Source organism: Carcharodon carcharias, chromosome 2 (genome assembly GCF_017639515.1).
Source record: "Carcharodon carcharias isolate sCarCar2 chromosome 2, sCarCar2.pri, whole genome shotgun sequence".
Taxonomy (NCBI): domain Eukaryota; kingdom Metazoa; phylum Chordata; class Chondrichthyes; order Lamniformes; family Lamnidae; genus Carcharodon; species Carcharodon carcharias.
Window position 1 is genome coordinate 193,230,383 of NC_054468.1, and position 122,614 is coordinate 193,352,996.

General features: G+C 42.1%; 2 protein-coding genes across 3 annotated transcripts; both read right to left on the reverse strand.

Moving 5' to 3' along the window:
• Window positions 1-1,170: 1,170 nt before the first annotated feature.
• Window positions 1,171-30,755, reverse strand: LOC121292656 (creatine kinase M-type-like). Its single transcript, XM_041214912.1, has 8 exons — window positions 30,566-30,755; window positions 22,475-22,673; window positions 15,148-15,302; window positions 12,003-12,135; window positions 5,999-6,170; window positions 4,167-4,290; window positions 2,927-3,116; window positions 1,171-1,427 (listed from the first exon to the last, which is right to left on the reverse strand). Exons 2-8 carry the CDS (start codon window positions 22,578-22,580, stop codon window positions 1,249-1,251), a joined length of 1,059 nt encoding a protein of 352 aa, XP_041070846.1. The 5' UTR covers window positions 22,581-22,673; window positions 30,566-30,755; the 3' UTR covers window positions 1,171-1,248.
• Window positions 30,756-35,155: 4,400 nt separating this feature from the next.
• Window positions 35,156-94,976, reverse strand: LOC121275446 (TNF receptor-associated factor 5-like). Of its 2 annotated transcripts, XM_041183068.1 has the most exons (11): window positions 94,806-94,976; window positions 64,429-64,681; window positions 62,557-62,614; window positions 60,468-60,569; window positions 55,225-55,386; window positions 51,862-51,939; window positions 47,616-47,690; window positions 47,438-47,530; window positions 39,530-39,670; window positions 37,751-37,919; window positions 35,156-35,914 (listed from the first exon to the last, which is right to left on the reverse strand). In XM_041183068.1, exons 2-11 carry the CDS (start codon window positions 64,656-64,658, stop codon window positions 35,334-35,336), a joined length of 1,689 nt encoding a protein of 562 aa, XP_041039002.1. In that variant the 5' UTR covers window positions 64,659-64,681; window positions 94,806-94,976; the 3' UTR covers window positions 35,156-35,333. The 2 variants fall into 2 exon arrangements, with proteins under 2 accessions (XP_041039002.1, XP_041039003.1); XM_041183069.1 differs by lacking the exon at window positions 94,806-94,976 and having other exon boundaries at window positions 60,468-60,561; window positions 64,429-64,551.
• Between the last annotated feature and the right edge of the window lie 27,638 nt (window positions 94,977-122,614).

Consider the following 122,614-nt stretch of genomic DNA (forward strand, 5'->3'; position numbering starts at 1 on the left):
CCAGTATTTATTGCCTAATTGCCCTTGAGAAGATAGTGATGAGCTGCCTTCTTGAACTGCTGCAGTCCATATTGTGTAGGTACATCCACAGTGCTGTTAGGAAGGGAGTTCCAAGATTTTGACCCAGCAATAGAGAAGGAACGGTGATATATTTCCAAGTCAGGGTGTTGAGAGGCTTGGAGGGGAACTTCCAGGTGTTGTTGTTCCCATGGGCAGGATTTTCCCCTTGTCAGGTGGGCCGGCCAGGGAGCAGCCGCAAAATGGTCTGCCACCTTTGATCGGGCCCTGACTGTGATTTCATGCTGGCCAATTAACAGCCAGCCAGCGTGAAATGTGCACTGAGAGCCTCAGCGCTGCTGGGATGGGGCAGGAGGAGAGCGAGTGCTGAAGTTTGTGCATGCGCAGGGTTGCATTCACTGAAAGCTCCCTGAAGGCACAGAGCTGCCTCAGGGAGCTGAAGATTTTTTAAATGAAAAATGAAGAATCAACAAGTAAAATAAACATGTCCCCACATGTGACTCTGTCACATAAAGAGGGACATGTTAAAAATGAGTTAAAAAATGTTTTTTTTTATTTACTGGAGGAAACCTCATCCCACCTGTGAATGAGGTTTCGCAAAAAATGTAAGGGCCGCCAACCAGAAGGTTGACCAAGCAGCAAAAAATTCAGCTTAATTACATGCTTAAGGGCCTTAATAAGCCTCTTAATTGTCAGCGGGTGTGCTGCTGACTCGTGCACGCCTGCTAGCCAAAATATTGCGCGAGTTTGCGGTGACGGGGTGCTCGCCTGACATCATCGTGCACTATTTCACACTCGGGCATGTTGAGCGCGCGCCCGCATGCCGAGCTGAAAATCCTAGCCCATTGTCTGCTGCCCTTGTCCTTCTGGATGGTAGCGGTCATGGGTTTGAAGGTGCTGTCTAAGCAGCCTTGGTGAGTTCCTGCAGTACATCTTGTTGATGGTGCACACTAGTGCCATGTTCTCATTTGTAAATTAATGCTTTATTTCAGAGGCATAAGTTACTTTGTATCAACATATTATTTTTATTCAGTTTTGTTTATTTGGCTCAGTTTACAGGAAAATCCTAGTGTTTAACAGCCTATTACAAAACATTTATTTTTGTTACACGCTCTCAAAATAACTTGTAAGAATCCCTTCCTTTGTGAGGAAAATATAGTTTCCATCCCACTATGTAACTTAATATTTACTATTATATGTGCTGTATCATAATTATTCATGTAAATCCATCTACTTCTGAGAAGGAAAAAGGTCGTCAATAGGTATTCCATGTTCTATATATTTATCCATGTTGATCAGCAGTTTAATGCCATCAACTACCAACTGCAACAGTTGAACTTCTGAGAAACCAATTCTGTCTGCGTTGGAAATATCCCAGACGTCACTTTCAACAGAAGAATCTACAGAACCTACAGGAAAGGTGAGTACAAAAGTTAAGTTAATAAATATAACGACTGTTTCAATGATTATAACAGGAGAGTCTATAAAAGTGAACAGGAAGTCAAAATAAATTCAGCAAACATTTTTTGGAAGTAATGGTGTAATAATTAGAGACATTGGGCCATAATTTGCTGTCAAAATAACAATGAGGCTAATGGAACTCAATTATTTATGCACACTGTTAAGAGCGAGAGGCCGATGTGCAGTTTAAAGTAGAAATCCAGAAGTTGCTGTTTGAGATGAGCCACACCGCCATTAGCTTCATAAAAATGGCATCTCACTGTCTACCTCAACATTGAAAGGCATCAAGTTGCTGTATTTTTTTTATTCATTCCCGGGATGTGGGCTTCGCTGGCTGGGCCAGCATTTATTGCCCATTCTTAGTTGCCCTTGAGAAGGTGGTGGTGAGCTGCCTTCTTGAACCGCTGCAGTCCATGTGGTGTAGGTACACACACAGTGCTGTTAGGAAGGGTTTTGACCCAGTGATAGTGAAAAGACATCCAAGTCAGGATGGTGAGTGACTTGGAGGGGAACTTCAGGTGGTGGTGTCCCCATCTATCTGCTGCCCTTGTCTTTCTAGATGGTAGTGTCATGGGTTTGGAAGATGCTTTCTAAGGAACCTTGGTGAATTCCTGCAGTGCATCTTGTAGATGATACACACTGCTGCTACTGTGCGTTAGTGGTGGAGGGAGTGAACGTTTGTGTATGTGGTGCCAATCAAGCGGGCGGCTTTGTCCTGGACAGTATCAAGCTTCTTGTGTGTTCTGGGAGCTGCACTCATCCAGGCAAGTGGGGAGTATTCCATCACACTCCTGACTTGTGCCTTGTAGATGTGGACAGGCTTTGGGGAGTCAAGAAGTGAATTAAACATCACACGATTCCTAGTATTTATGTGGCTAATCCAGTTCAGTTTCTGGTCAATGGTAACCCCCAGGATATTGATAGTGGGAGATTCAATGATGGTAATGCCATTGAACATCAAGGGGTGATGGTTGGATTCTCTCTTGTTGGAGTTGGTCATTGCCTGCCACTTGTGAGGTGCGAATGTTACTTGCCACTTGTCAGCCCAAGACTGGATATTGTCCAAATCTTGCTGCATTTGGACATGGACTGCTTTAATACTTTGCTTGGAGAATAAAACATACATCCCAGCTTTGTATATGTATATGGTTTGGCATGATACATAAATGGATACGTTAGGGTATTGAGTAAACAAAAAGGTACATAGACAAGACAGCAGCTTGAGAAATGGAAGAACCATATGGAAATGTATTTGTCTTGAACGAAAAGAAAGCTAGAGGTTAGTATATTATGGTGAGGTAGCATGAACTTAACACATGAAATGCAGAAGTGTTAAGTTGTTTACTAATGTATTCAGAATTTGGTGTCACTCATCATTTTTCTTTTTGTTCAAATAGTTAGTTACATTAGTAATTTTATATAAAAATGTTTTATTCTAATACAATACCAGTAAAAATTTTTTCCAGACGTAATCTCTGCAAGACCTCACCGAACTTCTTATGTTTACTGACGTACTTCAGCCTAATGTGGACACTTGCCCGCAAACCAGTGCCAAGATCCGAAGGGCAGGTTGACACATAACCTAGATTGTCTTTCCAGATGAAGGGGTGGTTTTTCTGATGGTATATTTCTTCAAGCTAAATCAACAACCACAGTTAGCTCTCCATCTTTTAAAGATGTGTGACTCAATGCTAGTCCTCAACAAACAAAAAAACTACAGTTCTCTTGTGACAAGTTCCCCCCTTCAAACACCAGGTTAATTTCTAAATCCAGTTAAGTAATGGCTATTTGGTTTCTTTTATTCTTTCACGGGAAGTGTGCCTCACTAGCTTGGCCAGCATTTTTATTGCCCATCTCTAATTGCCCTTGAGAAGGTGATGGTGAGCTGATTTCGTGAACTGCTACAGTCAAAATGGTGTAGGTAAATCCACAGTGCTGTTGTGGAGGGAGTTCCAGGATTTTAACTGAGCAAGGGTGAAGGAACGGCGATATAGTTTCAAGTCAGGATAGTGAGTGACTCGAAGGGGAACTTGCAGGTGGTGGTGTGCCCATGCATCCCATGACGTTCAGCATCACAAACATGCTCTCTTGTATACATCATATTTTTGAGGGGGTGTTGCTGTCTGATTTTTTTGCTGCCTATTCCTCCTTTCTGGTGAGACTGGATTCCCAGATTCTACCAATTTCTACTAGAAGGAAATGAGTTGCCTGGCAAACATTCCCTCCCTTTCTACCAGGAAGATACCAAGTCTTTGTTTGGCACTATACCATTTGGCTGAGAATGAGCAGAAAGGAGTGAAGAAATTCCATCTGCATTGTACCTCTCCTTGTTTTTCATCCTTAATTTTATTTCCATTTTAATTTCTTCCAGTCACATACACTGATCCAAATGGAGAGTACATAAGCTACTTCCAACAAACCTCTAGCTAATTCTTGGGAAGTGCTGAAGAGCACACTGGTGTAATTTGTCCTCTAATTATCTTACCATTCCAAAGGGTAAACTTATGATATCCAGCAGGCATTTCTGCCAGATAGAAAAAAAAACAGAATTTTCTGTATCTTATTGCTGGCAACTTAACGCACAGTTTTATTTCAGTTTTCAAGTATCTGTAGCATTTTACATCTATTTTTCAATTGATCTTTTTTGAAAATTAATGTGTGTTCAGAATATGCAAGTTATTACATACCTTTTTAAGACCTGAACAATAACGTGTAAAAACTTGGTTCATATTTCCTCCTTGTTGCTTAGAAGTAAAGCGAAGATGGTCTTCTTTATTGACCCAGACAATAAAATTCTTCATATCATTATGCCTGCAGAACATAAATTTATAATTGTGTATGTGGTGCCATGCTCCCTTGAACTGCACAAGGGTTAAAGGAACCAAAGTAATTTCTATCTGAACAATCAATAGTAACTTTCTACGATCAGTGCATCACTGCATATGAATATTTCAATTAACTTGCTAAGCACTATGACGGATTGCTATGTACAAAACAAATTTGTCCATTTACAGAGTATTATCCCTTCATTTCTATTTGTGCAAAAGTATAATTCAAAACAATATTAATTTATTAGTATTATCAAAGTAGGTTCCCTTGCCAAAACAGAGATGTTGGACTAACACTACATTGTTCCATGTAAAATTGCTCCAATATATGTTCCAAATGTAAAAGGATGGATAGAATGTGACTATTTATTGTTTATTAAACCATGTTAATTTCTCCCCCACACAAGCAAACCACTCATAGTACTTTTCAAGGTGTATTGAGGTTGTTATCTATCTGTTCAGTCTCTGGCTGTCACAAACAAAGTACATTCCTCTTCATAAGGATCAAAGTTACAGATCACCACAGAAACTTCAGTTTTGTTCTTAGTAACAGGATGCTGTCTTAAAATGAACCAGCAAAACAAATAATTAAGAAGAGTCATCGGGCTGAAACATTGGGCAAAATGCAATGCCTCAGCCACTGGATGGGGCTAGGTTGGGGAGGGGGTGATGTATGTAGGTGCAGGTGCCATGCAGTCAGGTGGGCAGGGGCGCCTTGAAGATCCCAGTGCCTTCAAGCTTTGCTCTGATTTAGCACAAGGCAGGAAGGCTCAAGAGCAGCCTTCCTGCCCAGATGCTAATTGAGTCCTTTAAGTTTAAACTTAACCAGTGGCAGGCAGGGACCACACGACATGGGCCTATCCCCAGGAAAAACCTGTTGAGTAGGCTTGGGGCCTGGCTGGGGTGTCCCTCCCTACCAGGCATTTTGTGCCTGATGGAGACACCCACCGTTGAGAACAGAGGGACCCAAAGACTCCATCTGCTCTTTAAGTTGAGCCGCATTCCAAACCTCACCGGGACTTTCCTGTTTGACCCCGGCAAACCTGCCCCACTCACCCATTTCCTTGGGCTCCATCATCAATCCCTGGTGTAGGTGCACTGCAGTGCTACTCTGATTGGCCTGCATCAGGGTGTCCAATGGGGGTGGAATCCCCTTCAGAGGAGCCAGGAAGCCCGACAGCCAGATAGCTAAATGCCTGATTGGGACTTAATAGGGCCTCCTGAAAATGGCCCTGGGTGGGATTACCACCAGATTGCAAATTGCACAAACTGCCTCGTGTGGATGGTTTTCTCCTTTTCGAAAACCATGTAAATTTTTATTTCTATGCACCTTATGGTCAAAGTGATGGCCAGCCAAGCCCCTCCCATCCTGATATTAGATGAGACCAGTCTGAAGCCAGATCTCCCTTTGATTCCTTTCTTCACCCTTCACTATACTTGTCTCTCCACACCACAGGTATTTTGTAGTTAAGGGTTTTTTGCTCATCAATCTCTTAGTGCTACTGTGAAATACCAACACAAGAAGCAGCATGCTTTAGTTCACTTGTAATTGGTATATGACTTCAGTGCCTCAGAACAATCAAGATCAGAAAGTCAGTAACATGATAAAGCTGAGCTGAGGATGCATCAGTTGCAATGTACTATTCCACTGTACTTGACAAACAATTTAAGTTTAAACCAAACATGCTCACCAGACACCCCGTGCATCTGGCCAATCCCTGGCCATACCAGATGAAAGCATCAATGGAGAAATAAGGTTATCAGTAAGAATTCCAGCAGTGGTCAGTCTCTGAAGTTCCTCCTCACTCAAGTTCTTCAGCGAGTGATAAGTTCCCTTAAATTCACCATCTAACGCATTGAAGGCTACGGGTTATAATTTGTTAGGAGAAAGTAATTGAAAATAGGTCTCATTAAGATAGATAATACAGGAGAGAGAGCTCATGATTTTATATGCTTTTTGCTCCAAATAAATCAAGTAAAAAATGTTTTAGTTACCTATCCAACACAAAAATCAAGGCTGAATCGGAGTGCTGTACTGTCCGAGATGCTGGCTTTCAGATGAAACATTAAACTGAGGCTCTGTTTGCCCTTTCAGGTGGACATCCCTGCTGTTCTGGCCAATATTTATCCCTCAACATTACAAAAAAACAGATTATCTGGTCATTATTACATTGGTGTTTGTTGGAGTTTCTGTGCCCAAATTGGCTGTTAAAGTACTTCATTGGTTGTAAAGTACTTTGTGACATCTGATGGTTGTGAAAGACACTTTTTCAGTGCAAGTCTTTCTTTAATTTAAAGCAAACTTAGTAAGCAGTCTGTGCAATTGCAATTATCTATTTCCTTTGGGGGAAAAACATTTATATTCAATGGCACATGATAATTTTCACATTTTGATGAAAATATGTTGGCATAATTTAGGATACCCTCGTGCAACATCTCAATAATGCAAACAAAATGCACCATAGTTTATTTTCCTCAGTCCCTGACACTGACCCCTCCCACACACACCAAGAGGTGTAAAGCAGACAACCATTGTAGCTGTTTCGCAGTCCTATGTTCATTGATTACAGCGTGGAAAATCAAAGAAGCCATTTCTGTTGGTTCTATCACTTTCAATCCAAGCTTTGCAGTATGGCTGGCATTAACTTAGTGGCAACAGCAAACACAAGACTTTGTTGTAGAAAGGGAATGCTTGCTGCTGTCAGCATATGTTCTGTGCACTGCAGGGAAATTGGCGAGTTTCCAAGTTTTTCCTTTCATAACAAACACAATTTCAGAAGCCTCCTAAGGCAAATCACAAAGAAACCAAAAGGACTGGGTCAAAAATACCAGCAGTGACGTGGAAATCAAAACTATTCAGTTATAACACATAATTTTTTGTCAAAGGATAGAAGTAAGAATAGAAATAGTGAAAAGAATAATATATGTAATTACAAAGCGCATTCTGTAATTAGGAGCTCTTGTGGTGCAGTGGTACGATCCCTATCGCTGGGCCAGGAGCTCCAGGTTCAAGTTCCACTTCAGGACTTGATGGCCAAGGAAAGTGCATTCATAATGTGGCCAAACAAGTTGATTATCAGCCCATAAATCCTTCCAACATGCCTGAAGGCAGGCAGTGACGAGCAGGAGAGTTTCTTGGTCTGCAATACTGAAGAAGGCAATGGCTGCAATACTGAAGAAGGCAATGGCAAGCCACTTCAGTACTGTGCCAGGCCTAACCATGGATCAATCCAATGGAAGTCCATTGTTGCCTACACCCTCTCAGAGCATCATACCTGAAGGAGGAGGAGGATTTTGTAATTTGGTATTTTGGACAAAAATCGGTTAAATAGAAAAATCATTAGCTGGTTAGTGGTAGTGCCAGTGTATAGCTTAACCTCTTGACACAAGTCAGAAGTTATGACATGAAGGAAGGCTGTGCTGCTGCAATTACTGATTGTAGTAAAAACCCATCTGGTTCTCTAATGTCCTTTAGGGAAGGAAATCTGCTGTCCTTAGGTGGTCTGGCCTACATGTGACTCCAGATCCACAGCAATGTGGTTGACTCTCAAATGCCCTCTGAACAAGGGCAATGAATGTTGGTCCAGCCAGCAACACCCACATCCCATGAATGAATAAAATAAAAGACAGCATAGCAAACAATAAAAGTTGGTTCAGAACAGCCATTGACATAACTGAATGGAAATAATAGCAAATGTTTTTTATCATAATCAAGAATAAGAGATAGCAACCTTATTGATAGGCTTGAAAAATGGTGTCATTCTTCAATTGAATGGTCTTATGTTCAGTACAGGCATCTATCCATTACTATTTACTCTGGTTTACAATAAAAATACTGGGTCTGATTTGAGCTTCTGTTGCAAAAGATGTGCTGTAGGGTGGGCATGTCTGGACAGTTTGAGCAGAAAGCATATATAAATTGAGTCAGCAACAGGGTGTGGTATCTAAGATTTTAATAATTTTGGTAGAGTGACAAATATAGGGACATAATGGTAAATCTACATAAAACCTTAGTAAGACGACAGTTGCAATTTTGAGTTCCATTCTACAGGAAGTATGTTGAGGTAATAGAGACAGTGCAGCACAGAGTAAATAAAATGTTGCCTGGTGTAAGAAAATACAAATATGAAGAAAGGCTTGTAAAATTGAGGAAGTTATTGTTAGAACAGAAGAGATGGAAAAGTATTTAAAATTATGAGAAGATAGGACAGACATTTTTAAGTGATTGTGGGATTTAGAACGAGACGAACATAGATATAAGATTAAATGTAAGAGATTTAGGACAAAAAGCAAGATAAATATTTTTACACAGAGGATTCTGAGGCTGTGGAATGCACTGTTGAGATTACTGATTGAAGAAATGACTATATCAATATTTAAGAATATGTTAGATAGATTGAAGAAAAGTGGATATGGGAAGAGTGGACTATTGGGATTAGGACTACTTGCTTGTGAGAAGGATGAACATCAACATGGACTGGTCAGGCAAATAGACTCAATTCTGTGTTGTAATTTCAATGTATACAATTCTTTTTTTATTCTTTTATGGGGTATGGGTGTCGCTGGCAAGGCCAGCAGTTTTTGCCCATCCCCAATTGCCCTTAAGCTAAGAGGCTTGCTAGCCATTTCAGAGGGTAATGAAGAGTCAATCACATTGCAGTGGGTCTGGAGTCACATGTAGGCCACACCAGGTAAGGACAGCAGACTTCCTTCCTTAAAGGACATTAGTGAACCAGATAGGGTTTTATGACAATCAACAATGGTTTCATGAACCCCATCACTGAGACCAGCTTTCAATTTCAGATTTATCAATTGAATTTAAAATTCCACAAGCTGCCATCATGGGATTTAAACCCATGTCCCCAGAGCATTAGCCTGGGCCTCTGGATTTCCAGTCCAGTGAGATTAGCACTATGCCACCATCTCCCCATAATTCTATTTATGGACAAAGTGGAAAAGAGCCAGGCAGATAGGATGGGATCATTCTCTGGTCTAGAATGTAAGATGGTTGGTTGAGGCTCAGTTTCTGGAGACTGTTTCTGAGGAAACAAGAGGGCTGATATAAACTATATAAATCACAACCCAATGAAGCATTGTGCTACCTGGTAACAAGTGAACATTGCAGACAGGTACTCCGAGAGGAAGGCTTAATGATTGGTATAGACAGTTATGGCTGAGGGTGTGACTGGAAGTTCAGAACAGTATGCTGTCTTCTTGAATGGCATCAGGGAATGTAGAAAGGACTTTCACAGGGTTGGATGGGCAGCCAGTGAATCTCGTGTGAGGAATGAGGGAGGAAGAAAGCTAAAAATCAAAAACATTGAAGCTAGTTTTGGGAACATGATGTTTCATGCTCTAAGGTGGATAGGCAGATTAAGACTAAGGAAAAAGGTATAAGCACCCTATTAGCATGTCCCAAACTCTTCACAACCAATGAGTTTGTTTCGACGTGTAGTCACTGTTGATATGTATGTAAACCAAATTGTGCGCATCAAGATTCCACAAAAGCTTGGTCACATTGCTTAAGGGAGGAATATTGACCAGGATAAAGGGAAAACTCTTTTTTTAAATTGAACCATTTTACATCCCATTTGACAGACATTATCTGATCATAGGATACTTCATAACAAAGAAGAAAATTAATACTAGGACTAATTTGTTATCAATAGGATCGTCTCTTGTATTTAAATACAACTTGTAAGGATGGAGTTTCATACAAGCCAAGTCAAAAATAGGGATGAAATTCATCATTTTAAAATATACATTGAATGGATTCTAACATAAATCATTTGCACTTAAGTGGATTTCGCTTACCACAAATCTGATAGATAATATTCATTAGGTGAATTATGGATCCATGTTTCATGATTTATGTTAAATTGTGGGTTGAATTAGTAATTCATAAACAATGAAAATTCCAGCACAACGCAATAGCAGCCCAACAAGATCTTTTCATAGTGCAATAGCTGATGAATGTAGAGAGATCGTAATCTCCAGACAGAACAAATGGGAATGAATGTTTCATCAGCATCCTGACTATTCTTTGAACGGCAGCTGATTAAAAATAGCACAAAGCCTTGTGTTATTTTCAGAAGCTACTGCTGATGGATCATCAATAGCTGCTTGTCCTTTCTATTGTGATAACATGTGAAACAGCTATAGTGTTTTCCCACTAGATGGTGATAGAATTCAATTCACTCAATAATTTAGAGAATGCTAAAGATGGAGCAAAACAACAACTTATACAGTATAAGTCAGCATATAAGTCGACAGTTGAAGCCTTGAAAAGTCCCTCCAAAAACCGTGGTCAACTTATACTCCAAGTATAAAAGTGAACTGCCGGTGTGGGTGGTCACCATTTTGAAATGTCTTTGGTATCCAACCCAAAGAGTGGACACATCTTAAACTCCAGTGCATCTTCGCAACACAGCCCATATCTCCTGTTTAATCCCTTGCATCCAGTTATAAGGTACATTTATGGGATGAAAAATTGAGGCTGACTACTAATGTGAGTATAACATGTCATGGCTGAAAAGGACAAAGTCAACTTATATATCGAGTATACGCAAAACATGATTTTTGGGGCCGGAGAAATAGGTAGTTTTATGTGCCAGGTTGATTCATTTGCCATTATTTAGGATATTTATATAGCACCTCAAAACTAAAATATGACACTGAACCATATTAGGACATATGAGGTCAGATGATCAAAAATGTTGGGTAGGAAAGCAAGATTTAGGGAGGGAATTCCAAAGTTTCGGATCTTGACAATTCAAGGTGTGGCCACCAATGGTGGAGTGATTAAATTCAATGATGCTCAAGAGGCCAGAATAAGACAGAACCATAGACAAGTTACAGTACTGAAGGAGGCCATTCAGCCCATTGTGTCTGCACCAGTTAAAAAAGAATAAAAAGCTAGCTACCCATTTTAATCCATTTAAGGCAGCCTTAGTGATGTTGCAAATATGTGGTCAAAAGCTCATTTTGGAGTCAAATATGACACCAAAGTTATGAACGGCCTGGTTCAACCTCAGACTGTTGCCAGGGAGAGGAAGTCGGTAGTTAGGTAACAGAGTTTGGAGTGGGGACCAAAAACAATGGCTTCAGTCCTCCCAATATTTTAATGGAGGAAATTTCTGCTTATCCAGTAGTGGACATCAGATGAGCAGTCCAATAATTTAGCAATAATGGAGAAGTTAAGAGAGGTGGTGGTGAGGTAGAGCTGGTTGTTGGCAGCACATATTTAAATATCAACACTGTATTTTTGGATGAAGTCACCAAGCGCAGCATATAGATGAGAAATAGGAGGAGACCAAGGATACATCCTTGAAAGACATCAGAGATAATTGCATGGGAGCAAGAAGAGAAGCCACTGCAGGTGACACTCTGTCTATGATTAGATAGATAAGAATGGAACCAGGGAGAGCAGTCCAAAGGAGCTGGACAACATGGGGAGGCGTTGAAGGAGGATGGTGTAATCAACCATGTCAAAGGCTGCAGACGGGTTGAGAAGAATAAGGAGGGATTAATGGGTTACCTTTGTCATAGTCACACAGTATGTCATTTGTGACTTTTGGTGCAGTGAAGGGTGAAAATCTGATTGGAGGGATTCAAACATGGATAATTCTAGAGTTTTATGTTAACTTTTATGTTATATCCATCTTCTGCAGTGTTGAATAAACAAAAATAAATCACCCTCTACTGCAAGTTTTTCAAGCGCACGTCTTTCTCCACGACTACAGTGTGGCGGAAAAGAAAAATCATCCACATTGCGTCCTGCACTCACTTGACAGGTCAACACATACTGTCCATCTAAATCAGCTCCACCCTGCAGGGGAAAGAGTAATAAATAATTACAAATCTTTTATTAGCTAACCATTCAATTGTTGGTAATTATTGGACACTAGGGATATAGAAATAATGATCTGAATCCGTAGATTCAATGTAATGTTCATGGAGCTACTGTCGTTGTACACTGTCATCCATATTTCATGGTTCGGTAATACTACAAATTTTACTTTGGCCTGAAGTCATTTTGGCTTGCATTAATGCAAGTATAATTTGGATGTGACTTCATGTGGACAAACAATGAGATTCCTCCAGGAAGAATTTGGGTACTTCTTCAGCTATGCACCAACTGTAGTATAGCTGCAAAGAATGAAGCAAAGTTAGAAACTGGACTTTCTGAAAAGTTTTAAATTTAATTTCTAACCTTTCACATGTGAGCAGAGGCTGTTGACTTCACTAACTAGAGAACAGTACGTGGAGTCGGAAGTATAAGTCAGGTCTGTTGGCTCTGCGTCACTTGACACATGCACTGCAACTCAAATTGTGCATGCAGGGTTCTAGCAGTGACATCACTAAAATGGAACTTCTATACTATCAATAGAAACCCTCAATTTTAAAAAATGTAAAAATAACAAATATTCTACAATTATAGCACAAATGGTAACATATTCTCCAAATACAAGAAAAGGATGCTAACATTTGAAAAGAGACCAAGACAGTGAAAGGATTAGATATGAAATATTGTCCAGGGTTTTTCAGTCGGTGGGCCTGACACGCCAACACATAAAATGACGAGTGGTGACGTCAGCTGTGCATCCCAACATCATCACGATGTTTCATTCGGCGGGCGCGCCCCGGAGTCAGCTGTATGCCCGCCGATATGTAAACGGCCTATTAAGACCATTAAGGAACTGATTAAGGTGATTGTTAACGTTGCCCATCCAGCCTTAATGTTGGCGGCAGGTGAAAAGACCAAGTGGCCTTTGCGTTTTTTAGGAAACCTCATCCACAAGCAGGATGAGCTTTTATTAATTAATAAAAATTTTCATAAATATAAAAACATGTCCCATCTCATGTGACACAGTCACATGAGGGGACATATTTAAATACATTTTTGAACCTTTTATTCTTATTTACAACAACGATTCAATCTCCCTGAAGCAGCTCTGTACATGCACGCAAAAGAGCGCTGGCCTCGACTCTCTCTCCTCTCCCCCCCTGCCCGCACAGATAGCACTGAGCGCTACGGCCCATGTCTTACGTTGGGTGGGCCTTAATTGCGGGTGGTGATTGGCTCCGCAAATGCCTGCTCCAGCCGAGCCTGCCCGTCACCTGAAAAATTCAGGCCAATGTATCATTAAGTATAGAGGAGAGTTTGAATGGTTAAGGAATAGTTTTTGAAAATGTCACTGGAAAATTAAATGGCCATTGTAAATGTTATTTCTCTTTAATAGGAACAAAGAGGAAGACTGATGTCTTCAACAGTAAATCACAGTATTGCACGTTTAATGTAGCAAAGTGTTACTTGACAGCTGGGGTTCAGAAGTAAAATAGAATAAGGGAAGTTGACAGAGGTGCTGGTAAGGAGGTTCTTTCGACAGTGCTTTTGAAGGTGAGGAGAGGTGTAGCAGGACAAAGGATTTAGGGAAGGAATTCTGGAATGTGGGAGCAAGATGGCTGATGGCTTTTCCATTGATGATGGAATAGAGGAAAGGAAATATGTGCTGTTGTCCAGGGTTGGAAGAGCAGAGAATGAGGGTAGGGCTGTGTGGCTGGAGGAGGTTGCTAAGGTATGGAGGCATTTGAAAATTAGATTTTTAACATTGATGCACAGTGAGGTGATGGTGCAGCCAGCCTTTTTCTGTCTCCTTTCATGATTTTGTAAGGTTTGAGATCTGAAGAATTTATTTCAACACAGCCTCTAAATATGTGGAACAGATTTCCAGCAAATGCAGTTAAAACAGTGTTTACTAACTTCCTCAAAAAGCATAACAGCCATCTGATTTTGAAAGGATTAAAGACCATAGGGAAGAATAATGCCTAAGATGATCAAGTACACCATGGTTTTCCCCTTAGCGGGGGTCCTCAGGCGGGTGGTCAGCCAGCCAACCGTCGCCTCAATGGGCTCTGCTCAGTGATTTCACGCGGGCGGACGGGAGGAGGAGGGAGAGCTGGGCCTGGCACGCAGTTTGTGCATGCACGCGCAAGAGCACTTCAATCTCCCTGAGGCATGGAGCTGCCTCAGGGAGATCGAAGCGCTTTTTAAAAAAATTAATAAAGACAGTGAAAATTTAATAAAATATGTCCCCTCATGTGACTCTGTCACATGAGATGGGACATGTTTTTAATTCCAAAATAAAGTTTATATTTAATGTTTATTTGCTTTAGGGAACTCATCCCGCTCGTAGATGAGGTTTCCTAAAAAAAATGTAAAGGCCGCTTGGCCTTTTCACCTGCCCGCCAACTGTATGGGCAACGTAAATTTGAATTTAATTAGCTTGTTAATGGCCTTAATAGGCCTTTTAATTATTGGTGGGCACGCAGCCGACTCTGACGCGCGCGCACCGAACAAAACATTACACGAAGGCGCGATGATGTCGGAACGCTCGCCAGACGTCATTGCGCATCATTTTACACTCAGGCGTGTTGGGCCTGCACGCCAAGCGTAAAATTCTGCCCCATGGGACAATGGTCTTTGTGCCACTCGAGGCTGGCGGGACATTAGGGTGGGGTTGGGGGCGGGGGGAGGCATGGTGTTGTGGTGGTGTAGGGAGCAACAGAGTAACAGGTAGCACATGATCTGTAAATGGTATCAAGGAGATGTGAGTTGATACTTATTGTTGAGCTTTGCTTTATTACTTCTGTGGGTTTGAAGTATTTACGTGTAACTCTACCCAAAATTAAAAGGTAAGTTAGAAACATTGATAAGGAACATTGTGCATTGTCTATGAAACAAGCTTGCTTGATGGGCTGAATAGCCTGTTCTTGCTTTATGTCTAATTCTTTTCTTATGCAATGTGTAGAAATGACAAAATGAATTTTAAGAAGCTACCTTTAGGTTTTCTGGATTCATGTCACTCCTATGCATTCTACTTTGCTGATAATCATAGTGATAAAGTTCAATAAGTGGATCAAAGAACTCCATGAAGACAGTGTATGATTCAGCATCTCCAGCCACACAACCCACACTTCTGGTGCAAGAATGCTCTAAATGAACAAGCAAACAAATAAAGTAACTGGTGTTAATTAAATCCTTAGTTCCATAACAATGTTCTAAATAAGAAACATTGTTAAGATCTTTCTAAAATTAGTGGTTGATGTTTTCAGTACACACAGGTTATTGAAGAAAACCGTGAAAGAAATTTCCATTGGTTTTTAGCTTCTCATATTCAGAATGACATTCTGGCATGCTTGATGGCAGGGGATTGGCAAATCTCTCTCTTTAAAAAGGTCTCTTATTCCACTTAACCTAATGAATCCCTAAGAACGGATGGGCCAACTTGTAAAATCCAAATCAAGCCATGAGCTTGCAGAAATCTATAGCACTCAATGGAATCTGTTGACTATCTGACAATCATTTGAATATCTGGGGAAATCCCCTGAAGGTAAATGTTCTCTGTGTTGATTTTATATTTAATCATATGTAAATACTGCTCCATAGGATAGGATTCTGGTGGCTGAAAGCACTGCTGTCAATGTTGAGCTGAAGGCGGGGGGATGCACAAAATGAAAAGTAGAAATATGCTGAAATACTTGGATGAAGGGACCGAATATATGATAGCTAAATTCGCTGATGACACCAAAATAGGTAGGAAAGTAAGATGTCAAGAGGAGAGAAAGAGTCTGAGAAGGAAAAAAGCTAGGTTAAACGAGTGGGCATAAATTTAGCAGATGGAGTATAATGTGGGAAAATGTGAACTTGTCCGCTTTGACAGGAGGAATAGAAAAGCAGTATACTATTTAAATGGATTGAGATTGCCAAACTCATTGGTACAGAGGGATCTGGGTGTCCTGATACATGAATCACAAAAAGCTAATATTCAGGTACAGCAAGTGATTAAGAATGCAAATTGAATGTTGGTATTTATTGCAAGGAGAATGGAATATAAAAATAGGGTAAGTTTTACTGCAGCTGTAGAGGGCACTGGTGAGACAACATCTGGAGTACTGTGCACAGTTTTGGTTTCCTTATTTGTAAAAGGATATAATTGCATTAGAAACAGTTCAGAGAAGGTTCACTTGGCTCACTCCTGGGATGAAGGGCTTATTTTATGAAGAAAGGTTGATTAAGTTGGGTCCATACCCATTGGAATTTAGAAGAATGAAACATATAAAGATCCTGAAGGGCTCTGATAGGGTGGATACCAGAAGGATGTTTCCTTTTGTGCGGAGACTAGAACTAAGGGACACAGTTTAAGAACAAGAGGTCTCCCTTTTTATGATGGAGATGAGAATATTTTTCTCTGAGGGTCATTAGTAGGTGGAATTCTCTTTCCCCAGAAAGCTATGGAGAGTGGGTCAAGGCTGAGTTAAATAGATTTTTGATAGACAAGGGGTCAAGGATAATTGGGAATAGCAGGAAAGTAGTGTTGAGATCACAACAGAACAGTCATGATCTTATCGAATGGCAGAGCAGGCTCGAAGGCCAACACCAAATGCCAACACCTGTTCCTAAGCCCTACCTTCCTGTGGAAATAGATGAAGTCCTTTTACGCTTATGAGGTTTTGAGATTAGTGCCGGAGGAGAAAGTATATTGTTCAAGTACTAGCCTTGACTCAGTAGTAATACTCTTGTCACAGTCAGAATTTTTATGGGCTCAAACCCTACTCCAGGACATCAGTGCAATACCAATTGAGGTCCCAACTTTCCTTTTAAATGGATGTAAAAAATCTCATCGCACTATTCAAAGAAGAGCGGGGTAGTTCTCAAGGCGTCCTAACTAATATTTATCAAGATCACTATCTGGTCATTTATCTCATTGCTTTTCATGCAACCTGGCTGAGCAAAGGTTGGGTTCTGCATTTTCTTACGTAACCACTTCAAAAAATTGGTTATATTGTGCTTTGGGATGTTCTAAGGCCGTGGAAGTTGCTATGTAAATAGGAATTCTTTTAGGGCAGGGATCTTACATGCTATCCCTGTCATCAGCATGTTGAGAAGTTGATTAAGCAGCCAAGAAAGAAGCTATTTTTACCATATCTGTTTAAAACTTGAAACTTTAGAAAAATATTTCAACCAGCATGTATTTGATTTTCAGCGATGTACTGCTCTTATTTCAATCAACGTTAATGAAGCAATTAATTGTTCCCAAGTCTCTTCTGAACTCTGAAACAACACGCTGAGCTGCTCTGCTTCAGCGAGATAAAACTCAAACATATTACAGATACACAGCAGGGGACAAGTTTGAGAAGTTACTCAAAACACAATGGTACATCTATACTCATTAATGTATGCACAATGTTGTTAATGCTTGATTACTGGCTAGATTCACATCTTATGTCAGTAGAGTTCCCAACACCCTCACCCCACTATTGTTTTCAGCAGGAATCTACAGGAATGGACAATAGGTCTCATGAACGCTGCTGTTGGGGACTCAGGAGAAACAGTCCTGGCCAAGTCTTCCACTGGGCTTAGGAAAACCCAACCTGCAGCTTTTGCGGCTTGCAAACTGCACCCCTGACCCATGTGTAACTTCACATGCCATTTGTGTCCTTTCACACTGGGGTCAGATTCACAGTGCTGTTTGTGAGCCGTGAGCCAGTGTGGGAGGAGTGTGGGTGCGGAGGTGGGCCAATTAGAAGGCCCACCTCAGTTCACCAACACTGAAATCACAGAAATCCAACAGTGTTTAAAAGCCCACTAAGCCTCATCCCTCACCCACTCCCATGCCAACCATTGTCCTTCAGATCACCAATGCCACCCTTATGCCCATATGTCCTCCACACCCCACCCCTCAGATTCCTGTATGCCATCTCTATGCTCCCATGTATCTTCCTTGCCTCAGTATGGGACCAGCAAGGAGACAGGCAGCTAGGTCAGAGTGAGATGGAGGCTGAGTGAGTTGCGAATTAGGTTCATGTGGGAATTTGGTGCACCGGGGAAAGAGGTGTGGCATACATAGGAATTATTCTAAGTTAATTAAGTGAGTAATTAAATTAAATTAACTAAATAACATAAATAATAATGGCAGGACAGGTGTTATGTTGCAGCTATGGAATGTGGGTGCTTTTGGACACCAAGACAATCCATGACAAATGCGTCTGCAGAAAGTGTAAGCTGCTAGAGGAATTCCAGATCAGGATTATTGATCTGGAAGCCAAACTGCAAACATTGGGCAATGTTAGGGAGGGAGAGAAAGGCCTGGACACTTTGGTCAAGTCTTTAGAATGGTTTTTCCACTGTTTTGGTCAACAGTGAGAGAAAGGAAGATGTGACCATCAGTGAGACAGGTAGTGGGACCGCGTAGACAGTAGTGGAGGAGACTCAGACTCTGCAATTGTCAAACAGGTTGCTCACAACCTGTATGGATGAAAGCGAGGTCTGCAAGGTAGATGAGCAGACTGGCCATCGCATCATGGTACAGGAAGCCATTCAGGGGGAGGGGGGGAGCAAACAGGGATGTAATAGTAATAAGGGACAGGTTAGTGAGAGGGATTGACATAGTTCTCTGTAGCAAAGAGCGAGAGTTCAGAAGGCTGCGTTGCCTGCCTGGTGTCAGGGTTCAGGACATTTGCTTCAGGGCTGGAGAGGAAATTGCAGTGGGAGGGGGAGATTCCAGTTGTCATGGTCCATGTAGGTACCAATGACATAGGCAGGACAAGGAAGGTCCCATACTGCATAGTCAGTATAAGAAGCTAGGTACCAAATTAAGAAGTAGAACCTCAAAGGTAATACTCTGGATTATTACCTGAGCCGCGTGCAAATTGGCATAGGGCAAATAAGATTAGGGAGATGAATGTGTGGCTCAAAGACTGGTGTGGGAGAAGTGGGTTCTGGTTTGTGGAGCACTGGCATGAGTACTGGGGATAGTGGGGGCTGTACCATTGGGACGGTCTACACCTGAACTGTGCTGGGATGTGTGTTCTTGCAAACCACATAACTAGGGAAGTAGAAGGGGCTTTAAACTACACAAAAAGGGTGAGGGATCAAGCTTGGGTAGATGTGGCAAATCAAGGGGTAGATTCAAGGCAGGAGACCATAATAGAAATGAGGATCATAGACGAGCAGGAAGGGACAGAGAGATAAAACCTAAGAATACACCAGTAGTCAAGACTAGATTATGCAAAGATAACAAAAAGACAAAACTCAAGGGTCTGTATCTGGATGCACATAGCATTCATAACAAAGTAAATGAATTGATAGCACACATTGAAATTAATAACTATGATCTGATAGCAATTACGGAGATGTGGCTGCAGGATGACAAGGATTGGGTCCTGAATACTGAGGGTTATATGACATTCAAGAATAAATAGAAAGCTAGGTAAAGGTGGAGGGGTAGCACTGTTGATCAAAGATGGCATTAATGCAATAGTTAGAGTTGACCTAGGTTCAGGAGATCAGGATGTAGAATCGGTTTGGGTGAAAATGAGGAATAGTGGGGGAAAGAAGTCACTAGTGGGAGGGGTCTATAGGTCCCCTAACAGTAACCACAGTGTAGGACAAAGTATACAAGAAGAAATATTGGGTGCTTGTGATGAAGGGACAGCAATAATCATGGGTGATTTTAATCTACATATAAACTGGAAAAATCATTGGTACTGGTAGTCTGTATGAAGGATTCATAGAATGCTTTCGAGATAGTTTCTTAAAGCAGCATGTTCTGGAACCAACCAAACAGCAGGTTATATTAGACTTGATATTGTGTATAGTGACAGGATTAATGAATGACCTCAGAGTGAAGGCATGCCTAGGTTGCAGTGACCACAATATATTTGAATTTTACATCCAGTTTGAAAGGGAAAAGAGTGAGTCTAAGACTTTTAAACTTAAATAAGGGCAACTATGTGGACATGAAAGCTGACCTAGCTGAAGTGAACTGGGATACTAGGCTAGGGGATAGATCAATAGAGAAGCACTGGCAGACATTTAAGGGGATATTTCAGAATACTCATAATAAGTATATTCCTACTATATATAAAAATTCTAAGGCGGGGGACTTATCTTCCGTTATTTACTAAAGAAGTTAAGGAAAGCATCAAGCTAAAGGAGAAAGCATATAACTGCATAAAGATGAGTGGCAGGTCAGATGATTGGTCAGAATATAAAGAACAGTAGAGAATGACTAAAAGGTTAATCAGGAGAAAGAAATTAGAATATTAGAGGAAGCTATCTAGAAATGTAAAAATGGATAGCAAGAATTTCTACAGGTGTTTATAAAGAAAAGGAGTAAGTAAAGTGAGTGTTGGTCCTCTAAAGAGTGACAGCTGGGAGTTAATAGTAGATAATAAGGAAATGGCTATTGAAATGAACAAATATTTTGTTTCTGTCTTCAATATGGAGGATACAAAAAACATTCCAGTAATAGCAGGAAATCAGAACGTGGAAGGGAGAGGGGATCTCAGTGAAATTACTGTCACTAGGGAAGCAGTACTGAGCAAACTGATGGAGCTGTGGGCTGACAAGCCTCTGGGTTGTAAAGGACGTCATCTTAGCGTCTTAAAAGAGGTGCCTAATGAAGTAGTAGATGAGTTGGTGCTAACTTTCCAAAATTCTGAAAAGGTTCCTTCAGACTGCAAAGTAGCTAATATAACCCCTCTATTCAAGAAGGGAGGGGGGCAGAAAACAGGAAACTATAGGCCAGTTAGCTTGATGTCTGTTGTGGGGAAGGTGTAAGAATTGATCATGAAGGAGGTTATAGCTGGGCACTTAGAGAAACTCAAGGTATTCGGGAAGAGGCAGCATGGTTTTGTGAAAGGAAAATCATGTTTAACCAATTTATTAGAGTTCTTTGAAGGAGTAACATGCGCTTTGGATAAAGGGGAGTCTGTATACGTGCTGTACTTGGATTTCTAGAAGGTATTTGATAAAGTGCGATATCAAAGGTTACTGTGGAAAATAAAAGCTCATGGTGTAGGGGGTGACATATTAGCATGGGTAGAAGATTGGCTGGCTGGCAGAAAACAGAGTATGCATAAATGTTTTTTTTCTAATTAGCAGATGTGACGAGTAGAGTCCTGCAGGGGTCTGTGCTGGGCCCTCAACTTTTTACAATTTATATCAATGACTTAGATGAGGGGAGTGGAGGCATGATAGCTAAATTTGTGAATGACGCAAAGATAGTTAGGAAAATATGTTGTGAAGAGGACATAAGGAGGTTGCAGGCGGATACCTCTGAACCCCGACAAATTTGGCCTGGAGATTGTATGTGCAGTGTGTACATTAGCAGTACAGGAAATGTCATGGCTTACAGCCAAACTCCATTGCCTGAGTCCTGCTGGTTTCCCGGCCATAAGGACTGCATCATTTCCTTATGGGTGATGAGGATAACAGTAATGGCGCCAAAGAAAATAGTTTGGAAACTCTGTGAATCCTAAGAGAGCAACTGGGGGAGGGAGGAGGGAGAAGCACAAACTGCAGAGAGAGACATACACACAAATTGGTGGGAGGTGGGGTGGTGGATGGAGCAGGTAGGGAAAGAGAACTATAAACTGGGGAAGCAAAGGGGAGAACAACACAAATTAGGGAGGGAGAGAGATTGTGGTTGGCCTGGGATGTGTGCTGTTGCATAATGTGTTTTATTATGAGAGCTGGGTGGCATTGGTGCTTCCTGAGGACTGAGCTTCACCTTCCTGAAAGTTGTGCTTCAGTGGTGGAGTATGGGAGTCAGTGATTAAATTAGGTTTTATTTTTGTTTTATGTATTATATTTATAACTCGCTGCACGTTACAAAAAGTCATAACATTTATGAAAACATTGGTTAGAAGTTACTTTCTCTCAATGATAATTTGACTGGATCAATGATAGTAAACTCATGTTTCTCATTGCAGTTAATACTGTAGAAACACCACAAAGTCATTTTTATTTAAACATTACTCATCCTTAAATCTTTATACTTTTTTGTGTTCTTTCTTTGATTTATAAATTCTGTTATTCATCTCACAATAAAACAAAAAGTGAATTCAGAGCTTAATGATAGTGAAACACTCAATGAGGGAAAGTGGAACATTTTAAACTGTGGACAAATGACATGTGATCAAACGCACATGACCAAATCACCAGGAACAAGTCAAACTAGAACTGTCAAACTGAAATACCATTGGTTAATGAAGAGTGGTGTGACCCATATTTAATAGTACTTTAATGCAATATTGTCTCAGATGTAACATTTACAAATGTTTCATTTTATACTGTAAATTTTTATTAACATGTCACTTACCAGAATTCTCTACACCAGGTTGAATGACATCATCCAGTGTGAAGCCACTTTGGGTTGCTCTGCCTCTCAGTCTCTTGTACATTTGAATAGTAAGAACATCTGCCATATAGGTATGATTTTCGGCCAAGTTTGGAAATTCTTTTTCAGCCGACAATTTTTTAAGGTTAATTGAAGCTCCAGGGTCACGTGGAGTTAATTGCTAAAATTATAAACAACCATGCCAGCATCAATTTGATGGATTTAAATAACATTTTTTTTTAATATGCAAGGTGATACTATGGAAAATAGAACCTCAGTTTGAGCACTATCATACATTTTTGGACTGCTCATTTGTACATTATTACTACGTAAACTGATTAAGTCTGAGCTACTTAAATAACAAACTGCAGGATGTCAATCAAAAATAAGTAGCTGTGGAATGCAATATGACACAGACAGAATGTCATACAGCACACATTTAATGGTGTGTGGTTATGACTATGACAAAAGTACATATTTGATTGTTATGAAATTTTAACTTGTGTTTTGTATTGGTAATAATAGCGTAATGCCTTAAAACCCATAGTTAGAGGGAATTCTCAAATGAAAACCATCAGCATGGAGAACTTAAAAATTTTCTGGAGTAGATTTAACAGAGTGCAACTTGCTCAGGAAGGCAAATTGGGATGTCTGAACAGGAGCTGCTGCATTCAATTGCAGCATACTTTGCGATCATCAAAAATTGGCTAACAATTCAATGCTGATGGGAGACATGCAGCCTTCTATGTGGAGAGCTGTCAATCAATTCTAATTATGGAAGATGAAATTGTCTGTTGCTTTTTGTTTCTGTATATTTCAAGGGGTTGACATTGCATTTCTGTATAAAGCTTGTTTTACATTAGAGAACCAGTTTTATCTTTAGTTTAGCAGCAGACAAGTTCTTTGTTTTATACTTATCCCATCCCAGCAGACAACCTAAGGGAGACTGAAACTACAGCACATATATTCCTGCTTTAGAAAAAAAGTGAGTGGTGCTTTTATGATGGTTTACCATTCACTGTTTTTTATTCTGTGTACTGTTCATTTATCTATTTTATTTTTGGTTTGGACTTCGATGGCTGGACTTTCACGAGGGAGACACTTATCAGGAAGCCAGTATCCATTAAGGAGGCCCCGGCCCACCATATTTTCACTCCGGGTCACGAGCAGATAGCGAGGCCGACAGGCTGGAATGCTTGCCTCCATTTACTGGGACATTAGCACAGCTGTAATGATTAATGCCAAGCCTTCAAGCCCTCACCCCTCAACAACTCCTGATCCCCAACCATCCCACATGCCACCCCATACCCGTTCCATGCCCCTTATTTAACTAATTTCTCTTCCAAGACACCATATTCCCCCATGCACCTTCCATTTCCCCCTCACATCCTGCGCACCCACTCTCCCAGTATAGAACCAATGAGCCATTGGCAAGTCCGGCAAGTCTATGAAATGATCCATAAACTGACACAATAAGCAGGGGCTTTGAAAAAGTCCTTTGAAAGAAACAGCTCAGCTTACAACCTCTTAATAATGTCAATCAACTGCCCATTCATAGTGTCAATCATAGGATCATAGAATGGTTACAGCACAGAAGGAAGCCATTCAGCCCATTGTGTCTGTACTGTCTCTCTGAAGAAGCTTTCACCCAGTGCCACTACTTGCCTTTTCCCCCGTCGTCCTGCAAATTTTTCCTTTTCAGATAATGATCCAATTCCAATCAACAGCCTCAATTGACACTGCCTCTGCTACACTCTCAGGCACTGCATGCTCAATCCTAACCACTAGCTGCGTTAAAAAGTTTTTTTATCCTGTTACTTCTTTTGCCAATTTCCTTAAACCTGTGTCCTCCTCTTCATCCTTCTACCAAATGGAACAGTTTCCCCCATCTACTCTGTCCAGACCCATGATTTTGAATATTTCTATCAAATCTCCTTGCAACCTTCTCTTCTCCAAGAAGGACAGTCCCAACTTCTCCAGTCTTTCTACATAACTGAAGTCCCCCATCCCTGGAGCCATTCTTGTAGATCTTTTCTGCACCTTCTGTAATGTCTTCACATCATTCCTAAAGTGTGCTGCCCAGAACTGCATGCAATACTCCAGAAGAGGTTGAACCAGTGTTTTATACAGGTTTAGCATAATTTATTTGCCTTTGTACTCTATGCCCCTATTGATAAAGCCCAGGATGTCGTATGCTTTATTAACCACTCTTTCAACCTGTCCTGCCACCTTCAATGACTTATGCATACATACAGCCAGGTCTCTCTGCTCCTGCACCCCCTTTAGAATTGTACCCTTTATTTTATATTGTCTTCGCGTTCTTCCTACCAAAATGAGTCACTTCACACTCCTCTGCATTAAATTTCATCTGCCACTTGGCTGCCCATTTCACCAATCTATGTTCTTTTGAAGTTCTACACTATCCTCTTCATGATTCACAATACTTCCAAGTTTCATATCATCTGCAAATTTTGAAATTGTGCCTGTCACACCAAGGTCAAAGTCATTAATATATATCAGGAAGAACAGGGGTCCTAACACCATTCCCTGGAGAACTTCACTATAAATCTTCCTCCAGTGTGAAAAAATCCTTTCACCGCTAATCTTTGTTTCCTGTCACTCAGCCAATTTCATATCCATGGGCAGAATTTTGCCTTTGGCGTGCGGGATCAGCAGAGGCGGTCAGGAAGCCGACCACCGCCTGCGATCGGCAGCGCTCTGCAATTTTACACGGGTGGGCCAATTAAGGCCCGCCCAGCATGATAGGCGAGCAGCAGCGCTGAGCACTGTCTGTGCGGGTGGGGGGAGGAGGGCGAGCAGGCCGAGCGCACACTTTGTGCACGTGCGTGAAAGAGCATTGAAAAATCCCCCTGAGGACCCGAGCTGCCTCAGGGAGATAAAGAATATATTGAAAGCATTACTAAACAGCAGAAAAAATAATAAAACATTTCCTCTCCTGTGACTCTGTCACATGAGCAGGGACATGTTTTTAGTTAAAAATCAAAGTTTTTATTTCATTTGTATTTGCTTTTGGAAACCTCATCCCGCCCGTGGATGAGGTTTCCAAAAAAATGCAAAGGTTGCCTGGCCTTTTTGCCTGTCAGTCAACCATTAGGTTGAACAGGCAGTGAAAAATTCAGGACAATTGATTACTTAATGGTCTTAGCAGGCCCGCCAACCGAACTTTCGCACAACTATACATTGATGTCGGCATGCTGGGCCTATGTCAACGCACATCATTTCACGCCTGGTCAGGTCAGTCTTGCACCCGCCCACCAAGTTAAAGATTCTTCCCCATGTTGCTAATGTCCTTTTCATTCCATCAGCTCTAACTTGGCTCACGAGTCTGTTGTGCAGCATTTTATCGAAAGCTTTTTAAAAGTCCATGTACACTACATCAACAGCATTACCCTCATAAACTCTTTGGGTTACTTCACAAAAAACTCAAGCTAGTTAGTTAAACATGATTTTCCCTTCATAAATCCATGCTGGCTTTCCTTAATTTTGCCACACTTGCCCAAGTGACTATTAAATTTATCCCAAATTATTGTTTCTAAAAGCTTGCTCACAACTAAGCTTAAATTGACTGAACTGTAGTTGATGTGCTTATCTTTACATCTTTTTTCAAACAAGGGATTCATAATAAGCCATTTGGCAACCGTATCAACAAAAACAGTCTGAACAGATGACCTCATTATGAATGCTTGGCTGAGTTGCAATAATGACTAATGCACAAAGACCCCAGCAAGCAATGTTTATACTTCTGCAGAAGGGAGGGAAAGCTTTGTTTGATTGATGTCTCTATTACCTTGTTTCTTTGAAGTTATTTTAACTACCCATGTGTTTATTTACACAAAATTAAACGACGTGAAATGGAGAAAAGCTTCTAATGCTGATACTGTAAATGGCTGCGAACGAGTGACAGCTTTAGGAGACGGTAAGGGGAACAATGTATTTCAATGGGAATGTCGAGTGTTGGTTATTTTTTGGTTGATGACTCAGAACTGGGATCCCCCTTGTTTCACAACTCCTCTAAGAGGTCATCAAACACATCAATTTACGCAAGGGGCCTGACTCCACAAAAATTGCGGGGAATTTGATCTGTCCATCCCTGCAATGGAGCCAGCAAGGGCTGGGGTGCTGCGTTGGCTACCAACACACTTATCCTGCACTAGCAAAATTTGCTGGAAATGGGAATGGGGGCAGAAACCCCAGAATTGGGTCCCGCTTGCCATTTTTAAATTCCTCCTGAGTCAGCGTGACTACACAAAGATCCAGGCCTAAGTGTTAGTTTGATGGAGTGTATATTCTGTCTGCCCTTTGAAGGGAAATAGAGTCACTCGTGGGCTGTGATTGTATCAGAGAACCCTTACTGGTATTGGAGAGTGTGGCCATTTTTAATTTATTACATTTTCAGAAGGTTTTGGAGAATATCTTTTATCCTTAATTGGATGGCAAACACAGAGGTGGCCTCTTAATTGGCTGACTCCCATAAAAACGTGACACATTAAAGTCGGGATCTGCTTTTGGCCCGCTGGCAGAAAAGTTTCAAAGCTGGCAAGATCCTGCCCATAGATTCCACTTAGGATTGATTGATGGTATTGAATACAAGAAAATTTCTGAGATACTTAACTGGTCTGGCAGCAAGAAACAGAGTTAACACTTCGAGTTGATCATGACTCTACTTCAGAACTTGACTCTACTTCAGAACTGAAAGAAGGTAGAAAGGTGATGGGTTTTATGCAATTGAAAGGGGGGAAAAGGAGAAGAACACATGGGAAGGTTTGGGATAGGACAACTTAAATGACAAAGATGTCATAAAACAAAAGCCAAAGGCAGTGGTAATGGTTGTAATCAAGAACATAGCATTGGTCCTGAGTGAGTGTTGATGGTAGAATAATGAAGAGCTCTGTTCAAAAGCAAAAACAAGTTTTGGACTGGCACACGGCAAAAAAACAGAACCAAAATGGGGGCCAAAGTTCATGGACTGAAATTGTTGAACTCAATATTGCGCCCAGCAGTCTATAAAATGCCTAATCAGAAGATAAGGAGCTCTTCCTCAAACTTGTATTGAGTTTCATTGGAACACTGCAGCAGACAAAAACGTGAGCGTGAAAGCAAGGTGGTGAATTAAAATGGCAAGCCACCGGAAGCTCGGGATCACGCACGTGGACTGAGCAGAGGTGTTCTGCAAAGTGGTCAACCAATCAGCGTTGGTCTCCCCAATGCAGAGGGGACTGAACTGTGAGTAGCAAATATATCTATTAAATTGAACGAAGTACAAGTAAATCAGGATGTCTTGTGGCACAGTGAGAGAGTTCAAGTCCCACCTCAGGACTTGATGGTCACAGAAGGTGTGTTCATAACTAGGAATAAAGGATTTAGGAGCTGGAGTAGGTGATTCAGCCCTTTGAGCCTGCTCTGCCATTCAATAAGATCATGGCTGATCTGGTCAAGGTCTCAACTCCACTTTCCTATCTGCCCCCCTTGACTATCTAACTCAGTCTTGAATAAATTCAATAGAATCATAGAATATTTACAGCACAGAAAGAGGCCACTTAGTCCATCATGCCAGTGCCAGCTGAGAAACTAGCCTCCCAGCCTAATCCCACATTACAGCATTTGGTCCGTTGCCCTGCAGATTACAGCACTTGAAGTGCACATCCAGACATCTTTCAAATGAGTTGAAGGTTTCTGCCTCTACTACCCTTTCAGGCAGAGTTGCAGACCCCAACCACCCCCTGAGTGAAATTTTTCTTCTCATCTCCCCTCCAATCTTTTTTTACCAATCACTTTAAATCTATGCCCCGCTAGTCACTGACCTCTCTGCTAAGGTAAGTAGGTCATTCCCATTCACTCTATCTGGACCCCTCACGATTTTGAACATCTCAATCAAATCTCCCCTCAGCCTCCTCTGTTCCAAGTGGAGAACAACCCCAGCCTTTCCAACCTTTCCTCATTGCTGTATTTTTCCAGTCCTGGTAACATCCTCGTAAATCTCCTCTGTACCTTCTCTAGTGCAATTACATCCTTTCTCTAGGCTTGGCCTAAATAGCCAAGTGGTTATGGTACTGGGCTTGTAACTCCAAGATCAAGAGTTCAAATCCCACAATGGCAAACTATGAAACAATGTAACTTCATCTGAATAGGAACAGATGGAAACGTGTTTGTACTCGAAAGAGTTACATCCTTTCTCTAATGAGGCAACCAGAACTGCACACAGTATTCAAGTTATGGCCTAACTAATGATTTCTACAGTTCCAGCGTAACTTCCCAGCTCTTGTATTCTATTCCTTATCTATTAAAAGAAAGGATTCCATGTGCCTTTTTAATTACCTTATCGACTGTCCCACTGCCTTCAGGGATCTGTGGACATTCACCCCAAGGTCCCTCACTTCCTCTACACCTCTCAGTATTCTCCCATTTGTTGTGTATTCCTTTGTCCTATTTGGCCTCCCCGAATGCATCACTTCACTCCTCCAGGTTAAATTCCATTTGCCAATTTTCTGCCCACCTGACCAGCCCATTGATATCTTCCTGCAGTTCATGGCTATCCTCCTTGCTATCAACCACATGGCCAATTTGTATGTCATCTGCAAACTTTTTGATCATGTCCCCTACATTAAATCATTAATATATACCACAAAAAGCAGGGGACCTAGCACTGAGCCCTGCAGAAACCCACCGGTAACAGCCTTCCAGTCGCAAAAACACCAGTCAACAATTACCCTTGTTTCCTGCCACTGAGCCACTTTTGTATCCAGCTTTCTACATTCCCTTGGACCCCATAGGCTTTTTTTGCACCCAGTGTGCCATGTGGGGCCTTGTCAAAAGTCTTGCTAAAAATCCATGTAGACCACATCAACTGCATTACTCTCATCAATCCTCCTTGCTATTTCCTCAAAAAATTAAATCTAGTCAGTCAGACACGATCTTCCTTTAACAAATCCATGCTGACCACCCTTGATTAATCTGTGCCTTTCTAAGTGACAGTTTATCCTGTGTCTCAGAATTGATTCCAATAATTTGCCCACTACTAAGGTTAGACTGACTGGCCTGTAATTATTCGGTCTATCCCCAGCCTCCATTGCTTTTTGGGGAAGAGAATTCCACATACTAACGACTCCCTAAGAGAAATAAAAGCTCACCTGCCTTAAAAGGGAGCCCAATTATTCTTAAACTTGCATGGGAGAAACATTCTCCTGGTATCCACCTTAACAAGTTCCTTCAAGATCTTATGTTTCAATAAGATCACCTCTCATTCTTCTAAACTCTAATGGATATAGACCCAATCTGTTCAATATTTCTTTATAAAATAAGCCCTTCATCCTTCAGGTGAACCTTCTCTGAACTGCTTCTAACGCAATTATAACTTATTTTCAAATAAGGAGACCAAAACTGTACACTGTACTGCAAATGTGGTCTCACCAATGCCCTGTACAGTTATATTAAAACTTCCCTACTTTTATATTCCACTCCTCAACAAAACATGCTATTGTTGTCAGTGGCAAATGCACATACATTTCTGATGCAAATTCTGACACGTCGTCGTCCTTGCCACACCCTTGTCTACAATGTAAATACAGAAGATAACATTGTTTATTCCGCTTCCAGAATACAAACCTCCAAAATGTGCTTGTACTTGAGACTAAGGGGCATTTCCAGCGGGGCTGTTAGAAACAACAAAAGCACAATTTGTAACTTGTGCAGAAAAATCCAAAAAAAGTAAAACCAATAAAATAATCTACACTTTAACAATACAAAATCATAAATGAAATATTGGAAGATGTCTGCGCCTCTTGCGGTTGAATTGATAGATTGATGGCCATAATTAACCAACTCCATTATCATTGTATCATGTCATTACCAGGATAGGAGAAGGTGAATTAAGCTGACTTTTTTCCGTCCAGCAATTCCTATGTGCCCATGAGTAAGCAACCAATACCAATGGTTACCATTATGCCGTCAAACTATTTTGGCCGGTTTTTCCCCTGGGTTTTCACGTTTTGACTTGATCTCACACTCCAACAACTTGCTTTCCTAACGATCCCAATTAAATAAAGTAATACTTACGTTTAAGTTTCCACATGGCTGCAGCGACTGGAGACTTTGTAAATGGCTTAACGAGGTAGTTAAACTGGTTGGAGTGGCCGGCCGGTCACTATATTTACATCTGCAGTTGTGGGAAGGCAGATCGCATTGACTTCATTTTTTAAAGTGACCTTGATGGCAAAGTTGCCACGCACGACAGCTGGGTCTTTTCTCTTTGACCTGCCCCTTATTCCAGCTGGGGCTGTGGAGAACGAGGCTCCTTCCCGCAGGAAACTTCCCAAACTGGGAAATCCAACAACAGCCGGAGCGCTTGCAGCGTCAATTCTGCTCATGTTCTGTTTTCAGGCAGGTGACGCTTCACTGTACTGTGTGAAGCAGGCAGCTCATTAGCAACAAATGTGGTCAATGGACCTCTCAGTCTATTCAAGATTTGCAGGAGTCGCTGTCCGACAACTTTCATCCTGATTAAATGGGGGCCATAGGAACCAAAGCACATTAGATAGTGACCCTGAGATATATCCCCACCCCTGTTAAATAGCGATCACAGGGCCCCCAGTTGTGATGGGAAGGTGCCTGTAGGATGATAGTGGGACAGTCACTGGTGCCCTTAGGGGAAATGTGCGAATCTTCAGGACCGTCTCCTGCTGTCTGAGAAGAATGGATCCAAATGTTTGCACCTGCTAAGTTGGAACATGGACGGCAGGCTGTCTGACATTACTGATTGGCTCTGGTTCTGAGGTTGAGTGCTGCAGTGACCTGAATTGGAGGGAGGCAATAAAGTGCCAGCTGTGATGCTGTGTTGCAGTTCTTGTTGTAGGAGGTGGCACAACTCTGTGTCAGTGTCCCTAGAGAGATGAATCCATCTTTTACCCTTTTCTGTGGCCTATAAACTGAGGGGAAAGGTATAGTGGTTAGCATTCCTACCTCTGAGCCACAAGTTCTGGGTTTGAGTTCCACCCCAGGACTTGATGGCCATGGAAGGTGTGTGTGTTCATAACACAGTCAAATAGGTTTGAGTATCAACCTGCAAATCCTTCTAACAAATGCCAATGGCAGGTGGTTAGAATGGGAGAGACTTGTGGCCAGCAACGTGATGGAAAGAATGCGGGAGGCTCTAACATCAGGATCTGTAGTTCCAGACTACAACATGCATGTAAAAGTGCATGTTACCACAGTAACTCTGAAACCACCACCCCCCCGCCCCCCCCTCAATAAACTGTGAGGATAAGGATATTTGCAAACACAGCCCCTTTCTGTTTAGTGTCTCTCCTGCTGCAGCAGTTTCTTCCTGTCATATTCTTTTCTCTTCTCTTCCCACACCAACAGCATCCCCCCAAACCCCATCCCCCATCTGGCCAGAGTGGAATTCTCAGGCTCCCATAAAGAATAGAAATCTGATGGCTCATGCAAAGAGTTCAGAATATTCTACAGAAGCTGTAAAGCCCTTGAAATCATATACGTAGCAAAGGAAAATTATCTTACTTGTCTCACTCAAGTAAAATACTCAACGTTTTCTAAAATTTTGCCGGAAAGCAACTGAGAATCCTTCATATATTGCCTGGAAGGGCTGTACCATCAGTGTATTGTGGATAGAAGTAGGAACCAGCAGTAGCAATGTGGACAGAAATGAATGTATATAATGATTACATCACAATGCTGGCAAACAATAATGTGACAAAGAAGATCAAAATTCAAATTCATTAAAACAAATAGACAAGAGCTTTATTTCATCCTCCAACAACGGGATAATAACAGTGGGAGAGAGATAGAGCCTGAGAGAGCTGTGCCAGATTTTCCATTTTAAAAAATCAATTCCTGTAAATTGACCTCAAAATTTGTGATGAAAATGTTGGATTTATGCAACAGAAACCTGATGTTCAAGGCACCATGCAAAAAAAAAAATGAAATGAACTGAACTTTAATCAAATCCCATTGTAATCATCTGAATGAAAATTCTATCAAAAGGGTGACCAGATGCTCTATTTCAAAAGGGAAATAAACAGGAGCAGTCAGGAATTCAATTTCATTTCTAGCCTATCCTGATAATGGTTGTTATGCTTTAGGATAGCCGCTGTGACAACTGTTACTATAGTGTTGCTAGTCTTCTATCCTCCATCCTTTGTGACACATCATAATCTTTATTCTGGGTTATTGGCCACACCCTGATCACATTGGGCAGGTTTTTCGGGTCATTGGGCAGGCACAGCAGGTGGGCCCGGGAGTGGCCAAGAAACGGTCCACTGCTCGCAATAGGCCACCGACTGCGATTTCACACTGACTGGCCAATTAATGGCCAGCCAGTGTGAAAGGTGCACCGAGAAGCTTGGCGCTGCCAAGTTGGGGGAGGGAGGAGGGCGAGCGCCGAAGCCTCTGCATGTGTGGGGAGCGCGCAATGAAAGCTCCCTGAAGGCAGAGAGCTGCCTCAGGGAGCTGAAGAATGTACAACCCTTAAAGATGTGGAAAATGTGAAAAAATATCCCCACATGGGGCTCACTCACATGAACATAGACATAGAAAAATGGTTTGACAGAATTTTTATTAATTAATGTCGGAAACCTCACCCCACCTGTGGATGAGGTTTCCTCAAAAATGCAAAGGCTGCCTGTCCGATTTGCTCACCCGCCGACAGTAAGGTCAGAAGGCAGCAAAAAATAGCAGTTAATGAATTGGTTAATGGCCTTAGTAGGTCTCCTAATTGTCGGCTGGTGCACTGCTGACTCTTGCGCATGCCCGCTGACTGAAATATAGATCAAGTGCATGATGATGTTGGGACGCTCACCTGACATCATCACATGCTATTTTACACCCAACTGGGTCAGGCACAGGCCCGCCTGCGGGACGTAAAATTCTGCCCATTGTTTTCCGATCAGACTGTTTGTTTCAACTGCCTTCTAATGAATTATCTTAATTGCACTGAAGTTCATTCTTAAATGGCACATATTTGTGTCCATCTTTGATGAAAACTAGAGTGGTATTGAATCATCACAAAGAGGATACAGCTTCAATGTGTACATTGTTATCTCAGTTATATCTACCATATAAATCCCAACAAATGATACAACAATTCTAATGTCCTTTTCATTCATATCAGATCAATTTTAAACTTAACCAGTAAAATCTCTTCAGTAATGAAAAATATATTTAGGCCTCCCATCTATTTGTGGCTGCATTTCTGGCTGTCTGGATCAAGGATCTGTGAAAATCTGAACAGGTGGGAACATAGTGATAGCTGGCATGTCTGTTTCATGCGCTATTTTAAAACCGTCACTGCCCTATTTAAAAGCACAGACAGTGATAGGGACATGAAAAAAATTCCTCAAAGATGTCATAAATAATCTGCATTCCTGAGATTATCAATTCAATAGGTCGTAGCCATCACAAAATGGTCACTGGTTGAAAGTTGGAGCTGCCCAAATGGGGAGTAACAGTGGTATTGTGGAGCACACTCATCTGCCCTTTCACAAGATGATAGCATTTGTGCTCCCACCACTGCCCGCCAATTCCCTTGCTATTGTCTCCCAGCCAGTCATCACAGACTGCTGCCACCCATGCCAAGGTGGTGCAGTTCAAAGCTAGGCCCTCATGACCAAGCTGCTTGAGGCCATCTTCCCCCAGTGAAAACCATCAGCCTTCCACCAGCCAAGTTGTAGCCCCTGGGTTAGTACAGCATTTGAAGCACTAGGGCAGACAAGGGCACCCACGAGGCAGGCACTAAGAAAATGCACATGGGTGAACAAATCTTTTTTGTTTATCACATTGGATGAGTTGTTTGATGAAGTTGTTGTGGCAAAGTTTTTATTGGATGCTTTTAGTTCAGGATTCTGGCTGAGAGGACATGTGATGCGGCATTGCAAATAAATAGGATGGCGGTGTTTGGTGGAGGAATTATCGTGTGAAGAGATGCCTTCTTAAGGGAACCAGAGTTTGTGTAGGCACTCATGGGTAGCCTTCCAGAGCAAAGGCGTCTGGATGCCTCCTCCTCCCTCCGCATGGAGCTTCCCCTCTTCACAGCCTTCTCCCCATGTTCCTGTGATGTTGCACACATAGAAGCAATGCAACTGCAGACCCATACCTGTTGCTGCTTTAGTATGGACAGGCCACCTAATCCTCTGTCCTCCTTGTGAGGATGCAGCAACATTCCCTGTCAAATCCATCAACTCACCACAACACCTCCAAAAACACTTCACCGTATTGCCACAAATTGTGCAATGGCAGACTTTAGACTAAGTCATCTGCAAGTTTGATGTCTGGCCCTTTAAATAAACCAAGGAGTATGACCCACTTGTAGCTGTATGTATGTTCTTTAGTAATTGACAAGTCAACATGTTGAGCGGACTCGCATCGTCCAAGTTTGTAAACTGTGCATTAAGTCAGCTGGAACGACTGGTCGACATAACGATCTGGCCAGTTGAGAAGCCTCTGGCACATAAAGGACACACCAGCAAGAGCACCCTTCCCAGCATAAAGAACTGTGCAGGTCACACCGGAAGTGGCCGGGAGTGTTGCACCCCCAACTCAGAGGGCCTTTGGCTTCCATTGTGCAGCTCCAGTGGTCCTACAGAGCCAAATTTTATTAAAAATAATCACACTAATGAAAAACAAGTCTTTATATGAATAAGATAACTGTGTTTAATATAAAAATAGAAATATTGACAAAATACAAATATATACCTCTGATTACAATCGCTGACAATTTCTCAATGTTGAGCAATGTAGATTCATTCCTTTAATTCATGTGCAAATTTCTTCCCTAAATTACATAAATAGTTATCATTTTTTGGAAATGCTTTTATGGGTCTTCAAGATCAGATAAATCTACAATGACTTTGATGAACAATGTATCATCTTTGATAAAAGTTGCAGTTTTCCCACCTTCAAGTACAGTATGAGACACAAACCTTGGACACCCAGATGCGATATTCATTTCTGAAATTGGTCTTTGAAAGCTTGTGCTGCTGGCATCAGCCTTAAAGAGCTCTACAATGTGATTCTTCTTTGGACCCTGGTCAAGCAGTACGAGGCTGACCTTCTGCTTGAACGGCCACAACAACAGAGAATCATAATCACCTTTCATAACCACAAAAAACAAAGATAGGTGCGTCCCTTTACCTGTTCCATCTCCATTTAAATATGCTCTAGCACACAACCTATATCCACAGCGGCTAGTGTAAAAGGGCTGGCTAAAAAGTGAAGGAGTGCGTCCCTCTGCTGCTTCCTGCTTTCTCGTTTTATAATTGCAGATCTTCCAAATCAGTTTGCCATTGTAGCCAGTGGCTTCTAAAACTTGAAATCTTTCATTATTCTTTTCCAGAAGTTTCTTATGAGCACTTAGCAATAATTCATGTTGCTTCAGACAGGGCTCAAAAGTGACTAAAGAAAAAATACACAATATAATCAATGGTGGGTGACTTTAAAATGTTTCCAAATTTCAAACTGTTAAGAGCTCTATTACTATATATAATTAATAACTAAGACCATTAGAATTATATGACAAATTTCAACAGAAAGACAATGGCCAGAAATGTCCCCCTGTCGGGGCGGGGGGGGGGGGGGTGGTGTTGTGCAGAGGCGGGCGTGAACCCAATCGGCGCCCCTGATTGGGTCCATGCCGCCATTTTACGTGGGTGGGCCAATTAAGACCCGCCCATTGTGATGCGTGCCTGGAAGCGCTAAGCGCTCCCTGTGCGGGTGGGGGGGTGGGAGATTCCCTGAGTGGTTCCCTGCGCTCTTTCACGCATGTGCACAAAAGAGCAGAGATTTGTTTCGCTGTTAAACTTGTAAATAAAGGTTTTTAAAACTTTTAAAACATGTCCTCTTTTGTGACACTGAGCTGGGAAATGTCAAAGAATAAATGTATAAATTTTTATTAGATTTTAAAATGCTTCATGAAACCTCATCCCGCCCATAGATGAGGTTTCATGAAAAATGCGGAGGCCGCCTGGGCTCTTCGCCTGCCCGCCAACCTTAAGGTTGGATGGGCAGCTCATTAAATTGAGTTAATTAGGTTTAAAATGGTCTGAATAGGCCTTTGACAGTTCAGCGGGCCTGCTGAACTGAAAATCTAAATGATGTACACTGATGTCGGGATGCCTGCCCAATGTCATCGCTCGCCGATGGAAAAATAGTGCCCAGTGTAGATCCTATTACAGGCTGATTCAGTTTCTGTGATAACATTATCATCCATTTTGTAATGTAAGTGGTTAATGTATGAGCAAGCCAGCAGGACTGAGACTTGGCGGTACTGAAAGCGCTGCGGGACAGAGAGTGAGAATTAGCAGGAGTGAGAGACTCTGAATCAAGGTATTTAGAATGATTAGGGAATTTGAAAGGGTAAACATAGATAAACTATTTTCTCCAATGGAAGAGTCCAGAACTGGAGGATCCAAACTTAAATTTAGAAATTGGGCTTTCAGAGTAAAATCAGGAAACACAAAGGGTAGTGGAAATCTGAAATTTTCTTCTCCAAATGACGGTGAATGCTAAGACAAATGAAATTTTCAATACTGAGAAGGGTAGCTTTTTGTTACATAAGAGTATCATGAAATATGGAACAAAGGTGGATAACTGCAGTTAAAATACAGGTTGGTCACAATTCATTCAATGGCATAACAGGCCCAAAGGGCTGTTCCTTCCACACACCCCTCATTAAATCACAGTGAACTCTGGGCCTTTCAATAACCATCTTTTCCAGGCTCAGGAATTCACAGCAGCCAAGGGATGCCAGACAATGTATGTTATTTGAATCTACTATTTGATACATTAAAAGCCTAATTTAGGTAATTGTGTTTACGATGAGGAAATGCATCAGTATAGAGTAGTGCATAATCTTTGTTATAGAGGAAGCATATTCTACTAAATTGCTTTGGAGTTATAAATGTTATAAAGAAATATTCCTTTTTAAATTAGTTTCTTTTCTCAAATCACCCATTGTTGCCACGATTTATGCTTTAGAACTGTTACTTGGAGAGAGCCTAAAAGTGGACATTTTGTGTGAAACACGCTCTTGTGTCATTATGTGGGTATAATCTATATTCATAATTCTCCACTCATATTGTCAATTCATGTGGATTTTAAGTAGTTCAGGAGAATATCCAGCTTAAAACTGAGAAAATTTTGTCAAATTTACATTAAAAGAAAAAAAAACTAAAATAAAAAATATAAAATAATATTAATGAAAAGAAATGAAAAGTTGAATGTCATACAGACCTAGTGACGCCATGTTATTTTCAGTACGTTCCACTTTTTCCTTCAAAACATTAATGATTTCCTTCAGCTCTGAGATTTCATTTTTTCCTTCTTGATCTAATCTTCTGCAAAGTTGTTGTGACTGCTGCTCAATGGTTATGATTTTGTCAGCATGCCCAGCCAGCATTTTCTGTTTTATTGCAACAATATATTGAAATAACAATTAAAACAATAGGGATCAGGAAAGGAAAAAAAATCTACATGTCGCTAAATACAGCCTTATTTAACACTTTCAGTAATTAAGTAGCATAATGACTCAGACACGTGCATCTCATACATGACTGAAGAATTGTTAAAAGATATGTGTCAAAACGTCAATCACAAAGGTTTTAAAATTTCAATAAGTCTGGTTTAGGAGTAGAATAATAAACAAAAGGCAAATGCATCAGCACATGCCATAGCATTCTGTTTATACCACAAGTGTGTCTCAAGTTAAACATTGTTTCAGTTTTAGGTTTAAAAATTCATTTTCATGTTGTACAAGGAGCAGGGGAGGTCTTGTGGTGCAGTGGTAGCATCCCTACATCTGGGTTCAAGTCCCACGTCAGGACTGGATGGGCTATGTTCGTAACATGCCCAAACAGGTTGATTAGCAGCCTGTGAATACTTCTAACATCCTAATGGCAGGTGGTAACAATGGGAGAGTTTCCTGGTCAGTCATACAGCAGAAGGCAACAGCAAACATCTGCAGTACTTTGTCAAAAATAATCATGGACCAATCTAATGGAAATCCATGGTCGCCAATGCCCTCTTGGGGCATGGTATCTAAAGGAGTAGAAGGATTACGAGCAGAGAAGTGAGTTTTAATTGTTTTCTTTGCTAACAGAAGATGCTGATGGGATCGGTGCCCTCCATGTAGGTAAAACATGAGGCACTTCACACCAAAGGTTTAGTGATCTTGACACAATCACAGCAAGTTTAATTAAATGCTTGCATTTGTATAATGAATTACTGTTAGATTGCTAAAGCTTTAAAATAAATGGATTACGCATTTTAATCCCTCAGTATGGATAAAAGGAGTCAAATCTAGACTTTCCTGTGCTGTGCTAATCTGGTGATTTACAACAAACATTTATTACTTATGACTCCATGTGTTATGAAGCTGGCAGTAATGTCACTTTTTTGGGATTCAGGCTTTTTAAAAAAACTATTTCCATAATATGACTAAATCCAGATTTTCTTGATGCTCTTTATGTAAAAAAAAGTAAAATGATATGCAAGGAACATTATGAAAGATTGCTGTTTCATCCCCAGTTGAACAGTTTCAGTTTCAGATAGAAAGAACCATTCCTCTGGATCATTGTCAAGGTAAATCAAATAGCATTTTTATTTTACAGATAACAAAATGTACAAATGAAGGTAAAACAGGACAGGAAAATATATGGTTTAGGGAGTTTCTTATGCCTCTTTCCCTTATTTTCAAAGATCTATTTGAGTTTTTGAAATAAGCACTTTCAACATTAGGAAGGGGATATAATGTTCTACCGATTTAAACCTGGAATCCTTGTGAAATTTGCGTGTATGTTCCACAAGTTTGTGATCCTCATGTATCTACTCTGATCATAAGAGCAGGCAGACAACCTGTCTCACATCTATAAGACTCAGTCTTATATGACCACATCAGTCATAAATTGTCAAATCAGAGACATTTGTTTTTAACCACGCCCGTCACCTTAGGCAGCACAAAATTATTTACCTAGTGTTTCTATGAGAATACATCAAATCAGAGAAATTTCTTACCTGTGTTTTTGCAACTTCATCATCATTTTTAGAAACGTGCCCACTTAATTGTTTAATCTCAATGTCAAGTTTGCTGATTTGCTCTTCTAATTGAGTGATGGCTTGATTTCTTCTGCATAAAGTTAGTTTTAGGTCTAAAATCTAGATTAAGAAATAAAAGAAAGCAGTTTGAATAAAACTTAACGATAACAGGAAATACTGCAAATAGATCAAGTGCATAATTAAGCAATTTTTTTTGGCTCTATGGGAACATGCATATGACTGGGGTAAAATTAGTTGACCTTTTAGCCTATATGTTTACCTACATTTCAATTTTAATTTTATGTGCAGAGTGCGCAAATTGACTCTTAATAAATTATACCTGTCTTTTGTGGGCATTTTCCTGTATTTTCTTCAACCAGCAAACAAAATCTCAGTGTGGAATGATTCTATAAATTGCCCAAAATAAAAGATGGTCCTTCCCAATTCATCTGGAAAAGGACCACATCAGTTGTGATCTGCAAGAATCCCATTAGTTGATGACATCACTGGAATACCTCCTCAGATTTAGCAACCTTTCAAATACAATTTAACTAATGGATTGCATTAGATAGATAAAAATAACATCCAACACGTCTCAAGGTAACAATGTAATATAAGATATTTACCCTTAAGATAACAGAGTGCAAAATGGTTACTACATTTGCCTTTATTACAATAATAACTACACTCCAAAAGTAATTGATCAGGTTTAACTTCTATGACATGAAAGGTGCCTTATAAATACAAGCTCTTTCTTTCTAAAGCACCTTTGTAAATAGTATGGGAGCTAAATTGGATGGCCCCCAATAACAGGAATTGAAGATGCATGATTTCCATGCACCCAATATGATGTAGGCACACGCCAATTTTGTGCTGCCTATTTATTACCATAATTGTAGTATGCAGCCAGCATTAAAATTGATGCTGAGTGGCTGTACACCTCAGCAGGAGGCCCAAAATTGTGAGAGGCTAGGTTGAAGCTAGCCTGCAATAATTAAAGTCAGGCTGAACCTCAAGCGGAGAAAGGTGCATTGTGGCTGGAGCAGTTGCTGAATGTTCATGTACAAGTCACTCTGACATGGAAATAGACTGAATGATGGCACAACATGGGAAAAAAGTGTGCTCCAACATTCTCAGACACTGCACTCAAGGCCTTGGTGGGGAAAGTGCAAAGCAGGAGAGAAGTGCTGTATCCACAGGGAACCAGGGGGTCCTCCCAAAAAATGCTTAGAAGACAGGGAACAGATAGCTGTATTGGTCAATGCAAGCAATCAAATCCCAAGTACCTGGATGCAGTACTACATATAGTTCAATGATCTCACACAAGTGATGAAGGTCAGTGAACTAATCTTCAAATTCCATTTCCCACCAAGTAGACCACTATCTCAGATTCTGCTCGATGCACCACTCACCTGCCAACAATCTGTATCAATCAGAAATCTTAGCTAACATAGCTTCAATTTACCCTCAAACACTTAGCACTGCTTGCAAGTCTCACACCCACATCTCACAAGTTGCACAGTTATTCCACTGACAGCCACGTTACCCAAGCAGATTGTACCACACTCACTGACACACTTCCTTCTGTCTTGCAGGAAAAGGTGGTGGACAACAGGAAACAAAGCAAACTAACAGGCAAGGGAGAGGTGTGACTGCATGTCCTTACACTCATTGAGGTGATGGTGCTTGCCATCATTGGAGTGGCCATTGCTAAGACCATGGTCAATGGGGGGGGCAGAAACCATAGAAAATGACAGTATCCTCATACCTAATATTCCTTCTTACATTCTACTTAGCCCTTATTCCACACTCTTTTCTATATGAGCTGCAGATGGTGTAAAAAAGAACTTCCTTCTTTCCCTACCACTGTGCTCCCCTCCCCTCACCACAACCATGTACCTTTTTCCTTTCAAATACCCAAGATGTGCAACCTTGCTTGTAGGAGTAGAAGAAAAACAGCTGGAAGAGAAACAAGACTCTGATGATGAAGAAACATCGTCAGTTGAATTAAAACTTGCTGCTACCAGCACAGACACTGACACTGCACGTAATTTAGAGGACAGTTTGGATGGGGTATAAATTTATGGCGAGACACCAGGTGGTTAAAGTGGCTTGCAGCTAAGGCTAAGTAAGTTTTGCGCAGCTGTCAGCTCACCAGAGGGCGAGGTTGCATATGAGTTTGACTACAGAGGCCTCAGAAGAACATTTTGATGGGCTGAGCTACAGAAGGCTGAAGGGAATGCACAACGAAACGCTTGGTGCTTTGGCAGGCCTGTTAGAAAGCCTGCAGTTACTGCTAAGGAACACAGAGGAGTCCAGCACCAACTTTGCACAGGGCTTTATGTAGAGCTTGGAACCCATTCTTTCCAACATGGAACTGGCAACCAACTCCATTAGCACACTTTGTGAACCCAACCATCATGCTGTTTCCGTTGGCTGATACCTCAGCTTCCACTGCAGTACAAGAAGAAGCCACCCAATGCAATGGATGCTTAGGCTAACGTCACACAAGGTTTGCTTACTGCCACACAAGCTCAGACTGCTGGTATCCTGACTGTGGATTACAGTGTGGAAAGCAGAGTGTTACTGCAGTCCAGCAATTAGTCCTCCAGCACAATGCTAAGATTACTGAGACACTGCTCAGGGTATTGGCAGTGGCGCTGTAAAGCAGGCACCTATTATTTTCTCTCAGGATGGCATCATTCATTTCTTTCACCAGTGCCCTTGCTGTTGTCTGTCAGCTAGCCCAGGCTGCTCCCACCCATACTGAAATTGTGCACTCTGAAGTCAGGCCTTCTAGGCTCACAGTTGCTCATCCTTCAAGGTTATCTGCAGTTTCCTCCACTGAAACTCAACTGCCTTCCACCAGCCATACTGCAGCCACTGGGGTTGTAATGGGTAGGAGCACTAGGAACATGGGAGCAGGAGTAGGCCATTCAGCCTGTTGAGCCTTTTCCATCATTCACTTAGATTATGGCTGATCATCTACCTCAACACCACTTTCCCATGCTCTACCCATAACCCTTGATGTCATCAGTATCCAGATATCTATTGATTTCTGTCTTGAGCATGCTTAATGATTGATTTTCCATGGCCCTCTGGGTGAAGAAATTCTGCCTCATCTCAGTCTTAAATGGTCTGCCCCTTATTCTGAGACCATGTCCCCTGGTTCTAGACTCACTAGCCAGGGAAACATTCTATCCACCTCTACCCTGTCATGCTCTGTAAGAACATTGTAAGTTTCAATGCGATCCACCTCTCATTCTTCAAAATGCTAGAAAATACAGGCCATGTCTTCTCAATCCCTCCTCATAAAACAATCCCACCATCCCAGGGATAGTCTAGTGAACCTCCATTGCACTCCCTCTATGGCAAGTATATCCTTTCTTAGGTAAGGGGACCAAAACTGTACATAATACTCTAGGTGCAGTTTCAAGGCTCTATCTAATTGCAGAAAGACATCTTTACTCCAGTACTCAAAACCCCTTGTGATGATGGCCAACATATTGTTTACCTTCCTAATTATTTGCTGCACCTTGTGTTGGCTTTTTATTTTTGCGTTGAGTCGGTGTGAACATTGCAATGGCAGTGACCGAGAGAAGGTAAGGTGTGGGTCTGTTGGTGAATGGAGAATTGGGGTGATGGTTACAGGTTTCACAATCAGATAGTTGTTCATGAAGAGTTCAGGCAGAAAGAGGATGTCTAGTTTGTCTCCTCCTTTTCTCTTCCTCTTCCTGCTCCTTCTTGTCCTCCTGCTCCTCAGCAATTCCCTGTTTAATGACCTCATGATACTGAGATGGTGCAACATGTAGAAGACCACCATGGATTTTGGCACACACTGTGGTGAGTACTGTAGAACCACCCCAGAGTGGTCCAGGCAGTGGAAGCATTGGACTGGATTTAATGCAAAATATTCTGCTGGGAAACATGCCAACTGAACCCACATGCCAACTGGCACCACATCCACAAACATTCACTCCCTCCACCACCGATGCACAATAGCAGCAATGTGTACCATCTACAAGATGCACTGTAGGAATTCACCAGGGTTCCTTCGACAGCACCTTCCAAACCCACAACCGCTACCAGCCAGAAAACAAGGGCAATAGAGAGATGGGAACTCCACGACCTAAAAGTTCCCCTCCAGCCTGACTTGGAAATATATCACCATTCCTTCATTGTCATTGGGTCAGAATCCTGGAACTCCCTTCCTAACAGCACTGTGGATGTACCTACGCCTCATGGACTGCAGCGGTTCAAGAAAGCAGCTCACCACCACCTTCTCAAGGACAGCTAGGGATGGGCAATAAATGCTGGACCAGCCAGTGAAGCCCATGTCCCTTGAATGAATAAAAAATAAATAAAAACCCACTTAATCACGGGAGAGACTGTATGTCAGTCTCTTGGCAGTGGGAAAACCTCCTGCGATTAAGTTGGAGATGGGATTGGGTCCGGGTAAATTTGCAGGTTGGCAATTAGACTAATTATTGAGCCAATTATCCCTGAAGCCTCCAGAATTTAGTGGTGGCTCAGCAAATACAGGCCAGGTAGAAGAATTGCTCCCTGAACATCCTGGGAGGATATGGCCTCCTGCAGAGAGCCTTTCTCTCTCTCTCACTCCTCCTCCTCTCTCTTACAGCAGCTTGTCCTACTCTTTTTGCCCTCAGTTCATTCTCCAAGTCATGCTGTATTCCAAGGAGAATGGTTACTAGTGCACCCATGTCTGCGAGTAATTGGTTTGTGCAAAAGCCTTTAAGTCAACAAAAAGTCCTTCTCTGAGTTCCTTGTAGACTTTAGCAACTTTAAAGAAATCTAGAGGGTACCAACACTTGTACAATCACAGCGACAGCCAATTGTAATCAATCAGAAACGAATCTGTTAAGTAGTTGATGATCCCTTAAAATAGTGGAGCTAGTAGGGGCTGGGTTTCTTTCCTGCTGCTGAATGGATGTTCAATCGTGTGCGGTTAAGAAAAGGCATTCGCTGGATTGTTGAACCCCAAAATAGCAGTGCTGGTGCCAAATCCATTTTACAAGCTGATTGATGACATAATCTGCCCACTCTGCATGCTTCTGGCAGATGCTTACTGCACATATTCTAACTCCTTCGCCAATGTGGCATCTGGCTGGACTTAGACCGGAGGTTTGCATGCACAAATGCTAGGATGCCATTTTGGACCACTAAGAGCATTTCTAATGCTTAGAAAATGGGGACTATGAATCCAAGTTTTGCACCCTATATATACCAATTGATATCCAATATCTTCGCTCACAGTTAGAGATTTTATAACAACATTCACTAAATTATCCCTGGTAGTGTTTGTTGGTAAATTAATTAATTTGCATTAGTGCTGGTCCTAAGTTCTGGATGCACTGGGAAGGCAGATTATGACATGGAAATGCTGAAATTGGAGTCTCTAAATGCTTTGAGAAGCCAGGGTCTGAAATAACTAGACAGTCCAGAGATGTAGCAGCACCACAAAAAGGTTTTCTGGGAATGTAGTGTAAGAAATAACAGTGTTGTAGAATTGTAAACTATCTAAGAGAAATTCCTCAGCAGTCTGCCTGAGCTGACAAAGAATAGTGTTAATCATGTTAGATTAACTTTCTTTCACAAGGGCCTGTTTTGTGGCCATGGATATAATGTTGAAACAGAGCTTTGTGTAGGCACTATTGGACCTGATCAGAGGTTGAGAAAGGAGCCTAATGATCTACATATCCAAACAAATTATCTGGGAGAAGGTAACAAGACATATACACAAGAGGTAAGTGAAGAAATGATCTCATGGGGCTAGAGCCTAGGTTAGGAGGGATCAGCTTTGGGTATCTATTTCCCTGTAATTGGACAATTGAGTGGGTAAATGTAATTACAGGGTGAGACAGTGACATAGTGGTAATGTTACTGCACCAGTAATCTAGAGACCCAGGCCAATGCTGTAGGGACATGACTTCAAATCCCACCATGACAGCAGGTGGAATTTAAATTCAATTAATACATCTGGAATATATACTATTCACTAGTGTCCCTTATGGGAAGGAACACTCTTACCTTACTCCTTATCTGGTCTGCCCTACATGTGACTCCAGATCCAAAGTAATAATGTTGTTTCTTAACTGCCCTCTAATGTGACCTAGCAAGCCAATCAGTTCAACAGCAATTTGGGATGGGCAACAATTAGGGATGCTGGCCTTGCCAGTGATGCCCATATCCCATGAAAGAATAAATAAAATTAAACAAATAATTTATGTGAGGGATCCACTGGCCCCTAAAATAAGGTATATAAAAGGGCAGTCAAGAAGAGAAGGAAGGCAGATGGAGAAGAGCTCCACAAGGTGCATCCATGTTAGCTTCGGCTTGACACCCTGGTCAGCTCAACCTTATTGGGCCCATGCTAGCTTCGGCTTAACACCACATGCAGCTCAAGAGACAGCCGAAGGAGAAAAGAACATTACAGCAAGCAGCAAGGTTCCTGAGAGTAGTGTCCTCGGCCCAACCATCTTCAGCTGCTTCATCAATAACCTTCCTTCCATCATAAGGTCAGAAGTGGGGATGTTCGCTGATGATTGCATAATGTTCAGCATCATTCACGACTCCTCAGATACTGAAGCAGTCCATGTCCAATGCAGTAAGACCTGGACAATATCCAGGCTTGGGCTGACAAGTGACAAATAACACTCGTGTCACACAAGTGGCAGGCAAAGACCATCTCCAACAAGAGAGAATCTAACCATCACCCCTTGATGTGCAATGGCATTACCATCACTGAATCCCCCACCATCAACATCCTGGGGTTACCATTGGCCAGAAACTGAACTGGACTAGCCATATAAATACTGCAGCTACAAGAGCACGTCAGAGGCTAGGAATCCTGCAACGAGTAACTCACCTCCTGACTCCCCAAACCCTGTCCACCAGCTACAAGACAGAGGTCAGGAGTGTGATGGAATACTCTCCACTTTCCTGGATGAGTGCAGCTCCTACAATGCTGAAGAAGCTTGACACTGTCCAGGACAAATCAGCCCACTTGATTGGCACCAGATCCACAAACATACACTTCCTCCACACTGACACACAGTAGCAGCACTGGGTACCATCTACAAGATGCACTGCAGGAATTCACCAAGCCTCCTTAGACAGCACCTTCCAAACCCACAACTGCTACCATCTAGAAGGACAAGGGCAGCAGATGGATGAGAACACCACCACCTGGAAGTTCCCCTCCAAGACGCCCACCATCCTGACTTGGAAATACATAGTCGTTCCTTCACTGTCGCTGGGTCAAAATCCTGGAACTCCCTTCCTAACAGCACTGTGGGTGTACCTACACTATATGACTGCAGCGGTTCAAGAAGGCAGCTCACCACCACCTTCTCAAGGGCAAATAAGAATGGGCAATAAAATACTGGCCCAACTAGTGAAGCCCACATACCATGAATGAATCAAAAAAAAAATCAAATTGTTCTGCTTTGTCATCCATCTGTCCAATTCTGGGCTGGTCAACTGTTCTCACCTGGTACAGGCTGCATGTCTACCATGTGAGATGTGATCAAATCCTACAGCAGGGATCTGAAAACAGTGGATTCATTTGGAAGGAATTTCCCAGTATTTGAGCATATAATCCTGGGATCAGGGAGCACTGGTTGGAAAGTTCCTGGGATTGTGAGCACTGAGGATGTTTCTAGAGGTCTGGAAGGCAGCATAGGTTTGTGAGAATTTGAAGATGTATTAGTGGTCAGGAAACTCTGAGACCAGGAGACCTAAAGTCTGGAAAGTTTGATCAGGGAGTCTAGGAGCAAGGGCAGGACAGATTGTGACAACACCAGAGGTCACTGGCATCTAGTGGATTTGATGGGAAACAACATGAAAGTACTTTTCAGAAGGTATTACCTGTTCTTCTAATCTTGTATTGTTTGTAACAACAAGCAACAAATGTTCATTTAAATAAGAATGTTCATGTTCCTTTACCATCCTCCGCTTTTCCTGTAAAAATAATGCCAAAATTACATTTATTTTACAATATCAACTGCTGAATACTGGTCATTTGACAATTAATATCCTAACTTACCCTGACATGGCAACCATATTTTTTGTAACTACATTCCACTTCAGCTTCTGGACATTTCGTCAGGTGTGTGTCAAGCTACAAAGAAAACACACAGATCTTGAAACACCAGCTCAGTATAGTTGACGATAACCAGTTGTGACTATCTGAATATGTTATTGGAAGCTCCTTGATAAAATAACTATGGATGCATGACAGAGCCCTTCCCATTTAGAGGAAATAAAATGTTCTTTGGGTTTTTTTGTGGTAATGAAGATAACAGAAGTCCATGAACACTTTTCTATTGCTTGTTTCATTTTAAAACACTCCTTGCTAAGTTAGAGAAAAGCTCCCTTCATACTCACTCAATCCCAATTTTAAGAGACCATTTCTTGTTCTTCTAGTGTGAGCATTCTATTTCTCAAAACAGCTATTTGTGTGCTCTAAGACTAATGCATTTATACCGAACCTGCTGTGATAGTCAGTTTTGTGCAATGGAAATGTTCCAAGAATTGTGACTCCTAGAACATATTTCATATAGATCCATTTAATCAAAAGTCTGCTGACTCTATCATCTCATCAGGCTAGGCCCAGAAATGAAAGGACAACCCAAGTATTCTGCAGCACACAGTCCCTCAGCTTTTTAGTAAAGTTCTTACTATCAAATTGTTGGCCCATGTGTTTGGAGGTTAGCATCAAGCCATGATTGTTAATATTAATAAAGGAATTCTTATTATCATGCTGCTGAGGGAAATATATACATCATATCACAGGCTTCCGTCATTAGAATTAATGCTGCATTTTATGCCTAGGAAATAAACTCTGCTGTAGCGCTTTCTATATTGAAAACAAAACTATAGAAAATATGTTCAATATTTGAATGTTGTTTTTGTTCACAAATAAAGTTGAATATAGCAATGTTGATAATTTTTGTAGCAATTTCTTCCAATGCAACGTATAGTTATTTTCACAATTATTTTAAGTCCTTCACACCAAATTAACTAGTAGGCTGAACAGTATTATTAAAACCAAGAAAGAAATATAGTAGTTTGTTTAACTTCTGAAGTTTTCATTGTTTGTTGCAGAACTAGCTGGGAGCAGTGGGCAGAACCTAAGTGAACGGTTAAGAAAAATAGGGATCAGAGCTTACTGTGTACCACAGAAAGTGATGCAAACTTCTTAACATCAGCATCTCTGGTTCAAAACCTGGGTAATTTTCTAATAATGCTCCTATTTAATGATTTCACTGTTTCAGTAGATTATGTTCCTTCCTCCACACATTTTCATGAGATATATGTCTGACTACATGCAACAAATCTATCAATTGTCAGCAAGAGTTAAGTTTTCTACAGCAAATTAGCACACCCCTTCTTCAGAAGCTGATTGACATAGTGTCCTATAGAGATATTCTTGGGACAGGAGTGATTAAACAATTTAAGAATAAAAATTATTAGCGTTGTAGGACTCATATTACATGGTGGGGATATGCCTGAATGTGAGAAATTATGTGCACTTAGCCCTAAAGTTTACTAAATAAAATGTGAAAAACAGTTGGAAGGGAACCATTTCACATTTGTATTGGAAAATTCAATACTGGAACTTTGATGGTGCCACTCAAGCTTTGTGCTGATGTTTTCAAACATGGTCTGAATTCTCTATCATGTTTTGATGAAGTAGCAGTTTAACAATTGAATGGCATTTGGGAGATTCTTGTCTGTGAGGTAATTCAACAGCAAAGTGCTGAGGCACCATCCAAATGTTTTACAAAGGAAATACTAATCAAATGTTATCAGCTTAGAATTATACTCCATCCCTTTCAGTTGCAAGCACAACTATTTGTGAACGTGACAATTGGTCTGTTGATGAAAGAGAAAAACAGTTTAAAAGAGAATTATAAAAGATGTCAGGTGACTCACTGGATAAAATCTGGGCTGAATTTTGCCGTTGGCAAGCAGGGGGCGGGGCCCGCTTGTAAAATGACACGGAATGACGTTGGGCGGAACCCCCGACATCATCCCGCCCGATGTAAGTTTTCAAGTAGGCAGGCCCGCAGCAAAATCAGCTGTGGGCCCGCCGACCTGTCAATGGCCAATTGAGGCCATTGACAGGATCATTGAAACAATTAAAGGACCTGCCTGTCTAACCTTAATGTTGGCGGGCAGGCCAGGAGCCCCGGCGGCAAATAGAGAAAACATGAAACCTCATCCACCGGCGGGATGAGGTTTCATGTAGGGATTTAAAAAGTTTAATAAAGTTTTAGTGTAATTTATGAACTTGTCCCATCTCATGTGACATTGTCACATGAGGGGGACATGTTAAAGATTTATTTTTCTTTCTATTTTTAACGTTTTTAAAACTGTCAGCGATCTCCCTGAGTTAGCACTTAGCCTCAGGGAGATGTGTGCTCTTTCGTGCACATGTGCAAAACAGTGCACTCTCGCTTTTGGGGAATCCCCCCCGCCCGCACAGGGAGCACATAGCACTTCCCATCAGGCAGCCCGCTGAGTGGGCCTTAATTGGCTCACCCACGTAAAATGGCGGCGGGGCCTGCTTCTCCTGCGGGGATTGGCTCCCCGCCCACCGGAGATTGGGTAGGGCCCACCCGCCCGGCAGGCAGAAAATTCTGCCCACTGTGTGTTGTGGTACTTAGCAATAAAAAGCAGAAAGGTTTGATCCTTGGTCTGTGCTGAATTAGCATTCACAACTAGGGAGATGAAAGGTTACTACAATCGGATTTCTCATATCTTGTCCATGGATTTTGCTAATGAGCTCATCAAGATTCCTCGTACCCATGGAAAAATATACTAACATAAGTCATCACTTTAGTTTAATTGAAGCAAATATTATAAATCTAACTTTTATAATGATGAGATGAAGGAGAATGTTTACTTCTGAACTTTTACATTCCATCTATTTCTACTTCGAGTACCTATGAAGCACAATATTCTGTCTCCACACCCAATGCTAGACAGGCAGAATTCACATTCTGCTTGACCTGAACTCATCAGTGTTTTTGGGTTCAGATCATTTTCATGGCCTTAGCATTTCCCAGGCACAAGCCAAGCCCCTGGCAGGGGTCTGCTCCAAGAATGAGCGGTGTAAATGCAGCCACAGCTGCATGCTTAAGAGGTACAGCAGTGGCAAGAGAAATGCTTGTGGGATTAAGCTGGAATTGAGCTGGAATTGAGCAGAAGGCAGTAGCAATGGGAGTGGGAATGGTCAGATGAGAAGGGAGCTGGCAGGAGTTACAGCTGGCAACAAGTTCAGGGATGGGGGCGCAGGGAGGGGGGATGATGTGGCGGTGGTACAGTCCAACAAACCTGTGAATAGTGACAGGGAGAACCAAGCCAACCACAAGTAAGTATAGCTAATAGAGTAGTGCCATCTAGTCTTGATGCTCATTTTGAGGAGAACTGATTCAACACTGAATCATGGCTCGGAATAATGATAAGGACAATTGAAGCATTAGAGAAAACCATGAATTAATAATGCAACAATATGCAATGTTAGAAGAAATAAGTGTGACACAGGAAGTGCATGACACATGCAAGACTTCTGATGTATTACTAACAGGTCTTCCATTGCATTGCTGATGGTGATTCAAAGGATGCGCTTAAGTGTGATTACTAAAGTATGATAGAATAAAATGTGATACATGGAGGAAGTATGTGCAATATTAAAGACTTAAAAAAATAGATATAGAAGAGATAGTAATTTATGTCAAACGTTTTTTGTTCAGAATCTTTAACTGCATAGGTTACACATAGTGAGATATACAATGTTATAAGACTTGTTATTACTCTTTTGACCACCTGTGAAATTAACCAGACTAATGAATCAAATTAGCTGAATAAGCCAAATTGACAGCCCCTTAAAGGGGCACTGTAACAAAAGGGTAAGGATTTAAAGTAGACTTATCTAACTAAATCAAAATGTGGTTTTGGGGGTCGATGAAGCACTCCAGTCCTTGCAATGCCTACTGGTTAAGGAAGACTTGTTTTATAATTTGAGTATAATTTGGTTAACTAATTAAGCACTTATAAACTGTCTGTCTACAAATATTACCAATATTCCACAGTAGAAAACCCATCTAAGTAATTTTATTGGAATTTCTGTTGTAAGGAGATTACTGGAACTGTATTTTTGGTGCATTTTGATGAGATAGACTGAGAAATATGGTAATAAAATCAAAGCGAAAATATTATTACTGACATTCACGTAGCTCATCTTTATTCAAACATGCTATTTTTGTCAATTTAGTATTACTCACCTCACTTCTTAAGAAACTTTCACCACAATTGTATGTACATTGAATAGGATATTTTGGACATGCAATGCCTTCATGCTCCTTGAAAAACAAAAATGTAAAATTCTGTAAGTAGCACCAAAGTACATCCATCTGAACCCATCATGGATATTAATTATACTTCCTCCTTATTGATTGGATTTTATCATGTGATTAGCTCCACCCTTGGTCCTCCCAGTCCATAATGAAAAAGCCAGATCGGACTTTTTGCAGACTGGCTAGTCTATAGAGCCACTACTGAAACAGAAGATGAGGTTAGCCTTCAGGAAGATTGAAATAATCTCACCACATGGGCCAATATATGGGGAATGAAGTACAATGTCGAGAAATGCAACATTCTCTGAAGTAGCAATACTCATTGTCCATCAGTACCCAATTGCACAATACATGATTCCTTGCTTGAGGTTACTAAAGAATGTTGTCACTTGGGAATCCACATCCAAAATAAAGTGGAATGTGTAAAGTCAACAAGCAGCTTCCAAGGCATCCAAAATGCTTGTGTTTGTGAAACGGAACTTCCATCATGCTTCAGTTACAGCAAAGAAAATGCTGGACCAGACATTGGTTAGACCACACTTAGAGTATGGCATAGCCACTTGGGGCCCATATGCTGCTAAAAACATTACTCTCCTTGAGAAAATTCAATGGCAGACAGCTCGTTGCATTACAAACAATTACTTGCGAGATATTAGTGTCTCCAAGATAGCCATGTCGCTAGACTGGCAGTATCCAGAAGCAAAGAAAGTCCCATGTGGTTGACATGCCACTATAAAATTTTGAATGGAAATTAGATATTTCTAAGCAGTACATCAAACCCAAAAATGACCACGCTCAAATATTTCATTACCAACAGCTTCAACTATGTACATCGCAACATGCTGCCTTTGCTAATTCCTTTTCCCAAGGACAATTAAGGGCTGGAACAATCTTCCAAAAACTTTAATCACCATGCTCCCTAAAAATTCATTTAAGGAAAACCTATTGAATTTTTTCAATTAATTTGACCATTGACTGAACTCATTGTGCACTTCCAGTGAAAGTTCCCCAGTGAAAGACTACGGAGGGAAATCTTAACAAATAGAAAGCACCTATCTAATTCATCTTTGGTACATCCTCCCAAAATTGGACCATTTCCAATTTCCAGTCCCCTTTCCTCACTCTGCTCTGCCTCTACTTTCCATCCTAACTTCCTTTGTAGTATTAAACCATGCAGACCATAATGGTCCTAGGTTTGATCCTGTGCTGAATTAGTTGATACCAGCAAGATAATACAGAGGTTTCTCTCTTTTCCATGTCATCCAGTAACCCTCCTGGAAAACTTTTTTTAAATTCTTTTGTGGGATGTGGGTGTCAATGGCTAGGCCAGCATTTATTGTCCATCCCTAATTGCCCTTGAGAAGGTAGTGGTGAGCTACTTTCTTGAACCATTGGTGTAGGTACACCCACAGTGCTGTTAGGGAAGGAATTCCAGGATGTTGACCCAGTGACAGTGAAAGAACGGCAATATATTTCCAAGTTCGGGTGGTGAGTGGCTTGAAGAGGAACTTCCAGGTGGTGGTATTCCTATGTGTCTGCTGCCCATGTTCTTCTAGATGGTAATGGTCATGGGTTTGGAAGGTGCTGTCTAAGGAGCCTTGGTGAGTTCCTGCAGTGCATCTTGTCTATGGTACGTACTGCTGCTACTGTCCATTGAGGTAGAGGGAGTAAATGTTTATGGATGTGGTGCCAATCAAGTTGGCTTCTTTGTCCCGGTTGGTGTCAAGCTTCATGAGTGTTGTTGGAGCTGCACTCATCCAGGCAAGTGGAGAGTATTCCATCACACTCCCGACCTGTGCCTTGTAGATGGTAAACAAGGTTTGGGGAGTCAGGAGGTGAGTTACTCACTGCAGGATTCCTAGCCTCTGACCTGCTCTTGTAGCCACAGTATTGATATGGCTAGTCCAGTTCAGTTTCTGGTCAATGGTAACCCCCAGGATTTGATAGTGAGGGCTTCAGTGATGGCAATGCCATTGAATGTCAAGGGCGATGGTTAGATTCTCTCTTGCTGGAGATGGTCATTGCCTGGACTTGTGTAGTGCAAATGTTACTTGCCATTTGGATATTGTCCAGGTCTTGCTGCATTCAGATATGGATTGCTTTAGTATCCGAGAAGTCATGAATGGTGCTGAACATTGTGCAATCATCAGTGAATATCCCCACTTCTGACCTTATGATGAAAGGAAGGTCATTGATGAAGCAGCTGAGGATGGTTGGGCCAAGGACACTGCCCTGAGAATCTCTTGCAATGATGTCATGGAACTGAGATGACTGATCTCTAACAACGACAATGAAAGTTATGAATCCAACCAGTGGAGAGTTTTCCCTCGATTCCCATTGACTCCAGTTTTGCTGGGGCTCTCTGATGCCACACTCGGTCAAATGCTGTCTTGTGCTCAGGTTTTATGGCTTAGTAACCCTTAATGCCTAAACGAAAATTGTGTATGTATATAGCACCTTTCACAATGTCAGGACATCCCAAAACACTTTACGTTCTTGAATGGGTACCAGATATCATGAAGAGCACATGAAAACAAACCCAGACAGCTCGGGAGCCAGGGAAATATGTATATATTTTATCCTCCATGCCATAAAATAATGGGTTGGATTTTACACTCCCCTGCCAGCAGGTTTGAAGGCATTGGATGGGGGGGGGGGTTGATAAACCAGTGTGTGGCCTTCCTGCTGCCTACCCACTTAAGGGCCTCATCCTGCCCAGTCACTATTTTAACTGTGGCACGGGGAGGCCCATGCCATGTGGGAAGACTGGCAGATTTAGCTGTGTGGGCTGGTGTAAGACAAGGCAGGGGGAACATCCTTTGTGAGTCCCCTGTGCCTATTGGTACCCCACCCCCACCCAGATCATCCTTTCCCCTTTACCCTCCCCACCGGCCACTCAAACCCAGCCCCTGATTCCCCTTGCCTGGGCCTGCCAGCCTGGCCTAGGTAACAGCCCAGACATATCTGTAGTTCTGAACTCCTTTTCATTCGGACTGCCTGTAGACCCTGAGAGGCTCCAATCTGGCGCTGCAGGGACTATAGAACTGCCGGACATCCAATTGGCCAGCAGCCCTCTAAGGCAGGGCTTCCTTCTGAGATAGGGGCGGAAGTCTCATCTTAAAGCAATGAACGCTGCTTCCAGTGTTAAATTGCTGAGGGGAAACCGTCACTATGGTGGGCGGGCTCACCACCAACTTTTTTGCCTGGTTGGGGACCAGGATGCCCAGTAAATTCCAGCTCTATAAAGCAATCATGGACTGGCCAACAAAATAACTTTGAGTATGGTGTTACCTTAATGTTTTTAAAGATCAGTTTCACTTTGCAATATTGGCAGGCTTCTTCTCTATATTCACACACTGTTTGCAAATGTCCAGTTAAATCTTTTCTTTGCAAGATAGCATCACAACCATTTATGCATGCTGCAGTTTCAAACTGGCATTTCTTAAGGTGATCCTAAAATAATAGAGAAAAAATATTATCAGTAAGTCATAGACTTTGATTTGGGAAATATTTTATATTCATCAGGAAGAGAGATGTCAGTGCAAGTGAATGGTGCCCTTTTCGCTTTTAACACCCAATGTCAGTATCAAACACTTCCAAGGTGGAAGGAACCCGAGCTACATTAAGCTGCTCTGCTTCAGAAGTTTGACTTAGCCCCTACCTTAGATGAGTGCCACCTACGGCACCAGAGTGACTTATTCCATTTTCTTATGGTCTGAATTTGAACGCAAATTCTAAGATAAATTTTCCAATTTTGGATGGGAAATAATTGGCCAAGCTTGCACAATTTGTTGATATGTGCTCCCAGCAGGTGAAACTCCGCTCCAAGAGTATGCAATTCAAAATCTGACCAACAAATATGTTAATTCCACCAGATTTTAATCAATTGATTGGTTCCTAAAGGAATTACCTGCAGTTTGATAATGTCTAAATCATATCATTTAGCATAGTGAACTGTACCAAAACCTAGGTATCTGAAATAGACAGATATTGCGTTAACTCGCTTCACTCCTTAGTTCTCCCCTTTTAAACTCGGACAGTTCTAGATACAATAGCAAATTGACAAACCCTGTGATATATTTCAAGAACAGAGTTATATGGAGAGCAAGGAAGAAAACATGAGAGTATTGAAGAGACCAAGTTGTGAGTGAAATGAACTGGAAATTTGGATGAACCCCATTGTGTATTCTGTTCCTACAATAGGCACTGCCAGTGCATTTCAGCAGCTGTATAAATGTTACGCTGCCCATTCACAACTCTGCCAGGGCATTGGTGTACAGCAAGACACCCTCAAACACAAGCACTTAGGGTTGCTAATCAGCATTTTTCTGTAACAAATTTAATATTAATGGGGAAAACTTGACAGGGCAGCTGGTAGAAAATGAATGGGCAGAAAAGGCCACTGCAATTCTAAGTCAAGCTAATTTCTTCACATTAGCAGCCGTTACATTGACATGGTGCAAAGGAAACCAAAATGAGATCATTGCTTCCAGATGCTCTTGCTTCATTTGATAATGATTAACACTACTAGATCTTTAACATTTTTGTATTTTTGACATTTCTATGTTGAGTATCAAAGCATAATACCAGTGCCAAATATTCTTTATAAAGGTGAGATCAGAACAAAATTTCATCCAGTGAGTAGAAACGTTTACAATGTTCAGGCACAGGAATAAATGCAGCATTAAAATCATTCGGGCATTTGAAAATTAAACACCTAAGAGATTTATGGAAAATGGAATTAAGGGGAATGTAGCTAGGATTGATCGAACCATGGTTGGAGGAGAAAGCAAAACAACACGAGCAAAAGAGAATTTCTTGGTCTTGACCGAAGTGATGTGCAGTGTTTCACAAAGGCCTGTGTTGGGGCTGCACTTATTTACAGTACACATAAACAATCCTGGAAACAAAGTCGAAATTCGATCATGACACCAAATTGGGTGCATGGTGAATTGTGGTGAGGACTATGCAAGAATATGGAAAAATGCATATAGGCCAGTGAGGTAAGCAAATGGGCAGTAGATACAGTTCAATGTAGAAAAATATGAAGTAACACATTCTGGAAGCAAGAACATGGCAAAGGAATACACCTTAAAGGTAAAATCTTAAGTATAGTAGGGGAGCAGAGGAAGTTTGGTGCAGTCACATAGGTTACTAAAGGTGGCAGCACAAGTAGATATGTCTTAAGAGGAAACAGATAGCAAATAGTATATAAAAAGGCAATGTTAAACTTTTGTGGGATTTTAGTTAGACCACAGTTGGAGTATTGTGTACAGCATTAGGCATTCATTACAGAAAGGATTTAAAAGCAATGGAAAAGGTACAGCATAGATTTGCTTGGATGATACCAGGAGTTACAATTGTGAAAAGAAACTTAAGCAAGTTTTTAACAAAAAAATAGATTTGAGAAGGTTAGCAGTCAGAAAATAACAACATTCAAGATTACAAAGATTTAAAGTAAGATAAATAATGAGGGACTGCTACCAATGATCAGCAGGATGTTAAGGAGTGAAACGAAACATAAAAATAATGCCGGAAAGAATTAAGAGAGGTTAAAAAAAATGACTTTGCACAGCAGGTGGTTAGAACATGTGTAAGATTTGATCAAAGGTCACAGTCCACTAGAAAGAGTGTAGGAGTCACAAGCGGTTTACTGAGTGGTATAAGTTCAAATACATCACATCATTGATCAGATAGAGAACTATTCTTATAACATTAAATCCCTTAAGAGTTTGTAAGGCCATTAGACCACCACATCTTACATGTGTAGTTCTCTGCCACAAATCATTTTTGAAACAGAATGAATAAGTTACTTTAAAGGGGAGTTAGCCAGTTATTTGAGGAAACAAATTATTAAAAGGAATGCCAAGTGAGCAGGCATGTGGGATTAGACCAGAAGGCCTAAATCAATAGCCCCCTAAAATGGGCAAAAGGATAATAATGTGTGGTTAATTCACGCCTATTGCTTCCAATGCAGGCAGCACATGAACTTGGTGCCTACCTGCTAATTTGCATGATTGTAGTGTGCAGCCAGCACTGACTGCACTTTTGAGTGGCTGCATGTCTCAGCAGAGGCTGGCACAGTTAACGCTAACCTGCACTACTTGAAGCCAGTTTGCACCTCTTAAAGGTAAGGTACATTCTGGCTGGAGCAGGTTTTGGAAGTCATTCTCCAACTGAATCTGACCTGGAAAAGTCAAAAGAATGGCACAACACAAGCATGTTGGGTTCCAAGATTTTCCAATGTTGCACTAGAGGTCTTGGTCAAGGAGGTGCAGAGGAGAAAAATAGTGCTCTATCCACAGGGGACCAGATGGCCCTCCAGACAAACTTAAAGCATTGATACCAGATGGCCATGGTGGTCAATGCCAGGAGTCAAGTCCCAAGGATCTAGATGCAGTGCTGCAAGAAGTTCAATGAACTTACATGAGTGGCTAAGGTTAGTGAATGTATCTTTAAATGTCATATTCCACTAGTCTTAGACATTCCTTAATGTATCATTCCCCAACATTCATCTACCAACAATTTCTACCTATCCTGACTCATAGCTAATACTCATAGCTTCACCTCACCCTCACACAGTTAGCATGACTGTAAACCTCACACCCACATCTTGCAGCTTGTGTTCACTGTCAGCTATTTAACCATGACAGCCATATACCCAAACAGATTCTATCATACACACTAACACATTTCCCTCTGTCTCACAGAATAAGATGCACAACTGGAGGCAGCAGGTGCTAACTGTTGGGGGATAGGTGCAGCTACATGTCCAAGCCCCTGTGAAGGAAGCGATGCTCATCACCATGCGAGTAATTATTGCTGAGGCAGTGGTCAGTGGCAGGGCTAAAATGATTGGTGATGACTGTATCATCATACCCAATCTTATGTCTCACATTCCACTTACCCCTCATCCAAAAACCTCTTTTGATTTAAAAGCTGCTTATAATGTAAACATGCACCTCTTACTTTCTCCCCCTTTCCTCACCATAAGCCAACCCTTTTCCTTTATTGTTTCAGATATCCAAGATCAGCAACCTGGCCAGGCAGTGGTACAAGAGCAAGAAGACAGCGATGATGAAGAAACATCTCTCACTCACAGCCACTAGCTCCGATTCTGACATTGTGCGTAATTTAGAGGATAACCAAGCAGTGGATTATGCACATGGTGAGCATGTGCACAACTAGCACAACTGGCTGCAGGCAGGGCTGTGAGCAAAGGAAACACAGATACCAGCTCCCCAGAGGACATGGTTGTACATGAGTTCTACTGCAGAAGACTCCAAGTAGCACTTTGATGGGCAGGCTATAGATGAAGATTGATGAGTCTGTATAATGAAATGCTTGCTTCTTTGGAAAGGCTACCAGAAGCCTATGTGCAACACCAAGGAGCATGGAAGAGTCTGGCACCAATTTGGCACAGGTAGGAAAATTGCTCCATGAACACTTTGGGCAGATGTGTCGGTGTTGACAGCTCTCCCCCCCACCATCTCCCCCCCAAACCCCTCCTCCCCCCTGCCATTCCTCCTTCCTCTTCTAGTAGATTCTCCTAATCTGTGAAGCCTCTGCTCATTCTCCCAGCCATGCTGTATTCCAGGAGGAATGCCTACTACACACTTCTCTGGGAGCAACTTGTTTGTTCAGGAGCCTTTAAGATAGGATGAGGTCCTTCTGCCACTGCCACACAATTCCCTGTAAACGTTAGCAAATTAAAGAATGCTAGAAAGCACCAAAGGCTTGTACAATTGTAGCAACAGCCAGGAGTAATCAATCAGCAACCAAACCAAAAGTATTAATAGCTGCTACTGAACTTGTTTTCAGTCATGTGTGATTAGGAAAGAGCATTATTTGGAGTGTCGGGCTCCGAAACAGCAGCACCGTTACTTGTTGATTGGCATCACAATCTGACTACCCAGTATACCTCATGGGTCAAATAGCCTAATTCTGCGCTGTAACGTTCTATGAAAATCACAAGAGTTGAAGTGGCTGTTAACTCCAGGGTTGGAGACACCATTCCAGCATTGGTGACAGCTGAAAGAAATTGACAATATAAAGGACTTGACCATGTAGGGACATGTTTAATGGATATGGAATTTGGGATTTGCAAAAGAGTGGAACACACAAACTTCAAAGACACAATTATTAAGCTATGTAGGAGTAAAGTAGAAGAGGATGGCATAATTATTCTGTTTCATTACAGTAATACAGCGAATGGGTCTTGGAAGACTCAAGTACCAGTCAGCAATTTCAGTTGGCTGTCAAGGATAATACAACATTATTGTAAAATGCTTTTCTAAATTTTACAAAATAATGAAATACAGTAAAAATACAGTAGAAACATAGAAACATATTAATGTTCAGATATTTGAATAAATATTTGCCATAAGAAAGGTGGGTATAATTATATTGCTTGCAATGTGAAATACTACTGAAACAAATAGCAGGATCGTACTTAATAAATCCATACATATGAAATAGTAGAGAAAACTACAGCAGGTCATTCAAAATTGTGCATGCGCTTCTACAGTACTTACCCCTAAACGTCCAAATGATTCTTTTACGTTACAGTCTGGTGCATTTTTACAGTAAACCATCAAATTCCAAACTTCCCTCTTGCAGCAATTATCTCTAAATATCTTTCAAAAAAGATGTATTTATTAAATATTCTGTTAAAAAATTGAAATGCTTAACTTATCTCGAATAGACTATACAATAGGATAAAAAAGGAATTACTAGAAATGTACAGTAGTCGAGCCACAGTTGGAATGAGAAGGGTGAGTTAACCCCGAATTTGGATGAAGGATTCTACCCAGAACAGTGACTTATCTTTCTCTTCAGTTGTAAATTGGCCAGCTGAGTATTTCCGGTATTTTCTGTTTTATTTTCAACTTTCTATCATTCATGGTTTTACTTCTTATTTTCATCTGTCTTCAAGTTGCAGTGTATGTAATTTTGATATACGTTTTAATCTTGATGTGTGGAACAGAGGTCATGTTTCCCCAATTTCAATTTGGTCTGAATGAATGCACCATATATGGGTTGACACAAAGTGGTAGGAGGGGACAAGACAGTCTAAGTCTAATATCAAGATTAGAATGGATACATTAATGCAGTACAAGAGGGCTGTTGTGAAACTGCACAGCAGCATAAGTTAGTCCTTCATTTATGAGTGTAACAGTCATTCACTTCAAAGTAATTCATTGTATGCAAGATGCTCTTGAGATATTTCTGAAACGGTTAAGATGATAGGTAAATGTTAATCTTTTTGTTCTCTAGAAATGGATGGGAAGATTTTAGGAAAATATTGAATGTGACAATCCTGTCAAAAGGCACACACTATAAAGCTCCCTTACACTGCAAAATGTTCATTGTATCAAATAGACTATAAATGTAAAGCAATAAAATAGCAATTGTCTGCAGGACAGTTAGTCAAGCCCCAATAAATTTAAGCCTTCCCCTTTCAGACTTTTATAGAACTCAATTTCAAACATTGTTCAGAGGCTATAGTAAAACAATTACTGTCTTTTTCTACGTGCCTTTGTCTCTCTCTCTCTCATTTAGTTTTTCCCTCTCCATTCTCAGCTGTTTGCAAATGTTGCAGCTCAGATTTGATGCCAAATCCACAACAGCATAAATTTGGCATCAAGTTTGTGCATCCAGATTGACCCACCTTGGGATCTATGTAAATAGGTGAGTTACAGGCATGTCATCATTCTCCTTGAAACCACTCTAATTACTAACATGATCTGAACCTTTTTCACAGCCTACCCCATTTCCATGCCTGGGTGGAATCTTTCTTCAGAATTTCGTACATTATTACAAAGTACTTCACTGGCTGTAAAGCGTTTTAAAGTATCAGATGGTTGTGAAAGGTGCTATAAAAATGCAAATTTTTCCTTTCTCTTTCTGTACTGTTATGTAATGCAATTACAACATGCAACATGCCACACATTTCGAACATGCCGTTTCTTTTAAAACGTGCAGCACTGTTGTTTATATGTATATGTGAAATACACAGATCCTAAGTTTTAGAGGAAACTGGAATTTTATCGCTAGAGGTAGGGATCATGTTGCCAGCATAAGTAAGATTATGATGTTTGACCAAGCTTCACTTGAGATGCTTTCAGTATAACATCATCATAAAGGAGCTACACAACGTGATCTTCCCCCCTCCCAGTCTTCCATAAGGATAACTACTGCTAGCCAAGCAACTGAGATCAGGAACTGGCTGCAAGGAACAGCAGAGGCAGACTGTGTTCTTCCATTTCTTGGCATGACATATTACTGTAAGGACACAATGAGTAGCCAACAATTGCAAAATTATTTCAACAAATTAAATGTTTTCTTAAAAGACACAGATATTCATTAAAATGCAATGGACTGAGACGCTCTTAACAAAAAATGATTTTTTTTTCATTTTGCTTTTCTTCACAATTAAACTACTGATCAAGCTGGGATGATGTACAGCTTTGAATTGTAGAATTTTTGAAAATGTGATTTATTTGGAAGATCACTGTGGAGAAAACAGCACTACTGTTTTTCATTAAGAGGAATTTCACTGTTCTTACTGTTCAGCATTTTATATTTTTATAAAATATATAATACAAAAAAACCTTATCTTACCCAATTTTCAATAATTTTTTCATGATCAATGGGGCAAACAGCAATAGGTTTAGTCTCTCTAGGAAGCATTTTGAAAACAGAAGAAAATGATTAGATAAAAGGATTAAAGTAGACAGTTTCAATTGTTCATAACACTGAAAAAACAACCTTGCGAGCCTTCATATCATATATGATTCTCCTGCATATTCCCATAAAACGGTTCACTCATATAATGCTTTCTACAAATAAAGCCACCATTATTTACAAGAAGCATAAATCAAATCTAATTTAATACAATCTGTCATGAAAAAGTGCTTTATGTCAAATAATGGTTTTTAAAATGCTAGCTGAAAACCTGAATTGAACTTATAAAAACAGAGACTTTTTAAACACAGAGACTAAAGGTGACTTGAGTTTGCAGCTAAAATTGGCTACCCCAATTTGCATTACTGTACATTTCACATTTCAACCCATTGGGATGGAGACAGCATGTCTGAAAGATCCATCAAGGACAATGACTTGGGGAATATATGTGAACCACATATCATTTCCCTATTAGCTAGGCATCAAGGCAATCACCTGAGCTATTCAACCAGTGGCGATGAACCAATAAACCTAATCACTTGGACAATAGCACCATAGCCAAGAGAGGGTCCTCAGACATGAACTCATGGAGCTATAATGGGAATGCCTTAAACCCAATCATTTCAACAATAGGACCCTCACTGTGAGAGCGGGGTTCCCAGACTTGAACTGATTAAAGTTACAAGGGGGAATACACTAGTGACGACCATGTTTGAATCACTTATTGATGGTCATGTAACAGGTCCACCCTTGTCTGTATTAAGCTTCTGCTTTCTCTGCATTAACGGGACAAGCAGCTGAGGCACTAACAGGAGAAGACCCAAGTGGGATCCCTCCTTTCTCCCTCTCTCTCCAACTCACCTTTCAAGCTTCAAACTGTGTTTGCTGACCATGACCATCCAAGGACGTCACTGTTGCAGACCGAGACTTCTCAAAAGAATTCAACCATCTCCAAGGGAATAGCCAAATCAGCAGTCTACATCTTTATGTGGGACCACTGAAGGAAAGTCGCAAGGCCTGAAGCCAGCCGAGTCACCAAACTACAGACTGTATATTCCTTTATATTTTTATGGACTTTAATTTGACCAACATATCCTTCCCCACTCTGTAATCTATTTGTGTGCATGTGTGACTTTTGAGTGTATATTTTATTGTTCTACTTAGATCAATTTTAAGTACAATAAAGCTAACCTCTTTCTTTGTTAAACGCAAGAAAACTTGCCCAATTGGTTCTTCTATGATCACAGTGCGTAAACAGTTAAGTACTCATTAAATTGGCAAGTAAATCCTTTTCAAAACAAAAAAATAACCTGTTGTGATCAGACAAGGAGAGGGAAAAGAAGGCAGTCATTCAACACCTCCTCACCTGATCGTATTGTGTTCCTGTATATTAAAATATGTACCAAACATCAGTGCTCCTGGGTGGGTCTGTTATTCTGAGTACAATAACATAATGGTTCCAGCTTGATTTCAGCATGACCAATATGTCACTGACAGGGAGCACACAAAGGATTGTGTTTGAGTCATTTTCTTACTTCCAGCTTGTGTTGGAGGAGAGAAAAGTCATAAAATATGCACTTATAAATTACCTGCAAAAAATGGGGGCAAGAGTAACATCCCCTTCGCTCCAAACCACACTGATTACAAATATAAGCGACAGTTCAGTTTAACAGATGATTACAATTATTTACTGAAATAGATATGTACAAGAAACTAACAACAATTCAAGTTAATTGTGCACTCCAACTTCACTACCAATGTGCAATTTAAAATTGAACAGCTTTGAAAGCGAATAAAGTTAATACTTACAATAATTCTGCAATGCAATTTTCACAAAATCGATGTCCACATCCAGTCTGGTAAGGATTGCAAAGAACGAATGAACAAGTGACACATTTGTACCTATCTTCTAATGGTTCAACAAACTGAAGATTTAATCCAGCTTGATAAGGGTCAAACCCTAGAGAGAGTGATGTGCTGGAGCTATCTTGGCGAATGAGCACACTTGATCTGACACCACAGCTTTCTTCGGAAGCCATCAAAGTTGTATTGCTCAACAAACCTAATGATTGTTTAAAAGGTTATAATTAGTTGAAATTAAACACAACCTGTATTTGATTCACTAGCTACTGAATTATGCAATTAAATGTTTTTTGATGAGAACATGTAGAATGCTGTTATTATCCTCATGAATTAAGAGGATTCGATATGGGAGAGATAAATATGACATTTGATACTTCTATGTATACTTCCATATTTGTACTATGAGAATTTTTGTTCTTCAATTTCAGATTACTAATTACAGACCAATGGGAATGAATCTTCAAAAAGGGCCAAATGGTCTGACTTATATCATGGGTAATATGTTAGCCAGAACCTTCCCAATAGCTCAGTAAATTTATCCAGTGATTAACTAAGGCAGTAGTTCTCAAACTGGGGTCCACGGAGACATACCCAGGGCAAGAGTAGGCAATGGCCAGAGGCGTTCTCCATGCTCTGCTCCCCTCTGGGCTCCTGCTCTCTCATACACCTCTCTCTATTCCTGCTTTCTCCATACTCCTGCTCTCTCATCGCTCCTGTTGCCTCTGTGCTCCTGCTCCGCCTGTGCTCCTGCTCTCTCCAGGCTCTTGCTTTCTCTGTACTCTGCTCTCCCCATACTACTGGCCATTGCATGCTTTGCTTTCATGGTGCCCCTGCTCTCCCCCGGCTCCCCTAGTGCTTTCTCTGTTTTGCTCTCTCCAGGCTCCTGCTTTATCTGTGTTCTGGCCAAGGATATAAAGACTGCAGTGTGAGCAGAAACACCCATCTTGCTGATATCTGTAAGTCAATATCTTTTCTTAAAAGCCTTATTAAAACACTCCTTACATGTGGCGCCTTTTTACAATGAGTATTATACATTATAACTTAGATGGGAGTTGCATGATGAAAAATCCATTTGAATAGGCCCTTCTATCCAAAAAGGTTTGAGGAACACGGAACTAAGGCACTCAGATCAGACAGGTCCTTGATTGAAGCTACAGTCTGTACAGTTTGACTGATTTCAGTCAGGCAGAAGTTGGGCCATTACACCCTAGTGTCTGTTTTAATTGGTCTCACTCCTTGCCTAGTTCCTATGAGCTGCTTCCCCAGTGGCTCCAGCCTGATAGATGGGAGGCTAACAGGAAGTCAACTGCTTCAGGAAGGGAGGAGCTGAACCACTTTTTATTAAATGGCAAACACATACCAGAGAACGGTTTGAACTTTTTTATCTTCTTAATTTTTCTGTAGATATCAAAGCAGCATCTTTGATATGGAACAAACGTAAGAAACTATTGTGGGATAGGAGACAGTGACGAAACAGTCATTCTTAGCCGGTGCACTCATATCATTAGCTAAGTATAATTTTCAATTCTGTATTTTCCAGTGATTCCATTTTACATTTTTGTATTGTTAGTGTGGCAAACATGGTATTCCTATATTTATACCACTTAAAGGGACAAAAAAATGCACAAATTAAAGGTACTATTCAAGCATAAGAACATAACATAATAAATAGGAGCAGGACATTCGGCCCCTGCACCTGCTCCGCCATTCAATAAGATTATGGCTGATTTGATTGTGGCTTTTCTGCCTGCCCCCATAACCCTTGACTCCCTTGTCAATCAAAAATATGTCTTGGTCAGCCTTGAATGTTTTCAATGACCCAGCCTCCACTGGTCGCTATGGAAGAGAATTCCAAGCACTAAGGCCTGGATTTTTGCCACAAGGGAGAGCTTCTCTATTGTGACAAAAATGGTGGAAAAGACCCGAAACTGGAGGTCCCACCCTGAACACAACACCTATCATTTTCGTGGCCATGGAAATGGGCCCAAGTCAGGATTTGTGCGTGTGCATTTCATGGAGGAAGCTGCCCATAGGAATCAGCAGCTGCTTCTACTCATGTGGCGTTGGTGTGAGAGATGTCTGAAACCTGATGTGTGCAGATTAGACCTGTTAGGAACAGGTCTAAACTTTGCAGATTTGTTTGGATAGCCAGGGTACCATTTTGGAGAGGTAAGGTAACCCTTTGGATATGGTCCTGGGACACCTTTGGGGGAGGTCACATGCCCTTTGGGAGAGGTAAGGTGCCCTTTGGGATTGCTAAAAGTGGCCATGAACTTGCATAAAATGAGCTAAACTCATTGAAACTGTGAAGCACATTTAAACTGTCAAAGGGAGCTGTCAAGGCATTTAAAACCCCTGCCCTTTAATTCAATGAAAAAATTATCTGAAGTGTTAAAAAAATGATTGTTTGCTACTTCACTCTAACTGTTGACAAAAGCCCTCAGGCTACCATTACAAGATTAGTACTGCATGACTGATTATCACAGTAGGGTGCCTGCTTGATTGACAGCTCCAAGTGGTTATGGATTCTTTGAAATGGGACTATGAATTCCAATGCTTAATTTTGGAAGGAATTATGCAATTGAATGAAAGGTTTGTTATTATAAAGGATAATGTAGTTGAAGAATATAAATGATAGTAAATGTATTTTTATGAATCTGAGTGTTTTTTTTTAAATAAAGCCTGCAATAGACACTTGGAAGTTTGTTTTATTTTATCTCCGCATGAGTCCCGAAGTCTGCCTATGGTCGATACTGGGAGACTGGCACGGTCGCTGTATAGGCAAAGGGTGTTGAGTAGGTATCATTGGTTGGCATAAGTTGGCACTAAGTTAGCATAGGGGCTATAAAGAGCCATGGGGGTTGAGTGGGTACATAGGTCAGCATGGAGGGTAAGGGGATATGAGGGGGTGGGAGGGGTGGCATGGGTTGGCATGGATGAGGCCCGGGAACCGTGTGAGAAGGTGAGGGATGGATGGCTGTATTTTGTTTTGTTTTTTTAAATTAATCTTCCACAGTGCCTTCTGCCCAGCCCTCCTCTGTACTCATTCTGGCATCGCCTGACTAGATTCCCAGGGAACTCCACTACCCCCGAATGAAAATCCAATGTTCCAGGGAACCTTCTCCCGGGTTGCATTTGCAGAGCCAGGAAATGTCCCAACTCCTGACCTGGGAGTGAAAATCCAGGCCTAACTCTGATTGAAGAACTTCTTCCTCATCTGTGTCTTAAATGGGAGACCCTTTGTGCTCCTAAGAATATAAATCTCAGTACATTGGAGTCCATTTTAGTATTCTACTTCATTTTTGGCATATCTCACGATAAATACACATGCCATTATTAATTGATTATATTGTCCCTTTTATGTCCTTCACTAAATTTCCTGTTGCTCATTGTTACTACTCTGCCTATTAAAAATTCTGTTTCGTAGAGCTGTTTCATTAGCTATACTCAATTTTTGATCAACTGAACAATGTAGAAAAACAGCACGATTATTAAGAAATAAAAGCAGAAAATGAGGGAAAGGCACAGCAGTTCTCTCAGCATCCAAATTAAGAATGGCAGATGTAATTTTGGGAAAGAATCCTTCATCAGAATATCTTTATCCCTAACACGGCCATGAAGACATTTATCTGTCAGGCTGACAAACAAAATAAAAAACAGTAAGTACCTGCGTCAAACAGATCAGGAATGTTTCTGGGTCTGTGCCAGCAAGATTTCAGCCAATGGGGCTGTGGAGTACAATTTTTAAAATTCTTTCATGGGATGTGGGCATCACTGGCTAAGCCAGCATTTATTGCTCATCCCTAATTGCCCTTGAGAAGGTGGTGGTGTGCTGCTTTCTTGAACTGCTGCATTCCATGTGGTGTAGGTAAACCCACAGTGTTGTTAGGAAGGGAGTCCCAGGATTTTGACCTGGCAGAGAATGAAAAGTGATATCATTCCAAGTCAGGATGGTGTGTTGCTTGGCGGAGGGGAATTTGCAGATGGTGATGTTCCCATGCATTTGTTGCCCTTGTCCCTCTAGTTGGTAGAACTCATGGATTTGGAAGGAGGTTTGCTGAGTTGCTTGCAGTGAATCTTGCAATATGGTACATGCTGCTTCAACTGTGCATCAATGGTGGAGGGAATGAATGTTTATGGTGGTGGATGGGTTGCTATTCAAGCTGGCTACTTGTCTTGGATAGTGTCGAGCTTCTCGAGTGCTGTTGGACCCACACTCATCCAAATAATTTGTGAGTATTCCACCACACTCCTGACCTGTGCATTTGTTCTTGGTGGCCAGGCTTTGGGGAGTCAGGAGGTGACTTACTTGCTTCAGAATTTCCAGCCTCTGACCTGTTCTTGTAGGCACAGTATTTATATGGCTGGTCCAGTTACAACAATTGATGGCATCGCCAGGTTAGGGTGATCGCCAGGTTAGGGAGATCGTGGTATGATAGTAACTCAGTAATTTTCTAATAGAAGTTTGGGTGTCAGGTGAGCATAGCTTTGATAATCCCATGTTGAAATAGTCTTTTGAAGCTCATTATCAAGGCTCACACCTTAATAATGTACACTTGGGGAAAATGTTGTTGGGCACACACAGCCTGTGGAACTGTGTCCTAACAAGGAGCCAACAGCCTCAAGAGGGGAGGAGAGAAATTTGGCAAAAAAAGCAATTTTAAAAAGGTTAAGAGAAACATAATGAATGATAAACACCCCCAATTCACAACCTTTGCATTGCCTGGAACATCTGACTGATTTTAATCAGGTAATTGATAAAAAAAAGTCCCAAGCTCAAACATATATCCAACCTTAAATAATGAAACTCAAACCACTCTGTTCAAAAAGATCTCACTGTGGTATTTTCACATCATGGTGACTCCAAAAATTCTGTGGGGTTTTTGTGTTGCTTTTAAAAAATTATAATAATCCATTCTTAAAACAAATTAATGTGATACTGGTAGTTACTTTACTAAATAATTTTTTAAGATTTGGGAAATAAATTTCTTGGAACCAATTATTATGTCAATAAATTAATTGTTAAACTTGCAGAAAAATAAACTAATGCTTCGGTTTTTAGCGGCATCAACAATTCTAAGAAAATCATTATCAGATTGTCACAACTCACTGGGGATAGTGCGCTGTAACATCAAGCCCCACTGTTCCTCGAGCAGCAACAAATGTGAAAAGTTTGACCAAGCCACCAGATTGCCCCAATTCTACCTAACTGTCTAATTTAGGTTAACAGAATAACAGCACCTGGTTTGTAAACTTAATAAGTAAATAACTGTTTATTGAACAAACCGTTGTTAACCAGTGACAAAAGAAAGAAAAATGAGCTGCTAATTTCTAACCCCATAATCGAAACTCTACCCATTCTTAAATCCCTATACATACACATACAAACACAAAATAGAAAAAAACATGGATGTTAAGGGTGGTATAAAACAGTTCAATAGCACCAATTCTGGAGTACAGGATTCGATGGGTTGATTTTCATTGATGTCTTCCAAATTCCTTTCAGTTCTTGTGGATGACACGAGGTGGTCTTCTAGCACTTTCAGTATTTAGTGGTTGAGCACTTGTTTTTCAATGTCTCTAACAATGGTTTTCTCCTTTGCCTCTTTTTTTTTTTATTCATTCACGGGATTTGGGCTTCGCTGGCTGGGTCAGCATTTATTGCCCATCCCTAGTTACCCTCAAGAAGGTAGTAGTGAGCTGCCTTCTTGAACCGCTGCAGTCCATGTGGTGTAGGTACACCCACAGTGCTGTTAGGAAGGGAGTTCCAGAGTTATGACCCAGCGACAGTGAAGGAACAGTGATATATTTCCAAGTCAGGATGGTGAGTGACTTGCAGGGGAACTTCCAGGTGGTGGTGTTCCCATCTATCTGCTGCCCTTGTCTTTCTAGCTGGTAGTGGTTGTGGGTTTGGAAGGTGCTGTCTAAGGAGCCTTGGTGAGTTCCTGCAGTGCATCTTGTAGATGGTACACACTAATGCTACTGTGCGTTGGTGATGGAGGGAGTGAATGTTTGTGAATATGGTGCCAATCAAGCGGACTGCTTTGTTCTGGAAAGTGTCCAGCTTCTTCAGTGTTGTAGGAGCTGTGCTTATTCAGGCAAGTGGGGAATATTCCATCACACTCCTGACTTGTGCCTCATAGATGGTGGACAGGATTTGAGGAGTCAGGTGGTGAGTTACCCTTCACACAATTCCTAGCCTCTCACCTGCTCTTGTAGCCACAGTATTGATAAGGCTAGTGTAGTTCAGTTTCTGGTCAATGGTAACCCCCAAGATGTTGATAGTGGGGGATTCAGTGATGGTAATGTCATTGAACATCACGGGGCGATAGTTGGATTCTCTCTTGTTGGAGAAGGTCATTGTCTGACACTTCTGTAGTGTGAATATTACTTGCCACTTGTCAGCCCAAGCCTGGATATTGTCCAGGTCTTGCTGCATTTGGACATGGGTCGCTTCAGTATCTGAGGAGTGGCAAATGGTGCTGAACATTGTGCAATCATCAGCGAACATTCCCACTTCTGACTTTATGATGGAAGGAAAGTCATTGATGAAGCAGCTGAAGATGGTTGGGCCTAGGACACTACCAGGAGGAATTCCAGCAGTGATGTCCTGGAGCTGAGATGATTGACCTCCTATAACCACAATCATCTTTGTTTGTGCTAGGTATGACTCCAACCAGCAGAGAGTTTTCCCCCTAATTCTCATTGACTCCAGTTTTTTCTAGGGCTCCTTGATGCCACACTTGGTCAAATGCTGCCTTGATGTCAAAGGCAGTCACTCTCACCTCACCTTGAGAGTCCAGCTCTTTTGTCCAAGTTTGAATCAAGGTTATAATGAAGTCAGGAGCCGAGTGGCACTGGCGGAAGCCAAATTGAGTGTCAGTGAGCAGGTTATTGCTAAGCAAGTACCTCTTGATAGCACTGTTGAAGACCCCTTCCCTTACTTTACTGATGATCGAGAGTAGACTGATAGGGCGGTCATTGGCTGTGTTGGATTTGTCCTGCTTTTTGTGTATTGGACATACCTGAGCAATTTTCCACATAGCCGGGTAGATGCCGGTGTTGTAGATGTACTGGAACAGCTTGGCTAGGGGCGCGGCAATTTCTGGAGCACAAGTCTTCAGTACTATTGCTGGGATATAGACAGAGCCCATAGCCTTTGCAGTATCCAGTACCTTTAGCCGTTTCTTGATATCACGTGGAGTGAATTGAATTGGCTGAAGATCAGCATCTGTGATGCTGGGGACCTCCAGAGCAGGCCGAAATGGATCACCCAATTGGCACTTCTGGCTGAAGATTGTTGCAAATGTTTCAGCCTTATCTTTTACACTGCTGTGCTGGGCTCCTCCATCATTGAGCATGGGGATATTTGTGGAGCCACGTCCTCCACTGAGTTGTTTAGTTGTCCACCGCCATTCACGACTTGATGTGGCAGGACTGCAGAGCTTAGATCTGATCCGTTGGTTGTCGGATCAACCAGCTCTGTCTATTACTTGCTGCTTACGCTGTTTGACACACAAGTAATCCTGTGTTATAGCTTCACCAGGTTGATACTTCATTTTTAGGTATGCCTGGTGCTGCTCCTGGCATGGCCTCCTGCACTCTTCATTGAACCAGGGTTGACCTTCTGGCTTGATGGTAATGGTAAAGTGGGGGACATGCCAGGTCATGAGATTACAGGTTGTGTTCGAATACAATTCTGCTGCTGCTGATGGCCCACAGCGCCTCATGGATGCCCAATCTTGAGTTGATAGATCTATTCGAAATCTATCCCATTTAGCACAGTGGTAGTGGCACACAACACGGCGGAGGGTATCCTCAATGTGAAGACAGGACTTTGTCTCCACAAAGACTGTGTGGTGGCCACTCCTACTGATACTGTCATGGATGGATGCATCTGCAGCAGGCAGGTTGGTGAGGATGAGGTCAAGTATGTTTTTCCCTCTTGTTTGTTCCCTCGCCAACAGCCGCAGACCCAGTCTAGCAGCTTGACAGGGGTTTTCAGAGAGGGACCAGGTTATAGAGATATGAGGAGAAAAGCCAGCTATCTATTATTGTGGAATTACTGGAATCTTCCATGCACAGGGGAAAGAGGCTTTAGATCTTGTCCCTTTCAGGCTAGAAGCTATTCAGCTCCAGTGCCTCATAAAAAACCTGGTCAGGAGCCAATTAAAATGCTGTTGTCAGGCAGCTCCCTTGGTCCAGGACTCCTTTCCAGCACCATCCTGTCTTTCATGGCATACTCTGTTCCAGGACTGCAACATTGTATATATCTCTCATCTTGTTCCAGTGGACGTGTCTTTCAAACTGCAGCAATTGTAATTTTAAACCACAGTCCAACAGAAAATAAAAATATATGTTCCTTATAAGATTCATTCGACAAATTTGGTTTAATTCAGCCGTTCTTCGATAGGTTTTATGCAGAAAATGTTGTGGAGAAATAGCCAAGATGACTAAGATAACTAAGGGCACAGTTATACTGGTGTTTTTGTGTGATGAGAAGCAGCTTAGATGTATATAATGCAAAAAGTGGTAGCATAATTCAGGAGTCAGGTCTCAATCTGATTTTAACGCAGCAAAGCAAGTAGTGTGAGACTTTCTTCAGGTCATCTCACTTTGGTCTGAATCACACTGCAGTCAGCAATTACTGGTCTCAGATCAGCAGTTGCAGCATAACTAGTACCTAAGAAAGCTAATAGATGATACTCAAAATTCAAGCTGGTCTGTTTATATACTTGTACTGCAATGTTAGACAAATTGATTTAGAGTTTGTCAATAGACATTTTTTAGATTGACCTGGCCAACATTTATCAAGGAAATATAAACAGGCTAGATTTATTTTCGTTTTCTTCTATTTTACCAACAAAGAAACTATTGTCGCTAGCTTCAAATTAGGTAGTCTGCTGTATGTGAGAAGACAGTAAATGGAATGAACTATTATCATACACCACAAGAATAAAGCTCATGTGGGTTATCATGATCATCTCAAGGCAGAGTGGTGATCCTGTCTTGTGACATTCCGCAGACCATATAATTTTGTGCAACATAATCAAACACAACTGGTTATAATTCCCTGCTTCACACTTGTCAACTAGGGGTGGTTATATGTATATCCGTGCAAAGTATGTATATATAGGCAAACTTGTCTCCATTAAAATAGTGGACAATTCTATTCAGACAAATCTATTGAGTAGCATAATTTCAAAGCAAGAGAGTCAATTTTTGCTATCTTGAATAGAATATTTTATTTTATTGAAAATATTTGCTTACAGTCCTAGGGGATTGCCAAAATGACAACAGCCACACTGGATCTGACCTTAATTCTGTTTTGTGTGCATATATGCTAAATAAGTGTTCACCATTAAAGATACAAAATAACATTTTAATTGCTATAGAATTGGAAACCATTGCTTCTCTGTTGAACAATCAGCTTTGACACTGACTGAGCTTAAATATATATACTAAAAAATCCCATTTTTTCTTCTTATAAGAGCCAAAAACCATGCTTATTTTAGCTCTGCACCCTATCAGGAAATGCTTTCTTTAAATCTTCTTTCAATTTAAAAGACTTTTTTAGAATGCGTCCAAATTTTTTTAGCAATTCCCTTAAGGTCCATTTCTTCAATGTTATATCATGGGCAGCATTTTCCCCCCTTTGAGGGAGTTGAGTGGGAGCAAGGGGGTTCCCGAGGCACCATTTTGCGTGGGCAGGCCAATTAAAGCCTGCCCAGCGTGACATCCGTTCAGGAGCACTGTGCGCTCCCTGTGCAGGCAGGGGGGGGATTCCCTGAGCTGGGAGTGCACTCTTACGCGCATGCGCGCAAAAGAGCACACAGGTCTCCCTGAGGCAAGTGCTGCCTCAGGGAGGTCAGCTCAAGATTCAAAATTTCATCAAAGGCAGAAAAAAATATTCCTGATGTCCCCTCATGTGACACTGTCACATGAGCTGGGACATGTCAATTTCCTTTATTTAGACATTTCAAACAAATTTTAATACCCTCATGAAACCTCATCCCGCCCATGGATAATGTTTCATGTTTTTTCTGAAGGCCGCCTGGGCTCTTTGCCTGCCTGCCAAACTTAATGTTGGACAGGCAGGTCCATTAATCAGTTTAATTACTTTTTTAATGGCCTTTGAAAGTTCAGTGGACGCGCAGCCGATTCGACTGCGCGGCCGCCGAACTGAAAATCTAAATGACACGCGGTGACATCAGGACACCCCCCCGACATCACCCCACATCGGTGAGTGGGCTCCGCCCCCTGCCTGGAAGATGCAACCCCATGTTCAAAAGCTACTTAACAAGATAGATTCCAGTGGGATTAGCATGGCGATTTTGAGTTGGATAAGGAACAGGCTGTACTCTTATGGACAGATGGTGGTGTATTGAAGGACATATTTTATTACTGCAGTCATATTTATTGATTATTCATGATGTTGCAAGCAATTTCAGAACCTGGTAATATCCAGCAAAATGTCAGACTAGTTCCAGAACATTTATGGAATGATACATTCCTCAACACCAAATAAAATTTTATTTGATCACTACTTTTCTGGCTCATTAAATATAAGAAACTCTTCAACTACAGGACTATCCTTGTTAAGTTGACACAATGACCCAGATCTTGTTATAGCAGGGCATATAACAGCATCTACCATTAGTTAATCCTGTCCTTGCACATTTAGATATTTAACTTTCTTGCATAGCTAGTTACTAAGAGTGAGATGATAATGTCACAGGAAGAGAAACAGGGCAATTGAGAACTGAGTGAAAAGGGCAAGAAATGGTTTACCTCCTTAACTAATCAGGTTAAAGGATTGCAAAATTAACAACCCAAGGAAGGACGTGTAAATCAGAGTGGGTGAATTCAATGCCATGTCAGGTGTAGAAAGTAAAATAAGGACAGGAAAAGAAAGATTTGATTGAGAGAGAGAAAAGAAAAATAGGATTTTACATTTTTAAAATCTCTAACAACAATTGAAAGCTAAAGGAATTAAACTCTACACTTGTAATTGTTACATTTTAGAGCTGGAGAGGTTTGGCTGTAAATAACACTTAAGTACATTTTTAACAACATAAGGCTGAAATGGGCAAGACTTTATTTTTTATGGCAAGTCACATTTATATTGAGCATGCAAATACAACAACACAGATATTTATATAGTGCCTTTAACATAGCAAAATGTTCTAAGGGACTTCAGATTAACAAAGTGTGACACCAAGCCATAGAAAGAGAGATTAGGACAGGTGGCCAAAATCTTGGACAAAGAGGTAGGTTTTAAGGAGCATCATAAAGGAGGAGAGGTAGAGATACAGAATTTTTAGGGAAGGAGTACCTGAGCTTAGGGCCTAAGTAACTGAAGGTATGGCCACCAGTGGTGGAGGAAAGAAAATCAATGATGCACAAGAGGCTAAAATTGGAGGAGCGCAGAGATCTACATCAACTATTAGCATAGAGTAAAATATCCTAAGGCACAAGGATTGGAAGAGGTTAGAGGCATGGTGAGGTGAGGCCATGGAAAGATTTGAAAACAAGAATGAGAATTTTAAAATTGAATCGCTATCAGTCAGGGAGAAAACGTAGATCAACGAGCCCAGTGGCTGAATGGGATTTACTGAGAGTTTTGGATGATGCATCTGGACACCATTCAATGCATTTTATTAGTGAGACAGTGAGATGTCATTTTCATTAAACTAATGATGCAGCAGCACTACGTGGCCAGCAACTTTTGAATATCTTCTCCTGAAGATGCTATACCATTTGCACATAAATAACAGAGAGCACCATTAGCCTCACCTTATTTTTCCAAGAAATTCTGGACAAATATAAGTTGGTACTTAATAGCTAGTAACGGAATTGCAAGTTTAATAATTTCTTAGTCTAACTTTGTCACTATTGTTTTGAGACACAAATATCATCATGGTATGGTTACTATTCTTGTACACCTCATCTTGTTTCTTTGTTGTTTTGATTAGATTTACTGTTATCCCCAACAGAAGAAATATTTCAATGCTTAATGCAAAATAAAGCTCTGAGCAGATTTTTGCAGGTATGGATTTTCCTCCATTCTTGTTATTGAAAGAACTTGGTACTTTGACTGATTTGAAACTGTCTTAAAAATAAACTCAGGGTTCACATGATTGTTGAAAGAGGTCTGACTTTAATCAAATGATTCTAGAAATCCAGTTTAGCTCTATTTCAAGCTAAATCCTTTAGTTGTTCAAATATTTTGTAAAATGAATTACCCTTTAAAGTTTCTTGTTGTTTTTGAGAATCAAATAATTTTACATGGTTGACAGACGACTTTCTTAAAAATTGCACTTTCACAACAAAGCAGCACATCTTAAGCAGCATTCCCTTCTACAGAAAGAATATTATGCATCTCAAACTCAACAAAGAGCAGCATTTATTCACACAATATTTAGTTAGTACTAATTTTTCTATTATGTAATGCCCCTTGGTTAGAATGTAGGCTCAAAAAGAAATTTATCCATGACGGACCTTTTTTTAGGACACTTTGATGCCTTTGGAACCAAAATGCAATTTCTGCAGCAGTCTACAGGAAGAAAACTTTCACAATCCAAGTCCTCCCACAAGTTTCAGTTTTGTTATGATGACTCCAACATGTGATTTTAGTACTGAGCCACATAGTCCAAGAATAAAATCATGTGCATAAAGGAGTATTAAAGGAAATTACTGAGAAAAGACTAACCAACAAGGTCTTCTCTCTCAGTATCTGCTGAGTGCATGTTAAAATTTAGGAAGTGCTCAGAGTATAGGTACAAATAGTTTTTCAATGATTGTCATCTCCAAAAAAAAAGTCAAGCCAATGACATTGACAATATCAAAACCATTTATAACAGTGTTCCATTCCACTATGTTCACCGCAGCACTTGTGTTCCAGTCTCCAAAACATCAAACAGACAAATTAATTCTTCCTGTCTTTTTAGTCAGCTTCTATCAACGACTGTGTGTGTGAATGACATAGAGGAGGAGGAGACGGGGTTGGGAAGGGGGAGGAGGAAAATGAGAGAGCTTAAAAAAAATTAACAAGCTTCTGCCCAACACTTAGTTGACCAGAGCCTGACAGAACTTCTCTGTTGCAACAGAATCAATAAGTTTACAGATCTATTCATATTTTTTAACTTTTCAATTCATGATCCTTCCCCTGTACATGTTAGAATGATAGTCTCACATCACAGGCCTTCATATAAACTTATATCAATGAACATTCAAAAGAGGAACTAAGATGATTAATGACACAAAAACTTCATGACTGCAACAAATTTGGCTTCTCCTGACAAGGTTGGAAAACAAATAACTACTACTAAGATAAGTTATTAAGGTTGCCAATCCTCACAAAGTGGCCATGAGCCTCCTGGAATTGGCATCAATCTCCCATTGGCTATTGAAAGCATTCCGGGGAGTTTTAAAACATTATTTTAAGCAAATAAATTAATATGCACAATAATTCGCACACAACTCATCATTCTTTGTAAAACGGTGATCTGTTGGTGTACTTGGCAGTGTGATGACATAAGACGTAAACAGCACCGACATGGGTCAAGCACTCATACTGCTCTCATAAACACCGTTGTCTGTTTTTTACCGCCGTGTAGGTTAAAACTTGTATGTAGTTGTAGAGAAAAGTCAAAGGGAACCCCTCCTAGCTGCCTTGCAAAATGTTCTGGTGCAAACTGTGAACTCGCACCCCCTGCTCCCATCCCAGAATCCCTCAGCAAGCACAGTGAACGAGCTGCAGAAGGAGTAGCTGCAGGAGTGACTCCAAGTAACGGAATGACGACTATCGTGTTTCTGGCTGCTGGTTTGCTAGATGGGAGGCTCGGAGAGCTGTTCAACAGCTGCCCCTGGGGCGATTGCGATGTGAGTGGGTGGGGGAAATTGGCACTTCGGCAGCAAGCAGGCGCTAAGCGCGAGACCATTGTCCCAGGGATAGAGCATGTGCAGGAGGCTCACTCCTTGCCCAACACAGATGTAGAGATGCTGGGAGGGAATTAGCAGCACCTGTGCCTCGTCCCAGCACCACAAACTGACAGGTTGCCGAGGAGCGTGGGGAAAGCCAGATCCATTATACTGAGTGTCAACGCTGTCAGCTTATCCCTTCCTGGGCAGTGGCCAAGAAGCAATCCCGATCCACTTCCGTGGCGGGGAGCTGCTGCCCCATCATGAGCTGCAGCTGATGATTCCAGCGAGGAGGGCAGGCAGGAATCTGTGTCTGGAACCCTTCAGCTCCAGCTTAGAAAGTGGCATTGAATCACCAGGCAATTAAACTAAATAAGTCAAAATCCCATGCCCACAATTATCTACTAAATTCTTTTAATCCTTTTTTCAAAATTACGACTTGAAAATAATCAAAATTTCACTGAGAAATCCTTCAGTGAATCTCAAGCAAATTGCATTGAACAGTTAAGTTACTTTTCTCTTTATCCAATGGCTCCATTTAAGAAAATGAGTCCCCATCGAGAAATGGACCCACATTCTTAAAGTAAGTCTCCATGACATCATTTCTGATGACATCTCCTGGAATATGACCAACTAAAGTTGGCTACCTTATACATTATAAAAATAAAAACTGGTGGCAGACCTGGGGTCAAATACATCTGCGAGATGTGCCCTGAGAACATAATTTTAGATCAATTAAAATAACATCCCATAATATTAATCTTCTTTCTTGTAATTTAAGAATGCATTTATGTAGCAGCTACCACATCAAATGACTTTCCTAAAGCACTTTCTAATCAATGAATCACTGTCTGAAGTGTGGTCATTTCTGCTAAATATAGCAGTTAATTTGCACACATCCAAATCCCAAAAACAGCAATCAATAGCAGATAATCTAATTTGGGTGGAGTTAGTTCAGAGAGAAATATTGGTCAGGAAACTAAGAAAACTGTCTGCTCTTCAAATAGTGTCATGGAATCTTTTATGTCCTGGGCAGATGTTGTTTAAAAACTAATCTGAAAGACAATGAAGTAAATCTTTTAATGTTCAGAGCAGCGAAATCTGCTCTTGAGTTTGTGTTGCACATCAGGACCCTATGGAAGTCCAGGTGCACACACATGCGCTGTAATTGTCCACAAAGTTTAAACTTCTGATGGGCTCTGGATTCTCCACGAATGTCTCCGGCCCTGAGCTCAGGGTCAGAGACTTGGGTCAAATCCATGGGACCTGCCTGGGTACTTACCCTGGAAATTTTACACGTTTAATTTCTAGTATAACTCAAATTAACCAATGTAACTGAACTGAGCACCACAACCTCAATCACTACCCGACCGACCTGAGCCAACTACCTCCCGACCCTGGCTACCCCCCAACTCGACGACCCATCCACTCACTCACTAACCCACTCACTCATTGAAACACTCAAGACCTTTAAAACTTACCCGAATATGGAACCTACTATCATAAAAGGGGGTGTGTCCTCTCTTCGTCCGTTTTCTTCTATGCTTACCCATCTTGGTCTGTCTGCAAGCATGACCCAGACCTCCCTGTCGCTTGCCATTTCAACACTCCACCCTGCTCTCATGCCCACATGTCTGTCCTTGGCTTGCTGCATTGTTCCAGTGAAGCTCAACGCAAGCTGGTGGAACAGCACCTCATCTTCCGACTAGGCACTTTACAGCCTTCCGGACTGAATATTGAGTTCAACAATTTTAGATCATGAACTCTCTCCTCCATCCCCACCCACCTTTCCGATCCCCCTTTTTTCCAATAATTTATATAGATTTTTCTTTTCCCACTTAGTTCCATTATTTTTAAATATATTTCCATCCATTGTTTTATCTCTGCCTTTTAGCCTATTTCGATCCCTTCCCCCCCACCCCACCCCCACTAGGGATATCTGTACCTTTATTATCACATTCCTTAGATAATATCACCAGCTTCAACACCTCTTTGTCCTTTTGTCTATGACATCTTTTGGTTATCTCCAACTATCAATGGACCTCTATCCAGGTCTACCTGTCCCAACCCCCCTTAAACCAGCTTATATTTCACCTCTTTTCTATTTTTCCTTAGTTCTGTTGAAGAGTCATATGGATTCGAAACGTTAATTATGCTCCTCTCCGCAGATGCTGTCAGACCTGCTGAGTTTTTCCAGGTATTTTTGTTTTTGTTTTGGATTTCCAGCATCCGCAGTTTTTTGCTTTTGCCTTGGAGAGTCTGCGCTGGCTCATTTCTGCTACAGCTGTGATCAGAGGGCCCGGCTGAAAATGCACAATACTGTTGAGGCGCAGAAAACTTCGCCGGTAGCACGCTGATCTTAAGATCTGGGCCAACATTTCTTACAACAAAGTACTCCAACAGTGCTGCAGTGCAGTGACTCCCAGCTCTGAGTCAGTAAGTTGTAGGTTCAAATTCCACTCCAGGACATCATATAAGTTATGTCCTATGGAGGAGCTTCAACCCACAACTTCCTGTTTTAGAGGTAGGAGTGTTACCAACTGAATGTATATTTGCTCTACCTTTTGTCAGTTAATGCTAAGAGTTGCTTGTTACCAAAGTTGTTCCTTATATTAATTTAGAATGGTTTAAATAAGAAAAAATGCACATTTTCCTGAAGTGAGCACTATGTGGAATATTTATTCTAATTTTGATCATGTTATTTTCATTTTCATTTTAGTTTGATTGTTAGTTAATTTTTAGTTTGTGTTTTAAAAATCAGGGTGACCAGACCTTCAACAATAACTTATAGGTACCTTTAATATGGTAATGTCCAAAAGCACTTCACAGGAGCATTATAAAATAAAATTTGCTACTGAGCTAAATTAGGGGGTATTGAAGATGTTGACCAAAAGCTGTTTTAGCCACTGCACTATTTTTTAGTAGACAAATTCTTACATAGGACATAAGTAAACATACACATTAAATAATTTCACTTAACAACCATGACCAACCATTCAGTATGAAACGATGCAGTCTTTCATCAGCTTTTAGAATTCTAGCATGAATTCAAAAGTGCCATTGCACCTTACTACATCTTTTGTCCAGAAGTTGCAAGCAGTATATTGACTTCACCAGTGATTGCTGAGAATGTTGGTTTGCACCACAAGATGTGCCACACCCAGTGGTGCTGCTCCCCAGTGGTTGAATGGTACTTGCTCTTCACCATGATGCACCCTGGTGGAGCTATTTTTTTGAAAATTATACTTTATTCATTAAATATCTGAACGAACATTACAAAATATTTCTAAATTGCCATCACAACAAGTGTAATCAGATTCAACTTTTACACATGGAACACGAGGTGCTTCAATACAATCAATGAATGTTACAGTTATTTCAATATGGTCATTACAGACAGTCAGGTAGTGCAATGGTATTGGAGTTATCAACATACACCATGGCCAAAATTTTCCATTTGGCGGGCGGGCGGAGCAGGTGCCAACACGGGCTGCACCGCCATTTTGCACAAGTGGGCCAATTAAGGCTTGCCCAACACATTTGACTCCCATAGAGAGCGGGAGTCTAAAGTTTGTGGCAGATATGTACAGACCGCCAGGTACAATGGCGACCCGGCAGTCTGTTTAAAAAAAGGCCTGGCAGCCTCCTTTAGGCTGTTCACTATGGCCGATTGCAGATGGTACCGCAGGAGGTCTGCACAGCAAGCCAATGTAGAGGGAAGGCCAGAGGAGGAGGGCAGGCTGCAGTGTGGGGGCCAGGAGTAGGGCAGGCTGCAGGGTAGGCCAGTGGGGGACCAATATGCCCCTCAATTATCTGATGATTGCCTTGCTGCCCTTCTCAAGGAGGCGGCAGCACCGTGGGAGGTGCTGTTTCCCCAGGATGGGAAGGGGTGGCCCCCCCCACATGACGAAGTGTGCCTGGGGGGAGGTGGCGGAGGTGGTGAGTTCCCACTGCGTGGTGCGACGCATCTGGATCCAGTGCTGTAAGCGCTTCAACGATTTGTTGCGCTCTGGAAGGGTGAGTACCATGTTGGTGTTAACCCAGCAGGTAGCCTTAGCCTTTGAGGCCAACCCCTCCCCAAGTCTTACTGTTGTGACTGCATTGACTCATGTTGGGCATTTGTCGCACGCTGAGTGATCAAGCAAATAGTGACCATGCTTACATCAGCCCCAATGGTTCATGAGAAGATGAGTTCTCCCCGCACCATGTGTTGCTAGCAGTTGCACATGACTAGTCTGGGGACAACCTACAGGAGATGCAGCTAGGCGCAAACTCAGAACTCCAACACGTCTTATTCGGGGTGATGAGACGGCAGAAGGGGAGCCTCATGGTCTCATGGCCAAGAGTCATCTGGTGCCCTTGGCGCCATACCTAGTTGCGTCTCCTTGCCATGGGAGCTAAGACTTTGTGTTTCTGAAAGTGATGGACGCAGAATATGTCCAAGGTGGCTGTTGGAGGGGAGGGGAGGGGGGAAGTGCGTTTGGAGCAGTTGTACTATATTTTTGTGACCAATCAGCAGTAGCATGGACAGGAGGCACTGGAGGCCTCAGATGGGTCATTGTGCTTGGGGTGTGGCCTGCGCGTGCAGAGTACATGTGCAATTAGCCCCAGTGAATGGTCTTCCCTGTTTTGCAGGAGAAAAATGCGCACAATGCTTATGAGCGTTTGCGCACTGGAGATGGCCAGGCCCAGTTGGTGATATTGAGCCGTTTTGAGCAGGAGGCCCTGGAGCTTGAAACGCTCTATGCACCCAGGTCCACAGTGTCGGTGAGGCTGGGGTGGACGGCCAGGTTTCTGAGGTCCACAGTCACATCCGCTCTGTCTTCCCACCATCCAAAGCACTGATGATTGTTGGAATCGTTAATGTAGCAATCTGCTCATTCACAGGCTGATAGAGTCAGACTTGTGGGTCATAGACAAAGGTCCCTCAGCCCTTCGAAGATGTGTGTGTCCAGCACCTTCCAAAGTTGCCTTATCCCATTTCTGACCACTATCCCCATGGCCTTGTATGCCATGGCATCGCAACTGCACATCCAAATACTTATTACATGTTCGGGGATTTTCTGTGTCCACCACCCTTTCAGCCAATGCGTCCCACATTACTGTGTGCAAGAGTTCCTCATTACCTCATCTGTCAACCACATGCCCCTTACCTTAAATAAATGCCACCAGGTTAGTCATCCCTCCGCCAAGGGGAAAAGTTGCTTTCTGTCCACCCTATCTATGTCCCTCATAATGTTATGAAGCTCAATAATATCACACCTCAATCTCCTGTGCTCCGCGACAAATATCCCCAGTCTATGCTATGTGTCCTCATAACTCCAACTCTCCAGCCCATCATGCATCCTGGTCAGCGACCTCTGCACGCTCTTCACTCCAATCACATCCCTCCCATGAAGCGCTGATCACAACTGCACGCAGAAGTGTAGCTGTGGCCGCAGCAGCATTTTCACCACTTACAACATGACCTCCCTGTTCCTACATTCTATTCCTCAGCTAATAAAGGCAAGTATGGCACTTACCTTCTTAAACACCTTATGTGCCTGTCCAACTACCTTAACGGGCCTGTTGACATGCCCAGCAAGGTCCCTCTGATCCTCCTTACTTTCCACGGTCCTACCATTCCTCGTGTATCCCTGTACCTTGTTTCTCCTGCCTAAGTGCATCACCTCACACTTATCCACATAACATTCCATTTGGCATTCCTTAGGCCATCTGACCAGCCCGTCTGTATCTGCTTGTAATGTTTGGGCCTACTCCTGACTATTTGCCACCCCACTAATGTTCGTCTTCTTAGGTTCTGGAAGGTTGAGTGCATAATGAGCCTGGGGGAAAAGGGATGAAGTGTGTCACTGTGTGGACGCTAACTGATCCAGTGTCCTTGTTATTTTCAGCATCATCAGAGGCTGGCGACCAGGCTCCATTCCAGATGCCCGCTCTCACACCTGAGGCCATGAACTGTCACTTGCGTCACACCATTTCTGCCAGGCAGGCGCCAGCGCAGATACTAGCAAATTGGTGGGAATTGCAACGTCGGCTAGTGTCGCAGGGCACAGTGAAGAGGGCACTTCACAATTGCTGGAGGAGATGGCAGAGACAGACGGTGTCAATGGCACCAGCAGCCGGAGAACTGCAGGGGACCAGGCATATGCTGAGTCAGGGCGTGATGATGTACCTCTGGAGTCGTCCGCAAAGCAGCAGCTGCAGGAAATGCGGCCAGGTGTGCAGGAGCACCTGGGAGTGTTGCATGAAACCATGCTTCGCTTGGTGTTCGTGGTGGAGGTTTATGTCCAAAGCCCTTATTTGCAACTGATGAAGTGGCAGATGTAGCACTTAAGTGCCAAGTATGGAAGTGCCAGGCAAGGCTGGTCCTCCTGATTTATTTCTGTGGAGCTAGCTGAAGGCTTGTTGGATTAAAGTCTCCTGGGTGTCCCTGCCTCCTTGGTGTAATCCCAGGTCAACATTTAGTCCCTTATCATTCCCCTGTGCTTCCTCATCCTCCAAATCAGTGCTGGACTCATCGTGTACAGCCGCATCCCCTGCGTCAACGTCTTCATCGTCCACTGCATCCCCCCCTTCCAGCACAAGATTTTGGAGAGTGCAGCACGCTACCACTATCACCAAGACACGATCTGGGGACTACTGGAGTGCGCCCTCTGAATGGTCCAGGCATCGGAAACGTATTTTGAGAAGACCGATGGTTCTCTCCACCACAGCCCTTGTGGAGGCGTGGCTCCTAAAGTAGTGCTCCTCAGCTTCTGTTCTTAGATGGCGGAGAAGTGTCATGAGCCACATTCTGAGGGGACAGCCCTTGTCACCCACCAGCCATCCATCAAGCCGAGCCGAAGCACTGAACAGCCCTGGCACCTAGGAGTGTCTGAGGATGTAGGCATCGTGAGAGCTGCCTGGGTACCTTGTACAAACTTGCAGAATCTGCATCATGGAGTGGAAGCCCTTCCTGTTGACGAAGGCACCGGGCTCACCTGCTGGTGCCTTGATGGCCACATGTGTACAGTCTATTGCACCCTGGACACGAGGGAAGCCAGCAATGGCCGCGAAGCCTCTGGCTCGCTCTGCCCGACTTGCCTGGTCCCAGTGGAAGTGGACATAGGTCAATGCCAGTCTGAACAGAGCGTCTGTAACCTGCTTGACACAAGTGTGGACAGCTGATTGGGATACACCACAAAGATCACCCACCGAGCCCTGGAAAGAGCCAGAGGCATAGAAGTTGAGGGCAACTGTGACCTTCAGAGCCGCTGGCATGGGGTGTCCACCCACACAGTTAGGACCAATCTCAGGGCCAATCATCTGACAGATGTAGTTGACTGTCTCCCTTGACAGTCAGAGCCTCCTTCGGCACTGCAGTCATATTGAGGTAGCTGCTTGGCCGCCTGCATACCCTGGCAGCAGGATAGTGGCATCTTCTGTGGCCCCTTCCACCTTGGACTATCTCTTGGCCTTGCGCCCCTTGTGCCTGCGCCTGTATTCCCAAAGGTGGCTCCTCTGGAGGCTGATTGTGCACTCCTGGCCACCTTCTCATTCTAGCCCTCCCTTCCTCCTCAGAGGAGCTGCTTCCAGTAGATATGTCAGAACCCATATCCAGGCTAAAGGGAGGCCTCTGGAAAGTTGCAGGCTTGATAAAGATTCCTGACGGAAGAGTGCTGACCTGATGCTTCAAAGTACACAGAAAGCTGCTGGAATTCGTTCTGAACTGCTACAGATCACACAGGCAAGTTTAAAATACTTGCTGCAATAAATACTCACAGACCAGATAGACAACCCCACTGAGCCCTCTTATCCTGGCTGTGGATGAGATTTATTAAAAAGTCGCTTACCCATTGCGCCCGTGCGCCGAGCCAGAGATCGCACTGGCGCCTGAAAATCAACATCGATTGCCGAGTTAAGGGCCTTAACTAGCCCGTTAATCATTGGTGGGCACGTGTCACAATTCATCGTACGCCCGCCCAACAAAATATCACGATGGCGCGTGGTGACGTCGGGATGCTCACCCAACATCACCGCACGTCACCCTGAAAATTCTGCCCCATGTTGCACTCTGAGGTGCTTCAATACAATTATAATACAATTAGTATTCATTGCATACGTTTATTGTGAGCCGTACAGCCCGAGAGATCTATACCTTTCCCAGCCCCTCGGTGCACTCTGGCAGAAAGGTCTTAGACAGTGACCTATCCCCATTGATACAGCCTGGTGGAGCTGCTATTACTGGGCTTGCTTTTTTTGCTGACCTGGAGTTTTTCTGAGTGGTCAAGCTGGCCATGAGCACAGCTCCTCTTTGTATATAATGTTGCTGTTTTTCCCATTGCACTGAAATACAGTGGTTTCCTGCTGAGCTTACCTCTATGACTTAATTTTTTTGGTCAATTCTTTTTAAAGGAAAACCAACTACCATATTCGTAGTACAATCACTTCTTAAGAGGAAGTACTTGATAGTATCATGAACACCATGGACCTTAAACTTCTTTAAGAGCCTAAATCTTTCTGAAAGTCAAAGCACATTAGATCCACTGATTATCTTTCTTCTTGACTTGGAAGCCTTTTCAAAAAAAAATGGAGTTAATTTGCGACCAAGGTTAACACAGATACCATCTGTGAACACTATTGAGCACTTTTCTATTATCAATATTAATTGGCTTCTAAATTCTAAGTCATACTTCACTATTTTTTGAACAACAGGATAACATACTATTCTATTTCCTTTGTCCCCTTGATGTTACATTATTTGCATACCAGATACCTGCTATATACTTAATACCTAAAGTTTATCGCCAGCAGTGTTCCATGATTTCCATCCAAATAGCAGCTTAATCTGGGCAGATGCAATGAAATAGCACAAAAGTGCATGGAATTTTAAGTGTAATGAGCTGTGCCCATAACCATCACATTGGAACCAAAGTCTCAGACGTTCAAGCACCCATGCTTAACGACTTTACCAGCAGTCAATTGAAGCCAATTAAAAAGTAACACCAAGAATATTAAGTCAGTCAATTGATCTGCCCTGCTCTTCTGCAGATAAATTAGTTTAAAAAATTAAAGAATGTCTCTGTTTTCTGACAATCCCATTCCTCTTTGTGATGATGGAGGTAGCCTTGTTCCAGTTACAAATTGATTACCATCAATTGTGTTGCTTGATTGCACTGATTAATGGGAACTTTTACATTCAAGCTTATGCTAATGCATTTACACAGAAACTTCGGAGCTTGGCCTAAATGGCCAAGTGGTTATGGTACTGGGTTTGTAACCCTAAGATCAAGAGTTCAAATCTCACAATGGCAAACTATGAAACAATGTAACTTCATCTGAAACAGATGGAAACGTGTTTGTACTCAAAAGAGTTACACAGAAACTTCGGCGTGACTTCATGTTGGTGAAACTGGTGTCGTGTCTGCTCGTTCCCAAGTGGAAACTCTAAGGAAAAACTAGCTCAGACAAGTTTTACTGGTACCCTCCATTTCCAAAGTCGACTGGTTTTTCCTTATGGATACACACACACACAGACACACATATATAGTATCCTAAAACACTGAAATATGAATATGTCAACCGGCTTTTGCTGCATCCTGCTATCTCTCCAGAATGACTGCAGAAACATGTCAATTGTCAGGTCATCGGAAAAAAGCTGTAAACCAATTCAAACAAGCAGTTTTCTCGAACACATATCTTCCCCCATCACACACACCTCCCAAACCTAACTACTCCGTCAGCTGTGGCTCACTTGACCACTCTGAGTCAGTAGGTCATGGGTTCAAGTCCTATTCAAGACTTAAGCACAAAAATCAAAGCTGATACTCAGTACACTACTGAGGGAGAGAGTGCTGTGCTCTTGGAGGTGACACTTTTTGGATGAGATGTTAAAGTGAGTCTGCCCTTTCAGGTGGATATAATATTCCATGGTCTACTTTGAAAAAGAGCAGAGGCGTTCTCCCTAATGTCTTGGCCAGTATTTATCCCTCAACCAACTTTACAAAAACAGATCATCTGGTCAGTATCACACTGCTGTTTGTGGGAGCTTGCTGTGTGCAAATTGGCTAATTCGTTTTCCAAATTGCAACAAGGACCAAAAAAAAAATACTTGATTGGCTGCACTTTGGAATATCCTCTCTAAAAGGCACTATATAAATAAGTTATTTTGATCAGTGAAACATTTCCACGATGCCTTTAAACAAATTTGCATAAACATTTTCTTGAAACCTTTACCCCCTCTGTACCGCTTCCCATTAATCCTTGGTTAAACAGGGATATGGTTCTCGGTTTCCAAGTTCGGTCTGTAAGGCGATATGAGAGATTTGAATTTAATCTTTCCCCAGACTTAACTCAAAAAGGACTTTCAAGTGAATGTGCCTTCTTCCTCCTCACGGTGAAAAAAGGTGTTTATTCTGAACACCAGAATGGAATGAAGGCAGCGCAGATCCCAGAGCGGAAACACAGTCACAGACGGTGCTTGCCTGTGGCTGCTCACAGCAGCGGGAGTCAGGCGCCAGCGGCAGAGAGTCGGAAATCCCCGCACTTTCCATCTGCTCCCATAAGGCAGCAGCGCTCGCCGCAGCTCCACCGCATCCGCTGTGCTCCAGCGTCGTCAGCAGACGGGCTCGACCCCAAACGGCTGCAACTCCAGAACCGAGGCCACCAACTAGACCCTTCAGCACAGGGAGGGATACCCACTTACCAGATTTGTCAACATCGGGCAAATTAATAGGAAGGCGTTAACAACACTGCCAATTAATTTACACATTTGTATTTTATCTATATTCCAGTATGGTATATGAAAGTAGGATGCATGAATAAACATTTATTATTGATAAACAACATGTATGTTACTCCAAATTAATGACAGCAGCTGTCACGGGTGCTAATCAGACTTAAGAACCTAATAAAGAGAAGTAGAATTGGGTTATTTGGCCCTTTGAGCCTGTTCCTCCATTCAATAAGATTCTTGTTGCTGGTCTATCTCAACTCCATTTTCCTGCACCATGCCCATGTTCCTTGATGCCTGTAGATTCCAATAATCTATCAATATCTGCACTGAATACATCCACAGCTTCCTGGAATAGAGAATTCCAAAGATTCACAACCCTTGAGTAGAAATCTCAGCCCTTTTTGCCTGACATTTGCATGTTCTAGACTCCCCAGCTAGGGGACACATCATCTCATGGCTTAATTTGTGGGTACCACATTGAAAATAAAATCAGTGATAGGTTTAATCTAAGTTGCTACAGTGCTAAAATTCTCTTTGAAAATAATAGAGGATATTCTAGAGGATTTTGCTAAATAGAATATTTATTAGGATAAATTGCACTGTTATATTAAATGTGGTATTCACAAATCTCACAGTATTCTAATATCTATGGTTATGATCTTTGTGTGCTGTAAGTATAGATAACTAGAGTGTCAGCACAATGTCGTAATATGTGAGAGAGTTAGTACAGAATAAGGTGCAGTAACACCAGAGTAGTTAAAAACGGGTTGTATTCCAGAAGAATAAGATCAATTGGCTGGAACAGCCTTCTTACATAGACCCAATCTTATAAAGTAATTGTGATTCTTTTGTTGTTTGATCATTAAAGAGGACACTGTGATATCAGGCCTGTCACATCGCACTCATTTACTTTATAATGATTTAATTAGAATGATACTTTGATATGTCCTGGTATCACCAAATCATCCGATATACCCTCAGTCAACGTATTTGGGGTAAATCATTTTGAGTATTTAAAATTAATCCACTGAGACACATTTCACCACTAAAAATCATAACTTTGTGTTTAAATGTATTTAGAACTTTAATCATAAATCTCACTCATTGACCACTTTCAATCTTAAGAGAATGGCAGTGAAAGTGTAAGATTTTTGATTGTTATATACATTTTCTTGTCAGTCAACAAGCAACAAAGGTTTTTAATAAGAAACCGATGTAATCTCACATATATATATTATATACATATATAAAACACAGTTGTAATAGTGACAGCTCAAGCTTATAAGTTCTAAAAGCACCCAGCAATATGTTTGTTTTCCTTTTTTAAAAATTATTGGGGGCTTGCAAGAAAGCAGATTTAGACATTTTCTTATCTCTTTTACAGGTAATATTGTATTCTTTGCATGTAAGGTTACAAGCATCTACCATATGTTGCCTCAAGCCAGAGAAATTTTGCCAGTAGGCTTTGCTTATATTCATCTCCGGAAAAACGAGCAGTGCTCTGTATGTCTGAACACGCCAGTGTTACCTCACTAAAACTTTTGAAATTTGTCATCTAGCATTTCTTCAAATTATTTTTGGGAAAACCCAAATAGATTTGGTTAGATACTGATAGAAAGGCATCCAATCATTTGGTTATCTAAATGCTGCTGATGCATCCTGAGAAACTGCGAAACTGCAACTAATTCCAGATAAAATCATTTTGGGTGAGCGACCAACAGACTGTGTTGTCAGCCACCTGTTAAAGTGGTGAAGAGAACCCCATAATTATGAGACCCTGACAGGCAAATTGCTTGACTGAAGCCTCAGGATCAGGCTGTGGCAGTTGACAGCAATGCGAGTTGCACGAGGGGAATGCAAATGTGGAGGGTGGGGTCCCGGGGTGGTAGTGACCCAATTATTTTTCTGGCACCCAGAAAAGTGCTGTCATCTGCAGGCCACAAAATAATTCAACATATAGCTTTGGTGGGCCTATTCAGTTGCATTGTCCCATTCTATTGGAAATGATTGAAGCTTGCATGGTGCAGACTCCAACTAGTTCCAACAAAAAATTAAACTTGCAGTCCTTTTTTTATAGCACAACCAATTTCCATAAAGGGGGCTTAGCAACTTTCAAATTGGAGCCAACTGCATTGCCACTGTTAACGGAGTAGTAAGGGTACCAACCTCTTTTTGAGCCTGTTACCACCCTATCAATGCCAGATGAAAGCCTGAAAATCAATTTCATTAAATCCAAGACCCGGTCTTTGGGAGAACTTGGGCTTTCAAGTATACAACAACAAGAACTTGCATTTATATAGTACATTTAATGTAATAAGTCCCGAGGCTCTTCACAGGACCATCTTGAAACAAAATTAGACACCAAAGCACATAAAGAGATATTAGGACAGATAACCAAAAGCTTGAACAGAGAGGTAAGTATTAAGGAGCATCTTAAAAGAGGAGAGAGAATGGAAAGGTTTAGGGAGGAAATTTCAGAGATTAGGGCCTATGCAGCTGAAAGCATGGCCACCAATGATGGAGCAATTAAAATCACAGACACAGAATGGCCAGACTAGAAGGAGCACAAAGATCTCTTAAGGTGCGTAGGACTGGAGGAGATTACAGAGATCGGGAGGTCTTGGAGGGATTTGGAAACAAGAATGAGAATTTTAAAGTTGATATGCTAGTGAACTGGGAGCCAATGTAGGTCAGTGATAATAGGAGAATTGGAAGAATGTAAGATATGTAGGATAAAGATTTGGTTTCAGATCATATAATTAAAGTTTTGTGGTTTCATTTGCATACAGATAGCTCGTAGATTTGTATTGTAGCTAGAAATAATGAAATAGTTCAAAATTTTTCATTTTCTGGTTGCTTTGGTGTTTGCTTTGCCAAGGTACAATTTTAGATGACACAAGTGCTTTAATTGCTTGCTGAAACTATAAAAGGTATGATTCATCTGTCTTCATAACTATGTTAGGAAACACTTAGCAAGGCAGTTTTGAGATAAAAAGATAGAAGAATGAAGATGGGATAAGAAACATGTTTCTTTTGTTTGTAGGAAATTCAGTCTCTCTGGGGGTCTTGTTCACAAAAACACTTGTCATAATTAACTGGGAATGTCAGCTTTTCACAACAATTGGACTATAAGATCTTGAGCTTTTCTTTAACAATTTGTACAGAAAATCAGGATCGGGAAGGAAAGACAATGACAAGGTTATATGTCTCTACCTGAGGAAAGAAAACATAGTTGTATTGTTCTATTTCTCTGCATGCCCACTGATTAAAAATATTGTGTGCACCTGGTCTCGGTCACTTACAATAATGGAGAATGTTGCAAACCATAATCTGGTGTCAGGAATTGAACTTTTACATGAAGGTATTAAAAAAACACAAAAGCTAAATTAAAGGATAAATTTAATAATGTCATTGTGAAATGTAAGTTTTTGAATTTTGCTTAAAACTTAGTTTGGACATTATGAATTTCAATTGCAATTCTAAAAAAAACTTTAGATATATTTGATTAGTTCATTAACAAACTGTGATGGTAAAAGATTTTACATATGGCTTCGTATAAATTTGACTCATGGGCCTAGAAATTGTTTCCCAGAACCAGTCAGATGCCCTGGATGACTCTGCACGCTAACTAATTTGACATGACCAAGTGCTGATCAATGCCATGTCCTGCATAATCTAGATTAAAAGGGGCCTATCTCCTGAAATGGCAATCGCTGCCCATCAACACCTATGCAAATGGAGTACCTAATGGCTATTGCAAGTCCCTTTGCAAAATTAGATTGTGACTAACTACAACATGTGGCTTTCACGCTCCTGTCAGTTATCTCAGGCCAAATCAATGGTACTTAAAGGAACTGCTAGCAACATTTTTACTTATCCAAACTAGGAGCAGCAGGAATTCTCCTGGATCTGCATTGAAACAGTGGGCTGCTGCTGGCTGCTACTCACCCTCCCCTCAATTCCCATTCTGCCTTTCCAGACTTACTAAAGACCTGGTGTCCCTGTCAATTGACCGCCTCTTCATGACTAGTACACTTATCTCTTGGGGTGCCACTAGCTCCTCCAGCAGGCTGGCCACAACTTGATAATGCAAGGTGACTAAGTTTATGCATCAGTTTTGCTGTGGCGGTTGTGGCCAGCATTGACCTCACACCTGAATTCAGGTGCAAACCAATTCCTAGGCCAATGTTTCCATTATAAATGTTGAGGTTCGGTTATGCCATTATAAAATGCTTCAGATTGTTTTGCCATACCATGATTTTAAAATGTTACAGTACGTATGCTTGTGAGCAGTAAGTGTTCTCTATACATGAAATGTTTAAAAAATATTTGGGTTATAGTGAATCAAGTTATGTAAAGTACATTTTCTTATCTGGCATTATAATTTTTCCTGCCATTGAGGGAGAATAATGGAAACATTTTTTTTGAGTGTTCCAGTATTACCAGCTTTTAACAACTGCAGAACAGAAAAAACCCTGAGCATCAACTGAAAATTGTTTTTAAATGCGCTAGTGGTTACGTTGTCCTAATTACCTCACAACTGCTAATGTTTCACATGTGAATGTTATGAAGTGCAGTTGCAGTGGGCGCTTGATTAAAGCCTCAACTGCAAACGTTATTATAGCATCAAATGATTAGAAAGGCAGTTATAAATCACTCGCTTTTTTTTGTAGTTCAACCTCCAACCCCGGAGCTATTTTCTAAATGTCCATATTAATTAAACTTGGGGAAGCTGGGGGCGAGCAGAGACACCAAGTCATTGGCGATAAATTGAACCACTTGTTCAATACACTAGCTAATCCGCAGTGTCTCCGCCAGAGCCCAGTGATCACTGTTGGCGGTATATAGTAAATGAAGTTTATGTGCTCATGTGACATGCCTCTGTTCACTTTTTAATCCAGGTGATCCATGGCCTGTGTTAAAATAGAAAATAAAGGAATGCCCTACAAATGTGGTGAGCTTTTATCCACTGACATCACCACCCGCAATTTCTCACAGCTCAGCAATATTAAAACAAACATATTTTTAAACAATTACCACTGCCTGATGCCTCTAGGGAGACTTCGGTAATATGATTGTGTTGAAGCTACAGAGAAAATGGAAATACCAGAAAATATAATAATTTACAAAAAAATTCACTGGACCAGAGATTTTCGAAACTGACATTTTGCCACACTTCCTCCTGTGTTTATAGCCTGTCACTCTGGCCAGTGATAGGGACTGTTACCCGGACAGAGTAAAGGCTCGGCTCCAACCAGGCGGTATCGAATCAGCTGATCGCTCGGCGCAGCTTCAAGTATTGCAGAAGCGGTGCTAATAATAATGTCAATTTGCACACAGCATTTCCTTTGGGAGTGATTAAAAAAGACAAACTGTTTGGATTGCACTCAGCAGCGCCATTTTAACGGCAATGGTTGGAGGTGGGGGGACACCCCCCCCCCCACCCCAACACCATTATCGCTCACAAGGAGGAAAACGCCTGAATCTCACTTCAACGGATTATTATTTATATCAGAATAAAAGTTTCAAAGTAACACCTAGGTCTAGGACCCAACACGTTTACTCTTGCTTTAAAGCACTCCTGAAATCAGTCAGGGAATTTGGGTTAACACGAACATTTCTGGACACGGACGCTCTCAGCGGCAAGTCACTTTAGGGAACTCGTCCCTAAACCCCGTCTTACCTCCCGGATCTGGTCGAGCTGGGCTTGGGGAAGTCTTTACATTACAGTCGGTGCAGTGCCCTACGATCCGAACGCACGATCACACATACACGGCGCTGACACATTGTACAGCACTTTCAGGAAGTGTCACATCTCCTGCAACACAGAAGAACGAAACTGACTGTAAAGGGAAATACTACAGTCACCTACAGCTAACCTCTGGATTTTGATTTGGCCCTTTCCACTCCGCTAGTTGAGTTTTAGCCATACATAATGCCACAACTCAACCGCCCATCAGGCTGTCTTTTATTTTGCCTCTAAGTGCATTTACTGTCAACTTTTGACATGATGAATTCATCGCATTCATAAATTTGGCGCTGCAATGTTCGCCTGTCAATGAAGGTACTGGAGCTCCACCATTGATAAGAGACCACAATTACAAGCTGACCTAGGTGGTTTCCACGATAAGTTTGGGCATGGAATTTATATTCGGAACCATAAGCCCTTGCAATTGACCTACAGGTTCGAGGTTCTTGCAGCCTGTATGGGCAAAAGCGGGGGCTGCAGCGTGGGTGAGCAAACTGACCATGGTGCCATGGTACAGGAAGTCACTCATGGGGTTGGGTTGGGGGGAGTTAACAGGAATGTAGTGATAGCAGAGGACAGCACAGTCAAAGGCATAGACACAGTTCTCTGCAGCTGAGAGCATGAGTCCGGAAGGCTGTGTTGCCTACCTGGTGCCAGGGTTTGGGACATCAGCCCTAGGCTGGCAAGGAATTTGCAGTGGGAGGGGGAATATCCAATTGTCATGGTCCACATAGGTACCAACTATAGGCAGGACTAGGAAAAAGGTGCTTCTTAGATAGCATGAGCAGCTAGGGGGCTAAATTGAAAAGCAGAACCTCAAAGTAACGTGAACCATGAACAAATTGGCATAGGGTAAATAAGATTAGAGAGTTAAATGTGTGGCTCCATAATTGATGTGGGAGAAATGGGTTTTGATTCATAGAACACTGGCACCAGTACTAAAGAAAGTGGGAGCTGTACATTTGGGATGGTCTTCATCAGAAACATGCTGGGACCAGTGTTCTGGTGAGTCATATAACTAGAGTGGTAGAAAGAACTTTAAATTAAATAGTGGCGCAAGGGGTCAAGTGAGGGAAGATGTGATAAATTGAAGAGAGAGGACAAGGCAAGAAAGAAAAGTAGCCATAAGGGAATTGATAATCTGTGTGTGGCAGGAAGGCACAGAGCATACAAACTTAAGAGTGCACCAATAGATAAGGCCACAGATTGTGAAAATAATAAAAAGACAAAATTAAAGGCATTCTGTCTGAATGCACACAGCGTTCCCAACAAGGTAGATAAATTGATAGCATAAATGGAAGAAAACAGGTATGATCTAATTGCCATTACAGAGACATGGCTGCAGGGTGACCAAGGCTGGGAATTGAATGTTCAAGAGTATTTGACATTTAGGAAGGATAGGCAAAAAGGAGATATGGTAGCACTGTTAATAAAGGATGAGATCAGTACATTAACGGGAGAAGATCTTAGATTGGAAGATCAAGATGTAGAATCTGTTTGGGTGGAATTAAGAAACAGCAAAGAGCAGCTCCTTTAAATATTTAAAAAGGAAGAGAGAGGCCAAGGTGAACATAGTTCCCTTAGAGAATGAGGCTGGGGAAATAATAATGGGGAACCAGGAAATGGCAGAGGACTTGAATAAATACTTTGCATGGTAGAAGACACTCATGGCATTCCAGCAATATTAAATAATCAAGGACAAAAGGCAGGGGAGGAAATAAATACAATAACTATCACTAGAGAAAAAGTACTAGGGAAACTAATGGATCTAAAGGTCAATAATTCCCCTCAACCTGATGGATTGCACCCTAAAATATTAATGGTAGTAGCTACAGAGCTAGTGGATGCATTGGTAGTAAACTTCCAAGAATCCTTAAATTCTGGAAAAGTCCCAGAGGACTGGAAAACTGTAAATGTAACAACCTTATTCCAAAAGGGAGGCAAACGAAAAACAGGTAACTATAGACCAGATAGCTTAACATCAGTCATTGGGAAAAATGTTGAAGTCTATTATAAAGGATGTATTAGCAGAGCATTTAGAAATGCATAATATAATCAAGCAGAGTCAGCATGGCTTCATGAAGAGGGAATCATGCATGACAAATTTATTAGAATTCTTTGAGGAGGTAACAAGCAGGCTGGATAAAGATGAACCAGTAGATTTAATATATTTGGATTTCCAAAAGGTGTTTGATAAGGTACCGCACATAAGGCTACTTAATAAGACAAGAGCCCATGGGTGTTTGGGGTAGCATTTTAGCATGGTTAGAGGATTGGCTAACTAATAGAAGAGAGAGAGAGTTGGGATAAGGGAGGCATTTTCAGGATGGCAATCTGTAACTCGTGGAGTGCAGGAGGGATCAGTGCTGGGGCCACAATTATTTACAATATATATTATATATTAATGACTTGGATGAGGGAAGTGAATGTGTTAGGTTTATGGATGACACAAAAGTAGGTGGGAAGACAAGTGGTGAGGATGACACAAAGAGTCTACAGAGGGATATAGACAGGTTAAGTGAGTGGGCAAAAAATTGGCAGATGGAATATAACGTGGGAAAATGTGAGATTACGTACTTTAGCAGGAAGAATAGAGGAGTTGAATATTATTTAAATAGAAAAAGACTGCAGAAAACTGCAGCACAGAGGGATTTGGGGCTCCTTGTGCATGAATCCCAAAAAGCTAATAAGTTTCAGCAGGTAATAGGGAAGGCAGATGGAATGTTGGCCTTTATTTCAAAGGAAGTAGAGTATTAAAACAGGGAAGTCTTGCCAAAATTATACATGGCACTAGTTAGACCACAACTAGAATACTGTGAACAATTTTGGTCCCCTTATCTAAGGAAAGATACACTGGCATTGGAGGCAGTCCAGAGGAGGTTCACTAGGCTGATCCTGGGTATGAGGGAATTTTCTTCTGAGGAGAGGTTGAGTAGGTTGGACCTATACTCATTGGAGTTTAGAAGAATGAGAGGCGACCTTATTGAAACACATAAGATTCTTAGGGGGCTTGACAGGATAGATGCTGAGAAGTTGTTTCCCCTTGTGGGAGAGTCCAAGATCAGAGGGTATAATCTCAGAGTAAGGAGTCACCCATTTAAGACAGAGATGAGGAGGAATTTCTTCTCTGAGGGTAGTGAAACTGTGGAATTCTTTACCGCAGAGGGCTGTAGAAGTTGGGTCGTTAAGTATATTCAAAGCGGAGATAGACAGATTTTTGATCAGTAAGGGAATCAAGGATTATAGGGAACAGGCAGGAAAGTGGAGTTGAGGATTATCGGATCGGCCATGATCTCATTGAATGGCGGAGCAGACTCGATGGGCCAAATGGCCTACTTCTGTTTCTACGTCTTATGGTCTTATGGTTTCTAGGCCACTAAACAGTAGTGGCAATGTATGGCACAGTATAAATCAGGAAGTTAGATGTGCATGTAACAAGGCTAATGCAGTAATCATGGGTGACTTCAATCTACATATAGCTTAGGTAAACCTAATTAGCACTAATGTGTAGAGGGCAACTTCCTGGAATGTATACATGATGGTTTTCTAGAACAGTATGTTGAGGAACCAACTAGGGAATGGGCTATTTTAGATCTAGTATTGTGCAATGAGAAAGGACTAACAAATAATTTCATTACAGGGGGAAGAGCAGCCATAATATGATATAATTTTACATGAAGTTTGAAAGTGGTGTAGTTCAATCTGAATCTAGGGTCTCAGATTTAAGCAAAGGAAACTACAAACGTTTGAGGGGCAAATTGGCTATGGTAGCATGGGAAACTACATTAAAAGATATGCTGGTAGATAGACAATGGCTAGCATTTGAAGAATTAATACATGATTTACAACAAGTTTAAATTCCTTTAAAACCCACCAGAAAAGGTGATACAACCATGGCTAACAAGAGAAGTTAAAGATTGTATTAGATCAATGGAAGAGGCTTATAAAGTTGCACAAAAAGTAGTAGGACTGAGGATTGAGAGTGTTTTAGAATTCAGCAAATGAGGACCAAAAAACTGATAAAGAAAGCGAAAATAGAATATGAAAGTAACCTAGTGAGAAACATAAAAACGGACAGTAAAAGCTTCTATAGGTATGTGAAAAGGAACAGATTAGGAAAGGCAAATGTGGGTCCAATATAGGCTGAGACACAAGAATTTATAATAGGGCATGGCAGAGAAACTAAACAAATACTTTGATTCTGTCTTCACAGAGGAAGTTACAAAACCCTTCCAGCCATACTAGAGAACTAAGGGACTAGTGAGAATGAGGAACTGAAAGAAATTAGTATTAGAGAAAAATAGTACTGGAGAAATTAATGGGACTGAAAGTTGATAAATCTCTTGGTCCTGATGATCTACAGGTCCAAGGTGTTGAAAGAGGTGGCAGAGATAGTGGATGTGTTGGTGGTCATTTTCCGTAATTCTGTAGATTCAGGAATGGTGCATGCACATTGGAAGTTAGAAATTGTAATCCCACTATTTAAGAAAGGCTGAAAAAAGACATCTTGTAGAAACTTTTCGTCTTGCACTCATCAGGACAATCACAAGAATACCAATGTCAGGGGAAGCAACAACTTTACACTCTATGAGAAGAGAGTGCTGATTTGTTGGCAAATGAACTCTGAATAGTAAAGGCATTGCCATGGAGAATGCACCAGTTAATGGTGACTGACAGTTAACTGCCAAGCATTTTTGAAATCTAAACCAGGTAGCTTGACTCTGTTTGGTTGAGGCATTGCCCTGAGGAATGAACCAGCGAATGGCTATCACTTATTTTGTTCAGCTGAAATAGGCACAATGTATGTATGCGTATTAATATATGTAGCTTCTAGTACACACAAGTGTGCTACACTGCAAGCCTGACTGACAATCTTAAATTGGTTGTCAGCGTCATTTTTAGCACACCAAGGATTTTTAGCAAATGCTGTCCAATCACAGAATCACATCTAAGGTTGGACACTGTGTTTTGAGTTTTGTAAGCATAAGCTGGTTGTCCCTTTACACTCTATCTTATCTATGACTGGCTCTGCACAGCATGAATTAGCCAAATAGTTGGGCAAATTGTTACAACCAGTTTTCAACAAGTTTTCCAGATACACGGTGAAGAATTCCTTCACATTTGCGAAAACCATAAAAGACTTGCACATCGATAGCAATGCTGTGTCCATGTGCTCATTTGAATTGCTAGTCTATTCACTAATGTTCCACATAAGAAAGCCACTGAGATTTGCGCTACAGCACTATATCATAGCCACCAAGACTCGCCACCATTCCATGAATCAATATTCATTGAACTTATGAACTCAGCAATTCACGCAGTTGAGTTCAGCTTTAACAACACCATGTATGCCCAAATAGATGGTGCTGCCATGGGATCCCCTCTAGGCCCAGATCTCTCAAACATCTTTGTTGGGTTCCATGAGAAAGGTGTCTTCAATAGAATGACACCTAACCTCCTACCCCTTGCATATTTCCGATATGTGGATGATTCGTTTGCTATATTTAAATCCGCAGCTGATTGTAATAATTTTCTAGCGTATCTTAATGGATTCCATCCTGCGCTCAAATTCACCTTTGAAATGGAGCAGTCAAATGAACTACCTTTCCTAGTTGAGAAATCTGCCAGGCAGTACTCTACCATTGTCTACTACAAGCCTATCTTCACTGGTCAATACACATGTTGGGATTCTTACAGTTCCACGCACTATAAAATTGGCCTTATCGGCAACCTCATAAATAGGGCCCAAGCCATTTGCTCCCAATGCAAGCTTGATGCTGAATAGGGCACATCAAAGACATCCTGCAAGATAATGGCTACCCTGATCAGATCATTTCACACAAACTTATGAATGGGCCTGAGGCTGTCATTTTTGGCACTGAAAAGTGCCCAGTCTACTTCAGATTACCCTGGAAGGACAAATAATCTCAAAAATTTGAGCAAAGGGTAAGACCAGCAGTTTCATGCTGTTACTGTGCAGTAGCAATAGTAACTCCATTATTCAAAAAGGGAGGGAGACAGAAAGCAGGAAACTACAGGCCTGTTAGCTTAACATCTGTCATAGGGAAAATGTTAGAAGCTATTATTAAAGAAGATGTAGCAGGGCACTTGGATAAGTTCAAGGTAATCAGGCAGAGTTAACATGGTTTCGTGAAAGGGAAATCATGTTTAACCAACTTATTGGAGTTCTTTGAGGAAGCATCATGTGCTGTGGATAAAGGGGAACCAGTGGATCTCCAGAATGCATTTGATGAAGTGTCACATGAAAGGTTATTGCAGAAAATAAAAGCTCATTGTCTAGGGGGTAACATATTGGCATGGATAGAAGACTGGCTGGAAGCAGAGAGTAGGCATAAAAGGATCTTTTTTAGGTTGGCAAGATGTAACAAGTGGTGTGCCGCAGGGATCAATGCTGGGACCTCAACTGTTTACAATTTATATAAATTACTTGGATGAAGGGATGGATGGGATGGTTGCCAGATGTGCTGATGACATAAAGATAGGTAGAAAAGTAAGTTGTGAAGAGGACAAAAGGAGGCTACAGAAAGATATAGATTAAGTGAGTGGGCAAATGGAGTATAATGTGGGAAAATGTGAAATTGTCCATTTTGGCAGCACAAACAAAAGAGAAGCATATTATCAAAATGGTGAGAAATTGCAGAACTCTGAAATGCAGAGGGATCTGAGTGTGTTAGTGCATGAATCACAAAAGGCTAGCATGCAGGTGCGGCAAGTAATTGGGAAAGCTAATAGAATGTTATAACTTATTGCGAGAGGAATTGAATACAAACATAGGGAGGTTATGCTTCAGTTATACAGAGCACTAGTAAGACCACATCTTGAGTACAGTATTGGTTACCTTATTCAAGGAAGGATGTAAATGCGTTGGAAACAGTTCAGAGAAGGTTTACCAAAATAATACCTGGAATGGGTGGGTTGTCTTATGAGGAAACGTTGGACAGGTTAGGCTTGTATCTGGTGGAGTTTAGAAGAGCAAGTGGCAACTTGACTTAAACCTTTAAGATCCTGAGGGGTCTTGACAGGGTGGATGTGGAGAGGATGTCTCCTCTTTGGGAGAATCTAAAACTAGGGGTCACTGTTTAAAAACAAGGGGTTGCCCATTTAACACCAAGATGAGGTGAATTTTTTTCTCTCAGAGAGTCATGAGTCTTTGGAACTCTTCCTGAAAAGGTTATGGATGCAGAGTCTGAATATTTTTAAAGCAGAGGTGGATAGATCTTGGTAAGCAGTGGGGTGATAAGTTGTCAGGGGCAGGCTAGATGCAGATTTGAAGTTACTATCAGACAAGCCATGATCTTATTAAATGGCAGAGCAGGCTTGAGGGGCTGAATGGCCTACTCCTGCTACTTCTTCGTATGTTCGTATGTATATTCATATGTTTGTATGGTATTCACCAGTAACAGGATGCTGCCATCAAGCCAAAAAGACGTTCTGCTTAGCACACAAATGAGTGATGTGGTATATGAATTTCAGTGCCAGACTGATGCTAGGTATGTAGGCCGTACATCCCAAAGACTGACAGATCATATCAAACAGCATGTCTCTTCCACTGTTCGAAATGGACAAGGTACAGACTGTACCCAAGCAGCCCATGCTCGCAAAATTCAAAACAGTGTCCAACATTAGATGTGATCCGTGATTGGACAACATTTACTAAATAATCCTCAGTGTGCTAAAAATTATGCTGACAACCAATTTAAGATTGTCAGTCAGGCGCACAGTGTGGCACATTTGTCTTGTCTCATCAGCAGGACACACCCGCCAGAGGTGACAGCACTCTGATATACAGTCAGGAGGAAATGGCCCTGGGAGTCCTCATCATTTACACTGGACCGCCAGGGCAGAATTTTCTGCCTGTTGGGCAGTCGGTGAGGGAAGGGGTGCAGACCCGAACGCCGCCTGTGATCGAGTCCGTGCCACCATTTTACGCGGGCGGGCCAATTCAGGTCCGCCCAGCGTGAATCACAGCTCCCGAGGACAGCAGGAGTGGGTGGGCAGCGGCGGGACTGCAATGACCACTGGGTCCAATGGCGACCCGGCAGCCTGTTTAAAAAGTTGCTGCAGCCTTTCAAAGGCTGCAAATCATGGCTGCTGGATGGGCTCCCCAGAACGCTGCTGCTGAGCAGGCCAGGCAGGAAGGGAGGGCAGGAGGGCACTGTGCCCCTCCTTTTCCTGACGTTTGTCTTGCTGCCCTCCTCAAGGAGGTGGCAGCACAGCGGGATGTCCTTGAACCCCAGGGTGGGAGCAGGAAGCCCCCCACATGACCAGATATGCCTGGGAGGAGGTGGTGGAGGTGGTGAGCTCCTGCGATGTGGTGCAGCGCACCTGGATCCAGCGTCGCAAGTGCTTCAACGACCTGTTGCGCTCAGGAAGGGTGAGTACCCTGTTGGCATTAGTCACTTAACCCAGCAGGTAGGCTTTACCCCCTGCCGACCAAGTCTGAGTGTAGTGACTGCATTGAATCATTGATGGCATGTGTCCTTTGCTGGGTAGGCCAGCAGATATTGTCCTTGCTGAGGTCATCCTGAGAGGGTGGTGAAGAGATGGGTTCTGTACCCACAGCATGTAGTACACTGAGACCCACATTACTGTTTTGGGGGCAACCTGGAGGAGCTGCACCTAGGCGCAGTGCTGGAACTCCAGGGCATGCTGGGAGGGGAGCTTCAGGGTGGCGTGGCACCGATCGACCTGCTGTCCTCAGCGTTCCACGTGCTTGTGCCTCCTTGCTTTGGAAGGTTAGACCGTGTGGTGCCTAATGTGATGTAGGCAGCATTTGGCCAAGGGGGTGGGGGGAACAGGCCTAGCATCTTTGTGTGAGTGTTCAGCAGCAGCGGGGTGAGAAGGCACTGGAGCCCTGCAATGTCCCACTCTGGTTGGGGTGGGCCATCCATGAAAAGAGTCCAGGTATAAGCAGCACTAATCAATGCTCTCCTCTCCTTTTCAGAAGAAGAATGCACATAATGCTGGCGAGCAGGTGAGGACTGGTGGAGGCCGGCCCTGTTGGCGATTCTCAACCGCTTCGAGCAGGAGGTCCTAGATCTGGAGAGGCACCATGCGCCCAGGTCCACAGGTGTCGGTGAGGTTGGGTTGCCATGGGCAGATATGTTTGCCCAGCAGTGAGGTCAGCATTGTTCTCCCAGCAGCTATGGCAGTGCAGAATGTTCAGTGATTGAAGTTTGCAAACGGCTTGACCATTGCTTATGGAAGGATGAGCGCATAATGATCCGGGAGACAGGGATACACATTGACATTGTCTCCACATTAACTGATCCACTGTCCTTGGTCTTCCTTTCAGCATCAGTGGAGCAGGGACAGGAGGAGGAACAGCAGAGGCCCCCTCTCACACCTGAGGGCCCTGAAGTCTCAGATTCACCAGTGTCACACCATCTCTGCCAGGCAGGCACCAGCGCAGATACTAGCACCTTGGTGGGAATTAGAACATCGGCTAGTGTCCTGGGGCACAGGGGTGAGGGCACTTCACAGTCGCGGGAGGACCTGGCGGAGACAGAGGGTGCCCATGGTGCCAGCCGGAGGGCTGCAGGGGACCAGGCACATGCTCAGTCGGTGACTGATAATGTGCCTCTGGAGTCGTCTGTGACGCAGCTAACGCAGGTTGGTGTGTGGGAGCATCTAGGGGAGATACATGAGGCTATGCTTGGCTTGGTGTCCGTGGTGGAGGAGTCTAAGTGCACTATCGCCGATGCAATGAGCCTCATGCCCGAGTGATATGTGTCCTCCATGGAGAGAGTGGCGACTATCGTGGAGAGGATCCTCCAGGAGACCAATCAGGACTTCCTGGTGATGCGCTCGGACCAGCAAGCCTTCATGTTGGCATTGACCTCAGCTAGTCTGTGCCAGTGTGGGAGATGGTCTGGGCACCAAGTTCCCCAGCTGGGTGCCCATCCATCTACGGTGAGCAGGGAGGTCCGAAGCGACCTCACGTCGGCGCAGCAGCTGCCTGTTACCTCTGTGGGCTCCTCTCAGGGTGCTCCGGATGAGGGCTGCAGCTCTCCACCCCTCTGCCAGTGACCATTGCATCCAATGAGGCTGCAACGACTGGGGAGATGCCAGCTGTGGAACTGGCAGCTCCCTCCCAGGCGGGGCCAGCACAGGCTCCGCAGGCCAGAGGACGACCGCCAAGGTCATCGAGGCCAACAGGACAGCAGAGTCAGCAGGCTATCTCAGATGCCAATCCCAACAAAGGGGCAGCACCAAGATGTAGCACCCGAAAACGTAAACATAAGGCACCTTAGACACACCACGGGTTTATCACTGGTGCTTTTGTGTTGGCTAGCAATGAGGCCTTTATGAGTTGGTATGATTTTTAACACCTCTGTCATTTTGTTTTTTTAAGTTCCTTTTGTTGTAATATTAAATTCAGACATGTTAACATGGCTGAGGGTGCCTCTTTTCTTCTGCAGGTGGATGGTTACCAATAATGTTATGAGTGATTTGTGGGACGTTCAGCTTTATTAACAAGGCCCTTAGTTAATGTTCCTATCCAGGCAGACTTTGCACTTATGTAGCAAGTATGTAGCCTGCAGCCCAGGCTTGCCACGGAGGTCCATATGTGGTGTCCTAGCTGAAGGTCATTCAGTTGAAGCCTCCTGGGTGTCCCTGTCTCCCTGGATCCGGGTAGGAAATGCTACCCCCTCAGCATTTCCCTGTGCGTGCTCATCTTTGGATTCACTGCTGGAGTCATCGTGTGCAGCCGCAGACACTGCGTCTACATCTTCATCGTCCACAGCAACCCCCCTTTCCAGCGCAAGATTGTGGAGAGCACAGCATGCAACCACTATCAGCGACACACGATCTGGGGGATACTGGAGTGCGCCCCCTGAGCAGCCCAGTCATCGGAAGCGCATTTTGAGAAGACCGATTGTTCTCTCCACCACAACCCTTGTGGAGGTGTGGCTCCTATTGTAGCACTGCTCAGCTTCTGTTCTAGGGTGGTGGAGAGGAGTCATGAGCCACCTTCTGAGGGGATAGCCCTTGTCACTCAGGAGCCATCCATCCAGCCGGACTGGAGCACTGAAGAGCCCCAGCAACTGGGAGTGTCTGAGCAGGTAGGTGTCATGGGAGCTGCCTGGGTACCTTGCACAGACTTGTAGAATCAGCATCCTGTGATCACACACTATCTGCACGTTCATGGAGTGGAAGCCCTTCCTGTTGATGAAGGCACCGGGCTCACCTGCTGGCGCTTTGTACAGTCTATTGCACCCTGGACACAGGGGAAGCCAGCAATGGCTGTGAAGCCTCTGGCTCGCTCTATCTGGCTTGCCTAATACCAACGGTAGTGAATGAAGGTAAATGCACATCTGAACAAAGTGTCTGTAACCTACTTGACACAAGTGTGGACAGCTGATTGGGAGACACCGCAAAGGTCACCCACCGACCCCTGGATGGAGCCAATTGCATAGAAGTTGAGGGCAGCTGTGACCTTCAGTTCGCGGAGATCTCAGGCCCAATCATCTGACAGATATAGTTGACTGTCTGTCTTGAGAGTCGGAGCCCCCTTTGGCACTGCACCTCAGACATATTGAGGTAGCTGCTTCTCCGCCTGTATACCCTGGCAGCAGGATAGTGGTATCTTCTGCGGCCCTTTCCACCTTGAACTACCTCTTAGCCCTGCACCCCTCGTCTCTGCGCCTGTCCCCCTAAAGGTAGCTCCCCTGGATGCTGAATGTGCACTCCTGACCTCCTCCATCTTCTAGCCCTCCCTTCCTCCTCAGAGGAGGCGCCCCCAGTGGAGAGTTCAACTCCTATTCCCAGGCTAAGGGAAGGCTTCCTGAAAACTGCAGCCCCAAAAAAGATTCTTCACTGCAGAGTACTGACCTGAAGGTTGTGAGTCTAGTCCAAGCAGCTGTTGTGAGTTTTGAAGTATTGCAGATCACACAGGCAAGTATCAGTAACTTTGAAAAATCAATATTTGACAGTGCACACTCGCGACCCCACTGAGCCCTCTTATCCCGCCCATCAATGAGGTTAATACAAATGTCTCCTACTCGCCTGCCCATTGCGCCCATGTGCCAACCTGAAGATCACACGGGCACTGAAAAATTGCTGTCAATTGGTGCCTCAAGGGCCTTAAGTGACCCGTTAATTAATGGTGGGCGTGCACCAGATATCATCACGTGCCCGCCCAATGAAATGACACGTGTTGATGTCGGGTCGCTCGCCTGACGTCACCACACGTCATTTTATGCGTTGGCGTGTGGGTCCCGCCCCTGCACGCCAATGGGAAAATTCTGCCCCTGATGTCTCATGGCAACAAGTCAAAGGAAATCTTCTGCTGATCGTATCTACCACCTTCCCTCAGCTGATGAATCATTATTCCTCCATGTTGAACACCACTTTGAAGAAGCCCTATGGTAGCATTGGCACCAAATCTACTCAGGTGGGGGCTTCAAAGTCTATCACAAACAGTGGCTCAGTAACACAACCACTGACTGAGCTGGCCTAGTCCTGAAGGACACATCTGCCAGACTGGGCCTGCAGCAGGTGGTGAGAGAACCAACAAGAGGGAAAAACCTATTTGATCTCACTCTCATCAATCTCTTTGTCGCAGATTTTTTACCCAAAATATACTTCACTCTTAAAATTTATAGAAATACATTACATAATAGTTCAACTATGAAGTTGCAGTTCAATTTCTTCCAATACAGTTTGTGGCACCCTGAAGTATTGCACTACACTAACAGTTACTGGTTATATTTAAATATATATTTACATTTCATGTCAAACAGTCTCTGATGCATACAGCCCAAGAAGCTTTACATGGGTTACAGTCCCTTGGCCCTAACACCATGGCCTTTCCCTATTGAGCCCTTGCGACAGCTGCCTCAATTCCAAGAGCATCCCTCAGCATGTAGTCCTAGACCTTGGAATATGTCAGTCTGCAGCACTTGGTTGTGGAAAATTCTTTGCACTGGAAGACCAGCAAGGTTTGGGCAGACCACCAATCTACCTATCACAGATGCTTTTATCCATGACTTTATTGGTAGAAGTGACCACCACACAAGTCTTTTTGAAGACAAAGCCCTGTCTTCACACTGAGGATACCTTCCATCATGTTGTAAGGCACTACCGCCGTACTGAATGGTATAGATTCAGAATAGATCTAGCAGCTCAAAACTGGGCATCCATGAGGCACTTTGAGCCATCATCAGCAGCAGAATTGTATTCAACTAAAATCTGCAATTCCATCGCCTTACTCTACCATTAGCATCAAGCCAGGGGATCAAAATCAGTTCAGAGGAGAGTAGGGGAGCATGCCAGGAGCAGCACCAGACATGTCTAAAAATGAGGTGTCAATCTGCTGAAGCGACTATACAGGGCTACATGCATGCTAAAGAGCAGGAGCAGCAAGTGATAGACAGAGCAAAGTAGCCCAATCCCAATGAAACAGATCAAAGCTCTGTAGTCCTGCCACATCCAGTCATGATGGTGGTGGTGGACAATTAAACCACGAACTGGAGGAGAAGGCTCCATAAATATTTACATGTTCAATAATGGGGGGAGGCCAGCATGTCAATGCAAATGACAATGCTGAAACATTTGCAACCATCTTCAGCTAAAAGTACTGAGTGGATTATCTATCTCTGCCTTCTCCTGAGGTCACCACCATCATCTTCAACAAACCCAATTCACTCCACATGATATCAAGAAATGCCTTTGGCATTGGATGCTGCAAAGACTATGGGCCCTGACAGTTGAAGACTTATGCTGCAGAATTTGCCACACCCCTAGCCAAACTGTTCCAGTATATCTGGAACACTGACATCTACCCGACAATGTGGAAAATTGTCCAGGTATATCGTGTCCACAAAAAGCAGAACAAATCCAATCTAGCCAATTACTGCCTAATCAATCCAAATTGATGTAAGGCATCAATGACAAGTGCTATCAAGAGGCACTTGCTTAAAATCAACCTGCTCATCATTGCTCAGTTTGGGTTCTGCCAGGGCCACTCAGCTCCAGACTTCATTATAGCTGTGGTTCAAGCATGGACAAAAAAGCTGAACTCTAGAGGTGAGGTGAGAGTGACTGCCCTTGTCATCAAGGTAGCATTTGACTGAATGTGGCATCAAGGGGCCCTAGCAAGACTGGAGTCAATGGGAATCAGAGGAAAGCTCTCCACATACCTTGCACAAAGGATGATGGTTGTGGTTATCAGAGGCTAATCATCTCAACCCCAGGACATCGCTGTGTGAGTTCCTCGGGGTAGTGACATCTTCAGTTGCTTCATTGATGACCATCCCTCCATCATAAGGTCAGAAGTGGGCATGTTTGCTAATGATTTCAGTGTTCTTTATCATTCATGACTCCTCAGATACTGTTTATGTCAAATCATAACTGACTAATCAAGTTGAATTCAGATAAGGTTGTGTCTATATGGATTTCCAAAATATAGGTGATAAGGTTCCACGCTAGAGATTATTGGCAAATTGAGAATGCATGGAATTGGGGATAGTCTTTTGACTTGGGTTGGAAATTTTATTGGGAGGCAGGGGACAAAAAGTAGTGATAAAAGTTTGTTCTCGGATTGGTGGGAAGTGTCCCACAGGGACAACTCAACTTTTTACCAAATGCTTTAATGAAATAGATGAAGGAATAGAGAGCTGTATATCACTAAAGGACAGTAGGCAGTGCAACTGAAAGCAGCAAGTTACAAAGGAGCATAGACTAATGGAATGCATTTAATAGAGGTGACTGACTGGAGAGCAGGTGGGAGGCTCATGTTGCCTCTTTTAGGGAAGGCTCGGTGAATTCAGTGCTACTCAGACACTTAACAGGTCAGCAGCGGCGGGCCTTCCCCAGGAATGAGGACTCCAGGGCAGAAGTCCCACCTGGCAAGAGCTGTAGGACAATCAGAGGTCATAGAATGGCAGCAGCACCATGGAGGCAGTGGCTGCTGCCAGTTGGATACCCACGCAAGTTCGAGGATTGTTGCAGGATCCCAGGCCAGAGGTGAGTGATGGTGGGATGGGTAGGTTTGCAAATTTGGGGGTCGCAGAAGTCAGGGTGGGGGGGCTGGTTTGGCAGCAAGGGCAAGGAGGTGGCTTTCAGCAGGCTCCCCCCACTTCCCAATGCCAGGTCCCTTGATCAGACATTGCTTTGCTGCAGATCTATTATGGAGGGCCAAAGACCAGACAATTGGAAGTTTGAAAGTACTCTTCTAAGTATCTTAAGGGAAAGTTGTTTACAGGTCCAGACACAGAAGGAAATGGGGCTGGAAGAGCACATGGCCTCAGACAGAGCAAGAGTGGGATTTATGTGAGACATGTTAGCCCCATTCTGGATCATTACTATAACATTCATACTCACCTCTCACAGTACTTTTTATAAGAACATGCGAACATAAGAAATGGGAGCAAGAGTGGACCATACCGGCCCTTGAGCCTGTTCCATCATTCAAGGATTCATGGATAATCACCTGCCTCAACTCCACTTTTCTGTCACTACCAATTTCCCTTGATTCCCTGAGAGGCCAAAAAACTGTGCGTTTCAGCCCTAAATGTACTCAACGATGGAGCATCTACAACACCCTAGTGCAGACAATTCCAAAGATTTATAATTCACTGAGTGAAGAAATTTCTCCTTATCTCAGTCCAAATGTTTGACTACTCATCGTGGGATTGTGCCCCCAAGTTCATCAGCTGAGGGAGGGCAGTAGGTGGTAATCAGCAAGAAGTTTCCTTGTTCATAACTGACCTGATGCTATAAGAATTCATGGGGTCCAGAGACAATTTTGAGGACTCTAAGGGCCACTCCCTTTGACTATATACAACCATGCTGCCACCTCTGGTGGATCTGTCCTGCTGGTAGGATATAGGACATAACCATGGATGCTGATTGAATTGTCTGGGACATTGGTTGCAATATATGATTTCGTGATTATGACTTTGTCAAGCTGTTGCTTGACTAGTCTGCAGGACAGCTCTCCCAATTTTGGCACAAGTACCCAGTCAGTAGGGCCTTGCAGAGTTGACTGGGCAAGGTGTGCCATTGCCATTTCCAGTGCCTAGGTCAATGCTAGGTGTTTCATCTGGTGTGCAATAGTTGTGTGAAACCCAGAAGTCAAGTCAATGGGTTTGAATAAGTGATCACAACTAAATTGAAGTAATTAATTTTGACTTCCAGGTTTTGCGTCTGCAAACTGCACAAGGGGTGGGATGTGCTCCCACAAGAGGAGTTCTCAACTGTATTAACGGAACAGTGTACCAATGGAAACTGGAGATGTTCATGATGGATGGTGTTTAGAGAGCAAGGGCAACACCTAAGTTCAATGACACATTGAAATTACTGTTGCATGCAGTCAGGAGCAGGAAGGATATACCTTTGAGGAGAGAGGCAGAGAGGTCTAGGCACACCCTGAGTTTGTAAAAAAAGTGAACAATAACATCACAGGAAAGCTGTAAATTGATTGGCTGGTGAGTATTGCTGCTTAGGAACTGGATCTAAACAACTTGGAGTTTAACAAATGTTAAAAATATTAGCTATTTATAACGAGTAACAAGTGAGTTGCTGGTGAGTCTTATCTTCTATTTTTAAGTAAGGTTTATTACTGTTAGCAAGGTGCATTAAATATGAAAATGGCTTATCAGTATTGGTATAGTTTATTAATAGCAGTAAAGTTTATTCGCATTGGTAAGGTTTATTATCAGTAATAAGATTTATTCGCAGTGTCAAGGTTATTAATTAATAAATAGAGGAATGCCAGGGTTTCTTGGACTTTGAGAACTCCAGGATGATTCCCTGTCCCGGAGAACCATTTGTGCAGGAAGTGTCGTCTCTTGCAGCAGTTTGAGCTTTGGGTATCAGAACTTGAATGGCAGCTGGCATCACTGCGGTGTATCCATGAATTTTATAGCTCTGTGGACAGCACATTTGTGGTGGTCACCCGTAACTTAGGAGTATGCAGGGAGAGAGGAAATGGGTGACCACCAGACAGTCAAGTAGAAGTAGGCAGGTAGTACAGAAGTCCCTCCCCTGAGTACATCCCGCTCTCCAATATTTATCTAGTTCTGAATATTGATGAGATTTATACTTCATCTGGGGAGTGCAACCAGAGCCAATTCTATGGCACCACATGTGGCTCAGCTCTACAGAGGAGTACAAGGAAGATTGGAAGAGCAAGAGTGAGAGATGATTCGATAGATAGGCACTTCTCTGGCTGCAACATGAATCCAGGATGGTGTACTGCCTCCCTGTTGTCAGGATCAAGGATGTCACTGAACGGCTCCAGACTACCCTGAGGGGAAATGGTGAACAGCCAGCTGTCATGGTCCACATTGATTCAATTGACATAGACTGGAAGAGGGGTGGGGTCCTGTGGTCATAATTTAGGGAGCCATGTAGGAAATTAGCAGGACCTCAAAAGTAGTAATCTCTGGATTACTGCCAGTACCACGCGCAAGTGAGAATAGAGTTAGGGGGATAAAGTGGATGAATATATGGCTAGAAAGATGGTGCAGAAGGTAGGGCTGTAGGGCTTTTGATTGTTGGGACATTGAGACTGGCTCTGGGGGAGATGGGACCTGTACAGGCCTGACTGGGGTTGCACCTAAGTAGAGCCGAGACTGAGTTGCTTGTGGGGCATTTTGTGAGTGCTATTATGGAGGGTTTAAACTAACTTAGCAGGGGTGTGGGAACCAGGAGATAATATCAGAGAGGAATACCAAGGTACACAGTATACTGGAAGAGATAGATAGCACTAGAATAGGAAATATTAAGTTAATAGGTGGGATCAGAGTGTCAGAGAAAGTAATCAAGTCTAAATCAGGGTTACTCTGCATGTATGTGAATGCACAGAGTGTAGCAAATAAGATTGGGTGAGTTACAGGTGCAGATTGCCATTTGGAAATATGATATTGTTGCTATTACAGGGACCTGGCTCAAAGAAGTGCAGGATTGGGTGTTAAATATTCCTGGATACAAAGTGTTCAGGAAAGATAGGAAAGGAAGAAAAGGGGATTGGTGGAGGTATTGATTAAGGAGCGCATTGCAGTCCTAGAGAAAGAGGAAGTCCCAGAGAGGTCAAAGACAGAATCTATGTGGCTAGAGTTAAGGAACAAAAAAGCTGCAATTGCATTGCTCAGTGTAGTCTCTAGGCCACTAACTAATAGGAAGGAAGTAAAGGAACAAATTTGCAAGGAAGTTACAAAGAGGTGCAAAAATTGTAGAGTAATTATAATGGGGCTGTTAATTATCTGAATATGGACTGGGAAACTAGTAACTTAAAGGGCAGGGAGGGGAAAGAGTTCCTAGAGCGTGTTCAGGAAATTTTCTACAGCAGTATGTTCTCAGTTTAATAAAAGAGGCACTGCTAGACCTGGCTCTTGGGAATAAGGTGGGCCAACTGGATCAAGAATCAGTTGGAGAACATTTAGGGGAGAGTGATCAATGTATCATAAAATTTAGACTGGCTATGAAAAAGGCCAAAGAACAATCCAGAGTAAGAATAATTAACTGGGGGAAAGTGAAATTCAATGGGGTAAGGATAGATCTGGGCCAAATAAATTGGAACCAAAGGCTGGCAGGAAAAACAGTAATGGAACAATGGCCTACCTTCAAAAAAGAGATAGTTCAGGCAAAGTCAAGGGATATTCTCTCGAAAGGGAAAGGTGGGGCAAACAAATCCAAAGCATCTTGAATGACAATAGAAATTAAGATAAAGAAAAAAAAGTGTGCTTATGACAGATATCAGGTAGAAAATACAATTGAGAACCAGGCTGAATGCAGAAGGTTCAGAGAGGAGGTGAAAAAACAAATAAGAGAAGCAAAGAGTCAGTATGAAAAGAGACTGGCAGCCAATATAAAAGGGAATCCTGAAACCTTCTATGGGCATAAAAATAGTAAAAGAGTGGTAGAAGGAGGAGTATGGCTGATTAGGGACCAAAAAGGGAATTTAAGCATGGAGGCAGAGGGCATAGCTGAGGTTTAAAATGAATATTTTGTATTTGTCTTTACCAAGGAAGAAGATGTTACCCAGGCCATGGTGAAAGAGGAGGAAATTCAGACACTACAAGGGTTTAAAGTTGATGAGGAGGAGCTATTGGGTGGGCTGTCTATATTTAAAGTTGATAAGGCACCCTGACCAGATGAGATGCATCCAAGTATACTGGGGGAATTTGGAAATTGCAGAGGCACTGGCCATAATTTTTCAGTTTTCTTTACAGTCATGAGTGGTGCCAGAGGGCTGGAGAGCTGCAAATGTTACAAATATTACTCAAAAAAGAGTGTAAAGATAAACCCAGCAACTACGGGCCAGTCAGTTTAACTTTGGTGGCGGGAAACTTCCAGAACAATAATTCGGTACAAAATTAATAGTCACATGGACAAATGCAGGTTAATTAAGGAAAGCCAGCATGGATTTCTTAAGGAAAATTGCGTTTAACTAACTTGCTAGAGTTTTTTGAAGAGACAACAGGATGTTGATGAAGACAGTGTTATTGATGTAGTGTACATGGACTTTCAAAAGTCATTTGACACAGTGCCGCACAACAGACTTGTGAACAAAGTTATACCTCATGGAATAAAAGGGATATTAACAACATGAATAAGCAATTGGCTGAGTGACAGGAAACAGAGAGTAGTAGTTAATGGATTTTTTTGGGCTGGAGGACGGTTTGTGGTGGAGTTCCTCAGTGGTCAGTGTTGAGACCCTTGCTTTTCCTGATATATATTAATGACCTCAACCTTGGCAAACATGGCACAATTTCAAAATTTGCTTGTGATATGAAACTTGGAAGCATTGTAAACTGTGGGGAGGATAGTGTATAACTTCAAAAGGATATGGACAAGTTGGTGGAGTGGGCAGACAGGTGACAGATGAAATTCAATGCAGAGAAATGTGAGGTGATTCACTTTGGTAGGAAGAACATGGAGAGACAATATAAAATCAAGGGCACAATCTAAAAGGGGTGTAGGAGTAGAGAAACCTGGGTGCATATGTGCATAAGTCATTGAAGTGGCAGGACAGGTTGAGAGACTGGCTAAACAAGCATTCAGTACCGTAGCCTTTATTAATAGGGGCATAGAGTACAAGAGTAAGGAAGTTATGCTGAACTTGTATAAGTCACTAGTTCACCTTCAGCTGGAGTATTGCATCCAGTCCTGGGGCACTGTACTTTAGGAAGGATTTGAAAAAATTGGAGAGAGTGCAGAAAAGATTCACAAGAATGGTTTCAGGGATGAAGAACTTCAGTTATGAAAATAGACTGGAGTAATTGGATATGTTTTCCTTGGAGAAAAGAAGGCTGAGAGGAGACTTGATAGAGGTATTCAAAATCACGAGGGGTATAGACAAAATAGGTAGGGAGAAACTGTTCCCGCTTGTGAAAGGATCGAGAATGACAGGGCACAGATTTAAAATAATTGACAAAAGAAGCAAAAGCGATATGAGAAAATACTTTTTCATGCAGTGAGTGGTTAAGGTCTGGAATGCACTGCCTGAGGGTGTGGTGGAGGCAGGTTCAATCAAAGAGTTCAAAAGGGAATTCAACTGCTATCTGAAAAGGAAGAATGTGCAGGGTTACGGGGAGAAGACAGGAAAATGGCACTAAGTGAATTGCTCATTCAGAGATCAAGTGCAGACACAGTGGGTCAAATGGACTTCTCCTGCATTGTAACAATTCTGCGATTCTGTGGTATACATTCCTTAGGGAAGAAACCTATGGCTATCATCAAGAAAATGTGATTAGAAGTAGTGAGGAGGTATAGAACAGGACGGTTGTGCCTGTGTCTTGAATGCGATGCAGGAAGGAGTTTACTCACATAAGCAAATCAGGGAACGTAAGAACATTTATTGATTAATCTGCATCCTTTATTATGAAGAGGTGGTGGCATTAATGGGAAGGTGGTGGAATAGTGGTATTGTCAGTGGACTAATATTCTAGTGACCCAGGGTAGCAGACTGGAGTTCAAATCCCACCATAGCAGATGATGATATTTGAATTCAATAAAAAAATCTGGAATTAAAAGTCTGATGATGACCATGAAACCATTGCCAATTGTTCATGAATGTCCCTTTAGGGAAGTAAATCTATTGTCCTTACCTGGTCTGGCCTACATATGACTCTAGACCCACAGAAATGCGGTTGACTCTGAAGAAGGACAATTAGGGGTGGGCAATAAATGCTGGCCTAGCCAGTGACACCCACATCCAATGAATAAATAAAAATCCTCTATTGTAAGGCCCTACTCCCTCTCACTATGCTTACCAAGTGAAATCCATCACCTCATTCCTCACGCCCACTTAACTTTCAGTGATATCCAGCCTTTGTTTTCTATGCAATTTATCAACTCCCCATTTATCCATGCACCATCGTCATCTCAATCCTGATGCATCTGTCTCATAGTCACCCTCATCGAATGCATCTATCAAGTAAATACCAGACTATCACTCACTCATAGGTCTATTTTCTCTCTCCTAGTAGAAGAGAGCACAAAACACAAAGGAAAATCATAGGACTGGAGGTGATCGACCACAAATAGTCTACCTACCAGATGCTGAGGTCAGGCCATGGAGATAAATGACACATTTACATTCCTCCCAGAGATAGAGAGACAGGGAACTCACAGATAACTGACAGCTGAATTACAAATATCCTTGACACACAAATACTGACTTTATTTCATCAATGACTGAACTATGAATAAACTGAGAATGGTGATTGCCAAGATTGTGGCTTTGCCATGACTAAATCGTATCCTTTTAATTTGCTTTCCAGTGCCTTCACATATACTGCAAGTGTTGCAGGACATGGATGAGGATGATTCCTCAGAGGACATCATTCATTCTGAGGGTGCACAGTCTCACGATGTACAGCCTGGGTCAATGCAAAAGCACACACTTAAACAGTTAGTATTGTTTTCCCCTGGTGATTTACAACTCACAAGTGAGCACAAGCAGATACTGGTGCAGCAACAGCTGTGGAGAGTTCATATTGTGGCTATAATCCACTGCAAGCTCTATTCAGCTGGACGTAGATGCCAAAACCTGGAAGTTATTATTGAGTAGAAGAATGCAGCAACAATTTAGCCAAATACTGGTGGATGTGTCATGTACACTCTCCACAATAATGGAGAAGATGGAAGAGTCCAACTTGATTGCTAGTGGATTGATGGTGCAGGGAATTGTCTGCCAAGGAGATAGGGGATCTTGCTATAAAATTTCAAGTATGGCCGTCAAATAACGCCATGCAGGCCATGACCATTGCCACAGGACATTTCTGCCACTATAAACAGGATTACAGATGCCTTTTTCATGGTGTTACATCATTGATCTCCAGTAAGTTTTATAGTGATATGGTGCTGGTCCATGAGAGGGATGATGGCAAGAGGGAACATGTAAGTGGGAACGTCACTCAAAGTGGTCCCATTTCTTATCCATTGCCCCCCTTAACTAACACCTGATATGCTGTCTCCTTTTCCAATGACTGACTCTGCACGGGTGCAGCTGGAGAAGTCTTTGGTGGGACCCTCAGAGGTCATAGGCCAAAAGCATTTTGGCAGATAGAGCAAGGATCTGGGTATCCCATCTCTATCTCTGAACCACACAAGATGCACAACATAGCAGCAGTGGGAAGTGTAAGTTCAAGAAGTTGTAATTCACCAAGGGAATGCCAATGGGTGTTTGACAAAATGCTATGTTATTAAGTTTCCTTTCTCTATAATGCCACATAAAATTTATTGATCAGCACTACTTCTACATTTGTCTATTATTGTGTCACAAGAGTTGTTACCCTTTAACTTATATCATGATGAATGTCAAAACATGACGGAATCCACTTGGTGAATGTGCAAAGGGTGGATGAGTGGTTGAAAGATTGCTTAGTGTGAAGAGAGGGAGTGGGTGCGAAGTACAGGATTTCATTTCTTATGTTTTGCTGTGTGAGTCAACACAAGGTGAACATTCACGATATTAAGGCATCCTTGTCATCCTGGAGAGCAATGTAGTTGGCAAAGTCCAATTTTCATCCTCTTCCTCCTATATTTTCTCCTCATCTGAAGGATGTGCAGGACACAAAGCACCACCATTATTCTGTACAACCTTGTTGGCGAATACCGAAGTGGGGCTCCAGACCTATCTGGGCACCTGAAACACATCTTAAACATTCAGATAGATCACCACTAATCATATAATCCTCACCCTAGCTTTCATTGGTGGGATTCCTCCAAGGTGTCATGAGTCAAGCTGAAAGGGAGTATTGCTTGTTTTATAAGAGTCAGCCCTCCGGTATGTTTCCTGGAACAATAAGTCTGGAATGTTTGACTGCAGCAGTTTGAAAGCATCATGATGTAGACTTGCATGAACCCTTTCTTGTGGATGCAATCCAGCTGTATGCACTGATGAATGAATATCCCTTGGAGTTGATAAAAAAAAAACTCATGGTAGTATGGTGATGTTTGGATTGTCATGTATGTGCAATTGCTGGCACCCTGTACCTGTGGAAATGGCATCACAAAGGAAGTTTACATAACTCCCAGCCGTGTCAAAAATTTCATCCATCACCTTATGTGCAGCAGACTGAGACCCTCAAGATATCTCTGGTAGTATCCTGGAAAGAACCAGAGGCAAAACAATTGAAATCGGTGTTGACTTTCAAGACTACTGGAATGTATGCCCACCAAGTCTAGCAGGCAGATGTTTGCCATCAGCTGCCGTGACAACCTCAGCCTGAAGAAAAGCTATTCTACTGAAGGATTAGGGTAGTTAAGTCTCTGTCTGTAAACATTGTGACAAGGATAGCGCCATGGTGATGTCAGTTCCTCTCTTGTGCACCCCTTCTGAATATGGGGGAGGTGCTGGCATTGTGATATTTTCAATGGACTAGCAATCCAGAGGCTAATGCTGTGGGGACCTGGGCTCAAATCCCACCATAGCAACTAGTGAAATTTGAATTTAACAAAAATCTAGAATTAAAGTTTGATGATGCCCATGAAGCTATTGCTGGTTGTCATAAAAACCAATCTGGTTCACTAATTCCCCCTTAAGGAAGGGAAATCTGCCATAGAGAGCAGGAGTAGGCCCTTCGAGCCTGCTCCACCATTCATTATGATTGTGGCTGATCATCCAAATCAATAGCCTGCTCCCACTTTCTTCCCATATCCTTTGATCCCTTTCGCCCGAACAGCTATATCTAGCTCCTTCTTGAAAACACAATGTTTTGGCCTCAACTACTTTCTGTGGTAGCAAATTCCACAGGATCACCACTCTCTGGGTGAAGAAATTTCTCATCTCAGTGCGAAATGGCCTATCCCGTATCCTCAGGCTATGACCCTTGGTTCTGGACTACCCCTCATCGGTAACATCCTTCCTGCATCTACCCTGATTAGTCCTGTTAGAATTTTGTAGGTATCTATGAGATCCCCCCCTCATTCTTCTGAACTCCAGCAAATATAATCCTAACCGACTCAATCTCTCCTCATATGCCAGTCCCGCCATCCCAGGAATCAGTCTGGTAAACCTTCGCTGTACTCCCTCTATAGCAAGAACATCTTTCCTCAGATAAGGAGGCCAAAACTGCACACAATATTTCAACTGTGGTCTCACCAAAGTCCTGTATAATTGCAGTAAGGCATCCCTGTCCCTGTACTTGAATCCTCTCCCCATGAAGGCCAACATACCAATTGCCTTCTTTACTGCCTGCTACACCTGCATGTTTACCTTCAGCAACTGGTGTTTGAGGACTCCCAGGTCTCGTTGTACATTCCCCTCTCTCAATTTATAGCCATTTAGATAATAATCTGCCTTCCAAAGTGGATTGCACATTTATCCGCTTTATACTGCATCTGCCATGCATTTGCCCACTCACTCAGCTTGTCCAAATCACACTGAAGCATCTCTGCATCCTCCATCCTTACCTAGTCTGACATACGTCTGACTCCAGACCCACAAGTGTGGTTGATTCTTAATTGCCCTCTAAACAAGGGCATTTAGGGATAGGCAATTAATGCTGGCCTAACCAATGATGCCCACATCCCATAAATGAATAATAAAAAAAATTCCACCTTCTGAAGTGCTGCCAAACACATCTATCCTACCTCACATCCTGTTCTGATCTTGCCAGTTTGAAAACCTCAAGTTCAAGAAAACTGTATCGTCTACCAAAATTTTGCCAGAGGCATGGAGACACCAGTGGTTCGAATGATGAGGTACATTACAAATTTAGATGTCCACCTGAACTGCTGCTCAATCTCGCATCTCTTTCTCTGGTCAGTTTCCCTCAACATCAATTTAAAAATCTCATTAATATCCCTTAAGTAATACATACATGTCGGCTTCCACTAATTAAAGCTCTGGCTTCGGCAAGGAAATCCAACCTTTTCAGAGCATTGGGTGTTGGTGATCTAAATTCAATGTGTTTCAGAAGGGGGAGTTGAAATATATTTGTCAGAACAGTTCTGGCTGTGGAATCCAGAGTTTGTTTTTACAGGCAGATAGATGTTGTGTATGTGTGTTTCAAGTTTTCTATTTTTACTTTGGACTGCCTACCTCTCCTGTTTTTCCTCCCGTTTCAATTTCTCTCATTTTGGTGCCTTTTTCTTTGTACAAGCTTCTCTTCATTGTCTTAGCTGTTCACTTGCTTTTATTCTTTTAATGCTTTTCCAGGGCCTTACTGAGATGCTCTTTCATATCAGTTTGCTATCAGGCAGCTTGAGGTTATTGAGCCTATCCATTTTCTCACTATGACTAAGTCCTTATTCTTTCTTTCCTCTTTCTCTTCTTCTACCACCTGAACTACTAAAATGGGTTCCCTTGTTTTCAATTCTGGCAAATGGTTATTCCCAAAACATTAACCACTCACTTATCTCAACAAATGCTGATTGCCCTGCTATACAGTTCAGATTTTCAGCTTCTGGTCTGTTACAAATTATTTGATTATGGCTTTCTAATTGTCTTATTGGTCTAACCTTTGAATAATAAAAGCTTTGACAAAGTCATTCAGCCCATCATGCATATGCTGGCTCTTTTTAAACAAGATTTTGATATGTTTACAAAGCCTTTGTTATTTCACTTCAGGTTGATTGCCAGTTATAGTACTCCATAGCTTTTTAAGCTCCCATAATCTCCCTTTAAACTTCACAGCTCGTTATTGTTCTCATGTTGTTTTTGTTTTGCTTTACTATTCTTAATTTTACTACAATCCTTTATATGTGCCCTAATGTCTCTGAAGCTCAACTTTGGACAAGCAAAAAAAAAAAAATCAATTTAGGAGGTTGCATATAATTAAGAGGTTGTATCCAAAATTGCACCCATTTTGTCAATGTCAAGTTACATGCAATTATCTTCCCAATCTCCGAAAACGCCTGAACATTATGTGGGCATAAATCAGCCTGTACAATCAGAGAACAAGGAAATGCCAATTCCAAATCAGCACATCCCTTCACTGGGTCTTAAAATTTAAAGGTTCTACCCATTTAATCATCATTCATGCAAATCAGACACAGCATCTTTTAAGGATCTGTAAACAGGGAAGTTATCCAATTTTTAGTGTTACTTATATTTAATGCATTCAAAGAAACATATTAATATAGATCAGGGCCTGAATTTTCAGGTCGGCGGGCAGGAGTGATCGGCGAGCCTGGGAGCAGTCGGGAAACGGGCCACCGACTGCAATCAGCCCCCAACCACAATTTCACCCTGGCTGGCCAATTAACGGCCAGCCAGTGTGAAGTGCACGCTGAAAAGCTCAGTGCTGCCGGGATGGGGGTGGGAGATGTCATCAACACAGGCACAGGTGAGCGCTGACAGAAAGCTCCCTGAAGACAGAGAACTGCTGCAGGGGGCTGAAGACCAGGAACCCAGGAAATAAAGTTTTTAAAATCAGAAAAAAATTGTCCAAGCATCACAATCAGGCACCTAAACATATAGATTATAAAAATGCTGTCCACAGATTTCTATTTTTATTTTATTTAATAACAGAAATCTCATCCCACTCGGGTGAACTTCGATGAGAAGTGTAAAGGCTGGCCAGCTGATTTTCTGTCCGCCAACCACAAGGTTGGACGGGCTACGTAAAGTGAAAATTGTGTCATTAATGGACTTAATTGCTCTCTTAATTGTCGATAGGCATGCCTTCCCACTTTTGAGCATGCAAGCGAAATATCATGCATGCAGAGTTTGGATGCTCGCATGATGTCATCTCGTGCGATTTCATGCCTGATTGGGTCGGGTGCATGCCTGCCCAATCAGCGTAAAATTCTGCCCCAGGTCTCAGTGAGGATAATTGCAGTTAAAAGACCAGAAAAATTACTTGATTTCTTAGCATGGCTGAAAATCTAGACAAAATTTTGAGACTGCTCTCCAAACAAAAGTAATTGGAAAGTACTTGCATTTGAGTCAGATATGTAAGTAGAGATTTATTTGTTTGGACAGCTTCGGTTATGAACGTAAAATAACGATATGAATGTAAAATAACAATCGAGGGCACTTGTCATTGTAATTATATGCATAACACATACGCTAAACCTTGCAACCTTTTAAGCCATATAAATAGTTTGCGTCCAGTTTCCATGTGCATCTGGGGCTAATGGCGAGGAAATTACACAAAGGATAGGCATTGGAGAAAATGCAAAAAAAAAACAGGCTGGGTTCTTCTCTTGAAAAGGTAAGACTAAGAGGTCTTTAACATTATTAAACCATTTGATAGAGATGTTTTCACTTGGGAAGGGCAGAGTTGGTTGGGGGGGAATTGGTGTGGGTAAGAGCCCAA

What these genes read in the sequence shown, in the direction of transcription:
- LOC121292656 (XM_041214912.1), bottom strand. Translation starts at nt 22,580, where the DNA reads ATGGCAGATGTTCTTACTATTCAAATGTACAAGAGACTGAGAGGCAGA. An exon ending in TGAATCCAGAAAACCTAAAG is followed by an intron (nt 12,136 to 15,147) that starts GTAGCTTCTTAA and finishes TTTCCCCTGCAG; the next exon opens with GGTGGAGCTGATTTAGATGG. An exon ending in CCAGATGCACGGGGTGTCTG is followed by an intron (nt 4,291 to 5,998) that starts GTGAGCATGTTT and finishes TATGTTCTGCAG; the next exon opens with GCATAATGATATGAAGAATT.
- LOC121275446 (XM_041183068.1), bottom strand. Translation starts at nt 64,658, where the DNA reads ATGGCTTCCGAAGAAAGCTGTGGTGTCAGATCAAGTGTGCTCATTCGC. An exon ending in AATTGCATTGCAGAATTATT is followed by an intron (nt 62,615 to 64,428) that starts GTAAGTATTAAC and finishes AATGCTTCCTAG; the next exon opens with AGAGACTAAACCTATTGCTG. An exon ending in TGATCTTTAAAAACATTAAG is followed by an intron (nt 51,940 to 55,224) that starts GTAACACCATAC and finishes TTGTTTTTCAAG; the next exon opens with GAGCATGAAGGCATTGCATG.